The sequence below is a fragment of the Scyliorhinus canicula genome, chromosome 6 (assembly GCF_902713615.1).
Source record: "Scyliorhinus canicula chromosome 6, sScyCan1.1, whole genome shotgun sequence".
Classification (NCBI taxonomy): domain Eukaryota; kingdom Metazoa; phylum Chordata; class Chondrichthyes; order Carcharhiniformes; family Scyliorhinidae; genus Scyliorhinus; species Scyliorhinus canicula.
Window position 1 is genome coordinate 200,616,743 of NC_052151.1, and position 112,330 is coordinate 200,729,072.

At 51.5% G+C, this 112,330-nt stretch overlaps 1 protein-coding gene across 1 annotated transcript; it reads left to right on the forward strand.

Moving 5' to 3' along the window:
* Nucleotides 1-14,147: 14,147 nt before the first annotated feature.
* LOC119967790 (nectin-4-like) lies at nt 14,148-98,179 on the forward strand. The gene is made up of 9 exons (XM_038800789.1): nt 14,148-14,433; nt 63,119-63,463; nt 80,193-80,492; nt 87,638-87,755; nt 88,959-89,110; nt 89,704-89,851; nt 93,870-93,978; nt 94,827-95,171; nt 97,433-98,179. Exons 1-9 carry the CDS (start codon nt 14,376-14,378, stop codon nt 97,628-97,630), a joined length of 1,773 nt encoding a protein of 590 aa, XP_038656717.1. The 5' UTR covers nt 14,148-14,375; the 3' UTR covers nt 97,631-98,179.
* Nucleotides 98,180-112,330: the final 14,151 nt, after the last annotated feature.

Consider the following 112,330-nt stretch of genomic DNA (forward strand, 5'->3'; position numbering starts at 1 on the left):
GCAATTTCAAAGAGATCTCTTCCAGTGGGCATCCCTACGCATCTTCTACATAAATTCCACAACCAGTAATTCTCTTTCCATTGTTGATCATGGAGGAACCGTCTGCATAGATTTCCCTGTGGTTTGGGAATCCTGTGTCTTATTGCCTGCTCGTGGGTGTAGTGACTTTGGGATAAAGGGTCCTGTGTGGTGTTGGGCTGCTATGATCTGGCACTCATGTGGGGTCCCTGCATATTGGAGATTATCGGCCAGAAATGTGTGGGGGTGCGTTTCACTATAATGTCTCTGCCTTGTAATAGCTGCCCTGAATTGGCTGGCTGAACCGTCCTTTAATAGAACAGTACATCACAGAACAGGCCCTTCGGCCCTCAATGTTGTGCCGAGCCATGATCACCCCACTCAAACCCACGTATCCACCCTATACCCGTAACCCAACAACCCCCCCTTAACCTTACTTTTATTAGGACACTACGGGCAATTTAGCATGGCCAATCCACCTAACCCGCACATCTTTGGACTGTGGGAGGAAACCGGAGCACCCGGAGGAAACCCACGCAAACAGGGGGAGGACGTGCAGACTCCACACAGACAGTGACCCAGCCGGGAATCGAACCTGGGACCCTGGAGCTGTGAAGCATTTATGCTAACCACCATGCTACCCTGCTGCCCCAATAGCAATAGTTGTGTGGGGGTGTGCTTGTAGCCACCGAAGTTGGCCATTCCCTCAATACAAAATGGAGGAACACAAAGCTTGCAGGGTAAAATGGACAAAGTTTGCAGCACAAGCAGGCTGCACCAAGCCAACGTGCTAAGAGAGCAGACAGCACCGAAACGAACATTCCGCATACTAATGAGGCAATCTCCGGGATAGTTAACATAGTAATGGAACGACCCCAGGGACAAAGGACACAAATAGGGAAGTGATTGCAACATTGTATGGGAAACCAGACACCCCGGCACCAGCGGGGTTCGAAGACAAAGCACCCGAAGGCCCGCCCAGTAGCCGAGGGACAACCTCAGTATTGGGGGGATTCAAACAAATCGATAGGGAAGAGACCCAATCGATCCCCAGCAGATAGAGGGTCCGCCCAAAAGGGCGCGAAGCCCTAGGACCTATAAAAGACAGGTCCCAAACTCAGTTCGTTCTTCTTGACCAGCCCTCCTCTTGACCAGCCCTCTCGACCAGCCTTTACCGAAGAAGACCCTGATCGAGAGAGAGGAGAGGTTCGGACAGCAGCCGCCAGCAAGTAAGTGTCTCACAACGATTGCTACCAGAGATAGACACACCTGACCCCTTTTAACCCGTACCAACCTGAAGTCTGCAGACCAGAGCAGAGCAAGAGGCCATTGTCCCCTGATCCGGCAGTTCCTTATTCAGATAAGTATTGGTCTATTTAGTGGTAGGAATAGTTTAGTCATCTTAGCGTGTGCATGAGTAGTTTATAATTGTATTATAATAAACTCATTTGTTTGAACTTACTAATTGGTGTATGGTTTTATTGCTTTGAACTTGACCTTGAAACTTGTGGCGGTATCTTAACGACCTGGCGACTCCAAAGCTAAGTATCGAAACCGAGCCAAATCGACTGTTAAGCGCACTCACACAGAACGGGCAACATGCTCGGTCAAGATCGTTACTGGGTTAAGGCCTGTGATGTACGCAAAGTACTGTACTGCCCAAAAGACTGCAAGCAGGTGCCGATTACAGGCTGAGAATCCTTGCTCTACGGGGTCCAAAACTCTTGAGGCATAGGCTAAGCGATCGTGTCGTTCTTGCAGGAGTACTGCTGATAGGGTTCGGTCAGTGGTTGCCACTTTGATGGCATAGGGCGAGTCTGGGTCTGGAACTTGTAAAGTGGAGGCTTTGCCTTGGGCGCGTTTTAAATCTTCAATGGCGTCTGTGTGCTGCGGAGACCATTCCCATGGGGCGTTCTTTTTAATGAGTTCTGAGAGTCAGGCTGCTTTCGTGGCAAAACGATCTATATGACTGTGGCAATATCCTACTAAACGTAGGAATGACCGGAGTGCAGTGACGTTTTGGGGCAGGAGCGATTTAACTATGGACTCGATCCGTTTTTGTTCAATTTCTCTCTTCCCGTAGCTGATGATGGTGCCTAAATAGAGAACCTTTTCCTTTAAAATCTGGGCCTTTTGGGGGTTGACTTTGAATCCGATGGATTGCAGGAGGCCAAGTAATTCCGATAGGAGCTGTACCAGCTCCTCTTTTGTGTCCGTCTGTAGGAGCAAATTGTCCACATATTGTATAAGACATTCGCATCGGGAAAGTTTAGAAAGTCCGTTGGACAATTGTCGGTGGAAAATGGAGGGGAAGTTATGGAAGCCTTTCGGGAGGCCTGGAACATAGAACAGAACCAAGATCAATCTATCCCACTCCCTGTCATTCTGGTGTGCTCCATGTGCCTATCCAATAACCGCTTGAAAGTTCCTAAAGTGTCTGACTCCACTATCACAGCAGGCAGTCCATTCCACACCCTAACCACTCTCTGAGTAAAGAACCTACCTCGGATATCCTTCCTATATCTCCCACCCTGAACCTTATAGTTATGCCCCCTTGTAACAGCTACATCCACCCGAGGAAATAGTCTCTGAACGTCCACTCTATCTATCCCCCTCATCATCATATAAACCTCTATTAAGTTGCCTCTCATCCTCCTCCACTCCAATGAGAAAAGCCCTAGCTCCCTCAACCTTTCCTCATAAGACCTACCCTCCAAACTAGGCAGCATCCTGAAAAATCTCTTTTGCACCCTTTCCAATGCTTCCACATCCTTCCTATAATGAGCTGACCAGAACTGCACACAATACTCCAAATTTGGTCTCACCAGGGTCATGTATAGTTGTAACATAACCCCACGGCTCTTAAACTCAAGCCCCCTGTTAATAAACGCTAACACACTATAATCCTTCTTCACGGCTCTATCCACTTGAGTGGTAACCTTCAGAGATCTGTGGACATGAACCCCAAGATCTCTCTGTTCCTCCACATTCCTCAGAACCCTGCCGTTGACTCTGTAATCCACATTCAAATTTTTTCTACCAAAATGAATCACCTCGCACTTATCAGGGTTAAACTCCATCTGCCATTTTTAGGTCCAGCTCTGCATCCTATCAATGACTCTTTGCAGCCTACAACAGCCCTTTACCCCATCCACTACTCCACCAATCTTGGTGTCATCAGCAAATTTACTGACCCACCCTTCAGCCCCCTCCTCCAAATCATTGATAAAAATTACAATTAGCAGAGGACCCAGCACTGATCCCTGTGGTACACCGCTGGTAACTGGTCTCCAATCTGAAAATTTTCCATCCACCACCACCCTCTGTCTTCTATGTGGTAGCAAGTTACTTATCCAATTGGCCAAATTTCCATCTATCCCACACCTTCTTACTTTCTTCATGAGCCGACCAAGGAGAACCTTATCAAACGCCTTACTAAAATCCATGTATACGACATCAACTGCTCTACCTTCATCGACACACTTAGTTACCTCCTCAAAGAATTCAATCAAATTTGTGAGGCAAGACTCACCCTTCACGAATCCGTGTTCACTATCCCAGATTAAGCTGCATCTTTCCAAATGGTCATAAATCCTATCCTTCAGGACCTTTTCCATTAACTTACTGATCACCGAAGTAAGACTAACTGGCCTATAATTACCAGGGTCATTCCTATTCCCTTTCTTGAACAGAGGAACAACAATCACCACTCTCCAGTCCTCTGGCACTAGCCCCGTGGACAGTGAGGACCCAAAGATCAAAGCCAAAGGCTCTGCAATCTCATCCCTTGCCTCCCAAATAATCCTAGGATATATCCCATCTGGCCCAGTGGACTTGTCGACCCTCAGGTTTTTCAAAATTGCTAATACATCCTTCCTCAGAACATCTACCTCCTCCCGCCTGTATCACACACTCATCCTCAAAAAACATTGCCCCTCTCCTTGGTGAACACTGACGAAAAGTACTCATTCAACGCCTCTCCTATTTCTTCTGACTCCATGCACAATATTCGACTACTGCCCTTGACCGGCCCTACCCTCACCCTGGTCATTCTTTTATTTCTCACATAAGAGTAAAAAGCCTTGGGGTTTTCCTTGATCCGACCCGCCAAGGACTTCTCATGCCCCCTCCTATCTCTCCTAAGCCCTTTTGTTAGCTCATTCCTTGTTACCTCATACCTTGTAACCCTCAAACGACCCAACTGAACCTTGTTTTCCCATCCTTACATATGCTTCCTTTTTCCTCTTGACAAGACATTCAACCTCTTTTGTGAATCATGGTTCCCTCACACGGCCATTTTCTCCCTACCTACCTATCAAGGTATTTGTTCCTTGAACAATCTCCACTTTTCATTTGTGCCTTTCCCTGTCAGTTTATGTTCCCATCTTATGCTCCCTAATTCTTGCCTAATCGCATCATAATTACCCCCCCCCCCCCCAATTATAAACCTTGCCCTGCCGTATGGCCCTATCCCTCTCCATTGCAATAGTGAAAGACACCGAATTGTGGTCACTATCTCCAAAGTGCTCTCCCACAAACAAATCTAACACTTGGCCCAGTTCATTACCCAGTACCAAATCCAATGTGGCCCCCCCTCTTGTCGGCCTATCCACATATTCTGTCAGGAAACCCTCCTGCACACACAAAAACCTCCACATCCGAATTGTTCGACCTCTCGAGGTTCCAATCAATATTTGGAAAGTTAAAGTCACCCATGACAACTACCCTGAGACCTCCACACCTATCCATAATCTGTTTTTGAATTTCTTCCTCCACATCTCTATTACCATTTGGGGGCCTATAGAAAATTCCTAACAATGTGACCGCTCCTTTCCTATTTCTAACTTCGCTCCATATTACCTCAGTAGGCAGATCCCCTTCGAACTGCCTTTCTGCAGCCGTTAAACTATCCTTGATTAACAATGCTACTCCTCCACCTCTTTTACCACCTTGCCTACTTTTACTGAAACATCTATACCCCGGAACTCCCAACAACCATTCCTGTCCCTGTTCTAACCATGTCTCCGTAATGGCCACAACATCGTAGTATCAATCCACGCTCCAAGTTCACCCACCTTATTCCGGATGCTCCTTGCATAGAAGTAGACACACGTCAACCCACCTTTCTGTCTGCCGGTACACTCCTATGACCGTCATACCCACCTCAGTACCTCACTACTCTCAACACTGGCTTCTGGACTACAGCTCGTTTTCCCATCCCCCAAGAGTCGTAGCAAATTTCCCTCCCAGGATATTGGTGCCCCTCTGGTTCAGGTGCAAACCGTCCTGTCTGTACAGGTCTCACTTTCCCAAGAATGTGCTCCAATTATCCATGTACCTGAAACCCTCCCTCCTACACCATCCCTGCAGCCACGTGTTTATCTGCACTCTCTCCCTGTTCCTCACCTCACTAGCACGTGGTACCGGCAACAAACCAGAGATGACAACATGGTTTGTCCTGGCCCTCAGCTTCCACCCTAGCTCCCTAAATTCCTGTTTTAAATCCCCGCCCCTTCTCTTACCTATGTCATTGGTACCGATGTGTACCATGACTTGTGACTGTTCCCCTTCCCCCTTAAGGATTCTGAAAACACGGTCTGAGACATCATGGACCCTGGCACCCGGGAGGCAACATACCATCCGTGAGTCTCTTTAGCTGCCACAGAACTGTCTGTCCCTCTAACTATCGAGTCCCCAATAACCATTGCTCTCCTACTGTCACTTGATAACAGCTCCTCCACAAACCACCTTCAAGATACAGTGGCCGCAATGCAGTGATGCAAATTTTCCCCGCAACAGCCAATCAGCAGCTCCGCTCTACTGCCCTCTGCTGGATGCTTGCCTTCACTTGAACACGGAGGGTGTCTCGCTCAGGTACACGTTCTGGATGCAGTGACCGCAATGCACTGATGCAAATTTTCCCCACAACAGCCAATCAGCAGCTCCGCTCTACTGCCCTTGAAATGTAAACGCGAACTTATACTGGCAGGCCTTGTCTAACGGGATGGACCAAAGGCCATTGCTGATGTCCAGCACTGTGAAGTACTTTGCCTGTACTCCCTGCTTGAGCATGGTCTCGGGACCCGTGGCAATGGTGGGGGCTGCTAAAGAGTTACCTTATTAAGTTCTCGGTCGTCGATCGTTAATCGCTTTTTTATGGGCCAAACTGGGGCATTATTTGCGGACGCCAAAGGCCGATTAACTCCTTTGTCTAATAAACTATGAATAACTTTTAATATCTCACCCTTGGCTTGCTGTGGGAAACCGTATTGCTTCTGTGGCTTTGGATCAAGACCTGAAATTGTGACCGTGCCTGGGATTTTCCCACAATTGTGTTTGTGTTGTGCTAACGAAGCTTTGTGTTTTATGAGGACCTCCCTAATGGTCTGGTCTCCACTAATTGTTTGCGGATTAAACCAATAGTCCCCTACTGAGAAAATCCTGTTTTCATAATCCCCTACTGTGAGCGTAGCGGGGGCCCGAGCTGTTTTGGCTATTCGCCAGACACATTTGTTCACTGGGTCAAACGATAGGTTATGGGAGCTCAAAAATCGATGCCTAGAATGTGCTCAGCTGTTTGGGGTAAGTTGACTAAAACAACGGGGTGCCTGGTGCTAACGTTCCCTATCTGAATGGGTACGGGAGCTGTGATGTATCCTTGCTGTACGTGGCCGGTAAATCCGGTGTCTGTGGTGGGCCATTTGTCACGTTGAAACATGGTGGAGGAGTTTAAAGTGGTGCGGGATCCTCCTGTGTCCCTCCCAAAGAAATTCGACTGGTTGTCCCCGGACTGTGCCTGTGACTACTGGTCTGCCTGATTTGTCCCAGAGTCCGAACACCGTCAATCTGTGGAATTGACCGCTAAATCGCCTGAACGGCGCTAACAGCATGCATAGGCCTAACATTGTTCCTCGGTGGGGGGGTTTGGTTGTTGGTGTCGGGGCTGGTTCGGGAGCTTTTGTCGGCAGTTGCGGGTCGCATGTGCCCACAATTGTAACAACCTCGTGGTGCCTGTGCTCTGGGGTGCTGTCCCTCCTGTCTACCCTCGTTTATCCTTGTTGGTCCTTGGTTTGTTCTAACTGGGTGCACGTTTGCTTCTAACTCGTCCTGATCTGCCTGCGTAGGGATTGTTCCCATGTTCTAGAGGGTCGTTTCAATACCCACACTTCATTGTGTGTGTGGTCTGCGGGGTGGTAATTCACACAAGCCTTTTGACCTGCTTCTGTGGCATGCGAGACTAAGGTGCGGGACCATTTAGTGGTGTCGTCCTCACTTAAGTGTGCGCGGTTCAATTGTCCGTAAACTGCCATAAAATGAATCCAAAGGCGACCTGCAAATGCGGTCGGATGCTCTCCCTTCTATTGCCTACAATGATTTAAACCCTCGACTGGATCTCCTTTGTTATACCCGATTGCATCTAATATGGCTGTTTTCATTTCCTGGAGGGTTCCTCCTGCTACATTTTGGGGTTCTGGCAAAGCTGATCTTACGAAGTGGCTAAGGCTCAGAACAATCAACTTGACTTCCTCTCTCTCGTCTAGGCCGTACACAACTTTTTGTTGGCGCACCTCCTCAAAGAAGCTGTGCGGGTCTGCGGAGGGCTGAAATGGACTAATTTTCGTCCAAGCCTCTCTCAATTGGGTTATGGATAGTGGGGCGGTGTAAACGATATCAGGCTGCTCCTGATCCGATGACCTGCGTTGTGTGGTAACCGGATTCATGTCGGTCGAATTGTGAGTGGGGATGTGTGCTGCCTGTGCAGTCGGTGCTGCGTTTCTTTTTGGGGCGTGGGGAGCTTGATTTTGATTTCCCGTGTCCTCTACATATCTTTGGGCACTCTCGTTTAATTCTTGCCAATTGGGAGCATCTTCTTCATCTAAATTCTGGCCAAAAGTATACCTAAAGCCATTCTGCACTGAGAGCAGTGACTGTAACTTCTCTATCCGTTGTCTGCATTTCGCGTGGTCCACTGTACTCTGACTCTGTTCATTCGTGGAGCCATGGAGCGCTTGCAAAGCTGCTTTTAAATCCGTGCGTTGACTCGTTAACTGTGCTACCTGCTGTTCAGTCTCTTCTCTTACCAGGACTGTGCGCTGTGTATCTTGGTCGGCTTTGTCGTACTGGGTCTGAAAGCTGCTAAGGTGAACTAAACAAGATTGGTGTGCACGCTTCACATCAGCCATCTCCTTATCTTTAGCTGCCAACTGTTCCCGGAGTTGCTCGATTATCTTTTCGCTTTCACTGCTGTTTCCTTCGTTCTGCTCAACTACACGACCTCCTCTGTGCCTCACAACTGTGCCAAACGGGACACTATTGCCATGGGCTTTTGGACCTTTGCAAAAAAAATTTTATGGACCTCACTTAGGTTGTCCCACCAAGTTTGTCCTATGTTTCCTGGACCTGACTCGTCATTCGCACAACAATTGGACCAAAGGGGCCATCCTTTCCCCGTTAAATACTTCTTTAACTCTTCCTCCCATATGGGGCATTGGTCGCTGCGACCTCGGGTTCCTGTGGGTTATTAAACGTTCCATCGCTTTAGTGGCCATTGCTTCTAATATCTCTTGCTCTACCTCTAATATCTCTTGCTCTACTGTTCTCTTCCCCTACCTTCATTATCTCTTTTCCTACCTTTAATTTGGGGCAGGGGAATAAGGCGGCGATTCGAACAGCGAGTATGGCCGAAGCTATTTTCCGGTTCACAATCTTTCGACAGTTTTACACAATTCTGGCAAGTTTACCTTACTTTCCCTGTTCGGTATGCATGCAGGTTAGTACACACTTCCTCGGTTATTTGGTCGATACCAGCTACAATAACCTATATTTAACTTCAGGGCGACCGGCACTGTGCAGATGGGTAAGGCCTTTATCATGATTTCACTTGGCTGGTTCGAAGAAAGTGGCTCTGTCTCTGCTGGGCTCATCCATCAGGTAGCGATCGTTAGTCTTGAACTTGGCTGTCTGATCGTTATGCTACAATTGGTGTGGGTGTGGGCACAAGCCGATCCCAAAAGAGGCTGGCACAGGCCAGGTCCAAAAGAGACTGAACACATGGCTGTGTCGTCTTTTATCCCTCTGCTCTTTGGGGCGGTCCTTAACCTTGGACCCAATAATTCGACAGAGCTCTGATCACTGTCTTCGATTTTGGCCGATAAAGGGGCCTTGGTGGCTGGGCGGGTCCTTAGCGGTCATTGATCTTGGCAGTTGGGCTCTCTGAGTAAAGGGAGTGGCGCCGATCAGTCTGTGGCTGTACCGGTTTCTTGATTGGAGTCCTATTGTCCTGGGGAAACGGGCCATTAGAATGCAAACAGTTTCGATCAGGTCCAGGCTACCTGTGTTTCAAATTCACACAAACTCTGTATCTGTCTGAGTCCTGGGGTGGCCATAATTCCCATGGTCCTTTGCAGGTGGCCATCTCAAATGGCTACAACACACACTCTCACGCACACACACACTGTCACGCACACACACACACTCACTCACTCACTCTCATGCACACACACACACACACACACACACTCTCACGCACACACACACTGTCACGCACACACACACACACTCACTCTCATGCACACACACACACACACACTCGCTCATGTACACACACAAACACACGCATTCACACGCATACAAAGAACCAGGAGTAGGCCATCTGGTCCCTCGAGCTTGCTCCGCCATCCAATCAGATCATGGCTGATCTTTTGTGGGCTCAGCTCCACTTACCCGCTGCTCACCATAACCCTTAATTCCTTTACTGTTCAAAAATCTATCAATCTTTTGCTTAAAAACATTCAACGTGGTAGCCTCAACTACTTCACAGGGCAGGAAATACCACAGGTTCACAACCCTTTGGGTGAATAAGTTCCTCCTCAGCTCAGTCCTAAACCTGCTCACCCTAATTTTGAGGCTGTGCCCCCTAGTTCTAGTTTTACCCATCAGTGGAAACAATCTCCCTGCTTCTATCTTAACTATTCCTCGATCCCGGCTCTGGGTCACTGTCCGTGTGGGGTTTGCACATTCTCCCCGTGTTTGTGTGGGTTTTGCCCCAACAACACAAAGATGTGCAGGGTAGCTGGATTGGCCACACTAAAGTTGCCCCTTAATTGTAAAAAATTAATTGGGTTTAAAAAAAAAACTATTCCATCATAATTTTATATATTTCTCTTATATCCCTCCTCAGTATTCTAAATTCCAATGAGTATAGTCCCAGTCTACTCAGTCTCTCCTCATAAGCCAATCCTCTCAACTCCAGAATCCACCTAGTGAATCTCCTCTGCACCCCCTCCAGCGCCAGTACTTCCTTTCTCAAGTAAGGAGACCAAAACTGTACACAATACTCCAGGTGTGGCCTTACCAGCACCCTACACAGCTGCAACATAACCTCCCTGTTTTTAAACTCCATCCTTCCAGCAATGAAGGACAACATTCCATTTGCCACGCACACTCACAACCACTCTCACACAAACTACCACATAGGCACACACACAGATACTCACAGACACACATTCACACACACACACAGACACACACACAGGCACATTCACACAGACTCACACACACACTGCCTCACACACATACACTGTCACACAGTCACACACACTACACACATTCACACAGACACACACACAGTCACATACACTCACACAGACACACACACTGTCACACACACACTCACACACACTCTCACACAGACACACACTGTCACACACACATACACACACACTGTCACACACACAGACACACACACACACTGTCACACACGCACTCACACGGACACGGTCACACACACTGTCACACACACTCACTGTCACACACATACACAGTCACACACACACATTCTCACTCACACACACAGTCACACACACTCACACACATACATACACAGTCACACTCACTCATACTGTCACACACACACTCACACACACTCACACTGTCACACACACTCACTGTCACACACATACACAGTCACACACACACATTCTCACTCACACACACAGTCACACACACTCACACACATACACAGTCACACTCACTCATACTGTCACACATACACTCACACACACTCACACTGTCACACACACTCATACTGTCACATACACTCACACAGACACACACACTCACACAGACACACACACTCACACTGTCACACACACACACTGTCACACACTCACTGTCACACACATACACAGTCACACACACTCACACAGACACACACTGTCACACACACATACACACACACACACACTGTCACACACACAGACACACACACACACACTGTCACACACACAGACACACACACACACTGTCACACACACTCATACTGTCACACACACTCACACTGTCACACACACTGTCACACACACTCACACTGTCACACACACACACTGTCACACACTCACTGTCACACACACTCACACTGTCACACACACACACTGTCACACACTCACTGTCACACACATACACATTCACACACACTCACACAGACACACACTGTCACACACACATACACACACACACACACTGTCACACACACAGACACACACACACACTGTCACACACGCACTCACACGGACACGGACACACACACTGTCAAACACACTCACTGTCACACACATACACAGTCACACACACACATTCTCACTCACACACACAGTCACACACAGACACACACACACTGTCACACACATACACAGTCACACACGCACACTTTCACACTCACACACACAGTCACACGCACAGACACACACACACTGTCACACACATACACAGTCACACTCACTCACACACACACACAGACACACACTGTCACACACACACACAGTCACACACACTCTCACACAGACACACACCCACACACACACTGTCACACACATACACACAGACACGCACACTGTCACACACGCACTCACACGGACACACACTCACACACACACTGTCACACACACACAGACACACACACACTGTCACACACGCACTCACATGGCACACACTCACACACACTCTGTCACACACACACAGACACACACACACACTGTCACACACACACACACACACACACACTGTCACACACGCACTCACATGGCACACACTCACACACACTCTGTCACACACACACAGACACACACACACACTGTCACACACACTCACACAGACACACACACACACTGTCACACACATACACAGACACACTCACTCACACTGTCACACACACACACACACACACACTGTCAATCACATACACAGTCACACACACCCTCACACAGACACAAACCCAGAGGCTTCCTGTTCTGGGACAGTCAACCATCTACTTTGTACCCTTTCCTGCAGCCCCATCAAGTGCCTTCTACTGACCTCTGCCCCCACCGAGACCGCTGAAGCTGCCGACCAATGAACCACTGGCGTGTGGATGTGCCATGCTTAACCAATATAGCCCACCTCCCTCCCGCAGCGTGTTTAGTCTGCAGGATGGGCTTGTGTCAGCCCCCAGCTGGAGTTCATTCATTCGGGGGGGGGGGGGGGGGGGGGGGGGGGGGGGCAGGACAAGCAACCCACCCTTCTGTCCAGTGTAACACACACAATCTCACACACCGCGTCACAGACTCTTTACAGCACAGCAGGAGGCCATTCGGCCCATCCTGTCATCCTCTGACAATTCATTTAGATCAGTGCCCTCTGGTTCTCGATCAGTGCCCCAAGGTTTCCCCCTATTTACTCTGTCCAGGCCCCTCACGCTGGTGAACACCTCGATCTGATCTCCTCTCAGCCTTCACTTCTCTCAAAAAAAAACAGTCCCAACATCTCCAAACTATCCACATAACTAATGTTCCTCATCCCAGGAGCCATTCTCGAGAATCTTTCCCTCACTTTCTCCCCTATGTTCACGTCCTTCCTCATGTGTGATGCCCAGTTCAGGGTACGATATTCCAGCTGCGGCCGGTCTAATGTCGTATCCAAGTTCCACAGAACCTCACTGCTCCAGTGCTTGAGGTCCTGATTAATAAAGCCCAGGGGCGGCATGGTAACGCAGTGGTTAGCACTGTTGCTTCACAGCTCCAAGATCCCAGGTTCGATTCCCGGCTTGGGTCACTGCGCGGAGTCTTCACGCTCTCCCTGCCTCTCACCGAGGGGAGAGTCTGGGGACAGGAGCCTCTCCCACCGAGGGGAGAGTCTGGGGACAGGAGCCTCTCTCACCGAGGGGACAGTCTGGGGACAGGAGCCTCTCCGTCCCGTCTCCCACCGAGGGGAGGGTCTGGGGACAGGAGCCTCTCCGTCCCGTCTCCCACCGAGGGGAGGGTCTGGGGACAGGAGCCTCTCCCACCGAGGGGAGAGTCTGGGGACAGGAGCCTCTCTCACCGAGGGGACAGTCTGGGGACAGGAGCCTCTCCGTCCCGTCTCCCACCGAGGGGACAGTCTGGGGACAGGAGCCTCTCCCACCGAGGGGAGAATCTGGGGACAGGAGCCTCTCCCACCGAGGGGAGAATCTGGGGACAGGAGCCTCTCCCACCGAGGGGAGAATCTGGGGACAGGAGCCTCTCTTTCCCGTCTCCCACCGAGGGGAGAGTCTGGGGACAGGAGTCTCTCCGTCCCGTCTCCCACCGAGGGGAGAGTCTGGGGACAGGAGCCTCTCCCACCGAGGGGAGAGTCTGGGGACAGGAGTCTCTCCGTCCCGTCTCCCACCGAGGGGAGAGTCTGGGGACAGGAGCCTCTCCGTCCCGTCTCCCACCGAGGGGAGAGTCTGGGGACAGGAGCCTCTCCCACCGAGGGGAGAGTCTCGGGACAGGAGTCTCTCCGTCCCGTCTCCCACCGAGGGGAGAGTCTGGGGACAGGAGCCTCTCCGTCCCGTCTCCCACCGAGGGGAGAGTCTGGGGACAGGAGCCTCTCCGTCCCGTCTCCCACCGAGGGGACAGTCTGCAGAGGGGCCTTTCTTTCTTTCCTGCACTCAATGGCTCGCAATGGGTTAAAGAGCACCTGCTTTTAGCTGCCAAGCAGGTTTTAATTGTTAATCCCTCTCCGAGGCTCCGCCCTGGGCCTTGAGAGGGAAAACAGGTTGTATTTCTGAAATACCTTTGGTGATGAGCAAGAGAACACACACACGCACACACACACACTCACACACACTCACACGCTGAGGCAGCCAAGAAAGCAAGGTGTGTTCCTTGAGCAAAACCGCAAACCAAGCGAATCTGTAACAGGTTGGGTATCCTGCCCTGACAACACACAGCTCAGTATCGAACTGGCCTGACAAGCTTACAGTCACGCACTGCGGGAACTTCACTCGCACTGCCGCCTTTGGTATTCCTGTTCCTGTGGGTATTCCTGATCTTTCTCCCCCCCCCCCCTCCCACCCACCCCCTGCGATGGACTGTGGGAATACGAGGCCAGCTGACCTCCTCATCCTCTTGCTTCTGTTATCAGGTAAGGCTTGGGTTAGCAAGGATTTGAGCACCTGTTCCCTTGGGAGTGTCGGCTACTTCGACATCGCTGTCACTCAGCTTGCATGGGTCTGGGCGTGAGGAGGAAGGATTTAGAGGGATGGGGGTGGGGTGGTCCACGAGGATGCTGAGGGAAGAGCTTATTGTGGTGGGGGGGGGGGGGGGGGGGTGAGGATGGTACTGGGGAGAGGCTGACCCAGCGTGGGATTCTGGCGTTGGTATCTGGGAAGGAAGTGTGTGGGGGGAAAGGGGTGAGCGCGAGACATAGAAATCAAGGGAGAAAGAGTGGAAATGAAAAATGAAGTAGCAGAGGAAGAGACAGACAGGGAAATCAACTGGGAGGGAGAAATAATCAAGGAGAGATGGGGTGAAGGAGAGGCATAAGAGAGAGAGGCAGTGGCAGGGAGTGAGAGACGAAGGAGGAGATGGTCATTGAGTAGGGTGAGAGACGCAGTGAGAGGAAGAGAGAGACATCGAGCGATAGGGTGAAAGAGACAGACAGTGACAGAGAGAGACATGAAGAGGATGCGAAAGTAAGAGAGGCAGAAGGAGAGCCAGACAGTGATGGAGGGAGAGAGAATAATGAGATAGGTTGAGCAAGAGATGAAAGGAGCGATGGACAAGGAGAGACAAATATGAGGAAAGAGACAGTGACTGGGAGGGATAGATAAAGACAGACAAATCAAAACTGAATAATCTCCACACTGTGTTGAAGGTGGCACAGTGGTTAGCACAGTTACTTCACAGCGCCAGGGTCCCAGGTTCGATTCCAGGCTTGGGTCACTGTCTGTGTGGAGTCTGCACATCCTCCCCGTGTGTGCGTGGGTTTCCTCCGGGTGCTCCGGTTTCCTCCCACAGTCCAAAGATGTGCAGGTTAGGTGGATTGGTCATTATAAATTACCCCTTAGTGTCCAAAGGTAGGGTGGGGGAATGGGCGGAGGTAGGGTGCTCTTTGAGAGGGTCGGTGCAGACTCGATGGGCCAAATGGCCTCCTTCTGCACTCTGGAATCTATGATTCTAACGCTGAATTATGCACTGTATGGTGAATTGTAATCTCTGCATTCAAATTTCATCCTGTGGATTGGGAAATAAAAAAAAGGTTGAACAGAGCGAAACTGAATAAGAAACCGAAGAAACCCACAGGAGAAGGTGCCCAGTAGTCAGGAGGAGAGAAACAGGACCAAGAACTAAATTAGATACAGAGTAATCTCCCTCTGCACTGTCCCCATCAAACACTCCCAGGACAGGTACAGCACGGGGTTAGATACAGAGTAAAGCTCCCTCTGCACTGTCCCCATCAAACACTCCCAGGACAGGTACAGCACGGGGTTAGATACAGAGTAAAGCTCCCTCTACACTGTCCCCAACAAACACTCCCAGGACAGGTACAGCACGGGGTTAGATACAGAGTAAAGCTCTCTCTACACTGTCCCCATCAAACACTCCCAGGACAGGTACAGCACAGGGTTAGATACAGAGTAAAGCTCCCTCTGCACTGTCCCCATCAAACACTCCCAGGACAGGTACAGCACGGGGTTAGATACAGAGTAAAGCTCCCTCTACACTGTCCACATCAAACACTCCCAGGACAGGTACAGCACGGGGTTAGATACAGAGTAAAGCTCCCTCTAGAATGTCCCCATCAAACACTCCCAGGACAGGGACAGCACGGGGTTAGATACAGAGTAAAGCTCCCTCTACACTGTCCACATCAAACACTCCCAGGACAGGTACAGCACGGGGTTAGATACAGAGTAAAGCTCCCTCTACACTGTCCACATCAAACACTCCCAGGACAGGTACAGCACGGGGTTAGATACAGAGTAAAGCTCCCTCTAGAATGTCCCCATCAAACACTCCCAGGACAGGGACAGCACGGGGTTAGATACAGAGTAAAGCTCCCTCTACACTGTCCACATCAAACACTCCCAGGACAGGTACAGCATGGAGTTAGATACAGGGTAAAGCTCCCTCTCCACTGTCCCAATCAAACACTCCCAGGACAGGTACAGCATGGGGTTAGATACAGAGTAAAACTCCCTCCACACTGTCCCCATCAAACACTCCCAGGACAGGGACAGCACAGGGTTAGATACAGAGTAAAGCTCCCTCTACACTGTCCCCATCAAACACTCCCAGGACAGGTACAGCCCGGGGTTAGATACAGAGTAAAGCTCCCTCTTCACTGTCCCCATCAAACACTCCCAGGGCAGGTACAGCACGGGGTTAGATACAGAATTATGCTCCCTCTTCACAGCCTCACCAAATGTTCTCAATGGTGTTTTGTGAATGACTGTTGAGGGGTGGAACCCGCTCTCAGCTGGTACTAATCTTTCTGCTGTGTTTATTGTCCTGTTTTGTTTTTGCTGCTCTTTGTCTGTATATAGAAATGGATGTTTGTTTCAAAGCAGGCAATAATTAGCTCCTTATTATGAGTTTATGATATGGGTCCCTTAGGAACAGCAGGCAACACATTGTAAAGAGAGTGAATAGGCCAGTTTCCTTCAACCAAGCCCCACTAACCCTCAAAATCCCTTATTCATCCTTGTCCCCAATCTCTCAATCCCACTCTTTCTGCTTTTTTCCAAAACTTCAACCCCACCAACCTGCTTACTCCAAAATCACTGAATCCCACTGACCCACCTTCTCCCCAATCCCACTGACCCAATTTATCCTCAATCACACTGACCCAGCTTCTCCCCAATCCCACTGACCCACCTTCTCCCCAATCCCACTGACCCAATTTATCCTCAATCCCACTGATCCACCTTCTCCTCAATCCCACTGACCCAGCTTCTCCCCAATCCCACTGACCCACCTTCTCCCCAATCCCACCGAACCACCTTCTCCACAATCCCAATGACCCACCTTCTCCCCAATCCCACTAACCCACCTTCTCCCAAATCTCACCAGTCCACCTTCTCCCCAATCCCACAATCCCATTGACCCACCTTCTCCTCAATCCCACTGGCCCACCTTTTCCCCAATCCCACTGACCCAACTTCTCCCCAATCCCAGTGACCCAACTTCTCCCCAATCCCACTGACCTACATTCTCCTCAATCCCACTGACCCACCTTCTCCCCAATCCCACTGACCTACATTCTCCTCAATCCCACTGACCCACCTTCTCCCCAATCCAACTGACCCACCTTCTCCCCAATCCCACTGATCTACCTTCTCCCCAATCCCACCGACCCACCTTCTCCCCAATTCCACTGACCCACATTCTCCCCAATCCCACTGACCCACCTTCTCCCCAATCCCACTGACCCACATTCTCCCCAATCCCACTGACCCACCTTCTCCCCAATCCCACTGACCCACCTTCTCTCCAATCCCACTAACCCACCTTCTCCCCAATCCCACCAACCCACCTTCTCCCCAATCCCACTGACCCACCTTCTCCCCAATCCCACTGACCCGCCACCTCCCCAATCCCACGGACCCAAATTCTTCCCAATACCACTGACCCACCTCGCTAATCCCATTGACCCACCTTCTCCTCAATCCCACTGACCCAATTTATCCTCAATCCTACTGACCCAGTTTCTCCCCAATCCCACTGACCCTCCTTCTCCTCAATCCCACTGACCCACCTTCTCCTCAATCCCACTGACCCACCTTCTCCTCAATCCCACTGACCCACCATCTCCCCAATCCCACTGACCCACCTTCTCCCCAATCCCACTGACCCACCTTCTCCTCAATCCCACTGACCCACTTTCTCCTCAATCCCACTGACCCACTTTCTCCCCAATCCCACTGACCCACCTTCTCCCCAATCCCACCGACCCACCTTCTCCCCAATCCCACTGACCCACCTTCTCCCAAATCTCACCAGTCCACCTTCTCCCCAATCCCACAATCCCATTGACCCACCTTCTCCCCAATCCCACTGACCCACCTTTTCCCCAATCCCACTGACCCACCTTCTCCCCAATCCCAGTGACCCACCTTCTCCTCCATCCCACTGACCCACCTTCTCCCCAATCCCTCAACCACACTGACCCACCTTCTCCCCAATCCCACTGACCCACCTTCATCCCAATCCCACTGACCCACCTTCTCCCCAATCCCACTGACCCACCTTCTCCCCAATCCCACTGACCCACCTTCTCCCCAATCCCACTGACCCACCTTCTCCCCAATCCCACTAACCCACCTTCTCCCCAATCCCACTGACCCACCTTCTCCCCAATCCCACTGGCCCACCTTCTCCCCAGTCCCACTGACCACCTTCTCCCCAATCCCACTGACCCACCTTCATCTCAATCCCACTGACCCACCTTCTCCCCAATCCACAAACCCACCTTCTCCCCAATCCAACTGTACTACCTTCTCCTCAATCCCACTGACCCACCTTCTCCCCAATCCCAGTGACCCACCTTCACCCCAATCCCACTGACCCACCTTCTCCCCAATCCCACTGACCCACCTTCTCCCCAATCCCACTGACCCACCTTCTCCCCAATCCCACTGACCCACCTTCACCCCAATCCCACTGACCCACCCTTCTCCCCAATCCCACTGACCCACCTTCTCCCCAATCCCACTGGCCCACCTTTTCCCCAATCCCACTGACCCAACTTCTCCCCAATCCCAGTGACCCAACTTCTCCCCAATCCCACTGACCTACATTCTCCTCAATCCCACTGACCCACCTTCTCCCCAATCCCACTGACCTACATTCTCCTCAATCCCACTGACCCACCTTCTCCCCAATCCAACTGACCCACCTTCTCCCCAATCCCACTGATCTACCTTCTCCCCAATCCCACCGACCCACCTTCTCCCCAATTCCACTGACCCACATTCTCCCCAATCCCACTGACCCACCTTCTCCCCAATCCTACTGACCCACATTCTCCCCAATCCCACTGACCCACCTTCTCCCCAATCCCACTGACCCACCTTCTCTCCAATCCCACTAACCCACCTTCTCCCCAATCCCACCAACCCACCTTCTCCCCAATCCCACTGACCCACCTTCTCCCCAATCCCACTGACCCGCCACCTCCCCAATCCCACGGACCCAAATTCTTCCCAATACCACTGACCCACCTCGCTAATCCCATTGACCCACCTTCTCCTCAATCCCACTGACCCAATTTATCCTCAATCCTACTGACCCAGTTTCTCCCCAATCCCACTGACCCTCCTTCTCCTCAATCCCACTGACCCACCTTCTCCTCAATCCCACTGACCCACCTTCTCCTCAATCCCACTGACCCACCATCTCCCCAATCCCACTGACCCACCTTCTCCCCAATCCCACTGACCCACCTTCTCCTCAATCCCACTGACCCACTTTCTCCTCAATCCCACTGACCCACTTTCTCCCCAATCCCACTGACCCACCTTCTCCCCAATCCCACCGACCCACCTTCTCCCCAATCCCACTGACCACCTTCTCCCAAATCTCACCAGTCCACCTTCTCCCCAATCCCACAATCCCATTGACCCACCTTCTCCCCAATCCCACTGACCCACCTTTTCCCCAATCCCACTGACCCACCTTCTCCCCAATCCCAGTGACCCACCTTCTCCTCCATCCCACTGACCCACCTTCTCCCCAATCCCTCAACCACACTGACCCACCTTCTCCCCAATCCCACTGACCCACCTTCATCCCAATCCCACTGACCCACCTTCTCCCCAATCCCACTGACCCACCTTCTCCCCAATCCCACTGACCCACCTTCTCCCCAATCCCACTGACCCACCTTCTCCCCAATCCCACTAACCCACCTTCTCCCCAATCCCACTGACCCACCTTCGCCCCAATCCCACTGGCCCACCTTCTCCCCAGTCCCACTGACCACCTTCTCCCCAATCCCACTGACCCACCTTCATCTCAATCCCACTGACCCACCTTCTCCCCAATCCCACAAACCCACCTTCTCCCCAATCCAACTGTACTACCTTCTCCTCAATCCCACTGACCCACCTTCTCCCCAATCCCAGTGACCCACCTTCACCCCAATCCCACTGACCCACCTTCTCCCCAATCCCACTGACCCACCTTCTCCCCAATCCCACTGACCCACCTTCTCCCCAATCCCACTGACCCACCTTCACCCCAATCCCACTGACCCACCTTCTCCCCAATCCCACTGACCCACCTTCTCCCCAATCCCACTGACCCACCTTCTCCCCAATCCCACCGACCCACCTTCTCCCCAATCCCACTGACCCACCTTCTCCCCAATCCCACTAACCCACCTTCTCCCCAATCCCACTGACCTACCTTCTCCTCAATCCCACTGACCCACCTTCTCCCCAATTCCACTGACCAACATTCTCCCCAATCCCACTGACCCACCTTCTCCCCAATCCCACTGACCCACCTTCTCCCCAATCCCACCGACCCACCTTCTCCCCAATGCCACTGACCCACATTCTCCCCAATCCCACTGACCAACCTTCTCCCCAATCCCACTGACCCACCTCCCCAATCCCACTGACCCACCTTCTCCCCAATCCCACTGACCCGCCGCCTCCCCAATCCCACTGACCCAAATTCTTCCCAATACCACTGACCGACCTTCTCCCCAATCCCTAAATCCACTAACCCACCTCCCTAATCACATTGACCCACCTTCTCCTTATTCCCACTGACCCAAATTCTCCCCAATACCACTGACCGACCTTCTCCCAAATCCCACTGACTCACCTTCTCCCCAATCCCTCAATCCCACTGACCCACCTTCTCCCCAATCTCACTGACCCACCTTCTCCTTAATCCCACTGACCCACTTTCTCCCCAATCCCACTGACCCACCTTCTCTCCAATCCCTCTGACCCACCTTCTCCCCAATTCCACCGACCCACCTTCTCCCCAATCCCTCAATCCCACTGACCCACCTTCCCCCCAATCCCACTGACCCAATTTCTCCCCAATCCCACTGACCCAACTTCTCCCCAATCCCACTGACCCACCTTCTCCCCAATCCCATTCACCCAATTTCTCCTCAATCCCACTGACCCACCTTCTCCCCAATCCCACTGACCCACCTTCTCCTCAATCCCTCTGACCCACCTTCTCCCCAATCCCACTGACCCACCTTCTCCTCAATCCCACTGACCCACCTTCTCCCCAATCCCACTGATCCACATTCTCCGCAATCCCACTGACCCACCTTCTTCCTAATCCCTCTGACGCACTGACCCACCTTCTCCCCAATCCCACTGACCCACCTTCTCCCCAACCCCTCTGACCCACCTTCTCCCCAATCCCTCTGAACCACCTTCTCCCCAATCCCACTGACCCATTTTCTCCCCAATCCCATTGACCCACCTTCTCCCCAATCCCACCGACCCACCTTCTCCCCAGTCCCACTCACCCACCTTCTCCCCAATCCCACTGACCCACCTTCTCCCCAATCCCACTGACCCACCTTCTCCCCAATTCCACTGACCCACCTCTCCTCAATCCCAGTGACCCACCTTCTCCCCAATTCCACTGACCCACCTTCTCCCCAATCCCACTGACCCACCTGCTCCCGAAATCCACTGACCCGCCTTCTCCCCAATCCCAGTGATCCACCTTCTCCCCAATCCCACCGACCCACCTTCTCCCCAATCCCACTGACCCACCTTCTCCCCAATCCCACCACCCACCTTCTCCGCAATCCCACTGACCCACCTTCTCCCCAATCCCTCTGACCCACTGACCCAGCTTCTCCCCAATCCCTCTGACCCACTGACCCATCTTCTCCCCAATCCCTCTGACCCACTGACCCAGCTTCTCCCCAATCCCACTGACCCACCTTCTCCCAATCCCTCTGACCCACCTTCTCCCCAATCCCATTGACACACCTTCTCCCCAATCTCACTGACCCACCTTCTCCCCAATCCCACTGACCCACCTTCTCCCCAATCCCACTGACCCACCTTCTCCCCAATCCCACTGACCCACCTTCTCCCCAATCCCAGTGACCCACCTTCTCCCCAATCCCACTGACCCACCTTCTCCCCAATCCCACTGACCCACCTTCTCCCGAATCCCACTGACCCACCTTCTCCTCAATCCCAGTGATCCACCTGCTCCCCAATCCCACTGACCCACCTTCTCCCCAATCCCACTGACCCACCTTCTCCCCAATCCCACAGACCCACCTTCTCCCCAATCCCACCGACCCACCTTCTCCCAATCCCACTGACCCACCTTCTCCCCAATCCCACTGACCCACCTTCTCCCCAATCCCACGGACCCACCTTCTCCCCAATCCCACCGACCCACCTTCTCCCCAATCCCACTGACCCACCTTCTCTCCAATCCCACCGACCCACCTTCTCCCCAATCCCACCGACCCGCCTTCTCCCCAATCCCACTGACCCACCTTCTTCCCAATCCCACTGACCCACGTTCTCCCAATCCCACTGACCCACCTTCTCCCCAATCCCACTGACCCACGTTCTCCCCAATCCCACTGACCCACCATCTCCCCAATCCCACTGACCCACCTTCTCCCCAATCCCACCGACCCACCTTCTCCCCAATCCCACTGGCCCACCTTCTCCCCAGTCCCACTGACCACCTTCTCCCCAATCCCACTGACCCACTTTCATCTCAATCCCACTGACCCACCTTCTCCCCAATCCCACAAACCCACCTTCTCCCCAATCCAACTGAACTACCTTCTCCTCAATCCCACTGACCCACCTTCTCCCCAATCCCACTGACCCACCTTCTCCCCAATCCCACTAACCCACCTTCTCCCCAATCCCACTGACCTCCCTTCTCCTCAATCCCACTGACCCACCTTCTCCCCAATTCCACTGACCAACATTCTCCCCAATCCCACTGACCCACCTTCTCCCCAATCCAACTGACCCACCTTCTCCCCAATCCCACTGACCCACCTTCTCCCCAATCCCACCGACCCACCTTCTCCCCAATGCCACTGACCCACATTCTCCCCAATCCCACTGACCAACCTTCTCCCCAATCCCACTGACCCACCTCCCCAATCCCACTGACCCACCTTCTCCCCAATCCCACTGACCCGCCGCCTCTCCAATCCCACTGACCCACATTCTCCCCAATCCCACTGACCAACCTTCTCCCCAATCCCACTGACCCACCTCCCCAATCCCACTGACCCACCTTCTCCCCAATCCCACTGACCCGCCGCCTCCCCAATCCCACTGACCCAAATTCTTCCCAATACCACTGACCGACCTTCTCCCCAATCCCTAAATCCACTGACCCACCTCCCTAATCACATTGACCCACCTTCTCCTTATTCCCACTGACCCACATTCTCCCCAATACCACCGACCGACCTTCTCCCAAATCCCACTGACTCACCTTCTCCCCAATCCCTCAATCCCACTGACCCACCTTCTCCCCAATCTCACTGACCCACCTTCTCCTTAATCCCACTGACCCACTTTCTCCCCAATCCCACTGACCCACCTTCTCTCCAATCCCTCTGACCCACCTTCTCCCCAATTCCACCGACCCACCTTCTCCCCAATCCCTCAATCCCACTGACCCACCTTCCCCCCAATCCCACTGACCCAATTTCTCCCCAATCCCACTGACCCAACTTCTCCCCAATCCCACTGACCCACCTTCTCCCCAATCCCATTGACCCCAATTTCTCCTCAATCCCACTGACCCACCTTCTCCCCAATCCCACTGACCCACCTTCTCCTCAATCCCTCTGACCCACCTTCTCCCCAATCCCACTGACCCACCTTCTCCTCAATCCCACTGACCCACCTTCTCCCCAATCCCACTGATCCACCTTCTCCGCAATCCCACTGACCCACCTTCTTCCCAATCCCTCTGACGCACTGACCCACCTTCTCCCCAATCCCACTGACCCACCTTCTCCCCAACCCCTCTGACCCACCTTCTCCCCAATCCCTCTGAACCACCTTCTCCCCAATCCCTCAATCCCACTGACCCACCTTCTCCCCAATCTCACTGACCCACCTTCTCCTTAATCCCACTGACCCACTTTCTCCCCAATCCCACTGACCCACCTTCTCTCCAATCCCTCTGACCCACCTTCTCCCCAATCCCTCAATCCCACTGACCCACCTTCCCCCCAATCCCACTGACCCAATTTCTCCCCAATCCCACTGACCCAACTTCTCCTCAATCCCACTGACCCACCTTCTCCCCAATCCCACTGACCCACCTTCTCCTCAATCCCTCTGACCCACCTTCTCCCCAATCCCACTGACCCACCTTCTCCTCAATCCCACTGACCCACCTTCTCCCCAATCCCACTGATCCACCTTCTCCGCAATCCCACTGACCCACCTTCTTCCCAATCCCTCTGACGCACTGACCCACCTTCTCCCCAATCCCACTGACCCACCTTCTCCCCAACCCCTCTGACCCACCTTCTCCCCAATCCCTCTGAACCACCTTCTCCCCAATCCCACTGACCCATTTTCTCCCCAATCCCATTGACCCACCTTCTCCCCAATCCCACCGACCCACCTTCTCCCCAGTCCCACTCACCCACCTTCTCCCCAATCCCACTGACCCACCTTCTCCCCAATCCCACTGACCCACCTTCTCCCCAATTCCACTGACCCACCTCTCCCCAATCCCAGTGACCCACCTTCTCCCCAATTCCACTGACCCACCTTCTCCCCAATCCCACTGACCCACCTGCTCCCGAAATCCACTGACCCGCCTTCTCCCCAATCCCAGTGATCCACCTTCTCCCCAATCCCACCGACCCACCTTCTCCCCAATCCCACTGACCCCCCTTCTCCCCAATCCCACCACCCACCTTCTCCGCAATCCCACTGACCCACCTTCTCCCCAATCCCTCTGACCCACTGACCCATCTTCTCCCCAATCCCTCTGACCCACTGACCCATCTTCTCCCCAATCCCTCTGACCCACTGACCCAGCTTCTCCCCAATCCCACTGACCCACCTTCTCCCAATCCCTCTGACCCACCTTCTCCCCAATCCCATTGACCCACCTTCTCCCCAATCTCACTGACCCACCTTCTCCCCAATCCCACTGACCCACCTTCTCCCCAATCCCACTGACCCACCTTCTCCCCAATCCCACTGACTCACCTTCTCCCCAATCCCAGTGACCCACCTTCTCCCCAATCCCACTGACCCACCTTCTCCCCAATCCCACTGACCCACCTTCTCCCGAATCCCACTGACCCACCTTCTCCTCAATCCCAGTGATCCACCTGCTCCCCAATCCCACTGACCCACCTTCTCCCCAATCCCACTGACCCACCTTCTCCCCAATCCCACCGACCCACCTTCTCCCCAATCCCACCGACCCACCTTCTCCCCAATCCCACTGACCCACCTTCTCCCCAATCCACTGACCCACCTTCTCCCCAATCCCACGGACCCACCTTGTCCCCAATCCCACCGACCCACCTTCTCCCCAATCCCACTGACCCACCTTCTCTCCAATCCCACCGACCCACCTTCTCCCCAATCCCACCGACCCGCCTTCTCCCCAATCCCACTGACCCACCTTCTTCCCAATCCCACTGACCCACGTTCTCCCAATCCCACTGACCCACCTTCTCCCCAATCCCACTGACCCACCTTCTCCCCAATCCAAGTGACCCACCTTCTCCCCAATCCCACTGACCCACCTTCTGCCCAATCCCACTGACCCACCTTCCCCCCAATCCCACTGACCCACCATCTCCCAATCCCACTGACCGACCTTCTCCCCAATCCCACTGACCCACCTTCTCCCCAATCCAAGTGACCCACCTTCTCCCCAATCCCACTGACCCACCTTCTCCCCAATCCCACCGACCCACCTTCTCCCCAATCCCACTGATCCACCTTCTCCCCAAACCCTCAATATTTTTCTGACCCACGTCCTTCCACACCCTTAACCCCTTCCTATTTTTTTAAATTTCGGCAGCTTGTGCAGTGACACATCCCACAGTTTGGGGTTGAGGAATCCCACAGTGTGTGAGGGCAAGGCCTGTGATGAGGATACCCAAAGCATGGAGGTGTTAGGAGTGGAGGGTGCAGGTTAGGAGTTGCACCCTTTGGGAGAGAATCGAAGGAGGTGAGGGCGTGCTGAGGGGGGGAAATCTGGCCACCCGACCGTTATTGAGTTCTGCCAGCTCCCCAGGGATGAAAGGTGAGAGGTCAGAGTGCTTGCTGCTACCCGCACACCATACCCAAAACAAACCGATCGACTCTACGCACGCAAGGTAATTTTCCATATTTCACGGTTGCCAAGGTAACCTGGAGTGCTTGCAGGCCCAGAAACCAGGAGGGTGCGAATGCCACGCCTTGTGCCTCACAGAAACTATTGTTCGAGCCTGAGCGACAAGGCCCCGGGCTGATTTGTTTTCACCCAGTTCCCTCTCCGAAGCAGGCCAAGTCTGCAACGCGGCTCACTCAACACAGGCACAGGGGATTGGAGCCCGAGGGCCTCTCCTGCTCCGTGTGTGGGTCTCCATGCCACACTGAGTGCTTCACTCAGCACAGGGAATGGGAGCCTCGGATCTTCCTGGCTTTGGCAATGGGCGGATCAAGATGAGTTGAGAAGATTTAGGGAGGGTGTCACTGACTGAGAAGTGCGATTACTGGGAGGCAAGTTCCGACTTGCCGGCTGAGCTGAGCTGCAGCCGCGAAGCCCTTGATCTGTTAAAGAGTTCAGTCAGACTCCCCAGTGTCGGTTCCCACGGTTTTTCACCACCAGTCTCGAGCCCCAGGCAGGGCACACATCTCAATATCAAATCAGCGCATCTCCCTTTGTTATTTGGCACTTTGCTTCATTTTGCCCCCCCACTCCCACCCCCATCCGATTGGTGATGGGATGGGGATGGGGAGGGGGAGGGAGGTGACGCAAGTTCACCCCCTTCCAATATTTATTGCGAAGGGAATTGGATGGTTGAGTAGGGAGGTTATGCTTCAGCTCCACAGGGCATTGGTGAGACCACATCTGGAATACTGTACACAATATTTTGGGAGGACTAACAATGCCAGGGAATACACAGTGATCAGTAGGATGCTAGGAAGTATAGAGAACCAGAGGGGCCTTGGGATGCTTGTCCGGAGATCCCTGAAGGCAGCAGGACAGGTACATAAGGTGATGATTAAGGAGGCAATTGGAATACTTGCCTTTATTCGCTAAGGTATGGAACATAAGTGCAGGGAGGTTATGATGGGGCTGCATAAAACACTCATTAACGCCACAGCTAGAGTAGTGGGTGCAGTTGTGGTCACCACACTATCGGAAGGAAGTGATTGTGTGAGAAAGGGTGCAGAGGAGATTCACCAGGACGTTGTCCGGGCTGGAGAATTTCACCGGCGAAGAGAGACTGGTTAGGCTGGGGTTGTTTACCTTCGAGCAGAAAAGGCTGAGGGAGGACCTGATTGAGGCGTATAAAATTATGAAAGACATAGATAGGGTGGATAGGAAGGAACCTTTCCCTAAGAGGGTCAATGACCAGGGGACATAGATTTAAGGTAAGGGGCAGGAGATTTAGAGGGGATGTGAGGAAAAGGTTTTCCAGTCAGAGCCGGAAATCCTCACAACATTGAAGAAACATTTTGCTGACCACATGAAATGCCACAGCATACAGGTAAAGGTAAAGTCGTCATAGTCCCAGATGACCATAAGCTGCTTTCCCCTTTGAGGGGGAGAGCTGACTGGTGGCGATTGAACCTGAGGATCACCACACCTCAGGCGAGGGGCAATAGCAGACAAGGCCACGGACCCAGTGCTGGAAAATGGGATTAGAATAGAGCGGTGCTCGATGGTCACCGCACACACGAAGGGCCAAAGGTATGAAGTTCTGTGACTATGAAGGAAAGATGGAAGTGTGTCAGAAGCAGTTTGCAGAAGGTTCACCGTGGGTCAGCACGGTAGCACAAGTGGATAGCACTGTGGCTTCAGAGTGCCAGGGTCCCAGGTTCGATTCCCCGCTGGGTCACTGTCTGTGCGGAGTCTGCACGTTCTCCCCGTGTCTGCGTGGGTTTCCTCCCACAGTTCAAAGACGTGCAGGTTAGGTGGATTGGCCATGCTAAAATTGCCCTTAGTGTCTAAAAAGGTTGGGAGAGGTTATTTGGTTCCGGGGCGAGGGTGAAAGTGAGGGCTTAAGTGGGTGGGTGCAGACTCAATGGGCCGAATGGCCTCCTGTACTGTATGTTCGATGTTAATACCAGGAATGGGTGGGTTGTCTTATGGGGAAAGATTGGAGAGGTTAGGTTTGTATCCACTGGGGCAGCACGGTGGCACAGTGGTTAGCATTGCTGCCTACGGCGCTGAGGACCTGGGTTTGAATCCTGGCCCTGGGGCACCGTCTGTGAGGAGTTTGCACATTCTCCCCGTGCCTGCGTGGGTTTCGCCCCCACAACCCAAAAAAATGTGCAGAGTAGGTGGATTGGCCACGTTAAATTGCCCCTTCATTGGAAAAAATAATTGGGCACTCTAAATTTAAAAATAAAAAAAAATTAAAAAAAGATTTGTATCCACTGGAGTTCAGAAGAGTGAGAGGCGACTTGATCGAAACAGGAGATCCTGAGGGAGGGGTATTGACAGGGGGAGAGGATGTTTCCTCTGGTGGGAGAATCTGGAACTCCGGGGTCACTGTTTAAAAATAAGGGGTCGGCCATTTCAGACACAGATGGGGAGAAACGTTCTGCGGGATTCTCCGTTGGCGGGATCCTCCGCTTTGGCAGCGCCCCCACTCCTGCGGGTTTCCTGATGGTGTGGAGGTGGCCACAATGGCCGGTTACGGGAACAGAGGATCCCGGTGCCGGAAAACGGGGCTGGTGAATCCCACCTATTTTCTCCCCGAGGGCCGGGAGTCTCTGGAACTCTCTTCCCCAAAAAAGGCAGTGGCGGCAGAATCCTCAAATATTTTTGAGGCTGAACGCGATAGAATTTTAATTAACAAGTGGGGGGGGGGTGGGTGAAAGGTGATCGGGGGCCAGCGGGAATGTGCGGCCGAGGTTACAGTCAGATCAGACATGATTAATTGAATGGTGAATCGAGAGCCGAGTGGCCCACTCCTGATCCTCAGTCATATGTATGGAGCTTTCCCTCCACATTCCGTCCTGTTTTACCCTCCCTCTCTTTCGCTCCCCTCCAACCCCCGCTCTGGACCGCTTAAGATTATTATCTGTTTCAATGAAATCATGGAAAATTCTTCTAAATTCCGGACACACGTATATAGTCCTCATCAGCCAATCGCTCATTCGGGAGACCAATTGAGTGAAGCTTTGCATCCATCCCTCTGATGCAAGTATATCCTTTCTCAGAAAAGGAGACCAAAACTGGACATTGTTCTTCAAGCCTCACCACAACCCAGAGCCCAGACCAACTTTCAATATGCTTGTCTGTCCCTAACCGAGCTATCTGCAGCATATTGACCAGTTCTGTATCTATCTGTATCTTAATTGCCCCTTATGGATGTGGGTGAGGGGGTTAATCCCCCTCCGATAGGGGAACAGGCTGCCCAGTGTGTGTAAATGGGGAGAGGTGGGTGAGGGGGTTAATCCCCCTCCGATAGGGGAACAGGCTGCCCAGTGTGTGTAAATGGGGAGAGGTGGGTGAGGGGGTTAATCCCCCTCCGATAGGGGAACAGGCTGCCCAGTGTGTGTAAATGGGGAGAGGTGGGTGAGGGGGTTAATCCCCCTCCAATAGGGGAACAGGCTGCCCAGTGTGTGTAAATGGGGAGAGGTGGGTGAGGGGGTTAATCCCCACTCCGATAGGGGAACAGGCTGCCCAGTGTGTGTAAATGGGGAGAGGTGGGTGAGGGGGTTAATCCCCCTCCGATAGGGGAACAGGCTGCCCAGTGTGTGTAAATGGGGAGAGGTGGGTGAGGGGGTTAATCCCCACTCCGATAGGGGAACAGGCTGCCCAGTGTGTGTAAATGGGGAGAGGTGGGTGAGGGGGTTAATCCCCCTCCGATAGGGGAACAGGCTGCCCAGTGTGTGTAAATGGGGAGAGGTGGGTGAGGGGGTTAATCCCCCCTCCGATAGGGGAACAGGCTGCCCAGTGTGTGTAAATGGGGAGAGGTGGGTGAGGGGGTTAATCCCCCCTCCGATAGGGGAACAGGCTGCCCAGTGTGTGTAAATGGGGAGAGGTGGGTGAGGGGGGTTAATCCCCCCTCCGATAGGGGAACAGGCTGCCCAGTGTGTGTAAATGGGGAGAGGTGGATGAGGGGGTTAATCCCCCCTCCGATAGGGGAACAGGCTGCCCAGTGTGTGTAAATGGGGAGAGGTGGGTGAGGGGGTTAATTCCCCTCCGATAGGGGAACAGGCTGCCCAGTGTGTGTAAATGGGGAGAGGTGACGAGAGGGTTAATCCCAGTCGGTAGGGGAACAGGGTATAGTTTTACATATGAAGTATTAAATTATTTCTTTCCACCTACATTCCAACCCTCACTGACCTTGAAGATGTTGTTAAAATTTTTGGTTCAGGTTTCTGGCCAGACTAGTTGAACAACCTTGTCAAAGATTTGAGGCTCAACGAACCAGGAGAGAAAGAGGGTGAAACACAAGGGAAGAATAGAAAAACAGCACGAGAGAGAGAGAGAGCGAGAGGGAGAGAGGCAGTGAGGGAGCGAGAGACTGAGAGGGAGACGAAGAGTACAAAACAGTGACGGAGAGAGACAGAGAGGGGCAGAAAGAGAGACTGGGAAAAGCACAGTGAGATGTAAAGAGCCATGCACTCCTCCACAATTGGAAGCGGCTGATTCAGCAGTCTGCTGGGAAGATTGCAGGCGATTTCCTGAAACAAACATTATTTTTTTTCAACTCACTTCTTCCCCTCCTATTATCAGTCAGAATAAGGTGAGGTCTTGTCTTAACCACAATGAATTAATTCATCAGCCTTCAACACCACAAAACAGTCATAATTCCATTTTAAATGCACACAGACAGGTGAGATAATCCAGACAGAATTCATCTCGCAAAACATGGAACAAAATCAATCGAATCAGTGTGGGAACGTTGGCGAGAAGATTGCCCCAGGACAGGTACACAGAATCATAGAATTTACAGTGCAGAAGGAGGCCATTCGGCCCATCGAGTCTGCACCAGCTCTTGGAAAGAGCACCCTACTTAAGCCCACGTCTCCACCCTTTCCCCGTAATCCAGTAACCCCAATTAACCTTTTCTGGACACCCAAGAGCAATTTATCACGGTCAATCCACCGAACCTGCACATCTTTGGACAGTGGGAGGAAACCGGAGCACCCGGAGGAAACCCACGCAGGCACGGGGAGAATGTGCAGACAGAGACCCAAGCCAGGAATCGAACCTGGGACCCTGGAGCTGTGAAGCAACTCTGCTAACCACAGTGCTACCCACACTGCGTACAGCACGGGGTTAGGTACAGAGTAAAGCTCCCTCTACACTGTCCCCATCAAACACTCCCAGGACAGGTACAGCACAGGGTTAGGTACAGAGTAAAGCTCCCTCTACCCTGGGGCAGCAGGGTAGCATGGTGGTTAGCATAAATGCTTCACAGCTCCAGGGTCCCAGGTTCGATTCCCGGCTGGGTCACTGTCTGTGTGGAGTCTGCACGTCCTCCCCCTGTGTGCGTGGGTTTCCTCCGGGTGCTCCGGTTTCCTCCCACAGTCCAAAAGATGTGCGGGTTAGGTGGATTGGCCATACTAAATTGCCCGTAGTGTCCTAATAAAAAGTAAGGTTAAGGGGGGGGTTGTTGGGTTACGGGTATAGGGTGGATACGTGGGTTTGAGTAGGGTGTTCATGGCTCGGCACAACATTGAGGGCCGAAGGGCCTGTTCTGTGCTGTACTGTTCTATGTTCTATGTTCTATGTTCTACACTGTCCCCATCAAACACTCCCAGGACAGGTACAGCACGGGGTTAGATACAGAGTAAAGCTCCCTCTACACTCTCCCCATCAAACACTCCCAGGACAGGTACAGCACGGGGTTAGATACAGAGTAAAGCTCCCTCTACACTGTCCCCATCAAACACTCCCAGGACAGGTACAGCACGGGGTTAGATACAGAGTAAAGCTCCCTCTACACTGTCCCCATCAAACACTCCCAGGACAGGTACCGCACGGGGTTAGATACAGAGTAAAGCTCCCTCTACACTCTCCCCATCAAACACTCCCAGGACAGGTACAGCACGGGGTTAGATACAGAGTAAAGCTCCCTCTACACTGTCCCCATCAAACACTTCCAGGACAGGTACAGCACGGGGTTAGATACAGAGTAAACTTCCTCTACACTGTCTCCATTAAACACTCCCAGGACGGGTACAGCACGGGGTTAGATACAGAGTAAAGCTCCCTCTACACTGTCCCCATCAAACACTCCCAGGACAGGTACAGCACGGGGTTAGATACAGAGTAAAGCTCCCTCTACACTGTCCCCATCAAACACTCCCAGGACAGGTACAGCACGGGGTTAGATACAGAGTAAAGCTCCCTCTACACTCTCCCCATCAAACACTCCCAGGACATGTACAGCACGGGGTTAGATACAGAGTAAAGCTTCCTCTACACTGTCCCCATCAAACACTCCCAGGGCAGGTACAGCGTGGGGTTAGATACAGAAAAGTTCCCTCTACACTGTCCCCATCAAACACTCCCAGGGCAGGTACAGCGTGGGGTTAGATACAGAAAAGTTCCCTCTACACTGTCCAAATCAAACGCTCCCAGGATGGTTACCGAAGTACAGTGAAATGTATTTTTGGTCTTGGGCCGAGCAGCTGCCATACCAGGCTGTGATGCAGCCCAATAGGATGCTTTCTATGGTGCATCTGTAAAGGTTGGTAAGAGTTAATGTGGACAGCAGCTCAAACAGATCATTAAGTACATGAAAAGGAAATAAAATAAAGAAAATACATAATAGGGCAACAGAAGGTACACAATGTAAATACATAGACACTGGCATCGGGTGAAGCATACAGGGTGTAGTGTTAATGAGGTCAGTCCATAAGAGGGTCATTTATGAGTCTGGTAGCAGTGGGGAAGAAGTTGTTTTTGAATCTGTGCGTGTTCTCAGACTTCTGTATCTCCTGCCCGATGGAAGAAGTTGGAAGAGTGAGTAAGCCGGGTGGGAGGGATCCTTGATTATGCTGCCCGCTTTCCCCCGGCAGCGGGAGGTGGAGATGGAATCCATGGATGGGAGGCAGGTTTGTGTGATGGACTGGGCGGTATTCACGACTCTCTGAAGTTCCTTGCGGTCCTGGACCGAGCAGTTGCCATACCAGGCTGTGATGCAGCCCGATAGGATGCTTTCTATGGTGCATCTGTAAAAGTTGGTAAGAGTTAATGTGGACATGCCGAATTTCCTTAGTTACCTGAGGAAGTATAGGCGCTGTTGTGCTTTCTTGGTGGTAGCGTCGACGTGGGTGGAGCAGGACAGATATTTGGAGATGTGTATCCCTAGGAATTTGAAAATGCTCACCATCTCTACCTCGGCTCCGTTGATGCTGACAGGGGTGTGTACAGTACTTTGCTTCCTGAAGTCGATGACCAGCTCTTTAGTTTTGCTGCCATTAAGGGAGAGATTGTTGTCGCTGCACCGCTCCACTAGGTTCTCTATCTCCCTCCTGTATTCTGACTCATCGTTATTTGAGATCCAGCCCACTAGGTATCATCAGCAAACTTGTAGATGGAGTTGGAAGCAAGTTTTGCCACGCAGTCGTGTGTGTACAGGGAATAGAGTAGCCTTGTACGCAGCCTTGCGGGGCCCCGGTATTGAGGACTATTGTGGAGGAGGTGTTGGTGTTCATTCTGACTGATTGTGGCCTGTGGGTCAGAAAGTCGAGGATCCAGTTGCAGAGTGAGGAGCCAAGTCCTAGAGCTTGGCAGGGATTATGGTGTTGAAGGCGGAGCTGTAGTCAATAAATAGGAGTCTGATGTCGGAGTCCTTGTTGTCGAGATGCTCTACGGATGAGTGCCGGGTCAGGAAGATGGTGTCTGCTGTGGACCGGTTGCGATGGTATGCGAATTGCAGTGGATCAAGGCGTTCTGGGAGTATGGAGGTGATGCGCTTCATGACCAACCTTTCGAAGCACTTCATTATGACTGATGTCAGGGCCACCAGACGGTAGCCATTGAAGCTCCCTCTACACTGAGTAAAGCTCCCTCTACACTGCACCTATCAAACACTTCCAGAAAAATTATTAAACGTGGCTAGATACACAGTAAAGTTCTCTCCACACTGTCCCGATCAAACACTCCCAGGACAGGGACAACACGGGGTTAGATACAGAGTGAAGCTCCCTCTACACTGTCCTCATCAAACACTCCTAGGACAGGTACAGCACGGGGTTTGAAACAGAGTCAAGCTCTCTCCACACTGTCCCCATCAAACACTCCCAGGATTGGAACAGCACGGGGTTAGATACAGAGTAAAGCTCCCTCTACACTGTCCCCATCAAACACTCCCAGTTCAGGTAGAGCACAGGGTTAGATGCAGAGTAGTTGTATAAGTTTACCTAAGGTTTAAGACATGACAGGAGATCCTAGACCCATGTCATGCTCCTCGTGTGCGATGTGGGAGCTCAGGGACATGTCCACTGTCCCTGGCTCCTTCACGTGCAAGAAGTGTGTCCAGTTGCAGCTCTTGTTAGACCGCTTGACGGCTCTGGAGCTGCGGATGGACTCACTTTGGAGCATCGGCGATGCTGAGGAGGTCGTGGATAGCACGTTTAGCGAGTTGGTCACACCGCAGGTGAAGGTTACTGAGGGAGATAGAAAATGGGTGACCAAAAGACCGAGCAAGAGTAGGAAGGCAGTGCAGGTGTCCCCTGCGGTCATCTCCCTGCAAAACAGATATACCGCTTTGGATACTGTTGAGGGAGATGGCTCACCAGGGGAAGGCAGCAGCAGCCAGGTTCATGGCACCGTGGCTGGCTCTGCTGCACAGCAGGGCAGGAATAAAAATGGCAGGGCTATAGTGATAGGGGACTCGATCGTAAGGGGAATAGACAGGCGGTTCTGTGGACGCAATCGAGACTCCAGGATGGTATGTTGCCTCCCTGGTGCAAGGGTCAAGGATGTCTCGGAGCGGCTGCAGGACATTCTGGGGGGGGGGGGGGGGGGGGGGGGAGGGTGAACAGCCAGCCGTCGTGGTGCACATAGGCACCAACGATATAGGTAAAAAACGGGATGAGGTCCGACAAGCTGAATTCAGGGAGTTAGGAGTTAAACTAAAAAGTAGGACCTCAAAGGTAGTAATCTCAGGATTGCAACAAGTGTTACAAGCTAGTCAGAGTAGGAATGTCAGGATAGATAGGATGAATGCGTGGCTCGAGAGATGGTGCAAGAGGGAGGGATTCAACTTCCTGGGGCATTGGGACCGGTTCTGGGGGAGGTGGGACCAGTACAAACCGGGCGGTCTGCACCTGGGCAGGACTGGAACCGATGTCCTAGGGGAGGTGTTTGCTAGAACTGTTGGGGAGGATTTAAACTAATGTGGCAGGGGGATGGGAACCGATGCAGGAAGTTGGAAGGTAGTAAAACAGGGACAGAAGCAAAAGGAAGTAAGGGGGAAAGTGCAAGGCAGAGAAGCCATAGTCAAAAATCAAAAAGGGCAACAGTACAAGGTACAGTGACTGAGGGGAGCTCAGTGAATAGGCCCAGTAATAACAAAAGGAATAAAACTGGAGATGTTAAGATTCAAAACAGAGATAAAAAAGACCAACATAAGTATACTTTACTTGAATGCTCGTAGTATTCGGAATAAAGTAAATGAGTTGATGGCACAAATCATCGTAAATGACTATGATTTAGTGGCCATTACTGAAACATGGTTAAAGGATGGTCACGACTGGGAGTTAAATATCCGAGGGTATCAAACTATTCGGAAGGACAGAGTGGATGGTAAGGGAAGTGGTGTAGCTCTGTTATTTAAGGATGACATCCGGGCAATTGTAAGGGATGACATCGGTGCTATGGAGGATAAGGTTGAATCCATTTGTGTGGAAATCAGGAATAGTAAGGTGAAAAAGTCACTGATAGGAGTAGTCTATCGGCCACCAAGTAGTAACGTTATGGTGGGGCAGGCAATAAACAAAGAAATAACTGATGCATGTAGAAATGGTACAGCAGTTATCATGGGGGATTTTAATCTACATGTCGATTGGTTTAACCAGGTCAGTCAAGGCAACCGTGAGGAGGAGTTTATAGAATGTATCCGCGATAGTTTCCTAGAACAGTATGTAATGGAACCTACGAGGGAACAAGCGGTCCTAGATCTTGTCCTGTGTAATGAGACAGGATTGATTCATGATCTCATAGTTAGGGATCCACAATATGGTGGAATTTAAAATACAGATGGAGGGCGAGAAGGTAAAATCAAATACCAGTGTTTTATGTTTAAACAAAGGAGATTACAAGGGGTTGAGAGAAGAACTAGCTAAAGGTAGACTGGGAGCAAATACTTTATGGTGGAACAGTTGAAGAACAGTGGAGAACCTTCCAAGCGATTTTTCACAGTGCTCAGCAAAATACTAACAAAAAGGAAGGACGGTAGAAAGAGGGAAAATCGACCGTGGATATCTAAGGAAATAAGGGAGAGTATCAAATTGAAGGAAAAAGCATACAAAGTGGCAGATTGGTGGGAGACTAGGTGATTGGGAAATCTTTAGGGGACAACAGAAAGCTACTAAAAAAGCTATAAAGAAGAGTAAGATAGAGTATGAGAGTAAATTTGCTCAGAATATAAAAACAGACAGTAAAAGTTTTTACAAATATATAAAACAAAAAAGAGTGGCTAAGGTAAATATTGGTCCTTTAGAGGATGAGAAGGGAGTTTTAATAATGGGAGATGAGGAAATGGCTGAGGAACTGAACAGGTTTTTGGGTCGGTCTTCACAGTGGAAGACACAAATAACATGCCAGCGACTGATAGAAATGAGGCTATGACAGGTGAGGACCTTGAGAGGATTGTTATCACTAAGGAGGGAGTGATGGGCAAGCTAATGGGGCTAAAGGTAGACAAGTCTCCTGGCCCTGATGGAATGCATCCCAGAGTGCTAAAAGTGATGGCTAGGGAAATTGCAGATGCACTAGTGATGATTTACCAAAATTCACTAGACTCTGGGGTGGTCCCGGTGGATTGGAAATTAGCAAACATGACACCACTGTTTAAAAAAGGAGGTAGGCAGAGAGCAGGAAATTATAGGCCAGTGAGTTTAACTTCGGTAATAGGGAAGATGCTGGAATCAATCATCAAGGAAGAAATAGCGAGGCAGCTGGATAGAAATTGTCCCATTGGGCAGACGCAGCATGGGTTCATAAAGGGCAGGTCGTGCCTAACTAATTTAGTGGAATCTTTTGAGGACATTACCAGTGCAGTAGATAACAGGGAGCCAATGGATGAGGTATATCTGGATTTCCAGAAAGCCTTTGACAAGGTGCCACACAAAAGGTTGCTGCATAAGATAAAGATGCATGGCATGAAGGGTAAAATAGTAGCATGGATAGAGGATTGATTCATTAATAGAAAGCAAAGAGAGGGGATTAATGGGTGTTTCTCTGGTTGGCAACCAGTAGCTAGTGGTGTCCCTCAGGGATCCGTGTTGGGCCCACAATTGTTCACAATTTACATAGATGATTTGGAGTTGGGGACCAAGGGCAATGTGTCCAAGTTTGCAGATGACACTAAGATGAGTGGTAAAGCGAAAAGTGCAGAGGATACTGGAAGTCTGCAGAGGGATTTGGATAGGTTAAGTGAATGAGCTAGGGTCTGGCAGATGGAATACAATGTTGACAAATGTGAGGTTATCCATTTTGGTAGGAATAACAGCAAACGGGATTTTTATTTAAACGATAAAATATTAAAGCATGCCGCTGTTCAGAGAGACTTGGGTGTGCTAGTGCATGAGTCACAGAAGATTGGTTTACAGGTGCAAAAGGTGATTAAGAAGGCAAATGGAATTTTGTCCTTCATTGGTAGAGGGATGGAGTTTAAGACTAGGGAGGTTATGCTGCAATTGTATAAGGTGTTAGTGAGGCCACACCTGGAGTATTGTGTTCAGTTTTGGTCTCCTTACCTGAGAAAGGACGTCCTGGCGCTGGAGGGTGTGCAGAGGAGATTCACTAGGTTAATCCCAGAGCTGAAGGGGTTGGATTACGAGGAGAGGTGGAGTAGACTGGGACTGTACTCATTGGAATTTAGAAGGATGAGGGGGGATCTTATAGAAACATATAAAATTATGAAGGGAATAGATAGGATAGATGCGGGCAGGTTGTTTCCACTGGCGGGTGAAAGCAGAACTAGGGGGCATAGCCTCAAAATAAGGGGAAGTAGATTTAGGGCTGAGTTTAGGAGGAACTTCTTCACCCAAAGGGTTGTGAATCTATGGAATTCCTTGCCCAGTGAAGCAGTTGAGGCTCCTTCATTAAATGTTTTTCTGGTAAAGATGGATAGCTTTTTGAAGAATAAAGGGATTAAGGGTTATGGTGTTCGGGCCGGAAAGTGGAGCTGAGTCCACAAAAGATCAGCTGTGATCTCGTTGAATGGTGGAGCAGGCTCGAGGGGCCAGATGGCCTACTCCTGCTCTTAGTTCTTATGTTCTTTTATGTTCTTAAACCTCCCTCCACCCTGTCCCCTTCAAACACTCCCAGGACAGGTACAGCTCGGGATGATTGATGTTTGATCATTGATGCAGGTAGGGCAGTGGATGTTGTCTAAATGGACTTCAGTAAGGCCTTTGACAAGGTCCCTCATGATAGACTGGTACAAAAGGTGAAGTCACACAGGATCAGGGGTGAGCTGGCAAGATGGATACAGAACTGGCTAGGTCATAGAAGGCAGAGAGTAGCAATGGAAGGGTGCTTTTCTGATTGGAGGGCTGTGACTAGTGGTGTTCTGCAGGGATCAGTGCTGGGACCTTTGCTGTTCGTAGTATATATAAATGATTTGGAGGAAAATGTATCTGGTCTCATTAGTACGTTTGCAGACGACACAAATGTTGGTGGAATTGCGGATAGCGATGAGGACTGTCAGAGGATACAGCAGGATTTAGATTGTTTGGAGACTTGGGCAGAGAGATGGCAGATGGAGTTTAATCCGGACAAATGTGAGGTAATGCATTTTGGAAGGTCGAATGCAGGTAGGGAATATACAGTGAATGGTAGAACCCTCAAGAGTATTGACCCTCAGAGAGATCTAGGTGTACAGGTCCACAGGTCACTGAAAGGGGCAACACAGGTGGAGAAGGTAGTCAAGAAGGCATACGGCATGCTTGCCTTCATTGGCCGGGGCATTGAGTATAAGAATTGGCAAGTCATGTTGCATGCTGTATAGAACCTTAGTTAGGCCACACTTGGAGTATAGTGTTCAATTCTGGTCGCCACACTACCAGAAGGATGTGGAGGCTTTAGAGAGGGTGCAGAAGAGATTTACCAGGATGTTGCCTGGTATGGAAGGCATTAGCTATGAGGAGCGGTTGAATGAACTCGGTTTGTTCTCACTGGAACGAAGTAGGTTGAAGGGCGACCTGATAGAGGGATACAAAATTATGAGGGGCATAGACAGAGTGGATACACAGAGGCTTTTCCCCAGGGTAGAGGGGTCCATTACTAGGGGGCATAGGTTAAAGGTGCGAGGGGCAAGGTTTAGAGTAGATGTACGAGGCAAGTTTTTTTACACAGAGGGTACTGGGTGCCTGGAACTCGCTGCTGGAGGAGGTGGTGGAAGCCGGGACCATAGTGACATTTAAGGGGCATCTTGACAAATACATGAATAGGATGGGAATAGAGGGATACCGACCCAGGAGGTGTAGAAGACTTTTGTTTAGACGGGCAGCATGGTCGGCACGGGCTTGGAGGGCCGAAGGGCCTGTTCCTGTGCTGTACTATTCTTTGTTCTTATTCTACACTGCCCCATCAAACACTCCCAGGACAGTTACAGCACGGGGTTAGATACAGAGTAAAACTCCCTGTACCCTGTCCCCATCAAACACTCCCAGGACAGGTACAGCATAGGGTTAGACACAGAGTAAAGCTCCCTCTGCACTGTACCCATCAAACACTCCCAGGACAGGTACAGCACGGGGTTATATACAGAGTAAAGCTCCCTCTACACTGACCCATCAAACACTCCCAGGACAGGTACAGCACAGGGTTAGATACAGAGTAAAGCTCCCTCTACACTGTCCCCATCAAACACTCCCAGGGCAGGTACAACACGGGGTTAGATACAGAGTAAAGCTCCCTCTAAACTGTCCCCATCAAACACTCCCAGGACAGGTACAGCACGGGGTTAGATACAGAGTAAAGCGCCCTCTACACTGTCCCCATCAAACACTCCCCGAACAGGTACAGCACGGGGTTAGATACAGAGTAAAGCTCCCTCTCCACTGTCCCCATCAAATACTCCCAGGGCAGGTACAGCATTGGGTTAGATACAGAGTAAAGCTTCCTCTACACACTGCCCATCAAACACTCCCAGGACAGGTACAGCACGGGGTTAGATACAGAGTAAAGCTTCCTCTACACCGTCCCCATCAAACACTCCCAGGACAGGTACAGCGTGGGGTTAGATACAGAGTAAAGCTCCCTCTACACTGTCCCCATCAAACACTCCCAGGACAGGTACAGCACGGGGTTAGATACAGAGTAAAGCTCCCTCTACACTGTACCCATCAAACACTCCCAGGACAGGTACAGCATGGGGTTAGATACTGAGTAAATCTCCCTGTACATTGTCCCATCAAACACTCCCAGGACAGGAACAGCACGGGGTTAGATAAAAAGTCAAGTCCCCTCGTCCAGCATGTGGTTAGATACAGAGTAAAGCTCCCTCTCCACTGTCCCCATCAAATACTCGCAGGGCAGGTACAGCATTGGGTTAGATACAGAGTAAAGCTCCCTCTACACTGTCCCCATCAAACACTCCCAGGACAGGAACAGCACTGGGTTAGGTACAGAGTAAAGCTTCCTCTACACTGTCTCCATCAAACACTCCCAGGACAGGTACAGCACGGGGTTAGATACAGAGTAAAGCTTCCTCTACTGAGGGAGCTTTACTCTTTATCTAACCCCGTGCTGTACCTGTCCTGGGAGTGTTTGATGGGGACAGAGTAGAGCAGGGGTGGGCAAACTTTTCCGTGCAAGGGCCACATTCAGAAATTCACAATTCACAAAGGGCCGCATAGTATATTAAGTAAAATAATTACTTCACCCGGTTATGATTCTGGGCGCCTCAGATAGAACATAGAACAGTACAGCACAGAACAGGCCCTTCGGCCCTCGACGTTGTGCCGAGCAATGATCACCCTACTCAAGTCAACGTATCCACCCTATACCAGTAAGTAACCCAACCCCCATTAACCTTAAAAAAAAATTATTTTTTTTTTAAATTTAAAAAAAAAATTTTTTTTTTAATGACTTGGTGGGCCGCAGAAGTACCTTTGGCGGGCCGTAGTTTGCCCACCCCTGCTCTACAGTGTCTTTTTCTAACACAGTATGTAGATTGTCCGACCAGAGGGGAGGCCATATTGGATTTAGTACTTACATAGAACAGTACAGCACAGAACAGGCCCTTCGGCCCTCGATGTTGCGCCGAGCAATGATCACCCTACTTAGACCCACGTAACCCGTATACCCGTCACCCAACAATCCCCCCATTAACCTTACACTACGGGCAATTTAGCATGGCCAATCCACCTAACCCGCACATCTTTGGACTGTGGGAGGAAACCGGAGCACCCGGAGGAAACCCACGCACACACGGGGAGGACGTGCAGACTCCACACAGACAGTGACCCAGCCGGGAATCGAACCTGGGACCCTGGAGCTGTGAAGCATTGATGCTAACCACCATGCTACCGTTGGTAATGAACCAGGACAGGTGATAGATTTGTTAGTGGGAGAGCATTTTGGAGGTAGTGACCACAATTCTGTGACTTTCACTTTAGTTATGGAGAGGGATAGGTGCGTGCAACAGGGCAAGGTTTATAATTGGGCGAAGGGTAAATAGAATGCTGTCAGACAAGAATTGAAGTGCAGAAGTTGGGAACACAGGCTGTCAGGGAAGGACACAAGTGAAATGTGGAACTTGTTCAAAGAACAGGTACTGCGTGTCTTTGATATGTATGTCCCTGTCAGGCAGGGAAGAGATGGTCGACTGAGGGAACCATGGCTGACAAGAGAGGTTGAATGTCTTGTTAAGAGGAAGAAGGAGACTTATATACAGGTAAAGAAACAAGGTTCAGACAGGGAGCTGGAGGGATATAAGATAGCCAGGAGGGAATTGAAGAAAGGGATTAGGAGAGCTAAGAGAGGGCATGAAAAATCTTTGGCGGGTAGGATCAAGGAAAACCCCAAGGCCTTTTACACATATGTGAGAAATATGAGAATGACTAGAGCGAGGGTAGGTCCGATCAAGGACAGTAGCGGGAGATTGTGTATTGAGTCTGAAGAGATAGGAGAGGTCTTGAACAAGTATTTGTCTTCAGTATTTACAAACGAGAGGGGCCATATTGTTGGAGAGGACAGCGTGAAGCAGACTGATAAGCTTGAGGAGATACTTGTCAGGAAGGAAGATGTGTTGCGCGTTTTGTCCCCCGGGCCTGACGGGATATATCCAAGGATTCTATGGGAAGCAAGAAATGAAATTGCAGAGCCGTTGGCAATGATCTTTTCGTCCTCGCTGTCAACAGGGGTGGTACCAGAGGATTGGAGAGTGGCGAATGTCGTGCCCCTGTTCAAAAAAGGGAATAGGGATAACCCTGGGAATTACAGGCCAGTTGGTCTTACTTCGGTGGTAGGCAAAGTAATGGAAAGGGTACTGAGGGATAGGATTTCTGAGCATCTGGAAAGGCACTGCTTGATTAGGGATAGTCAGCACAGATTTGTTAGGGGTAGGTCTTGCCTTGCAAGTCTTATTGACTTCTTTGAGGAGGTGACCAAGCATGTGGATGAAGGTAAAGCAGTGGATGTAGTGTACATGGATTTTAGTAAGGCATTTGATAAGGTTCCCCATTGTAGGCTTGTGCAGAAAGTAAGGAGGCATGGGATAGTGGGAAATTTGACCAGTTGGATAACAAACTGGCTAACCGATAGAAGACAGAGAGTGATAGTGGATGGCAAATATTCAGCCTGGAGCCCAGTTATCAGTGGCGTACCGCAGGGATCAGTTCTGGGTCCTCTGCTGTTTGTGATTTTCATTAACGACTTGGATGAGGGAGTTGAAGGGTGGGTCAGTAAATTTGCAGATGATACGAAGATTGGTGGAGTTGTGGATAGTGAGGAGGGCTGTTGTCAGCTTCAAAGAGACATAGATAGAATGCAGAGCTGGGCTGAGAAGTGGCAGATGGAGTTTAACCCTGACAAGTGTGAGGTTGCCCATTTTGGAAGGACAAATATGAATGCGGAATACAGGGTTAACGGTAGGGTTCTTGGCAATGTGGAGGAGCAGAGAGATCTTGGGGTCTATGTTCATAACATAAGAACATAAGAACTAGGAGCAGGAGTAGGCCATCTGGCCCCTCGAGCCTGCTCCGCCATTCAATTAGATCATGGCTGATCTTTTTTGGACTCAGCTCCACTTTCCGGCCCGAACACTATAACCCTTAATCCCTTTATTCTTCAAAAAACTATCTATCTTTACCTTAAAAACATGTAATGAAGGAGCCTCAACTGCTTCACTGGGCAAGGAATTCCATAGATTCACAACCCTTTGGGTGAAGAAGTTCCTCCTAAACTCAGTCCTAAATCTACTTCCCCTTATTTTGAGGCTATGTCCCCTAGTTCTGCTGTCACCCGCCAGTGGAAACAACCTGCCCGCATCTATCCTATCTATTCCCTTCATAATTTTAAATGTTTCTATAAGATCCCCCCTCATCCTTCTAAATTCCAACGAGTACAGTCCCAGTCTACTCAACCTCTCCTCATAATCCAACCCCTTCAGCTCTGGGATTAACCTCTGGGATTAACCTAGTGAATCTCCTCTGCACACCCTCCAGCGCCAGTACGTCCTTTCCCAAGTACGGAGACCAAAACTGAACACAATACTCCAGGTGTGGCCGCACTAACACCTTATACAATTGCAACATAACCTCCCTAGTCTTAAACTCCATCCCTCTAGCAATGAAGGACAAAATTCCATTTGCCTTCTTAATCACCTGTTGCACTTGTAAACCAACTTTCTGTCACTCATGCACTAGCACACCCAGGTCTCTCTGCACAGCGGCATGCTTTAATATTTTATTGTTTAAATAATAATCCCGTTTGCTGTTATTCCTACCAAAATGGATAACCTCACATTTGTCAACATTGTATTCCATCTGCCAGACCCGAGCCCATTCACTTAACCTATCCAAATCCCTCTGCAGACTTCCAGTATCCTCTGCAATTTTCGCTTTACCACTCATCTTAGTGTCATCTGCAAACTTGGACACATTGACCTTGGTCCCCAACTCCAAATCATCTGTGTAAATTGTGAACAATTGTGGGCCCAACACGGATCCCTGAGGGACACCACTAGCTACTGATTGCCAACCGAGAAACACCCATTAATCCCCACTCTTTGCTTTCTATTAATTAACTAATCCTCTATCCATGCTACTACTTTACCCTTAATGCCATGCATCTTTATCTTATGCAGCAACCTTTTGTGTGGCACCTTGTCAAAGGCTTTCTGGAAATCCAGATATACCACATCCATCGGCTCCCCGTTATCTACTGCACTGGTAATGTCCTCAAAAAATTCCACTAAATTAGTTAGGCATGACCTGCCTTTTACGAACCCATGCTGCGTCTGCCCAATGGGACAATTTCTATCCAGATGCCTCGCAATTTCTTCCTTGATGATAGATTCCAGCATCTTCCCTATTACCGAAGTTAAGCTCACTGGCCTATAATTTCCTGCTTTCTGCCTACCTCCTTTTTTAAACAGTGGCGTCACGTTTGCTAATTTCCAATCCAATCTTTGATCATAGATCATAGATCATAGATCTTTGAAAGTTGCCACTCAAGTGGATAGAGCTGTGAAGAAGGCCTATGGTGTGCTAGCGTTCATTAGCAGAGGGATTGAATTTAAGAGCCGTGAGGTGATGATGCAGCTGTACAAAACCTTGGTCAGGCCACATTTGGAGTACTGTGTGCAGTTCTGGTCACCTCATTTTAGGAAGGATGTGGAAGCTTTGGAAAAGGTGCAAAGGAGATTTACCAGGATGTTGCCTGGAATGGAGAGTAGGTCATACGAGGAAAGGTTGAGGGTGCTCGGCCTTTTCTCATTAGAACGGGGAAGGATGAGGGGTGACTTGATAGAGGTTTATAAGATGATCAGGGGAATAGATAGAGGAGACAGTCAGAGACTTTTTCCCTGGGTGGAACACACCATTACAAGGGGACATAAATTTAAGATAAATGGTGGAAGATATAGAGGGGATGTCAGAGGTAGGTTCTTTACCCAGAGAGTGGTGGGGGCATGGAATGCACTGCCTGTGGTAGTAGTTGAATCGGAAACGTTAGAACATAGAACAGTACAGCACAGAACAGGCCCTTCGGCCCTTAATGTTGTGCCGAGCCATGATCACCCTACTCAAACCCACGTATCCACCCTATACCCGTAACCCAACACCCCCCCCCCTTAACCTTACTTTTTAGGACACTACGGGCAATATAGCGTGGCCAATCCACCTAATCCGCACATCTTTGGACTGTGGGAGGAAACCGGAGCACCCGGAGGAAACCCACGCACACACGGGGAGGACGTGCAGACTCCGCACAGACAGTGACCCAGCGGGGAATCGAACCTGGGACCCTGGAGCTGTGAAGCATTTATGCTAGCCACCATGCTACCGTGCTGCCCTAACCACGGGGTTAGGGACCTTCAAGCGGCTATTGGATAGGTACATGGATTAGGGTAGAATAATGGAGTGTAGGTTAACTTCTTAAGGGCAGCACGGTAGCATTGTGGATAGCACAATTGCTTCACAGCTCCAGGGTCCCAAGGTCGATTTTGACTTGAGTCACTGTCTGTGTGGAGTCTGCACATCCTCCCCATGACTGCGTGGGTTTCCTCCGGGTACTACGGTTTCCTCCCACAGTCCAAAGATGTGCAGGGTGGGAGGATTGGCCATGAAAAATTGTCCAAAATTCTATGATTAACATAGGACAAACGTTCGGAGCAACATCGTGGGCCGAAGGGCCTGTTCTGTGCTGTATTTCTCTAACTCTATCTCTACATTGCCCCATCAAACACTCCCAGGACAGGAACAGCACGGGGTTAGATACAGAGTAAATCTCCCTCTACACTGTCTCCATCAAACACTCCCAGGACAGGAACAGCACAGGGTTAGATACAGAGTAAATCTCCCTCCACACTGTCTCCATCAAACACTCCCAGGACAGGAACAGCACGGGGTTAGATACAGAGTAAATCTCCCTCTGCACTGTCCCCATCAAACACTCCCAGGACAGGTACAGCACGGGGTTAGATACAGAATAAAGCTCCCTCTACACTGTCCCCATCAAACACTCCCAGGACAGGTACAGCATGGGTTAGATACAGAGTAAAGCTCCCTCTACACTGTACCCATCTAACACTCCCAGGACAGGTACAGCACGGGGTTAGATACAGAATAAAGCTCCCTCTACAGTCTCTCCATCAAACACTCCCAGGACAGGTACAGCACGGGGTTAGATACAGAGTAAAGCTCTCTCTCCACTGTCCCCATCAAATACTCCCAGGACAGGTACAGCACGGGGTTAGATGCAGACTAAAGCTCCCTCTACATTGTCTCCATCAAACACTCCCAGGACAGGTACAGCACAGGGTTCGATACAGAGTAAAGCTCCCTCGACACTGTCCCCATCAAACACTCCCAGGGCAGGTACAGCATGGGGTTACATACAGAGTAAAGCTTCCTCTACACTGTCCCCATCAAACACTGCCACGACAGGTACAGGATGGGGTTAGATACAGAGTAAAGCTGCCTCTACACTGTCCCCATCAAACACTCCCTGGACAGCTACAGCACGGGGTTAGATACAGAGTAAAGCTCCCTCTACACTGTCCCCATCAAACACTCCCAGGACAAGTACAGCACGGGGTTAGATACAGAGTAAATCTCCCTATACATTGTCCCATCAAACACTCCCAGGACTGGAACAGCACGGGTTTAGATACAGAGTAAAGCTCCCTCTACACTGTCGCCATCAAACACTCCCAGGACAGGTCGAGCACGGGGTTATATACAGAATAAAGCTCCCGCTACACTGTCCACATCAAACACTCCCAGGACAGGTAAAGCACGGGGTTAGATACAGACTAAATCTTCCTCTACACTGTCCCCATCAAACACTCCCTGTACAGGTACAGCACAGGGTTAGATGCAGAGTAAAGCCCCCTCTACACTGTCCCCATCAAACACTCCCAGGACAGGTACAGCACGGGGTTAGATACAGAGTAAAGCTTCCTCTACACTGCCCCCATCAAACACTCCCAGGACAGGTACAGCATGGGGTTAGATACAGAGTAAAGCTCCCACTATTCTGTCACCATCATACACTCCCAGAACAGGTACAGCATGGGGTTAGATACAGAATAAAGCTCCCTCTACACTCTCTCCATCAAACTCTCCCAGGACAGGTAAAGTACGGGGTTAGATACAGAGTAAATCTTCCTCTACACTGTCCCCATCAAACACTCCCAGTACAGGTACAGCACAGGGGTTAGATACAGAGTAAAGCCCCCTCTACACTGTCCCCATCAAACGCTCCCAGGACAGGTACAGCACGGGATTAGATACAGAGTAAAGCTTCCTCTACACTGCCCCCATCAAACACTCCCAGGACAGTTACAGCACAGGGTTAGATACAGAGTAAAGCTCCCTCTACACCGTCCCCATTAAACACTCCCAGGACAGGTACAGCACGGGGTTAGATACAGAGTAAAGCTCCCTCTACACTGTCCCCATCAAACACTGCCAGGACAGGTACAGCACGGGGTTAGATACAGAGTAAAGCTCCCTCTACACTGTCTCCCATCAAACACTCCCAGGACAGGTACAGCACGGGGTTAGATACAGAGTAAAGCTCTCTCTCCACTGTCCTCATCAAATACTCCCAGGACAGGTACAGCACGGGGTTAGATACAGAGTAAATCTCCCTCTACATTGTCTCCATCAAACACTCCCAGGACAGGAACAGCACAGGGTTCGATACAGAGTAAAGCTCCCTCGACACTGTCCCCATCAAACACTCACAGGGCAGGTACAGCATGGGGTTACATACAGAGTAAAGCTTCCTCTACACTGTCCCCATCAAACACTGCCACGACAGGTACAGCACGGGGTTAGATACAGAATAAAGCTCCCTCTACACTGTCCCCATCAAACACTCCCAGGACAAGTACAGCACGGGGTTAGATACAGAGTAAATCTCCCTATACATTGTCCCATCAAACACTCCCAGGACTGGAACAGCACGGGTTTAGATACAGAGTAAGGCTCCCTCTACACTGTCGCCATCAAACACTCCCAGGACAGGTACAGCACGGGGTTAGATACAGAATAAAGCTCCCTCTACACTGTACCCATCAAACACTCCCAGGACAGGTACAGCACGGGGTTAGATACAGAATAAAGCTCCCTCTACACTGTCCCCATCAAACACTCCCAGGACAGGTACAGCACGGGGTTAGATACAGAGTAAAGCTCCCTCTACACTCTCTCCATCAAACTCACCCAGAACAGGTACAGCACGGGGTTAGATACAGAGTAAAGCTTCCTCTACACTGCCCCCATCAAACACTCCCAGGACAGGTACAGCACGGGGTTAGATACAGAGTAAAGTTCCCTCTCCACTGTCCCCATCGATTACTCCTAGGACAGGTACAGCACGGGGTTAGATACAGAGTAAAGCTCCCTCTACACTGTCCCCATCAAACACTCCCAGGACAGGTACAGCACGGGGTTAGATACAGAGTAAAGCTCCCTCTACACTGTCCCCATCAAACACTCCCAGGACAGGTACAGCACGGGGTTAGATACAGAGTAAAGCTCCCTCTACACTGTCCCCATCAAACACTCCCAGGACAGGTACAGCACGGGGTTAGATACAGAGTAAAGCTCCCTCTACACTGTCCCCATCAAACACTCCCAGGACAGGTACAGCACGGGGTTAGATACAGAGTAAAGCTCCCTCTACACTGTCCCCATCAAACACTCCCAGGACAGGTACAGCACGGGGTTAGATACAGAGTAAAGCTCCCTCTACACTGTCCCCATCAAACACTCCCAGGACAGGTACAGCACGGGGTTAGATACAGAGTAAAGCTCCCTCTACACTGTCCCCATCAAACACTCCCAGGACAGGTACAGCACGGGGTTAGATACAGAGTAAAGCTCCCTCTACACTGTCCCCATCAAACACTCCCAGGACAGGTACAGCACAGGGGTTAGATACAGAGTAAAGCTCCCTCTACACTGTCCCCATCAAACACTCCCAGGACAGGTACAGCACGGGGTTAGATACAGAGTAAAGCTCCCTCTACACTGTCCCCATCAAACACTCCCAGGACAGGCAGAGCACGGGTTAGATACAGAGTAAAGCTCCCTCTACACTGTCCCCATCAAACACTCCCAGGACAGGTACAGCACGGGGTTAGATACAGAGTAAAGCTCCCTCTACACTGTCCCCATCAAACACTCCCAGGACAGGTACAGCACGGGGTTAGATACAGAGTAAAGCTCCCTCTACACTGTCCCCATCAAACACTCCCAGGACAGGTACAGCACGGGGTTAGATACAGAGTAAAGCTCCCTCTACACTGTCCCCATCAAACACTCCCAGGACAGGTACAGCACGGGGTTAGATACAGAGTAAAGCTTCCTCTACACTGCCCCCATCAAACACTCCCAGGACAGTTACAGCAGAGGGTTAGATCCAGAGTAAAGCTCCCTCTACACCGTCCCCATTAAACTCTCCCAGGACAGGTACAGCACGGGGTTAGATACAGAGTCAAGCTCCCTCTCCACTCTCTCCATCAAACACTCCCAGGACAGGTACAGCACGGGATTAGATACAGAGTAATGCTTCCTCTACACTTTCCCCATCAAACACTCCCAGGACAGGTACAGTACGGGGTCAGATACAGAGTAAAAATTCCTCTACACTGTCCCCATCAAACACTCCCAGGACAGGTACAGCATGGGGTTAGATACAGAGTAAAGCTTCCTCTCCACTGTCCCCATCGATTACTCCCAGGACAGGTACAGCACGGGTTTAGATGTAGAATAAAGCTCCCTCTACAGTGTCCCCATCAAACACTCCCAGGACTGGTACAGCACTGCGTTATAGAACATAGAACATAGAACGATACAGCGCAGTACAGGCCCTTTGGCCCTCGATGTTGCACCGACATGGAAAAAAGCTAAAGGCCATCTAACCTACTCTATGCCCTTATCATCCATATGTTTATCCAATAAATTTTTAAATGCCCTCAATGTTGGCGAGTTCACTACTGTTGCAGGTAGGGCATTCCACGGCCTCACCACTCTTTGCGTAAATATCCCACCTCTGACCTCTGTCCTATATCTATTACCCCTCAATTTAAGGCTATGTCCCCTCGTGCTGCGTTAGATACAGAATAAAGTTCCCTCTTCACTGTCTCCATCAAAGACTCCCAGGACAGGTACAGCATGGGGTTAGATACAGAGTAAAGCTCCCACTATTCTGTCACCATCAAACTCTCCCAGGACAGGTAAAGCACGCGGTTAGATACAGAGTAAATCTTCCTCTACACTGTCCCCATCAAACACTCCCAGTACAGGTACAGCACAGGGTTAGATACAGAGTAAAGCCCCCTCTACACTGTCCCCATCAAACACTCCCAGGACAGGTACAGCACGGGGATTAGATACAGAGTAAAGCTCCCTCTACACTGTCCCCATCAAACACTCCCAGGACAGGTACAGCACGGGATTAGATACAGAGTAAAGCTCCCTCTACACTGTCCCCATCAAACACTCCCAGGACAGGTACAGCACGGGGTTAGATACAGAGTAAAGCTCCCTCTACACTGTCCCCATCAAACACTCCCAGGACAGGTACAGCACGGGGTTAGATACAGAGTAAAGCTCCTCTACACTGTCCCCATCAAACACTCCAGGACAGGTACAGCACGGGCTTAGATACAGAGTAAATCTCCCTCTACACTGTCCCCATCAAACACTCCCAGGACAGGTACAGCACTGGGTTAGATACAGAGTAAAGCTCCCTCTACACTGTCCCCATCAAACACTCCCAGGACAGGTACAGCACGGGGTTAGATACAGAATAAAGCTCCCTCTACACTGTCCCCATCAAACACTCCCAGGACAGGTACAGCATGGGGTTAGATACAGAGTAAAGCTTCCTCTACACTGTCCCCATCAAACACTCCCTGGACAGGTACTGCACGGGGTTAGATACAGAGTAAAGCTCCCTCTACACTGTCCCCATCAAACACTCCCAGTACAGGTACAGCACGGGGTTAGATACAGAGTAAAGCTTCCTCTACACTGCCCCCATCAAACACTCCCACGACAGGCACAGCACGGGGTTAGATACAGAGTAAAGCTCCCTCTACACTGTCCCCATCAAACTCACCCAGAACAGGTACAGCACGGGGTTAGATACAGAGTAAAGCTTCCTCTACACTGCCCCCATCAAACACTCCCAGGACAGTTACAGCACGGGGTTAGATACAGAGTAAAGTTCCCTCTCCACTGTCCCCATCGATTACTCCCAGGACAGGTACAGCACGGGGTTAGATACAGAGTAAAGCTCCCACTATTCTGTCACCATGAAACACTCCCAGAACGGGTCCAGCATGGGGTTAGATACAGAGTAAAGCTCCCTCTACACTGTCCCCATCAACACTCTCCCAACCAGGTACAGCACGGGGTTAGATACAGAGTAAAGCTCCCTCTACACTGTCTCCATCAAACACTCTCAGGACAGGGTACAGCACGGGGTTAGATACAGAGTAAAGCTCGCTCTGCACTGACCCATCAAACACTCGCAGGACAGGTAGAGCACGGGGTTAGATACAGAGTAAAGCTCCCTCTACACTGTCCCCATCAAACACTCCCAGGACAGGTACAGCACGGGGTTAGATACAGAGTAAAGCTCCTCTACACTGTCCCCATCAAACACTCCCAGGACAGGTACAGCACGGGGTTAGATACAGAGTAAGCTCCCTCTACACTGTCCCCATCAAACACTCCCAGGACAGGTACAGCACGGGGTTAGATACAGAGTAAAGCTCCCTCTACACTGTCCCCATCAAACACTCCCAGGACAGGTACAGCACGGGTTAGATACAGAGTAAAGACACTGTCCCCATCAAACACTCCCAGGACAGGTACAGCACGGGGTTAGATACAGAGTAAAGCTCCCTCTACACTGTCCCCATCAAACACTCCCAGGACAGGTACAGCACGGGGTTAGATACAGAGTAAAGCTCCCTCTACACTGTCCCATCAAACACTCCAGGACAGGTACAGCACGGGGTTAGATACAGAGTAAAGCTCCCTCTACACTGTCCCCATCAAACACTCCCAGGACAGGTACAGCACGGGGTTAGATACAGAGTAAAGCTCCCTCTACACTGTCCCCATCAAACACTCCCAGGACAGGTACAGCACGGGGTTAGATACAGAGTAAAGCTCCCTCTACACTGTCCCCATCAAACACTCCCAGGACAGGTACAGCACGGGGTTAGATACAGAGTAAAGCTCCCTCTACACTGTCCCCATCAAACACTCCCAGGACAGGTACAGCACGGGGTTAGATACAGAGTAAAGCCCCCTCTACACTGTCCCCATCAAACGCTCCCAGGACAGGTACAGCACGGGATTAGATACAGAGTAAAGCTCCCTCTACACTGTCCCCATCAAACACTCCCAGGACAGGTACAGCACGGGATTAGATACAGAGTAAAGCTCCCTCTACACTGTCCCCATCAAACACTCCCAGGACAGGTACAGCACGGGGTTAGATACAGAGTAAGCTCCTCTACACTGTCCCCATCAAACACTCCCAGGACAGGTACAGCTACGGGGTTAGATACAGAGTAAAGCTTCCTCTACACTGTCCCCATCAAACACTCCCAGGACAGGTACAGCACTGGGGTTAGATACAGAGTAAAGCTCCCTCTACACTGTCCCCATCAAACACTCCCGAGGACAGGTACAGCACGGGGTTAGATACAGAGTAAATCTCCCTCTACACTGTCCCCATCAAACACTCCCAGGACAGGTACAGCACTGGGTTAGATACAGAGTAAAGCTCCCTCTACACTGTCCCCATCAAACACTCCCAGGACAGGTACAGCACGGGGTTAGATACAGAGTAAAGCTCCCTCTACACTGTCCCCATCAAACACTCCCAGGACAGGTACAGCACGGGGTTAGATACAGAGTAAAGCTCCTCTACACTGTCCCCATCAAACACTCCCAGGACAGGTACAGCACGGGGTTAGATACAGAGTAAAGCTCCCTCTACACTGTCCCCATCAAACACTCCCAGGACAGGTACAGCACGGGGTTAGATACAGAGTAAAGCTCCCTCTACACTGTCCCCATCAAACACTCCCAGGACTGGTACAGCACGGGGTTAGATACAGAGTAAAGCTCCCTCTACACTGTCCCCATCAAACACTCCCAGGACAGGTACAGCACGGGGTTAGATACAGAGTAAAGCTCCCTCTACACTGTCCCCATCAAACACTCCCAGGACAGGTACAGCACGGGGTTAGATACAGAGTAAAGCTCCCTCTACACTGTCCCCATCAAACACTCCCAGGACAGGTACAGCACGGGGTTAGATACAGAGTAAAGCTCCCTCTACACTGTCCCCATCAAACACTCCCAGGACAGGTACAGCACGGGGTTAGATACAGAGTAAAGCTCCCTCTACACTGTCCCCATCAAACACTCCCAGGACAGGTACAGCACGGGGTTAGATACAGAGTAAAGCTCCCTCTACACTGTCCCCATCAAACACTCCCAGGACAGGTACAGCACGGGGTTAGATACAGAGTAAAGCTCCCTCTACACTGTCCCCATCAAACACTCCCAGGACAGGTACAGCACGGGGTTAGATACAGAGTAAAGCTCCCTCTACACTGTCCCCATCAAACACTCCCAGGACAGGTACAGCACGGGGTTAGATACAGAGTAAAGCTCCCTCTACACTGTCCCCATCAAACACTCCCAGGACAGGTACAGCACGGGGTTAGATACAGAGTAAAGCTCCCTCTACACTGTCCCCATCAAACACTCCCAGGACAGGTACAGCACGGGGTTAGATACAGAGTAAAGCTCCCTCTACACTGTCCCCATCAAACACTCCCAGGACAGGTACAGCACGGGGTTAGATACAGAGTAAAGCTCCCTCTACACTGTCCCCATCAAACACTCCCAGGACAGGTACAGCACGGGGTTAGATACAGAGTAAAGCTCCCTCTACACTGTCCCCATCAAACACTCCCAGGACAGGTACAGCACGGGGTTAGATACAGAGTAAAGCTCCCTCTACACTGTCCCCATCAAACACTCCCAGGACAGGTACAGCACGGGGTTAGATACAGAGTAAAGCTCCCTCTACACTGTCCCCATCAAACACTCCCAGGACAGGTACAGCACGGGGTTAGATACAGAGTAAAGCTCCCTCTACACTGTCCCCATCAAACACTCCCAGGACAGGTACAGCACGGGGTTAGATACAGAGTAAAGCTCCCTCTACACTGTCCCCATCAAACACTCCCAGGACAGTTACAGCACGGGGTTAGATACAGAGTAAAGCTCCCTCTACACTGTCCCCATCAAACACTCCCAGGACAGGTACAGCACGGGTTAGATACAGAGTAAAGCTCCCTCTACACTGTCCCCATCAAACACTCCCAGGACAGGTACAGCACGGGGTTAGATACAGAGTAAAGCTCCCTCTACACTGTCCCCATCAAACACTCCCAGGACAGGTACAGCACGGGGTTAGATACAGAGTAAAGCTCCCTCTACACTGTCCCATCAAACACTCCCAGGACAGGTACAGCACGGGGTTAGATACAGAGTAAAGCTCCCTCTACACTGTCCCCATCAAACACTCCCAGGACAGGTACAGCACGGGGTTAGATACAGAGTAAAGCTCCCTCTACACTGTCCCCATCAAACACTCCCAGGACAGGTACAGCACGGGGTTAGATACAGAGTAAAGCTCCCTCTACACTGTCCCCATCAAACACTCCCAGGACAGGTACAGCACGGGGTTAGATACAGAGTAAAGCTCCCTCTACACTGTCCCCATCAAACACTCCCAGGACAGGTACAGCACGGGGTTAGATACAGAGTAAAGCTCCCTCTACACTGTCCCCATCAAACACTCCCAGGACAGGTACAGCACGGGGTTAGATACAGAGTAAAGCTCCCTCTACACTGTCCCCATCAAACACTCCCAGGACAGGTACAGCACGGGGTTAGATACAGAGTAAAGCTCCCTCTACACTGTCCCCATCAAACACTCCCAGGACAGGTACAGCACGGGGTTAGATACAGAGTAAAGCTCCCTCTACACTGTCCCCATCAAACACTCCCAGGACAGGTACAGCACGGGGTTAGATACAGAGTAAAGCTCCCTCTACACTGTCCCCATCAAACACTCCCAGGACAGGTACAGCACGGGGTTAGATACAGAGTAAAGCTCCCTCTACACTGTCCCCATCAAACACTCCCAGGACAGGTACAGCACGGGGTTAGATACAGAGTAAAGCTCCCTCTACACTGTCCCCATCAAACACTCCCAGGACAGGTACAGCACGGGGTTAGATACAGAGTAAAGCTCCCTCTACACTGTCCCCATCAAACACTCCCAGGACAGGTACAGCACGGGTTAGATACAGAGTAAAGCTCCCTCTACACTGTCCCCATCAAACACTCCCAGGACAGGTACAGCACGGGGTTAGATACAGAGTAAAGCTCCCTCTACACTGTCCCCATCAAACACTCCCAGGACAGGTACAGCACGGGGTTAGATACAGAGTAAAGCTCCCTCTACACTGTCCCCATCAAACACTCCCAGGACAGGTACAGCACGGGGTTAGATACAGAGTAAAGCTCCCTCTACACTGTCCCCATCAAACACTCCCAGGACAGGTACAGCACGGGGTTAGATACAGAGTAAAGCTCCCTCTACACTGTCCCCATCAAACACTCCCAGGACAGGTACAGCACGGGGTTAGATACAGAGTAAAGCTCCCTCTACACTGTCCCCATCAAACACTCCCAGGACAGGTACAGCACGGGGTTAGATACAGAGTAAAGCTCCCTCTACACTGTCCCCATCAAACACTCCCAGGATAGGTACAGCACGGGGTTAGATACAGAGTAAAGCTCCCTCTACACTCTCCCCATCAAACACTCCCAGGACAGGTACAGCACGGGGTTAGATACAGAGTAAAGCTCCCTCTACACTGTCCCCATCAACACTCCCAGGACAGGTACAGCACGGGGTTAGATACAGAGTAAAGCTCCCTCTACACTGTCCCCATCAAACACTCCCAGGACAGGTACAGCACGGGGTTAGATACAGAGTAAAGCTCCCTCTACACTGTCCCCATCAAACACTCCCAGGACAGGTACAGCACGGGGTTAGATACAGAGTAAAGCTCCCTCTACACTGTCCCCATCAAACACTCCCAGGACAGGTACAGCACGGGGTTAGATACAGAGTAAAGCTCCCTCTACACTGTCCCCATCAAACACTCCCAGGACAGGTACAGCACGGGGTTAGATACAGAGTAAAGCTCCCTCTACACTGTCCCCATCAAACACTCCCAGGACAGGTACAGCACGGGGTTAGATACAGAGTAAAGCTCCCTCTACACTGTCCCCATCAAACACTCCCAGGACAGGTACAGCACGGGGTTAGATACAGAGTAAAGCTCCCTCTACACTGTCCCCATCAAACACTCCCAGGACAGGTACAGCACGGGGTTAGATACAGAGTAAAGCTCCCTCTACACTGTCCCCATCAAACACTCCCAGGACAGGTACAGCACGGGGTTAGATACAGAGTAAAGCTCCCTCTACACTGTCCCCATCAAACACTCCCAGGACAGGTACAGCACGGGGTTAGATACAGAGTAAAGCTCCCTCTACACTGTCCCCATCAAACACTCCCAGGACAGGTACAGCACGGGGTTAGATACAGAGTAAAGCTCCCTCTACACTGTCCCCATCAAACACTCCCAGGACAGGTACAGCACGGGGTTAGATACAGAGTAAAGCTCCCTCTACACTGTCCCCATCAAACACTCCCAGGACAGGTACAGCACGGGGTTAGATACAGAGTAAAGCTCCCTCTACACTGTCCCCATCAAACACTCCCAGGACAGGTACAGCACGGGGTTAGATACAGAGTAAAGCTCCCTCTACACTGTCCCCATCAAACACTCCCAGGACAGGTACAGCACGGGGTTAGATACAGAGTAAAGCTCCCTCTACACTGTCCCCATCAAACACTCCCAGGACAGGTACAGCACGGGGTTAGATACAGAGTAAAGCTCCCTCTACACTGTCCCCATCAAACACTCCCAGGACAGGTACAGCACGGGGTTAGATACAGAGTAAAGCTCCCTCTACACTGTCCCCATCAAACACTCCCAGGACAGGTACAGCACGGGGTTAGATACAGAGTAAAGCTCCCTCTACACTGTCCCCATCAAACACTCCCAGGACAGGTACAGCACGGGGTTAGATACAGAGTAAAGCTCCCTCTACACTGTCCCCATCAAACACTCCCAGGACAGGTACAGCACGGGGTTAGATACAGAGTAAAGCTCCCTCTACACTGTCCCCATCAAACACTCCCAGGACAGGTACAGCACGGGGTTAGATACAGAGTAAAGCTCCCTCTACACTGTCCCCATCAAACACTCCCAGGACAGGTACAGCACAGGGTTAGATACAGAGTAAAGCTCCCTCTACACTGTCCCCATCAAACACTCCCAGGACAGGTACAGCACGGGGTTAGATACAGAGTAAAGCTCCCTCTACACTGTCCCCATCAAACACTCCCAGGACAGGTACAGCACGGGGTTAGATACAGAGTAAAGCTCCCTCTACACTGTCCCCATCAAACACTCCCAGGACAGGTACAGCACGGGGTTAGATACAGAGTAAAGCTCCCTCTACACTGTCCCCATCAAACACTCCCAGGACAGGTACAGCACGGGGTTAGATACAGAGTAAAGCTCCCTCTACACTGTCCCCATCAAACACTCCCAGGACAGGTACAGCACGGGGTTAGATACAGAGTAAAGCTCCCTCTACACTGTCCCCATCAAACACTCCCAGGACAGGTACAGCACGGGGTTAGATACAGAGTAAAGCTCCCTCTACACTGTCCCCATCAAACACTCCCAGGACAGGTACAGCACGGGGTTAGATACAGAGTAAAGCTCCCTCTACACTGTCCCCATCAAACACTCCCAGGACAGGTACAGCACGGGGTTAGATACAGAGTAAAGCTCCCTCTACACTGTCCCCATCAAACACTCCCAGGACAGGTACAGCACGGGGTTAGATACAGAGTAAAGCTCCCTCTACACTGTCCCCATCAAACACTCCCAGGACAGGTACAGCACGGGGTTAGATACAGAGTAAAGCTCCCTCTACACTGTCCCCATCAAACACTCCCAGGACAGGTACAGCACGGGGTTAGATACAGAGTAAAGCTCCCTCTACACTGTCCCCATCAAACACTCCCAGGACAGGTACAGCACGGGGTTAGATACAGAGTAAAGCTCCCTCTACACTGTCCCCATCAAACACTCCCAGGACAGGTACAGCACGGGGTTAGATACAGAGTAAAGCTCCCTCTACACTGTCCCCATCAAACACTCCCAGGACAGGTACAGCACGGGGTTAGATACAGAGTAAAGCTCCCTCTACACTGTCCCCATCAAACACTCCCAGGACAGGTACAGCACGGGGTTAGATACAGAGTAAAGCTCCCTCTACACTGTCCCCATCAAACACTCCCAGGACAGGTACAGCACGGGGTTAGATACAGAGTAAAGCTCCCTCTACACTGTCCCCATCAAACACTCCCAGGACAGGTACAGCACGGGGTTAGATACAGAGTAAAGCTCCCTCTACACTGTCCCCATCAAACACTCCCAGGACAGGTACAGCACGGGGTTAGATACAGAGTAAAGCTCCCTCTACACTGTCCCCATCAAACACTCCCAGGACAGGTACAGCACGGGGTTAGATACAGAGTAAAGCTCCCTCTACACTGTCCCCATCAAACACTCCCAGGACAGGTACAGCACGGGGATTAGATACAGAGTAAAGCTCCCTCTACACTGTCCCCATCAACACTCCCAGGACAGGTACAGCACGGGGTTAGATACAGAGTAAAGCTCCCTCTACACTGTCCCCATCAAACACTCCCAGGACAGGTACAGCACGGGGTTAGATACAGAGTAAAGCTCCCTCTACACTGTCCCCATCAAACACTCCCAGGACAGGTACAGCCCGGGGTTAGATACAGAGTAAAGCTCCCTCTACACTGTCCCCATCAAACACTCCCAGGACAGGTACAGCACGGGGTTAGATACAGAGTAAAGCTCCCTCTACACTGTCCCCATCAAACATTCCCAGGACAGGTACAGCACGGGGTTAGATACAGAGTAAAGCTCCCTCTACACTGTCCCCATCAAACACTCCCAGGACAGGTACAGCACGGGGTTAGATACAGAGTAAAGCTCCCTCTACACTGTCCCCATCAACACTCCCAGGACAGGTACAGCACGGGGTTAGATACAGAGTAAAGCTCCCTCTACACTGTCCCCATCAAACACTCCCAGGACAGGTACAGCACGGGGTTAGATACAGAGTAAAGCTCCCTCTACACTGTCCCCATCAAACACTCCCAGGACAGGTACAGCACGGGGTTAGATACAGAGTAAAGCTCCCTCTACACTGTCCCCATCAAACACTCCCAGGACAGGTACAGCACGGGGTTAGATACAGAGTAAAGCTCCCTCTACACTGTCCCCATCAAACACTCCCAGGACAGGTACAGCACGGGGTTAGATACAGAGTAAAGCTCCCTCTACACTGTCCCCATCAAACACTCCCAGGACAGGTACAGCACGGGGTTAGATACAGAGTAAAGCTCCCTCTACACTGTCCCCATCAAACACTCCCAGGACAGGTACAGCACGGGGTTAGATACAGAGTAAAGCTCCCTCTACACTGTCCCCATCAAACACTCCCAGGACAGGTACAGCACGGGGTTAGATACAGAGTAAAGCTCCCTCTACACTGTCCCCATCAAACACTCCCAGGACAGGTACAGCAAGCAATAGGTACAAGAGTCAACCTGCCTTCACTCTGTCCCATTAACAATTCTGCATGTCAATGCAACAGGGAAGGAAAATAATCAGACAACAAATTGGTCCATCCAGTCAGATGGCGTTGGTGACTCAGTCCCGAGTCACAATTTCCTGCCAGGTTATTACTGAGTAAATACAGTTGTTGTGTTACAGGTGCCGCTGCCACCCGCCCAACACTTGGCAGCCAGCTGGATTAAAACCAAACCACTTCCTCAAATAATTTCACAGCAGCCTAATCTGTTGATAAAGGGAAACCTAACCTACAACTAACCCCGTGCTGTACCTGTCCTGGGAGTGTTTGATGGGGACGGTGTAAGGGGAGCTTACTCTGTATCTAACCCCGTGCTGTACCTGTCCTGGGAGTGTTTGATGGGGACAGTGTAGAGGGAGCTTTACTCTGTATCTAACCCCGTGCTGTACCTGTCCTGGGAGTGTTTGATGGGGACAGTGTAGAGGGAGCTTTACTCTGTATCTAACCCCGTGCTGTACCTGTACTGCGAGTGTTTAATGGGGACAGTGTAGAGGGAGCTTTATTCTGTTTCTAACCCCATTCGGTACCTGTCCTGGAAGTGTTTGATGGGGACAGTATAGAGTGAGCTTTACTCTGTATCTAACCCCGTACTATCCCTGTCCTGGGAGTGTTTGATGGGGACAGTGCAGAGGGAGCTTTACCCTGTATCTCAACCCGTGCTGTACCTGTCCTGGGAGTGTTTGATGGGGACAGTGTAAAGGGAGCTTTACTCTGTATCTAACCCCGTGCTGTACCTGTCCTGGGAGTGTTTGATGGGGACAGTGTAGAGGGAGCTTTACTCCGTATCTAACCCCTTGCTGTACCTGTCCAGGGAGTGTTTGATTTGGACAGTGTAGAGGGAACTTTACTCCGTATCTAACCCCGTGCTGTACCTGTCCTGGGTGTGTTTGATGGGGACAGTGTAGAGTGAGCCTTATTCTGTATCTAACCCCGTCCTGTACCTGTCCTGGGAGTGTTTGATGGGGACAGTGTAAAGGGAGCTTTAATCTGTATCTAACCCCATGCTGTACCTGTCCTGGGAGTGTTTGATGGGGACAGTGTATTGGGAGCTTTATTCTGTATCTAACCCCGTGCTGTACCTGTCCTGGGACTATTTGATGTGGCCAGTGTAGAGGTAGCTTTACTCTGTATGTAACCCCATGCTGTACCTGTCCCGGGAGTGTTTGATGGGGACAGTGTAGAGGGAGCTTTACTCAGTATCTAACTCCGTGCTGTACCTGTCCTGGGAGTGTTTGATGGGGACAGTGTAGAGGGAGTTTTAATCTGTATCTAACCCCGTGCTGTACCTGTCCTGGGAGTGTTTGATGGGGACAGTGCAGAGGGAGCTTTACCCTGTATCTCAACCCGTCCTGTACCTGTCCTGGGAGTGTTTGATGGGGACAGTGTAGAGGGAGCTTTACTCTGTATCTAACCCCGTGCTGTACCTGTCCTGGGAGTGTTTGATGGGGACAGTGTAGAGGGAGCTTTACTCTGTATCTAACCCCGTGCTGTACCTGTCCTGGGAGTGTTTGATGGGGAGAGTGGAGAGGGAGCTTTATCTTTGTGTAGAGAGTGAGATTTGTGTCTGAGCAGAGTATCCCTCGAGTGCTGAATTTCCAGTTGAAGTTAATTAAGATTTCCGATCTGCAGTGTCTTACAGTCTGCACGTAATCTTTTTCCTCCGACACGTGATATATTATTTGTGGCGGCCTGCGAGAGTTGAAACTCGAAAGGGCTGGATTCCACTCCTTGAAATAACAATGCAGTTTCCCTGTTAGTTAACTGACAGGTATATTCACGTCTCCAGTATCACTTTGCGTTGAGCTGTAGACACACCCTCAGATTGTTGTTCCCAGATCGGAATGCCAGAGGGTAGAGAGTGAAAGGCCACAGTGTGAAAGGAGTAAACACCCTTCTTTCTGTCTCCACCCCCATCTCTCTCCATCTCCTGCTCTCTCTTTATCTCTGTCACACTCTCCCTTCACCCCCCCTCCTCCCTATCTCAACTTCTTTGTCTCCCTGTCATTGTCTGCCTCTCTGTTCCTCTTTTTCTCACTCACCCTTCCTCCTATTTTGATGTGACTCTCTGTCTCTCTCTGCCGTACCCGTCTCTCTCTGTCTCCCTTTCTTTCTCTTCCTGCCTCTCTCTCCCTCTCCTTATTGCTCCCTCTCTCCGTTCTCTCAACCTCTCACTCTCATCCTCTTCCTCCTCTCTATTCCACTCTGCGTATCTCCTTGTCTCCCGTCTGCTTCTATCTATTCTCCTTCCTCTCTATTTCTTTCTCCTCTCTTTCTCTCCCCCCCCACCCCGCCCTCTGTCTCTCTCTTTCCCAGGTGCCTCCTGTTCTGAAGTTTTATTGGAGCCAATGATTGAGGCAGTTTTGGGCCGGGACATCACACTGCCGTGCCGTTTTCTGGGCAATGGAAAGGTGACGCAGGTGACCTGGGACAAGATGACTGATATGGGACCTCAGATGGTAGCCGTCCGAAGCAAGGACCATGGCATCCGCACTCACGACTTCTACGGGCATCGAGCATGCTTCCAGGTCACGGCCTCCGACCCCAATGCCTCGCTGGTCATCCGGGATGTGATATCCGCCGATGGCGGGCGTTACCGCTGCTCGATCGTCACGTTCCCGTCGGGCAACTTCGAGAAGGAGACCTTGCTGACCGTCATGGGTAGGCATCACAGCCCTGTTCTTCTTTTAGATTGGGTCACAATTCAAATACAACCATCGCTCCACTCCATTCAAATGCAATATCATCGAATCATAGAATTTACAGTGCAGAAGGAGGCCATTCGGCCCATCAAGGTTGCACCGGCCCTTGAAAAGAGCACCCTACCTAAGCCCACACCTCCACCCCATCCCCGGAACCCCACTTAACCATTTTTTTAATACACTAAGGGCAATTTATCATGGCCAATCCACCTAACCTGAACATCGTTAGGCGGCACGGTAGCATGGTGGTTAGCATAAATGCTTCACAGCTCCAGGGTCCCAGGTTCGATTCCCGGCTGGGTCACTGTCTGTGCGGAGTCTGCACGTCCTCCCCGTGTGTGCGTGGGTTTCCTCCGGGTGCTCCGGTTTCCTCCCACAGTCCAAAGATGTCCAGGTTAGGTGGATTGGCCATGCTAAATTGCCCGTAGTGTCCTAATAGTAAGGTTAAGGGGGGGGAGTTGTTGGGTTACGGGTATAGGGTGGATACGTGGGTTTGAGTAGGGTGATCATTGCTCGGCACAACATCGAGGGCCGAAGGGCCTGTTCTGTGCTGTACTGTTCTATGTTCTATGTCTATCTCTGGACTGTGGGAGGAAACCGGAGCACCCGGAGGAAACCCACGCACACACGGGGAGAACGTGCAGACTCCACACAGACAGTGACCCAGCCGGGAATCGAACCTGGGACCCTGGAGCTGTGAGGCAACTGTGCTACCCTTCCACTCGATTCTAATACAAACGTCCCACTAGACGCCATGCTTCCGATTAGTCCCACCTCCCTGTCCCTTCAGTCCCTTAATCCTGCAAAATGTATTCATCCACCTGCCCTTTTGAAAGTCACTGTTGCATCCGCTTTCAGCAACTTTCCAGCGAATGCATTCCCCATCACAGGAACTCCGTGTGCCAGTGTGTTGATTTTCACATTGGCACCCACACAAGAGCACAACACGTACAGCGTTGAGGTGAAAATGTTGAACTTTGTGACGCGGTGAGCAAATGAACAGGACTACACAATAGGACAAGCTGTCCGCACCCTCGAGGGAACCCCCAGGCTCCCTGTCACCAGAGGCCGATCACCGATAGCGGCGAGGCCTCTTTCTCTCCCTCCCTCTCTCTCTCTCGCCGGGAGGCCACATACCCATTGTGTGTTAACTAATCCCATCCACCCCTCCAAAAAACAACCAAGATGGCGGTATACAAACAACATGGTCACCCGGTGCAGAGAGGGGCGGGGAAGAGGAGGACCTCCTTGTGAACCTGCTCCTTCGCCTGGTCAAACCTGTCCTCGCACAGCTCCAGACACGGCGTCCGATCGGGGAGTGGGGAGGGGGTCATCCAGCCCGACTCTGCCCATCTTCCACGGCAATATTCACGGCCGGGTGCCCCTGTGGAGGGCGAATGCGCTGTCTGCCGGCAGGGTGGTCGCTTTCCACGCTGGGTCCACAGCGTGGGGACTGCCGTCTTTTATTGGACCCCCTCTTGTCGCGTTTTGATTTGACATTTCTTTAAGCTTCCTTTCTTTTGTTTCCGGTCCTTGCCGTTTCCTTTGAAATGAAATGAAAATCGCTTATTGGCACGAGTGGGCTTCAGATGAAGTTACTGTGAAAAGCCCCTAGTCGCCACATTCCGGCGCCTGTTCGGGGAGGCTGGTACGGGAATCGAACCCGTGCTGCTGGCCTGCCTCGATCTGCTTTCAAAGCCAGCGATTTAGCCCAGTGTGCTAAACCAGCCCCTTCGGGGGGGTGGGTTACTAACTTTTCGTTTGTCCTGCAATTTGTTTAATTTGGTTTGATCGATTTGTTCTGGAACACTATAAACTGCCTCCTCCATAGGACCCTAAAAGTGTGACAGCGCGGGCAGCACGGTGGCGCAGTGGTTAGCACTGCTGCCTCACGGCGCCGAGGCCCCGGGTTCGATCCCGGCCCCGGGTCATTGTCCGTGTGGAGTTTGCACATTCTCCCCGTATCTGCGTGGGTTTCGCCCCCACAACCCAAAGGTGTGCCGGGTAAGTGGATTGGCCGCGCTAAATTGTCCCTTAACGGGGAAAAGAAATGAATTGGGTACTCTAGATTGATAGAAAATAAGAAATGCAACAGCGGAATGAGGCCAGAATAGAGACAGCTCATTGTAATCCCATTTCCAGCACAGATCCAGGTACCTTTTCCATGAGTTGACTTTTTCAGCCATCAATTTATGCAGTGTATTCCTCATGTCCCCTCCAATCCTTCTACCTGCTAATTGATGCCTCCGCGAGGGGAAACATGTCTTACCCGTTTACCCCATCTATTTCATTCCTTCATGGGATGTGAGTGACACTGGCTGGGCCGTTATTTATTGCCCATCCCTAATTGCCCTTGAACTGAGTGGGTTGCTAACCCACTTGCAGGGGGCAGCTGAGAGTCAACCACATTGCTGTGGGTCTGGAGTCACATGTAGGTCAGACCAGGTAAGGACGGCAGATTCCCTTCCCTAAAGGACACGAGCGAACCAGATGGGTTTTTAACCACAATCGACAATGGTTTCATGGTCCCCGTTAGACTTTTAAATCCAGTGGGCGGAATTCTCCTACCCCCCCCCCCCCCCCCCCCCCCCCGCAGGGTCGGTGAATCGCCCGAGGCCAGCATCAATCCCGCCCCCGCCTTGGCCGGAATTCTCCGCCACCCGGGAATCGGCGGGGCGGGAATCGGGCCGCGCCGGTCGGCGGGCTCCCCGCGGCGATTCTCCAGCCCGCGATGGGCCGAAGTCCCGCCGCTGACAGGCCGATCCCGCCGACGTGGCTTAAACCACCTCTGGCGCCGGCGGGATTGGCGGCGCGAGCGGGCCCCCGGGGTCCTGGGGGTGGGGCGCGGGGCGGTCTGACCCCGGGGAGGGGGGGTGGCCTGGCCCGCGATCGGGGCACACCGATCGGCGGGCGGGCCTGTGCTGTGGGGGCACTCTTTTTCTTCCGCCGCCGCCACGGCCTCCACCATGGCGGAGGCGGAAGAGACCCCCTCCAACACGCATGCGCCGGTGGTGACATCAGCGGCCGCTGACGCACCGGCGCATGCGCGGACTCACGCCGACCGGCCAGCCCCGACGCCGGTCAGCGGGGTGCCAAAGGCCGTTCCTGTCGGTCGGCGGGGCGCCAACCACTCGGGCGCGGTCCTAACCCCTCAAGGTGCAGAGAATTCCGCAACTTTGGGGAGGCCCGACTCCGGAGTGGTTCCCGCCACACCGGTAAGCCGGGACCTCCCGCCCCGCCGGGTAGGGGAGAATCCCGGCCCAGATATTTATTGGACTCAGATTTCACTGTCTGCTGTGGTGGAATCCGAACCCGGATCCCCAGAGTATTGCTCTGGCTCTCTGGATTACTACTCCAACGACATTAGCACGATATCGCTGCCCTCCCCTGTCTGGGCCACTCACAATTTTGTTCACCTCAATTCGGTCGCCCCCTGAGCTTCCTCTTTTCTAAGGAAATCAACCCTAGCCATGCCCAATCTCTCCATGTGGCTGTGAAAAGCGATATTATTAACGTAAGAAACAAAAAAAAACTGTCTTTGTGGGGGCAGCCCGGTGGCGCAGTGGTTAGCACCGCTGCCTCACGGCGCCGAGGTCCCAGGTTCGATCCCGGCTCTGGGTCACTGTCCGTGTGGAGTTTGCACATTCTCCCCGTGTCTGCGTGGGTTTCGCCCCCACAACCCAAAGATGTGCAGGTTAGGTGGATTGGCCACGCTGAATGGAACAATATTAATTGGGTACTCTAAATTTATTTTTAAAAACTTTTTTGTGAATGGCAGCACATGCCTAGGAATCGCAAACAAGTGACGGGTAAGCTTGGCACACGCATGCATGTCACAGGGTAGAACTACCTGGTCACCACTGGGGTTTATTCAGCAGCCGAATGCCAGGGTAAGTCCGGAAGTATGAATTCTGGTGATCGAAGTGTCTTAACACAAGCTGCTGAGGAAACAGGGGACTGCCCAGGCAGCTGGCTGGTGGGGGAACAGAAGGCTGGTGCTGTGGGATCAGGAGCCTGGACGGGGGGCTGCAGGACTGGAGTGTGACCTGAAGGAGGTGGTCCTGGATCACGTCTCGGTGTCTCCACATCGGGGTTGGGGGGGGGTTCCATCCTGATGGTAGTGACGGAGACAGGGTCACGGGTTTCATCTCAGGGGTTTGCATGGTTGACCCCCTAGTTCAGGGTTTTTCAAACTTTTTTTCCCAGGACCTGCTTTTGACAACTGGCCGACCTTCGGAATGCATGGTGACTGACCTTTGCGACCCACGCTGACCGACCTTTGCGACCCATGCTGACCGACCTTTGCGACCCACGCTGACCGACCTTTGCGACCCACGCTGACCGACCTTTGCGACCCACGCAGAGTCCTTTGCGACCTACGCTGACTGTCCTTTGCGACCCACGCTGACCGACCTTTGCGACCCACGCTGACCGACCTTTGCGACCCACGCTGACTGACCTTTGTGACCCACGCTGACTGTCCTTTGCGACCCACGCTGACCGACCTTTGCGACCCACGCTGACCCACCTTTGCAACCCACGCTGACCGACCTTTGCAACCCACGCTGACCGACCTTTGCAACCCACGCTGACCGACCTTTGCGACCCACGCTGACTGACCTTTGCGACCCACGCTGACTGTCCTTTGCGACCTACGCTGACTGTCCTTTGCGACCCACGCTGACTGACCTTTGCGACCCACGCTGACTGTCCTTTGCGACCTACGCTGACTGTCCTTTGCGACCCACGCTGACTGACCTTTGCGACCCACGCTGACTGTCCTTTGTGACCCACGCTGACCGACCTTTGCGACCCACGCTGACCCACCTTTGCGACCCACGCTGACCGACCTTTGCGACCCACGCTGACCGACCTTTGCGACCCACGCTGACTGTCCTTTGCAACCCACGCTGACCGACCTTTGCGACCCACCTTTGCGACCCACGCTGACTGACCTTTGTGACCCACGCTGACCGACCTTTGCGACCCACGCCGACCGACATTTGCGACCCACCCTGACTGACCTTTGTAACCCAAGCTGATTGACCCCTTTGCGACCCACGCTGACCGACCATTGCGATCCATGGTGACCGACATTCGCGACACACGCCATGTTCGCTTATCTTTTAATGCGAAAGGGGAGTCTGCTTTGACCTCAAACTCACTCCAATCAGGTTCACAGAAGGAGAGGGCAATGCGCAGATCGGATGCAGACTTCAGCCGGTTAGTTTGTGCCGTCTTCATCTTTATGAAAACAGAAAATCCAACCTCACACATTTCGGTCGTCATGAAGACCAATAGCAACAAAATGCTTGTTTTACTCAGCACTGGATACTCCTGGGAGATGCTATACAAGAATGCTGTCAGCTTCGAGGATGTTTGGTGTGTTTTTAATGTGAGATCACAGGTCAGCTACAGCAGCATAGCCTTTTCATTTAGAGTCAGCTGGAAGTAAATAACTGACTCTGGGGTCTCAAGCTGAAAAGGAAATTTTCACCCACCGCTTTTTCAAAATTGGAAACATCCCCTCTCATTTGCCAGTACTTCCGTGCATATAACACACACGGGGCTGGATTCTCTGTCAACGGGATCCTCCACTTCGCCAGCAGGGCACTCTCAACCGCGGATTTCCCAATGGCGGGGGTGCCCACAATGGAAAACGAGTGCAGCGGGATGGAAAATCCCGCCATGGGCTTTGCCTCTTTATTGGCATTGTCCCAATTGACAAAACCATACCTCACGAAATCATCTCTATATTTCTTTGTTGCGAGTTACGTTTCTTTTTTAAGGGCTGTTAGCCAGAGGGCCTGGAGCTCTGTACAGAGCTAACACCAGCATTGCTCTGACCTACCCTGAACTCTCCTGAGCAGCTCTCACCAGCAGATTCTGTTCTGAGATCCTGTCCAATAGGTAAACAGTTGGTTTGCGTCTCTGGCCGTCTCGTAGTTTAAAAGAAAACATTGATCTTCGTAGTTCAGTTGCCATGCTCGCCAGCAGCTGCAAAATCAAAGCAGCTCTGCTCCCGTCTTTGACGCCCACAGCACGTCCCTGGACAATGCTTCACGTCAATTCACATGAACTACTCTCTGCTGCCGCCTCTGGCCGGAAGACTCCAGCAGCCTAATCTGTAGCTGCATTTAAAAATTGGCAGCAGATGCTGCAATTCTCCATGTGAAAGCCGGTAGAAGCTGTTCGGCGCGGGTCGCGACCCTGAGTTTAAAGACCTTAAAGACCAAGAGCTTAAAGACCATAGCTGACCTTCCTGATGCCTGACGCCGCTGGAGCCGTGGGTGGCGTAGATAGCTCAGCTTTATAGTCTGGCTTCGTAGGAATGGGCCAGAGTTCACGGCGGACGTTGGGACCATTGCCGCACGAGGAGCAGATCACAGAGCAGAAGGAAAGGACCGTGTGCCGTTCTGACCTCTTGACTCGATGGGTTATTTGAATTTGAAAATATTTCACCCGCTGTTGTCCACGGGGGGTCTCCGGGTAGCATCGGTGGGCCTGCGGCTTGCTGCAATTGATTCCAGGTCATTCTACATGGAGAGAGATTAACTTGGCCACACACCTAGGGAGGCCTTGGACTTCTGCCTGTGCGAGCGATTGACCTGACAAAGCCCCTGTCGACCTTCTGGAGCTGTGTTGTCGAACCGGAGGGACCTGAATAGCGGTGAACTGGTCTCTCCGTGTCTTCGGCCCTCAGAATGAAGTCGCAAGTTGAATCCTGCAGTGGCCACGGGAATGGCCAAAGATGTGACCGAGCCTTCATGTGTTGGTGATGTAGGGGGAACTCGTCCATCTCATCTCTTACACTCCCTTCTCTGGGGTTCTTCACTCTCCCAAATCAAATGGCAACGCCGTTGCTGAAGCAGCCCTGCCACCTGACAGAGCAGAATGCCCCCGGGGGGGGGGGGGGGGGGGGGGGGGGGGGGGGGGGGTGCAGGGTCAATCTGTATGAAAGCCGGGACAAGGCCCATTGCATACCTGGAGGACAGCGCCCCTCGGGATGTCACCTTGGAGACTGGGGCAGTCTTGGTGCCAGCTGCTGTAACCCATTCAATGGAAGTGTCCAAGTCGAGTGCGTAGAATTGTGAGTGAGTGACCAACTTGAGCTGAAGGGTGACCGAGACATGGGTTGAGAACGGGTGATAAGGTCTTCCAGAACATCACGTGGAGTGATGATGCACTCCCTGAAGGGGGAAAGAGGCACTTCACGTTAAACAAATGCAAACCATCAACATGTAGTAGAAATTACTGTTCCCCCCCCACTTATACTCGTATCCTTGCGAAGTGTCCTGATAAGTGCAAGATGAAAAACTTCGACAAGCCTCATGTTTCAGCAACACATAAACTGCCTCACCTCATGGCAGCAACACAGAGATAGCCTTTGGGTGGCACAGCGGCGAGTAGGGCCGCCTCACAGCGCCAGAGACTAGGGTGTCTGTGCGGAGTCTGCACCTTCTCCCCGTGTCTGGGTGGGTTTCCTCCGGGTGTTCCGGTTTCCTCCCACAGTCCAAAGTCGGGCAGGTCAGGTGGATCGGCCGTGCTAAATTGTGGGTTTAAAGGGATAGGGTGGGGGATTGGGCCTAGGTAGGGTTCTCTTTCGGAGGGCTGGTGCAGACTCGATGGGCCGAATGGCCTGCTTCTGCAACGTAGGGATTTTGTGAAATATTGATAAGCTTCTTTGAAGGATGGGAGTATGTGCAACAAAGTTTGGGGGGGGGGGGGGGGGTGGTGGCACGGCGGTGAGGGAAGTAATCAGACTGCCGATGATGCCACGCTGGCTGGCTTCTGGAAGCGTGTATTATGGAGCTCGACACAATGTCATCAGCGGACGTTCAGTTTTTTTTAAAATTTAGAGTACCCAATTAATTTTTTCCAATTAAGGGGCAATTTAGCGTGTTCAATCCACCTACCTTGCACATCTTTGGGTTGTGGGGGCGAAACCCACGCAAACACAGGGAGAATGTGCAAACTCCTCACGGACAGTGACCCAGAGCCGGGATTGAACCTGGGACCCTGGAGCTGTGAAGTGACCGTGCTAACCACTGTGCTACCGTGCCACCCACTGACTGACTGCGGAGAGGAAGGCGGTGACACGGGGACTGGTGGAGAATTCTCAGCAGTATCTTTGAGGGATGGACCTCAGAGACGACCTCCCATGGCCGAGCGAACGTTTCTTGCCCATCGCTAATTGCCCGTGAGGTCTTGCTCGGCCATTTCAGGGAGCAGTCAGGAGCCAATCACCCGGCTGTGGGTCTGGAGTCACACGTAGGACTGATGACCAGGTAAGGGTGCCAGATTTATCTTCCCTGAAGGAATGATTTCATGGTCATCATTAGACTTTTAATTCCAGATATTTATTAATATTTCGCAATCTGCCGTGGTGGGATTCGAACCCCAGCCTCATTGATTACTGGATTACTAACCCAGTGAAATTACCACTAGGCCACTGCCTCCCCAGTGCTCGGACTGCACAAAATGTGGGCTGAAGCCCTTGGTCGAAGCTGCGGCCGGCAAGTTAGCCAGGCCACCGGCTGATTGGTTGACCTCTGAAGTTAGGCTCTCGCACGTTCGAGTGCGTTGCCACGGGGCGGAATTTTACCGCCCCTCCCACCCGGTAGGACCCTCCAGTTCCGCCCAAGCCGGCGGAATTTTGAACGGCGTCCTTCTGGCCCCGGAACATTCCGCTGGTCCCCCGAGGACAGGTGGGGCAGCCCGAGGGACGGGTAAGCAACAGGCCGCGGGGGGCCCACGGTGGGCCGAGGGCTGGTCTCCAGTTGGGAAGACGTTCTGCGGGACTGCTGTTTAGATTGGCTGCACCCTCCACTCGAAGGTCTGCCGATCCTTCAAGGGTAGTTTCAGGTTCATGCATCGCCATCGGGCAGATCAAATGCCTCTGTGGGGCGTTACTATTCCGTGGCACTTTGGGCTTAAATTATTCGTGCGTGCGATGCGGTCGTCACCGGCTAAACCAACAGTTATTGCCTTGTCCCTAATTAACTCTGAGGGGGAAGATTGTGCCAATGGAATGTGTTGGTCAGGTCTGTGGTGATAGCGTGTTTCCAGTACACAATCTTTTGTCAGGTTGACTCAACGTTTGGCGTGAGCATAATTGTGGCTGACTGTCATGACAACACTGTGGCAAATCAAACCCCCCCCCCCCTCCCTGCACCCTGACTCTGTCGCGAGAAATGACGGGGCTGAGGTACTCCACACGGTGTCATGTCATCCTCAGAAGACTGAGGATCTTGGTTGTCTGATGGGGGAGGGGGGGTGATGATAAGTCATATCTGAACAAGTTTGGGCAGCACGGTAGCATTGTGGATAGCACAATCGCTTCACAGCTCCAGGGTCCCAGGTTCGGTTCCCGGCTTGGGTCACTGTCTGTGCGGAGTCTGCACGTCCTCCCCGTGTGCGCGTGGGTTTCCTCCGGGTGCTCCGGTTTCCTCCCACAGTCCAAAGATGTGCAGGTTAGGTGGATTGGCCGTGATAAATTGTCCTTAGTGTCCACAATTGCCCTTAGTGTTGGGTGGGGTTATGGGGGTCGGGTGGAGGTGTTGACCTTGGGTGGGGTGCTCTTTCCAGGAGCCGGTGCAGACTCGATGGGCCCAATGGCCGCCTTCTGCACTGTAAATTCTATGTAAAAATTCTATCTAAAATGTTCATTGCGAAAACAGGACTTGAGGTTCGACGAAGAGGCTCGCGATGCAAATCCTGTCAGCGACTCTCAGCAAAATATTGCCAAAAAACGGAGACATGCGGCTGAAGCTTTCTGCCTTGCACTCATCAGAACACATCCACAAAGAATCCCAAATGTGCGGGTCACAGCAATTGACACTGCACGTGAAGAGAATGCTGATTGATTGGCAAGTGGACTCTGACTGAGGCGTTACCATAGAGAACGCATCAGAGTCCGCTTGCCAATTGATCAGCATTCTCTTCACGTGCAGTTTTATTTAGCATCTGGTGTTCTTGCAGTTGTGGGCTGATGAGTGCAAGTTGAAAATCTTTGACAGCATTTCTCTTTTATTTCAGCGGCACTCTAGTTCCGTGCCGCCAATTGACCTGAGCCAACTTATGCAGTGGAGTGCCAAGTGTTGGGTGGTTTCAATCTGGAAGGAATCAGGGATGTCTCAGCTACAGATGTCAGAGTAGGACCACCTCGATGAACTCCCCCAGGGAGATTGTCATTGGGCCCCAGAGCGCGTGAAGTTCATGGGTTCATCTCGCTCTCTCTACATGGGCTAGAGGAGGGATATAGAGAGCTAGAAAAATGGGTGTTGGAATCAGCAACGAGCTCTTGGAGTTTGGCCAGTCGAATTGACCACCAGCGTTAGTGTCTGCACGGACCTCAACATGAAGACTCTCAATGACCAGGCCCCCAAAAAGTTGTGATGGTCTCTGGACAGAGAGGAGTGTCATCAACCTCGCGTAACCACGGTGAAGCAGCAGAACATAGAACAGTACAGCACCGAACAGGCCCTTCGGCCCTCGATGTTGTGCCGAGCATTGTCTGAAACCAAGATCAAGCTATCCCACTCCCTGTCATTCTGGTGTGCTCCATGTGCCCGTCCAATAACCGCTAGAAAGTTCCTAAAGTGTCCGACTCCACTATCACAGCAGGCAGTCCATTCCACACCCTAACCATTCTCCGAGTAAAGAACCTACCTCGGACATCCCTCCTATATCTCCCACCCTGAATCTTACAGTTACATCCACCCGAGGAAATAGTCTCTGAACTTCCACTCTAATTCGGCAATCACTATCTCGATCAGTATTAAACCAATGTCCTTCACACCCGGGCTCACACACACTGAAATCACTATTAAAGGAATGTTCCTTCACACCCAGGCTCACACACACTGAAATCACTATTAAAGGAGTGTTCCTTCACACCCGGGCTCACACACACTGAAATCACTATTAAAGGAATGTTCCTTCACACCCGGGCTCACACACACTGAAATCACGATTAAAGAAGTGTTCCTTTAATAGTGATTTCAGTGTGTGTGTGTGCCTGGGTGTGAAGGAACACTCCTTTAATAGTGATTTCAGTGTGTGTGTGCCCGGGTGTGAAGGAACACTGAAATCACTATTAAAGGAGTGTTCCTTCACACCCGGGCTCACACACACTGAAATCACTATTAAAGGAATGTTCCTTCACACCCGGGCACACACACACTGAAATCACTATTAAAGGAGTGTTCCTTCACACCCAGGCTCACACACACTGAAATCACTATTAAAGGAATGTTCTTTCACACCCAGGCTCACACACACGGAAATCACTATTAAAGGAATGTTCCTTCACACCCAGGCTCACACACACTGAAATCACTATTAAAGGAGTGTTCCTTCACACCCGGGCTCACACACACTGAAATCACTATTTAGAATTTAGAACAGTACAGCACAGAACAGGCCCTTCGGCCCTCGATGTTGTGCCGAGCAATGATCACCCTACTCAAACTCACATATCCACCCTATACCCGTAACCCAACAACTCCCCCTTAACCTTACTTTTTAGGACACTACGGGCAATTTAGCATGGCCAATCCACCTAACCCGCACATCTTTGGACTGTGGGAGGAAACCGGAGCACCCGGAGGAAACCCACGCACACACGGGGAGGACGTGCAGACTCCACACAGACAGTGACCCAGCCGGGAATCGAACCTGGGACCCTGAAGCTGTGAAGCATTGATGCTAACCACCATGCTACCGTGCTGCGGTAAAGGAATATTAAAGGAGTGTTCCTTCACACCCGGGCTCACACACACTGAAATCACTATTAAAGGAGTGTTCCTTCACACCCAGGCTCACACACACTGAAATCACTATTAAAGGAGTGTTCCTTCACACCCGGGCTCTCACACACTGAAATCACTATTAAAAATGTGTTCCTTCACACCCAGGCTCACACACACTGAAATCACTATTAAAGGAGTGTTCCTTAACGCCCAGGCTCACACACACTGAAATCACTATTAAAGGAGTGTTCCTTCACACCCAGGCACTCACACACTGAAATCACTATTAAAGGAGTGTTCCTTCACACCCGGGCTCACACACACTGAAATCACTATTAAAGGAGTGTTCCTTCACACCCAGGCACTCACACACTGAAATCACTATTAAAGGAGTGTTCCTTCACACCCGGGCTCACACACACTGAAATCAGTATTAAAGGTGTGTTCCTTCACACCCGGGCTCACACACTGAAATCACTATTAAAGGAATGTTCCTTCACACCCGGGCTCACACACACTGAAATCACTATTAAAGGAGTGTTCCTTCACACCCAGCCTCACACACACTGAAATCACTATTAAAGGAATGTTCCTCCACACCCGGGCACACACACTGAAATCACTATTAAAGGAGTGTTCCTTCACACCCGGGCTCACACACTGAAATCACTATTAAAGGAGTGTTCCTTCACACCCGGGCTCACACACACGGAAATCACTATTAAAGGAGTGTTCCTTCACACCCGGGCTCACACACACTGAAATCACTATTAAAGGAATGTTCCTTCACACCCGGGCTCACACACACTGAAATCACTATTAAAGGAGTGTTCCTTCACACCCGGGCTCACACACACTGAAATCACTATTAAAGGAGTGTTCCTTCACACCCAGGCTCACACACACGGAAATCACTATTAAAGGAGTGTTCCTTCACACCCAGCATCACACACACACTGAAATCACTATTAAAGGAGTGTTCCTTCACACCCGGGCTCACACACACTGAAATCACTATTAAAGGAGTGTTCCTTCACACCCAGGCTCACACACACTGAAATCACTATTAAAGGAGTGTTCCTTCACACCCGGGCTCACACACACTGAAATCACTATTAAAGGAGTGTTCCTTCACACCCGATCTCACACACACTGAAATCACTATTAAAGGAGTGTTCCTTCACACCCGGGCTCACACACACACTGAAATCACTATTAAAGGAGTGTTCCTTCACACCCGGGCTCATACACACTGAAATCACTATTAAAGGAGTGTTCCTTCACACCCGGGCACTCACACTGAAATCACTATTAAAGGAGTGTTCCTTCACACCCAGGCTCACACACACTGAAATCACTATTAAAGGAATGTTCCTTCACACCCGGGCTCACACACACTGAAATCACTATTAAAGGAGTGTTCCTTCGCACCCGGGCTCACACACACTGAAATCACTATTAAAGGAATGTTCCTTCACACCCGGGCTCACACACACTGAAATCACTATTAAAGGAGTGTTCCTTCACACCCGGGCTCACACACTGAAATCACTATTAAAGGAGTGTTCCTTCACACCCAGGCTCACACACTGAAATCACTATTAAAGGAATGTTCCTTCACACCCAGGCTCACACACACTGAAATCACTATTAAAATAATGTTCCTTCACACCCAGGCTCACACACACTGAAATCACTATTAAAGGAATGTTCCTTCACACCCAGGCTCACACACTGAAATCACTATTAAAGGAATGTTCCTTCACACCCAGGCTCACACACACTGAAATCACTATTAAAATAATGTTCCTTCACACCCGGGCTCACACACTGAACGTAGAACAGTACAGCACAGAACAGGCCCTTCGGCCCTCGATGTTGTGCCGATCATTGTCCGAAACCAAGATCAGGCTATCCCACTCCCTGTCATTCTGGTGTGCTCCATGTGCCTGTCCAATAACCGCTTGAAAGTTCCTAAAGTGTCCGACTCCACCAGCGAGCAGATGGCGATAAGCTCTGGGTGAGATTCCTCGTTGGCGTGAAATCGGCGCCAGCCCCGATTTCGGCATCAGAGCCCATTCTCCGCCCGATCGGCGAACATGATTTTGGCGCCGGTTTGACGCCTGTTAGCTATGCTCACCCCCACCCTGCCCCCCTCCCCCCCCCCCGCCAAATCGTGACGCGCACTGCACACTGTTGCAACGGTGTTCGGGCATCAACGGCCGCTCCCGCTTGGCTGAGTCGATGTGTGGTCACACAAATTGTGAACCCGACGTGGTGGCTGCGGATTGTGTCCAGCGCTGCCAAACTCAGCCGGGATCCGTGCCGACGGCCAGGGGTGCTTCTGCGAGAGCTGGGCGGACCTGTGGGGGGTGGCCAAGGGGCGTGGGCTGTGGGGTCGCGGATGACGGGTCGGGTCCGTGCACGGCTGCCACCATGTTGCACGGCACGACCGCAGAAGGTCGTCCTCTGTGCGCATGCGCGGCTCGGGACCCGGCCATTCTCCGGCAGGTTTTAGTGGAGGAGGCCGGAGTTTCACTCGATGTCAGTGCTCGCCCGTCACCAGTCCTGGTATCGTTGAGGGTTTCAGGCCGATTTCTTTGGTCATAAAAGACCACACAATCTCCGCTGGCACTGGCGCTGAAGCGGAGAATTCCCTATTCCTGGACGCCAAGTCTCCTCGTGCTGGAAGTGGCGATCGTGTTGCCAGTCTCCCGTTGCCAATGCTCAATGGAACAGCAGCGCGTTTGAAGAATGAGCCTAAAGAGGATGACTGGATGAATCGGTACCCTCGGAGTGCAGCTGTCACTAGAGGAGACAGCTTCCTCGAGCCATGCCATCATCGTCCAAGGTGGCAGCTCCCTCGCGAGCCTTAGCCACGTCCTGAACTAGCAAAAATTACATTTGCTGAGATAATGCGTTTCCGGAATGGTCAAGGCCCCGGCCGTGAGTGCGGCGGGGGTGGGGGGTGTGGGGGAGTGGGGGGGGGTGTGGGTGGGGGAATGGGGGAGTAGGGGGGTGGGGGTGCGGGAGTGGGGGCGTGGTGGTGGGGGGGTGTGGGTGGGGGAATGGGGGGGTGGGGGGGTGTGGGTGGGGGAATGGGGGGGTGCGGGAGTGGGGAGTGGGGACGTGGGGGGTGGGGGAGTGGGGTGGGTGGGGGCATGGGGGAGTGGGGGGGTGGGGGAGTGGGGTGGGTGGGGAGTGGGGGGGTGAGGGGTGGGGGTGAGGGGTGGGGGTGGGTGAGTGGGAGCTGGGGGAGAGGGGGGTGGAGTAGTGGGGGGTGGGGGCTGGGGGGGGGGAGTGGGGGGTGGGGGTGAGGGGTGGGGGTGGGTGAGTGGGAGCTGGGGGAGAGGTGGGGTGGGGGGCTGGGGGGGAGAGTGGGGGGGGTGGGGGGTGGGGGAGTGGGGGGTGAGGGGTGGGGGTGGGTGAGTGGGAGCTGGGGGAGAGGGTGGGTGGAGTAGTGGGGGGTGGGGGCTGGGGGGGGGGGGTGGAAAGTGGGGAGGTGGGAGAGTGTGGGGGTGGGGGGGTGGGGGGTGGGGGTGGGGGAGTGATGGAGTCTGTTCTCCGCTTCGATGAAGGTGAATGTATTCCTGGAGGCAGGAAGGGGTAGTACAGAGAGCCTTGGCATTGGGCAGGTGGGCAGGCCTCGATCTTTAATGGAACCACCAAAACTACAGGGCAATGCAATGAGACAAGAGATCTGTGCCCACGAGGGAACCCAAACACTCAGCAATTGGTTAATCTCTAGGCCGCTGTATGAAAGTCGATCACGTGCCAATTTCCTTCAATCCTTGCCCACTGGTTACTGACCCTCCCTGCCACCAGTCTCCACAAAGCACTCAGTGATTTTGAACACCTTTATTAAACCCACCCTTAATCTTTTCTGCTCATAAGGAGAATGATCCCAGGCTCCACGCAAGTCCATTGCTCTCTCGGCATGAAATTGTTTTACCATTGACTTAATATTGTCGCTCATTCTCATGCTCAATCTGTTTCCTTGTGTCTCTCTCTCTCCTTCCCTCACCCCACTTTCCCTTTCTCCCTCCCTCTCTCAACCCACCCTTTCACACCCTCGGTCCATTTTTCTCTTTCCCCCATCTCCCTTCCCTCCCTTCCTCTCTCTTTACCTCTCTCACCTTGTTTTTCCCCCTTCCCTCTCCCCTGCATTTTCTCTCACCACCTCTCTCGTTCTATCCAAATCTCTCTTCCCCCTTCTCCTTTCTTTTGCCCACTCTTCTTCCCCCTCTCCAAATCTCCCACTTGTTCTCACCCTCCACCCCTCCCTCCCCATTCTATCCACCTTGATTGCTCAATTCCTCCCTCGCTCGCTCTTGACTGAGTTCTCTCCTCTCTTTCTCCTCCTTCCTTCCCTCCCCATTCCCTTTTTCTCCCTTCGCTGCTCTCCCACCTCTCTCCCTTTCTCCCCACTCTCACTATCTCTCTCCCTCTCTCTTTTTCGTTCCTCTCTCTCTCTCGCTCACAAACTCTCTGTCCATCTTTCCCACTAACCTCTCTCTCTCTCCCTTTCTTACCTCTCCCCTTCTATCCATCCCTCTTTCCCTCCCTCTCTCCTGCATTCCTTTTTTCTTCCTCCTCATCCAACTTCCACCTGCCACCGATCTTCCGTCATCCACTACTCTTTCCCCTTCACTCGTTCTTCGCTCTCTCTTCTATCTCCCGCGCTCTCTCCTGGTGTGCCTCCCTCTCCCACACTCTCTCACCACCGCCTCTCAAATCCTCACTCTTCCTCTCTCCATCTCTCCTCTCTTTCCCTCCCTCTGTCACCCTCTGCTTTTCCGCATCCCCCTCTCTGCTCACTCCTCTGTCATCTGTCCACTCCTCCCCCTCTCTCCCTTATTCCATTCTGCCCCCCACCCTCACTCTCACTGCTGTCTAACCCTCCTCTCCCTCACTCCCTATCCGTCTCTCATACAGTGCCCCCAAAAACCTCCATCGTGCCTGGCGAACGGGACTTGCTGGAGGGTGACAGACGGGCATTAGCTGCCACCTGCATTGCCAAGCGCAGTTCACCACCGGCAACCATCAGCTGGGACTCGGAGGTGAGTGGCGAACACGAGGAGACATCGACCAAGAATGTAGATGACACATTGACCATCGTCAGCCATTACTACCTGGACCCAGTCAGAGCGATGGAGGGTCACAAAATCTCATGTCTGGTCAGCCACTATACCTTCGCGAAGCCAGCCCGCCTTGAACATAAACTCAGCGTGTACTGTGAGTATCATAGAGCCCGGTGCAGAGGGAGCTTTACTCTGTATCTAACCCCGTGCTGTACCTGTCCTGGGAGTGTTTGATGGGGACAGTGTAGAGGGAGCTTTACCCTGTATCTAACCCCGTGCTGTACCTGTACTGGGAGTGTTTGATGAGGACAGTGTAGAGGGAGCTTTACTCTGTATCAAACTCCGTGCTGTACCTGTCCTGGGAGTGTTTGATGTGGACAGTGTAGAGGAAGCTTTACTCTGTGTCTAACCCTGTGCTGTACCTGTCCTGGGAGTGTTTGATGTGGACAGTGTAGAGGAAGCTTTACTCTGTGTCTAACCCTGTGCTGTACCTGTCCTGGGGGTGTTTGATGTGGACAGTGTAGAGGGAGCTTTACTCTGTATCTAACCCTGTGCTGTACCTGGAGACACTCTAGAATTAAATATAACAAATCAGAGTTTGTGTCAGCGCCTCTCCCACCTGGGTGAAGAAAGGAAAGCCCAAGGCGAGAGGAACACCAAACGTCAGACAAGATACAACAAAGGAAACTTTCGCAAAAATGATACTAGGGATAGAACTGCAAAATCTCATTAAAAAGAGGACACTGCCCCCTACAGTCCTCAGTAAGGAGGACAGCTTGGAAGTCCCTATATAGACCACATGGAGGAGGGCGCCCTCCTCCTCCATCCAGCCCAACATCAAATTGAGGAAAGACTCGAACAATGCTGAGCCCAAACCCCCACTCAGGCCCCGGATCCAACAGGGTACGACCTCTCCAGGGGGACCGAATCTCAATTTGGAGAGCAGTCCAGGAAGCCCCAGAAGGAGACACCTCATACATAGAAACAAACATAGGAAATAGAAGCAGGGGGAGGCCATTCGGCCCTTCAAGGCTGCTCTGTCACTCATTATGACCGTGGCTGATCATCAAGTTCAATACCCTGATCCTGCATTCCCCCTCAAATCCCTTGATCCCTTTAGCCACAAGAGCTGTATCTAATAAATATATCACGGGAGAGGGCACCACACTCCACCGTCCAACATACCCGCCCCCGACCCAGGTAAAGCAGTTACTCCTGCCCTCACCTACTCAAACAAGAGGCCACTGTCACCACCCGCGCAGCCTAGTAAATATAGACCAGCCCAAAAAAAGGCTAGATATCCAACGACAAGCCAACCACGCTCGGGCGAGCACCTGTATATATTTCCCCCCATCCCAGCAACACCAGAGGCGCCAATCACAGACAAGAAAAGGAAGCCAATCTTCTCCAGGATACCTGGGGCTGGATTCTCTGATTCTGGGGCGGGATGGGTGGGAACGGTGGTGTTTTATCCCAGAAGAATGGGCAACACAGTAGCATGGTGGTTAGCATAAATGCTTCACAGCTCCAGGGTCCCAGGTTTGGTTCCCGGCTGGGTCACTGTCTGTGCGGAGTCTGCACGTCCTCCCCGTGTGTGCGTGGGTTTCCTCCGGGTGCTCCGGTTTCCTCCCACAGTCCAAAGATGTGCGGGTTAGGTGGATTGGCCATGCTAAATTGCCCGTAGTGTCCTAAAAAGTAAGGTTAAGGAGTGGGGGGTTGTTAGGTTACGGGTTAGGGTGGATACGTGGGTTTAAGTAGGGTGATCATTGCTCGGTACAACATCGAGGGCCGAAGGGCCTGTTCTGTGCTGTACTGTTCTATGTTCTCTAAGAAATGGCGGAAAGCGGCCACCAATTCCCCGTTTTGATGGGGCCTAGCAGGGACGCAGCGTAGAGTACCTGGCTATAGCTGCCGATAATAGAAACATAGAACATTACAGCGCAGTACAGGCCCTTCGGCCCACGATGTTGCACCGACCTGTGAACCCAATCTAAAGCCCATCTACACTATTCCCTTATCGTCCATATGCCTATCCAATGACCATTTGAATGCGTTTAGTGTTGGCGAGTCCACTACTGTTGCAGGCAGGGCATTCCACGCCCTTACTACTCTCTGAGTAAAGAACCTACCTCTGACATCTGTCCTATATCTATCTCCCCTCAATTTAAAGCTATGTCCCCTCGTGCTGGACATCACCATCTGAGGAAAAAGGCTCTCATTGTCCACCCTATCTAATTCTCTGATCATCTTGTATGCCTCTTAACCTTCTTCTCTCTAACGAAAACAGCCTCAGGCCCCTCAGCCTTCCCTCATAAGATCTTCCCTCCATAGAACATAGAACAGTACAGCACAGAACAGGCCCTTCGGCCCTCGATGTTGTGCCGAACAATGATCACCCTACTTAAACCCACGTAACCCGTATACCCATAACCCAACAATCCCCCCATTAACCTTACACTACGGGCAATTTAGCATGGCCAATCCACCTAACCCGCACATCTTTGGACTGTGGGAGGAAACCGGAGCACCCGGAGGAAACCCACGCACACACGGGGAGGACGTGCAGACTCCACACAGACAGTGACCCAGCCGGGAATCGAACCTGGGACCCTGGAGCTGTGAAGCATTGATGCTAACCACCATGCTTCCGTGAGGCCCATACCAGGCAACATCCTGGTAAATCTCCTCTGCACCCTTTCCAATGCTTCCACATCCTTCCCATAATGGGGCGACCAGAATTGCACGCAATACTTCAAATGCAGCCGCACCAGAGTTTTGTACAACTGCAACATGACCTCATGGCTCCGAAACTCAATTCCTCTACCAATAAAAGCTAACACACTGTACGTCTTCTTAACAACCCTCTCAACCTGGGTGGCAACTTTCAGAGATCTATGGACATGGACACCGAGATCTCTCTGCTCGTCCACACTACCAAGAATCTTACCATTAGCCCAGTACTCTGCCTTCCTGTTTTTCTTTCCAAAATTAATCACCTCACACTTTTCTGCATTAAACTCCATTTGCCACCTCTCAGCCCAGCTCTGCAGCTTATCTATGTCCCTCTGTAACCTGCACACATCCTTCCGCACTGTCTACAACTCCACCGACTTTAGTGTCATCTGCAAATTTACTCACCCACCCCGGAGAATTGCCTTGGGTGCGTGTGCGCACAGCGACGGCCGACAACCGCGCCTTGCAACATGGCGTCGGCCGCTCGCGGACCCGGCACGCGAAATAGTGCCCCCGTTTGGCCGGTTAGCATGCCCCGGACCATCCCCCCCACAGTGCCCCCAGCCCCTAATAATGTCCCCCCCCCCCCCCCCCCCCCCCGCCCGCGGTTCGGCCCTCCCCCGACTGTACCGGCGATTGATTGAGTTCCGCGGCCGCCACGGCGAGTTCCCGTCCGATGGGACCACACACGGCCGACGCCGTCGGGAACGTGGCCGGTCGGGGGTGGAGCATCAGGTTGCGGGCCTCGGGCAATGTCCCGAGGCCGTCGATACAGCGCGTGGCGTACTCTCCGAGCATGCGGCTTTGGAGGGGGGGGGGGGGGGAGCATCGCGAAAACACCACCGCCCGATCGCCGAACGCGATTTCGGCGAGCAGAGAATCCCGCCCCGATCTATCCATTCCATCACGGGAGACGAGCAAAGATTCCGCAATCCCAAAATAATAAATGTACAAAAGAAAGACACAACACAAATAATTTGAGTGGGAGCGTTTCCTCACCCACAATGGGGTGAGGTCAAACCAATTGTACACCAAATAATCTACGCTGCTGCGGCGTCAGTCTTGTGTCCAAAGGTAGTGACGGGAATCTAAGAACTCTAATGTACTCCCTCAGTGTGAAAGGTTACAGCAGATGGTAAATACTGTGCAACCTCCATTTACAACCAGCTCAGCATGATGGGCACAAGATAACAAGATGGCAAACATCTCTGTGCTCAAACACTCTCCTCAGCATAAAAGGCAGGAAGATAAATTCTGGAGTATAATCCCAAGGGAACAATGTTCAGGATTAACGATGAACCGCAGGATAATTTAACCATCCACGGAGCAGGAAAAATCCATGATCAAGGAACAACCAGGGTCCGTACAGAGTGAAGTGCAGGCTGGTTTAGGCTTGAGAGATGAACAGACACTTCCAACACTGATGAAGGTTCAACTCAATTTTATTAACTACTTCTAACTAACTAACACACGATGACAGTGGGTCTAAATGATGCTAATTTAAACTAGAGACCTAAGCCTTGTCCGAACCACGTGGTCTCAGCACGTGGTGTGAGTCTGTGCTGTGCTGGATGAGTTCTTGTTCCACTGAGAGGCAGCACCCAGAATGAGCTGGAACCGTGGTGCCCTCTGCCTTTATAGTGTGTGGATTCTAACTGGTGATTGGCTGCGGTGTTTGTGCATGTTGATTGGTCCCTGTGTGTGTCCATCAGTGTGTGTGTCTGCTGGTGTATATTATGACACACTTTCCCATAAGCCCCTGTACCTCCATCATGTCGTTGCCCCAGAGTGAAACCTGGGCCCTGGCGGCTGGAGAAGTCCCATCGTGCTCGGCCGCCTCCAGCCCTTCCTTGTCGATGAACATCGAGGACAAGACAACGGAAGTCCAGTGGTTGGAGCCTTCGACCAACCCCAGGACTCGGAAACCGGATGCAATGTGCTTCATTGAACTCAACTCGCCCAGCCTTCAAATCGAGATTGTGAAAGCATGGCAACTAGTTCTCAAATTCGGCCGGGTATTCATCCCCAGTTCCTCATGGCAGATCGGGCACACGGATACTCCTTCCCACCTCCCCAAATCAACCAGGATGTTCGCTATACCACGCACAGGATGTCCAAGGACTGAAGGTGAGCCGCCACCGAAGAAACTGCCCCATCGACTGACAAGATTCTCTTCTCCATCCATTCTCTTTCTGATATCTCACACCTCATCAGTATGGGCAGCGATAATCTGTGCCAGGGAGCCAACACCACCGTCCGCAACTTCACTCACAATGACAGCATGGTAGCACAGTGGTTAGCACTGTGGCTTCACAGCGCCAGGGTCCCAGGTTCGATTCCCCGGCTTGGGTCACTGTCTGTGCGGAGTCCGCACGTTCTCCCCGTGTGTGCGTGGGTTTCCTCCGGGTGCTCCGGTTTCCTCCCACAGTCCAAAGATGTGCAGGTTAGGTGGATTGGCCGTGATAAATTGCCCGTAGTGTCCTAAAAAGGTTAGGAGGGGTTATTGGGTTATGGTGATAGGGTGGAAGTGAGGGCTTAAGTGGGTCGGTGCAGACTCGATGGGCCGAATGGCCTCCTTCTGCATTGCATGTTCCATGTTCTATGACAGCCACCAGCTCGACGCCAATGGCATTGGTGAAGCGTGGGTCCGCACACCAGCGAAACCCGACCGCACGCTCGACCTCACCACAGCCACCATCAATCACCTAAATCAAACAAGGATCTTGACCTCACACAGTTTCCCATCGCCAGAATTCAGCCAGGATTTTCCAGGAACACAGCACAGACCATCAACAGCAGGATCAAATAATTGTGGGTCATGCATCAGGGTTAAAAAAAAAGTTAAAAGATGAGTAGAGACAGAGCTCCTGAAAATGCAGCTGTTCCTCTACTTACATCACGTGAGCCCCTGTCCTGGGAGTGTTTGATGGGGACAGTGTAGAGGGAGCTTTACGCTGTATCTAACCCCGTGCTGTACCTGTCCTGGGAGAGTTTGATGGGCACAGTGTAGAGGGAGCTTTACTCTGTATCTAACCCCGTGCTGTACCTGTCCTGGGAGTGTTTGATGGGGACAGTGTAGAGGGAGCTTTACTCTGTATCTAACCCTGTGCTGTACCTGTCCTGGGAGAGTTTGATGGGCACAGTGTAGAGGGAGCTTTACTCTGTATCTAACCCCGTGCTGTACCTGTCCTGGGAGTGTTTGATGGGGACAGTGTGGAGGGAGCTTTACTCTGTATCTAACCCCGTGCTACACCTGTCCTGGGAGTGTTTGATGGGGACAGTGTAGAGGGAGCTTTACTCTGTATCTAAACCCGTGCTGTACCTGTGCTGGGAGTGTTTGATGGGGACAGAGTAGAGGGAGCTTCACTCTGTATCTAACCCCGTGCTGTACCTGTCCTGGGAGTGTTTGATGGGGACAGTTTAGATGGAGCTTTACTCTGTATCTAACCCCGTGCTATACCTGTCCTGGGAGTGCTTGATGGGGACAATGTAGAGGGAGCTTTACTCTGTATCTAACCCCGTGCTGTACCTGTCCTGGGAGTGTTAGATGGGGACAATGTAGAGGGAGCTTAACTCTGTATCTAACCCCATGCTGTACCTGTCCTGGGAGTGTTTGATGGGGACAGTGCAGAGGGAGCTTTACTCTGTATCTAACCCCGTGCTGTACCTGTCCTGGGAGTGTTTGATGGGGACAGTGTAGTGGGAGCTTTACTCTGTACCTAACCCTGTGCTGTGTCTGTCCTGGGAGTGTTTGATGGGGACAGTGTGGAGGAAGCTTTACTCTGTATCTAATCCCGTGCTGTACCTGTCCTGGGAGTGTTTGATGGGGACGGTGTAGAAGGAGCTTTACTCTGTATCTAACCCCATGCTGTACCTGTCCTGGGAGTGTTTGATTGGGACAGTGTAGAGGGAGCTTTACTCTGTATCTAACCCCGTGCTGTACCTGTCCTGGGAGTGTTTGATGGGGACAATGTAGAGGGAGCTTTACTCTGTATCTAACACCGTGCTGTACCTGTCCTGGGAGTGTTTGATGGGGACAGTGTAGAGGGAGCTTTACTCTGTATCTAACCCTGTGCTGTACCTGTCCTGGGAGTGTTTGATGGGGACAGTGTAGAGAGAGCTTTACTCTGTATCTAACCCCGTGCTGTACCTGTCCTGGGAGTGTTTGATGGGGACAGTGTAGAGGGAGCTTTACTCTGTATCTAACCCTGTGCTGTACCTGTCCTGGAGTGTTTGATGGGGGCAGTGTAGAGGGAGCTTTACTCTGTATCTAACCCCGTGCTGTACCTGTCCTGGGAGTGTTTGATGGGGCAGTGTAGAGGGAGCTTTACTCTGTATCTAACCCCGTGTTGTACCTGTCCTGGGAGTGTTTGATGGGGACAGTGTAGAGGGAGCTTTACTCTGTATCTAACCCCGTGCTGTACCTGTCCTGGGTGTGTTTGATGGGGGCAGGGTATAGGGAGCTTTTGGCTGTGTTTAAAATGAGTAGATGGTGTATCTGGGTCGAGGTATGTGTGTACACCATTATTTCAGGTTTTGACACATTTTTTAACTTTTCCCTCCTAGTTGTTCCAGAAGTCACCATTGGCAAATCCTCGGAAGATTGGCATGAGGGCATGGGAAAGGCAGAACTTACATGTCACGAAAATGGGAATCCTGCAGCCAACGACTTCTCTTGGCGAAGGTGATGGTCCATTGGTATTGTGTACAGTGGGAGTTAATGGGAAGGCATTTGGATCCATTGGGAATGTGTACAGTGGGAGTGAATGGGAAGGGGTTTGGGTCCATTGGGATTGTGTACAGTGGGAGTGAATGGGAAGGGGTTTGGGTCCATTGGGATTGTGTACAGTGGGAGTGAATGGGAAGGGGTTTGGGTCCATTGGGATTGTGTACAGTGGGAGTGAATGGGAAGGGGTTTGGGTCCATTGGGATTGTGTACAGTGGGAGTGAATGGGAAGGGGTTTGGGTCCATTGGGATTGTGTACAGTGGGAGTTAATGGGAAGGCATTTGGATCCATTGGGAATGTGTACAGTGGGAGTGAATGGGCAGGGGTTTGGGTCCATTGGGATTGTGTACAGTGGGAGTGAATGGGAAGGGGTTTGGGTCCATTGGGATTGTGTACAGTGGGAGTGAATGGGAAGGGGTTTGGGTCCATTGGGATTGTGTACAGTGGGAGTGAATGGGAAGGCATTTGGATCCATTGGGAATGTGTACAGTGGGAGTGAGTGGGAAGGTGTTTGGGTCCATTGGGATTGTGTACAGTGGGAGTGAATGGGAAGGCATTTGGATCCATTGGGAATGTGTACAGTGGGAGTGAGTGGGAAGGTGTTTGGGTCCATTGGGATTGTGTACAGTGGGAGTGAATGGGAAGGGTTTGGGTCCATTGGGATTGTGTACAGTGGGAGTGAATGGGAAGGGGTTTGGGTCCATTGGGATTGTGTACAGTGGGAGTGAATGGGAAGGGGTTTGGATCCATTGGGATTATGTACAGTGGGAGTGAATGGGAAGGGGTTTGGGTCCATTGGGATTGTGTACAGTGCGAGTGAATGGGTAGGGGTTTGGATCCATTGGGATTGTGTACAGTGGGAGTGAATGGGAAGGGGTTTGGGTCCATTGGGATTGTGTACAGTGGGAGTGAATGGGAAGGGGTTTGGGTCCATTGGGATTGTGTACAGTGGGAGTGAATGGGAAGGGGTTTGGGTCCATTGGGATTGTGTTCAGTGGGAGTGAATGGGAAGGGGTTTGAGTCCAGGGATTGTGTACAGTGGGAGTGAATGGGAAAGGGGTTTGGGTCCATTGGGATTGTGTACAATGGGAGTGAATGCGAAGGGGTTTATGCTTGGAAAGTTGGACTCACATCACTGCTCTCTTGGTAATTACCTTTAGAATGGAAGGCTCCTTGCCTAACAACAGCGTACCACAGGGAAACAAATTGATGTTTCATAGCCCACTTTCCATCAACGATGCTGGAACCTATGTCTGTGAAGCAACCAATAAAATTGGAAGCAGAACTGCGCAAGTCAGTATTAAAATAACCGGTGAGTTTCTTACTTTGAGCCCTCCAATTCCTTCAGACACCGATAATCAATCCCTCGGAAAATTGTTGCTGTTCCTGTCCTGGGAGTGTTTGATGGGGACAATGTAGAGGGAGCTTTACTCTGTATCTAACCCCGTCCTGTACCTGTCCTGGGAGTGTTTGATGGGTACAGTGTAGAGGGAGCTTTACTCTGTATCTAACCCCGTGCTGTACCTGTTCTGGGAGTGTTTGATGGGGACGGTGTAGAAGGAGCTTTACTCTGGCTCTAACCCCGTGCTGTACCTGTCCTGGGAGTGTTTGATGTGGACAGTGTAGAGGGAGCTTTACTCTGTATCTAACTCCGTGCTGTACCTGTTCTGGGAGTGTTTGATGGGGACGGTGTAGAAGGAGCTTTACTCTGTATCTAACCCCGTGCTGTACCTGTCCTGGGAGTGTTTGATGGGGACAGTGTAGAGGGAGCTTTACACTGTATCTAACCCTGTGCTGTACCTGTCCTGGGAGTGTTTGATGGGGATTGTACAGGGGGGCTTAACTCCGTGTCTAACCTTGTGGTCCATCTGTATGTTAATCTCTCTCTTTCTCTTTCTTCTCCAGATTCCAAAGAGAGCAGTGTGAACATGCTGTCCATGGCATTTATAGCCATTGCTGCAGTGGGTGTCTTGCTGCTCGTCACTCTGGTGGTAGCTGTCGTTGCTGTGAACCATTACCATAAGAAGAAAACTCAGGAGATGGTGTTCAAATTGTAAGCACCCACCTATTGTCCTGCTTTCAGAGAGACAACGCGGGTCTATTGGGATTGTGCACAATACAAGTAAATTAGATGGGGTTTGCTCACTTTCGGAAACATTGGGTTCCATCCTTGCCCCGCCACCTCTTCCCCACCCCAGCCCCACCCCAACGCACACACACCATCTTCTGACCCCGACAGTTTCATGAGGCAGGGAGCATTCCTAATTGAACGAGAGAAGTCCGGATTGAATGTGGGCAGAGGGCCAGTGTGGTGGAAGTTATAGAACATAGAACATAGAACATAGAACAGTACAGCACAGAACAGGCCCTTCGGCCCTCAATGTTGTGCCGAGCCATGATCACCCTACTCAAACCCACATATCCACCCTATACCCGTAACCCAACAACCCCCCCCTTAACCTTACTTTCATTAGGACACTACGGGCAATTTAGCATGGCCAATCCACCTAACCCGCACATCTTTGCACTGTGGGAGGAAACCGGAGCACCTGGAGGAAACCCACCCACACAGGGGGAGGACGTGCAGACTCCACACAGACAGTGACCCAGCCGGGAATCGAACCTGGGACCCTGGAGCTGTGAAGCATTTATGCTATCCACCATGCTACCCTGCTGCCCCCATTGAACACAATGAAATGTTGCCAGGGACGGAACGGTGACGCAGTGGTTAGCACCGCTGCCTGACGGCGACGAGGACCCGGGTTTTGATGCCGACTCCGGTTCACTCTCCGCGTGGAGTTTGCACACTCTCCTCGTGTCTGCGTGGGTCTCACCCCCACAACTTGGAGAATGTGGGTGGATTGGTCACACTAAATTGCCCCTTCATTGGGAAAAGAAAATTGGGTACTCAGAATTTATGAAAAGCCAGAACATCAGGAATGGTTGTGATTGGGATCGGCTGTCGGAAAGGATAGAGGAGTCACTTGTGTCTTTCAAATGGGCGATAGGCCAATAATTGAAGACTGAAACTTTGCTGAAAGAGCGGGCTGAGCACAATTAATTGGGTAAACCTTGCATAGAGTCCGCAGCAGCATTAAGGGATGAATGGAGTTCTTCTGTAACATTGTACAAAGAGTTTTCTTTTGAGTAGAATGGGAGAATGTTTCCAGAAGAATTGAGTGTTTTCTGTTGGAGAACTGAGTGGACTGATGTGTACATTGGAATTGAATGAGGAAACGTTTGTACTTGAATGGAGTGTGGGAATGTTTGAATGGAGTGTGGGAATGTTTGAATGGAGTGGGGAATGTTTGAATGGAGTGGGGAATGTTTGAATGGAGTGGGGAATATTTGAATGGGGCGGGGAATGTTTCAATTGAGTGTGGGAATGTTTCAATGGAGCGGGAAATGTTTGAATGGAGTGGGGAATGTTTGTCTTTGAATGGAGTGGGGGAATGTTTGTCTTTAAATGGAGTGGGGAAAGTTTCAATGGAGTGGGGGAATGTTTGAATGGAGTGAGGGAATGTTTGAATGGAGTGGGGAATGTTTGAATGGAGTGGGGAATGTTTGAATGGAGAGGGGGAATGTTTGTGTTTGAATGGAGTGGGGAATGTTTGAATGGAGTGGGGAATGTTTGTATCTGAATGGAGTTGGGAATGTTTGAATGGAGTGGGGAATGTTTGTATTTGAATGGAGTGGGGAATGTTTGAATGGAGTGGGGAATGTTTGAATGGAATGGGGATTGTTTGAATGGAGCGGGGAATGTTTGAATGGAGCGGGGGAATGTTTGAATGGAGTGGGGAATGTTTGAATGGAGTGGGGAATGTTTGATTGAAGTGGGGAATGTTTGAATGGAGTGGGGAATGTTTGAATGGAGTGGGGGAATGTTTGATTGGAGTGGGGAATGTTTGAATGGAGAGGGGGAATGTTTGAATGGAGTAGGGAACGTTTGAATGGAGTGGGGGAATGTTTGATTGGAGTGGGGAATGTTTGAATGGAGTGGGGAATGTTTGAATGGAGTGGGGGAATGTTGGAATGGAGTGGGGCATGTTTGAATGGAGTGGGGGAATGTTTGTATTTGAACGGAGTGGGGAATGTTAGAATGGAGGGGGGAATGTTTGAATGGAGTGGGGCAATGTTAGAATGGAGGGGGGAATGTTTGAATGGAGTGGGGGAAAGTTTAAATGGAGTGGGGAATGTTTGAATGGAGTGGGGGAATGTTTGAATGGAGTGGGGAATGTTTGAATGGAGTGGGGAATGTTGGAGTGGGGAATGTTTGAATGCAGTATGGAATGTTTGAATGGAGTGGGGAATGTTTGAATGGAGTAGGGAATGTTTGAATTGAGTGGGGAATGTTTGAATTGAGTGGGGAATGTTTGAATGGAGTGGGGGAATGTTTGAATGGAGTGGGGATTGTTGGAGTGGGAATGTTTGAATGGAGTGGGGGAATGTTGGAGTGGGGAATGTTTGAATGGAGTATGGAATGTTTGAATGGAGTGGGGAATGTTTGAATGGAGTGGGGAAATGTTTGAATGGAGTGGGGAATGTTTGAATGGAGTGGGGAATGTTGGAGTGGGGAATGTTTGAATGGAGTGGGGGAATGTTTGAATGGAGTGGGGAATGTTTGAATGGAGCTGGGGAATGTTTGAATGGAGTTGGGAATGTTTGAATGGAGTGGGGAATGTTTGAATGGAGCTGGGGAATGTTTGAATGGAGTTGGGAATGTTTGAATGGAGTGAGGGGAATGTTTGAATGAAGTGGGGAATGTTTGAATGGAGTGGGGAATGTTTGAATGGAGTAGGGATGTTTGAATGGAGTGGGGGAATATTTGAATGTGATGGGGGAATGTTTGAATGGAGTGGGGAATGTTTGAATGGAGTGGGGGAATGTTTGAATGGAGTGGGGAATGTTGGAGTGGGGAATGTTTGAATGGAGTGGGGAATGTTTGAATGGAGCTGGGGAATGTTTGAATGGAGTGGGGAATGTTTGAATGGAGCTGGGGAATGTTTGAATGGAGTGGGGAATGTTGGAGCTGGGGAATGTTTGAATGGAGTGGGGGATGTTTGAATGGAGTGGGGGAATGTTTGAATGGAGTGGGAATTGTTTGAATGGAGTGGGGAATGTTTGAATGGAGTGGGGAATGTTTGAATGGAGTATGGAATGTTTGAATGGAGCGGGGAATGTTTGAATGGAGCTGGGGAATGTTTGAATGGAGTGGGGGAATGTTTGAATGGAGTGGGAATTGTTTGAATGGAGTGGGGAATGTTTGAATGGAGCGGGGAATGTTTGAATGGAGTGGGGAATGTTTGAATGGAGCGGGCAATGTTGGAGTGGGGAATGTTTGAATGGAGTGGGGAATGTTTGAATGGAGCTGGGGAATGTTTGAATGGAGTGGGGAATGTTGGAGTGGGGAATGTTTGAATGGAGCTGGGGAATGTTTGAATGGAGCTGGGGAATGTTTGAATGGAGCGGGGAATGTTTGAATGGAGTGGGGAATGTTTGAATGGAGCTGGGGAATGTTTGAATGGAGCGGGGAATGTTTGAATGGAGCGGGGAATGTTTGAATGGAGTGGGGAATGTTTGAATGGAGCGGGGAATGTTTGAATGGAGTGGGGAATGTTTGAATGGAGCTGGGGAATGTTTGAATGGAGCGGGGAATGTTTGAATGGAGTGGGGAATGTTTGAATGGAGCGGGGAATGTTTGAATGGAGCGGGGAATGTTTGAATGGAGTGGGGAATGTTTGAATGGAGCTGGGGAATGTTTGAATGGAGCGGGGAATGTTTGAATGGAGTGGGGAATGTTTGAATGGAGCGGGGAATGTTTGAATGGAGTGGGGAATGTTTGAATGGAGCTGGGGAATGTTTGAATGGAGCGGGGAATGTTTGAATGGAGCGGGGAATGTTTGAATGGAGCGGGGAATGTTTGAATGGAGTGGGGACTGTTTGTATTTGAGTTGACATATTTGAATGGCGTTAGGGTTAGGGACAGGCAGGGGTGAAATTGGCTGTGGGAGGGGAGGTGATCAGTCGGCACTCAGCCATGCAGTGATCCAGCCGCTGGGTTCTCTCTTCAGGGAGGAGATTTCCACCATGTCACGCCAGCCCTCAATCCGACGCTGCAACTCCATGTCGGCCTCAGTGGATGCCAGGCTTCAAGATGGAGGTGGAAGTCGGGAGAATGTCGTAAGTTAAAGAGCGGCCTGTCGGCCTTCAGACCCAAAGGAATGAAAAGGAGGGATGGGGCGGGGAATGGGGAGGGGGAGGGCGGGGAATGGGGATGGGGAGGGCGGGGAATTGGGGGGGAGGGGAAAGGGGGGGTTGGGGAATGGGCGGGGAGAGGAGGTTGGTGGTGGAGGGGTAGGGGTGTGGGGAGGAGGAGGGGAAGGTGGGAGAGGGGTAGGTGAGAGGGGGAGGAGGGGACATAGGGGGTGAGGAGGTAGCGGAGAAGGGTGTAGGGGGGTGGAGGAGGGGTGAGAGGGTTGGGGAGTGGTGGAGGAGGGGTAGGAGTGTGGGGAAAGGGGGGTGCAGGAGGGGTGAGGGGGCGGAGGAGGGGTTGGGGGGTATGGGGAGGGGGTAGGGGGTTGGGAATGGGGTTATTGGGAGAGGGGTGAGGGAGGAGGGGAGGTAGGGGGTGAGGGGGTAGGGGAGGGGTGAGAGGGGGAGGGGAGTGGTGAGGATGGGATAGAGGTGTGGAGGAAGGGGAGTGGGGGAGGGGTAAGGGTTGGAGGAGGGGTTAGGGGGTGTGGGGAGGGGTTAGGGGGTTGGGAATGGGGTATTGGGAGAGTGGTAGCAGGGTGGGGGAGGGGTGAGGGGGTGGAAGAGGGGTTTGGGGGTATGGAGAGGGGGTTGGGGGTTGGGAATGGGGGTAGGGGTGGGAGACGTTGAGGGGTGGGGGAGGGGGGCAATGGGGTTGCATGGGGAGGGGGGTATAATGGCATTGTGGCTGAAGGGAAGGTTTTGATTCAGCTCACTGAGAATAGGCCCAAAGCCTGGGCCTTGGTGTTGACGTTGTTCCATCTTTGGATCGGCAGCTGGAGCAGGAGCCGATATTACAGGAGGCAGCAGCGATGAGAATGCAGCAGCATCAACAGCAGCAGTTGAGGAACAGTTCCCGAGACCTGCAGAACGCCAGCGAAGAGTTAATGCTCCCGCCAGCAGCCTTTGGCAGCCATCGATACAGCCTGAGGTCAACTACAAGTGACAACCCCCTGACGGCAACATACCAGCTGGGGCAATTCCGCTACAGCCTGAATAACAACCTGCGATACAGCTGGCGAGAGAGGATGGTGGGCTCTGCCCAAAGGACTTATCCACCACCCATCCCACTCGGCAACCACAGGAACAGCACGAGGGACATGACGGGGACCCCAGATCAAGTAAGAACATACACCGTGAAAAAATACTGCAACATGGGTTACATACAGAGTAAATCTCCCTCTACACTGTCGCCATCAAACACTCCCAGGACAGGTACAGCACGGAGATAGATACAGAGTAAAGCTCCCTCTACACTGTCCCCATCAAACACTCCCAGGACAGGTACAGCACGGGGTTAGATACAGAGTAAAGCTCCCTCTACACTGTCCCCATCAAACACTCACAGGACAGGTATAGCACGGGGTTAGATACAGAGTAAAGCTCCCTCTACACTGTCCCCATCAAACACTCCCAGGACAGGTACAGCACGGGGTTAGATACAGAGTAAAGCTCCCTCTACACTGTCCCCATCAAACACTCCCAGGACAGGTACAGCACGGGGTTAGATACCGAGTAAAGCTCCCTCTACACTGTCCCCATCAAACACTCCCAGGACAGGTACAGCACGGGGTTAGATACAGAGTAAAGCTCCCTCTACACTGTCCCCATCAAACACTCACAGGACAGGTATAGCACGGGGTTAGATACAGAGTAAAGCTCCCTCTACACTGTCCCCATCAAACACTCCCAGGACAGGTACAGCACGGGGTTAGATACAGAGTAAAGCTCCCTCTACACAGTTTCCATCAAACAGTCCCAGGACAGGTACAGCACGGGGTTAGATACAGAGTAAAGCTCCCTCTACACAGTCCCCATCAAACACTCCCAGGACAGGTACAGCACGGGGTTAGATACAGAGTAAAGCTCCCTCTACACTGTCGCCATCAAACACTCCCAGGACAGGTACAGCACGGGGTTAGATACAGAGTAAAGCTCCCTCTACACTGTCCCCATCAAACACTCCCAGGACAGGTACAGCACGGGGTTAGATACAGTGTAAATCTCCCTCTACACTGTCCCCATCAAACACTCCCAGGACAGGTACAGCACGGGGTTAGATACAGAGTAAAGCTCCCTCTCGTTAGGTACTAATTTTCTCAAAATATATCTCAGGATTCTAACCCGTGTTTTGTTCTTTCTCTCCGTGTCTTTCCCCTGCTCTTTCCCTCTATCTGTATGCCTCTCTATTCTCTCTTTCACTCCGTCTCTCACTCTCTTTTTCTCTGTCTTTCCTTCTCCTCTCTGTCCCTCTGTGTCTCTCGCTCTCCCTCTGTGTGTGTGTGTCTCTCCCTATCTTGTACATTCTGTAACTCGCTTTATCTCTCCGGCTCTGTCTCCCTTTCTCTCTCTCGCTCTCTTTTTTTACTCTCACTGCCTTTCTGTAATGTTGCTTTATTTGTGTCTCTGTTCCTCTGTCTCTGACTCTCTCTCTCTCCATCTCTCTCTCTGACCCCGTGTCCCTCTTTCTCTCTGCCTCACTGTCTCTGTCTGTTGTGCCTCTTTCTCTGAATCTCTCTCTCTCTCTCTTTGTCTATCCTTATCTCTCTCTCTCTCTCCCGCTATCTTCCTGTGTTTCTCCCTCTCTATCTCCCCATCCCTCCGTCTCTCTCTCTCTCTCTCTTGCTACCTCCCTGTGTCTCTCCCTCTCTATCTCCTCCTCCCTCCGTCTCTCTCTCTCTGGCTCTCTCTTGCTACCTCCCTGTGTCTCTCCCTCTCTATCTCCCCCTCCCTCCGTCTCTCTCTCTCTTTCTCTCTCTTGCTACCTCCCTGTGTCTCTCCCTCTCTATCTCCCCCTCTCTCCGTCTCTCTCTCTCTGTCTCTCTCTCACTACCTCTCCCTCTCTATCTCCCCCTCCCTCCGTCTCTCTCTCTCTGTCTCTCTCTTGCTACCTCTCTGTGTGTCTCCCTCTCTATCTCCCCTTCCCTCCGTCTCTCCCCCTCTCTGTCTCTCTCTTGCTACCTCCCTGTGTCTCTCCCTCTCTATCTCCCCCTCCCTCCGTCTCTCTCTCTCTCTCTCTTGCTACCTCCCTGTGTCTCTCCCTCTCTATCTCCCCCTCCCTCCGTCTCTCTCTCTCTGTCTCTCTCTCGCTACCTCTCCCTCTCTATCTCCCCCTCCCTCCGTCTCTCTCTCTCTGTCTCTCTCTTGCTACCTCTCCCTCTCTATCTCCCCCTCCCTCCGTCTCTCTCTCTCTCTCTTGCTACCTCTCTGTGTGTCTCCCTCTCTATCCCCTCCTCCCTCCGTCTCTCTCTCTCTCTCTCTCACTACCTCTCTGTGTGTCTCCCTCTCTATCTCCCCTTCCCTCCGTCTCTCTCTCTCACTACCTCTCTGTGTGTCTCCCTCTCTATCTCCCCTTCCCTCCGTCTCTCCCCCTCTCTGACAGGTCGAGGTTCTGCCAAGCCAGAACCTGACTCCCTCACCCTCGGTGCCAGAGTCACAGACGGACGATGAGGAGGAGGTTATCGAGAGGGTGCAGTCCATCCACGCTGCCATGGGCCACTTCTATCCGCATAACGGAACACTGCGTGCCAAACCGACGGGCAACGGAATCTACATTGCCAGGAGAGAGCACTGCGTCTGAATTGTCTGTTGTCCCAGACAGGAGGGAAACATGTTTTTTTTTATATCCACTGTGTGTTGTGTGGGCGGACAGGAGGTGACACTTAGACACGCCCAAACCGCACAGTATCTGCAGGGAGTCAATCACTTTTCTCCACCTTCCTCCTCTTTCTCATCCGCGAGCTGCCCCCCGGCGGCAACATCCGAAGGCCCTGCCTTCCTTTCTGCCTGTGCGGCAGCGACACCCACCTCTCCCTCACCACCCCCCCCCTTCAGACACCTCCCGCAGTTACTAACCCATCAGACTGCTTATTTGACTTCCAGTCCGGGATGAGCGGAAATTCCCTCCAAGTCAATATTGGGAAGACTGAAGTCGCCGGTTTCGATCCCCGCTCCAATCTCCCCACCCTCAACCCACTGACTCCCTCAGTGCTAAACGCCTGCTCCCTGCCGACCTTTCTCAAAGTTAGTCTTTCAAGGGGGCGTCGCTGGCTCGGCCAGCTATTGTTGCCCAACCCTGACTGCCCCTTGAGAAGGTGGTGCTGAGCCTCCATCTTGAGCTGCTGTAGTCCCTGAGGTGTAGGTACACCCACTGTGCTGTTAGTGTGGGAGTTCCAGGACGTTGACCCAGCGACAGTGAAGGAACGGCCGATACATTTCCAAGTCGGGATGGTGAGTGAGTTGGAGGGGAAGCTCCAGGTGGTGGGGTTCCCAGGTATCTGCTGCTCTTGTCCTAGATGGTAGTGGTCGTGGGTTTCGAAGGTGTTGCCTGAGGAACCTCAGTGAGTTCCTGCAGTGCATCTTGTAGACGGTACACACGGCTGCCACTGTGCGTCGATGGTGGAGGGTTTGAATGATTGTGGAAAGGGGGAACAATCAAGCGGGGCTGCTTTGTCCTGGATGGTGTCGAGTTTCTTGAGTGTTGTTGGAGCTGCACTCATCCAGGCAAGTGGAGAGTATTCCATCACACTCCTGACTTGGGCCTTGCAGATGGTGGACAGTTTTAGGAGGTCAGGAGGTGAGTTACTCGCCACAGGATTCTCAGCATCTGACCTGCCCTGGTAGCCACAGTATTTATATGTTTAGTCCAGTTCATGTAGCCCCCAGGATATTCATTATAGGAGATAGAGCGGATGTCAAGGGGCGATGGTTAGATTATCTCTTGTAGGAGATCACCACAATGGCCCCCTTCCCTCCCTATCCTCCAGCCCCTACAAGCCTCCCTATCTCTGTAACCTCCTCCTGTCCCTACAACCCTCCCTATCTCTGTAACCTCCTCAAACCCCTACAACCCTCCCTATCTCTGTAACCTCCTCCAGCCACTACAAGCCTCCCTATCTCTGTAACCTCCTCCTGTCCCTACAACCATCCCTATCTCTGTAACCTCCTCCAGCCCCTACAACCTTCCCTATCCCTGTAGCCTCCTCCAGCCCCTACAACCCTCCCTATCTCTGTAACCTCCTCCAGCCCCTACAACCCTCCCTATCTCTGTAACCTCCTCCAGCCCCTCCAACCCTCCCTATCTCTGTAACCTCCTCCAGCCCCTGTGACCCTCCCTATCTCTGTAACCTCCTCCAGCCCCTACAACCCTCCCTATCTCTGTAACCGCCTCCAGTCCCTACAACCCTCCCTATCTCTGTAACTTCCTCCAGTCCCCTACAACCCTCCCTATCTCTGTAACCTCCTCCAGCCCCTACAACCCTCCCTATCTCTGTAACCTCCTCCAGCCCCTACAACCCTCCCTATCTCTGTAACCTCCTCCAGTCCCCTACAACCCTCCCTATCTCTGTAACCTCCTCCAGCCCCTACAATCGCTCCCTATCTCTGTAACCTCCTCCAGCCCCTACAACCCTCCCTATCTCTGTAACCTCCTCCAGTCCCCTACAACCCTCCATTCCCACAATCCTCCAATTCCGGCCTCTTGAACATCCCCATTCCCATCGCTCCACCCTTGGCGACCGTGCCTCCAGCTGCCTGGGGTCTCTCGGCTCTGCAATCCCCATCCAGACTTCTGCCCCCGCTTGCTTTCTCTCTCTCTCTCTCCCCCTCTCGCTGCTTAAATCCCCCCTCCTTGATCGACCTTTGGTTGACCTGTCCCTGCCATCTCCTCATGTGGCTCAGTGTCGAACCGTGTTTGATAGTGAGCCTGTGAAGCAGTTTGGGATGTTTGTATTCACTGACAGCGCTATTTAAATAGAGAGTGTTCATTATCCTCTGGCTTATGTTTGACATTTTGGTCTGAGCTGGCTCGAAAGATTTTGGCTCTGTAAAGATTCCGTGTCTGAGTTCAGCTGTTAGGATCTGTAAAAAGTTGTAAATTTGTACATAACTGTATAAATATTCTGTAAAATTACAACTCATTTTTTGGTTTAAAACTCTTGGCCTTCGTTTCTGTGTCCAAAACCTTTCCGGCTGGTGGGTATGGGATTGAGTCTCATACAGTCTCGAGAATGACTGTTTTCCTCTCTCTCTCTAAACTCCTCTCTGTGGTGATGAGCATCACTGTAGATACACAAGGGGTTAATGTAAATACACGTAGACTAGCTAGACACGAGAGGGAGCACCAGAGACATGACACACAGACACTCAACCAATAGGCCAGTAAGATAGGACACGACCAATGGGCATTCACGATACACACAGAGGTGACACTACCACAGGAGGGCATTACACCAAACCCATATAAAAGGACACAGCACACATGATCTTCCTCTTTCCAGTGGAGACACTCAGTGAGTACAGGCACAGGGTTGATTCAACACATCACACCGACCACGTGGATTGTAGCAGACTGGTTCGTCAGTCTGAGTAGCTATAGCAGGATTAACAGGAGAGTCGAATCCAAGTAGGAGAATCGATAACAGTTTAATAAATCATAGATCATAGAATTTACAGTGCTGAAGGAGGCCATTCAGCCCATTGAGTCTGCACCAGCTCTTGGAAAGAGCACCTTATCCAAGGTCAACACCTCCATCCTATCCCCACAACCCAGTAACCCCACCCAACACTAAGGGCAATTTTGGACACTAAGGGCAATTTATCATGGCCAATCCACCTAACCTGCACATCTTTGGACTGTGGGAGGAAACGGGAGCACCCGGAGGAAACCCACGCACACACGGGGAGGATGTGCAGACTCCGCACAGACAGTGACCCAATCCGGAATCGAACCTGGGACCCTGGAGCTGTGAAGCCATTGTGCTATCTACAATGCTACCGTGCTGCCAGTGTTAAAGCTATCTCCACGTCTGAACCTTCCTTTGTCAGAGTGCACATCAAGGAAGCAGCTTATGCTACGTCAAGAGCATAACAAAACACTCTCGATCTCCCCCTTTTGCTGTCTCCCTGTATGTGTGTGTGTGTGTGTGTCTAGCTCTCTGTCTCCATGGCCATGTTTCTCTCTCACTGGACGGAATCTTCCAATTCCGGTGATGACGAACCCTTCATGGATACCCTGGCAAGGTGGGTGGATCCAATGGCAAATCCCATTGACAGCTGTGGGACCAGATAATCCTACCACTGACCAATGGCAGGTCACCTCGCACCGCCAAGAAACACACGATGGAGAGGCCAAGGAATCTCATAGAACGAGGCCATTTGGTCCATCGAGTCTGCACCGGCCCACTTAAGCCCTCACTGCCACCCTATTCCCGTAACCCAATAACCCCTCCGAACCTTTTTGGTTACGAAGGGCAATTTATCACGGCCAATCCACCAAACCCAATCTCTCTCTCTCTTCCTCTCTCTCTCCTTGTCTCTCCCCTAGTCCATGTCTTTGTCTGTCTCCCTCTCTCTCTTTGCCTCCATGTCTGTCTCTCTTGCTCTCCATCTGCATTTCACTCCGTCTCTCTCTATCCCTCTCTTCGAGTCTCTTTTGTCTCTGCCTCTCAGTCTCACTCTCTCGCCGTGTCTCTGCCTTTCTCGTTCTCTCTCTCTCTCTTTCCCTCTCACTGTCTCGATCCCTCGCTGTCTCCCTTTCTGTCGTTCACTCTCGCTGTCTTTCTGTCTCATTCTCCATCTCTCTCTCTGTCCTGTTGACTCTGTCTCCACTGCACCCTCTCTTTCTCTCTCTCTGACGCTTTACCTCTCTCTCTCTCTCTCCCCATCTCTGTCACTCTTTCGCTCTCGCTGTCTGTATTTCTCACTCTTTCGCTCTCGCTCTCTTTCTTTCTCCCTGTCGCTCTGCCGAAGGTCTTGAAACAGGAAGTGGTTTTCTCGAGTTCTCGGGCCGCTTCCTGCCGGTGGGGCGGGGTGGAGAGGCTTCGTGAGCGGAGGGGGTTTTGCAAACGGATGACACTGAAGCATTTCACTGCCCCGCTGCACTGCAGGCCCATCAAGAGACCGTTCATTGGCGTCTCTCTCTCTCTCACTCTTCTGTCATTCTCTTTCCCCTCCCTCCCTCTCTGTCTCACTTCCTGTCAGGGCGGAAATTGAAATTCTGAAAAGGTAGCCGGTACCTGAATCCTCGGCCTAGTCCTCCCTCATCTCAGCCAGCGCGTCACCTATCTCGGGCCCCCTCCCCCCCGACCACCCCCACCGGTTCTCCTTGCAAAAATACTACAAAAAGCGGAGGGCGATTAACACTGGAAGAGGACGAGCCAGGAAGACGCTGTGACAGCGAAGAGGAAATGAGGGTGTGAAAGGGACGAGGAAAAGCGAGTGGGGAGAGAGAGAGAGAGAGAGACAGTGAAGGTAACGCAAGCCAGCATTTCTGGGAGAGGCTCGTTGGGCGGGATAACAGTGGCCTAACGCAAACTCCTTGCCAAATGTGGCCCAATGGGCACTAACCAATGTAGGCCACAGGCCCCACAGCCACCGGCTGGATGACAGGACGACACAGAGCGGGACTGCAAGTCAAGAACTGATTGGATGACCTCCTGGACCACGTCAACATCATGAAACGACAGAAAGGAAAAAAGAAGGGGAACACCAAGGAACGGGTGTTTGGCTGTGACTTAGTCGGTCATCTGGACATGTCGGGCCAGGAGGGTAGGTTCAGGGGGCCACACCCCCTCAATCTGTGTACTGATTTCTCCATGAGAGTGAGGGACTGAGAGACACCAGTCAGTGTACAGATATCTCCCTGAGAGAGAGTGAATGAGACACCAGTCAGTGTACAGATATCTCCCTGAGAGAGAGGGACTGAGAGACACCAGTCAGTGTACAGATATCTCCCTGAGAGAGAGGGACTGAGAGACACCAGTCTGTGTACAGATATCTCCCTGAGAGAGAGGGACTGAGAGACACAAGTCAGTGTACAGATATCTCCCTGACAGAGAGAGGGACTGAGAGACACCAGTCAGTGTACAGATATCTCCCTGAGAGAAAGGGACTGAGAGACACCAGTCAGCGTACAGATATCTCCCTGAGAGAGAGACTGAGAGACACCAGTCAGTGTACAGATATCTCCCTGAGAGAGAGGGACAGGGAGACACCAGTCAGTGTACAGATACCTCCCAGAGAGAGAGGGACTGAGAGACACCAGTCAGCGTACAGATATCTCCCTGAGAGAGAGACTGAGAGACACCAGTCAGTGTACAGATATCTCCCTGAGCGAGAGGGACTGAGAGACACCAGTCAGTGTACAGATATCTCCCTGAGAGAGAGGGACTGAGGGACACCAGTCAGTGTACAGATATCTCCCTGAGAGAGAGGGACTGAGAGACACCAGTCAGTGTACAGATATCTCCCTGAGAGAGAGACTGAGAGACACCAGTCAGTGTACAGATATCTCCCTGAGAGAGGAACTGAGAGACACCAGTCAGTGTACAGATATCTCCCTGAGAGAGAGACTGAGAGACACCAGTCAGTGTACAGATATCTCCCTGAGAGAGAAGGATTGAGGGACACCAGTCAGTGTACAGATATCTCCCTGAGAGAGAGACTGAGAGACACCAGTCAGTGTACAGATATCTCCCTGAGGGAGAGGGACTGAGAGACACCAGTCAGTGTACAGATATCTCCCTGAGAGAGAGACTGAGAGACACCAGTCAGTGTACAGAAATCTCCCTGAGAGAGAGGGACTGAGAGACACCAGTCAGTGTACAGATATCTCCCTGAGAGAGACTGAGAGACACCAGTCAGTGTACAGATATATCACAGAGAGAGAGGGACTGAGAGACACCAGTCAGTGTACAGATATCTCCCTGAGAGAGAGGGGCTGAGAGACACCAGTCAGTGTACAGATATCTCCCTGAGAGAGGGACTGAGAGACACCAGTCAGTGTACAGATATGTCCCTGAGAGAGACTGAGAGACACCAGTCAGTGTACAGATATATCACAGAGAGAGAGGGACTGAGAGACACCAGTCAGTGTACAGATATCTCCCTGAGAGAGAGGGACTGAGAGACACCAGTCAGTGTACAGATATCTCCCTGAGAGAGAGGGACTGAGAGACACCAGTCAGTGTACAGATATCTCCCTCAGAGAGAGGGACTGAGATACACCAGTCAGTGTACAGATATCTCCCTGAGCGAGAGGGACTGAGATACACCAGTCAGTGAACAGATATCTCCCTGAGAGAGAGGGACTGAGAGACACCAGTCAGTGTACAGATATCTCCCTGAGAGAGAGGGACTGAGAGACACCAGTCAGTGTACAGATATCTCCATGAGAGAGAGGGACTGAGAGACACCAGTCAGTGTACAGATATCTCCCTGAGAGAGAGGGATTGAGAGACACCAGTCAGTTTACAGATATCAACCTGAGAGAGAGGGACTGAGAGACACCAGTCAGTGTACAGATATCTCCCTGAGAGAGAGTGAATGAGAGACACCAGTCAGTGTACAGATATCTCCCTGAGAGAGAGTGACTGAGCGACACCAGTCAGTGTACAGATATCTCCATGAGAAGGACTGAGAGACACCAGTCAGTATATAGATATCTCCCTGAGAGAGAGGGACTGAGAGACACCAGTCAGTGTACAGATATCTCCCTGAGAGAGAGTGACTGAGAGACACCAGTCAGTGTACAGATATCTCCCTGAGAGAGAGAGAGACTGAGAGACACCAGTCAATGGACAGATATCTCCCTGAGAGAGAGGGACTGAGAGACACCGGTCAGTGCACATTTATCTCCCTGAGAGAGAGGGACTGAGAGACACTAGTCAGTGTACAGATATCTCCCTGAGAGAGAGAGACTGAGAGACACCAGTCAGTGTACAGATATCTACATGAGAGAGAGGGAATGAGCAACACCAGTCAGTGTACAGATATATCACAGAGAGAGAGGGACTGAGAGACACCAGTCAGTGTACAGATATCTCCCTGAGAGAGAGGGACTGAGAGACACCAGTCAGTGTACAGATATCCCCCTGAGAGAGAGGGACTGAGAGAAACCAGTCAGTGTACAGATATCTCCCTGAGAGAGAGACTGAGGGACACCAGTCAGTGTACAGATATCTCCCTGAGAGAGAGGGACTGAGAGACACCAGTCAGTGTACAGATATCTCCCTGAGCGAGAGGGACTGAGAGACACCAGTCAGTTTACAGATATCTCCCTGAGAGAGAGTGAATGAGAGACACCAGTCAGTGTACAGATATCTCCCTGAGAGAGAGTGACTGAGCGACACCAGTCAGTGTACAGATATCTCCATGAGAAGGACTGAGAGACACCAGTCAGTATATAGATATCTCCCTGAGAGAGAGGGACTGAGAGACACCAGTCAGTGTACAGATATCTCCCTGAGAGAGAGGGACTGAGAGACACCAGTCAGTGTACAGATATCTCCCTGAGAGAGAGAGAGACTGAGAGACACCAGTCAATGGACAGATATCTCCCTGAGAGAGAGAGACTGAGAGACACTAGTCAGTGTACAGATATCTCCCTGAGAGAGAGAGACTGAGAGACACCAGTCAGTGTACAGATATCTCCCAGTGAGAGAGGGACTGAGAGACATCAGTCAGTGTACAGATATCTCCCTGAAAGAGAGGGACTGAGAGACACCAGTCAGTGTACAGATAACTCCCTGAGAGAGAGGGACTGAGAGACACCAGTCAGTGTACAGATATGTACATGAGAGAGAGGGAATGAGCAACACCAGTCAGTGTACAGATATCTCCCTGAGATAGAGGGACTGAGAGGCACCAGTCACTGTACAGATATCGGCCTGAGAGAGACGGACTTAGAGACACCAGTTAATGTACAGATATCTCCCTGAGAGAGAGGGACTGAGAGACACCAGTCAGTGTACAGATATCTCCCTGAGAGAGAGGGACTGAGAGACACCAATCAGTGTACAGATATCTCCCTGAGTGAGGGACTGAAAGACACAAGTCAGTTTGCAGATATCTCCCTGAGAGAGGGACTGAGAGACACAAGTCTGTGGACAGATATCTCCCTGAGAGATGTACTTAGAGACACCAGCTAATGTACAGATATCTCCCTGAGAGAGAGTCAATGAGAGACACCAGTCAGGGTACAGATATCTCCCTGAGTGAGGGACTGAAAGACACAAGTCAGTTTACAGATATCTCCCTGAGAGAGGGACTGAGAGACACCAGTCTGTGGACAGATATCTCCCTGAGAGACGTACTTAGAGACACCAGTCAGTGTACAGATATCTCCCTGAGTGAGAGGGACTGAGAGACACCAGTCAGTGTACAGATATCTCCCTGAGAGGACTGTGAGACACCAGTCAGTGTACAGATATCTCCCTGAGAGACGGACTTAGAGACACCAGTCAGTGTACAGATATCTCCCTGAGAGAGAGGGACTGAGAGACACCAGTCAGTGTACAGATATCTCCCTGAAAGAGGGGGACTGAGAGACACCAGTCAGTGTACAGATATCTCCCCGAGAGAGAGGGACTGAGAGACACCAGTCAGTGTACAGATATCTCCCTGAGAGAGGGACTGAGAGACACCAGTCAGTGTACAGATATCTGTCTGAGAGAGAGACTGAGGGTCTCCAGACAGTGTACAAATATCACCCTGAGCGAGAGGGACTGAGAGACACCAGTCAGTGTACAGATATCCGCCTGAGAGAGACGGACTTAGAGACACCAGTCAGTGTACAGATATCTCCCTGAGAATGGGACTGAGAGACACCAGTCAGTGTACAGATATCTCCCTGAGAGAGGGACTGAGAGACACCAGTCAGTGTACAGATATCTCCCAGTGAGAGGGGGACTGAGAGACATCAGTCAGTGTACAGATATCGCCGTGAAAGAGAGTGACTGGGAGACACCAGTCAGTGTACAGATATCACCCTGAGAGAGAGGGACTGAGGGACACCAGTCAGTGTACAGATATCTCACTGAGAGAGAGGGACGGAGAGTCACCAGTCAGTGTACAGATATATACATGAGAGAGAGGGACTGAGAGACACAAGTCAGAATACAGATATCTCCTGAGAGAGAGGGACTGAGAGACACCAGTCAGTGTTCAGATATCTACCAGAGTGAGAGGGGCTGAAGGACACCAGTCAGTGTACAGATATCTCCATGAGAAGGACTGAGAGACACCAGTCAGTATATAGATATCTCCCTGAGAGAGGGACTGAGAGACACCAGTCAGTGTACAGATATCTCCCTGAGAGAGAGTGACTGAGAGACACCAGTCAGTGTTCAGATATCTCCCTGAGAGAGAGAGAGACTGAGAGACACCAGTCAGTGTACAGATATCTCCCTGAGAGAGAGACTGAGAGACACCAGTCAATGGACAGATATCTCCCTGAGAGAGAGGGACTGAGAGACACCAGTCAGTGTACAGATATCTCCCTGAGAGAGAGGGACTGAGAGACACCAGTCAGTGTACAGATATCTCTCTGAGAGAGAGGGACTGAGATACACCAGTCAGCGTACAGATATCACCCTGAGAGAGAGGGACTGAGAGACACCAGTCAGTGTACAGATATCTCCCTGAGAGAGAGTGACTGAGAGACACCAGTCAGTGTTCAGATATCTCCCTGAGAGAGAGGGACTGAGAGACACCAGTCAGTGTACAGATATCTCCCTGAGAGAGACTGAGAGACGCCAGTCAGTGTGCAGATATCTCCCTGAGAGAGTGGGACTGAGAGACACCAGTCAGTCTACAGATATCTGCCTGAGAGAGGGACTGAGAGACACCAGTCAGTGTACAGATATCTCCCAGTGAGAGAGGGACTGAGAGACACCAGTCAGTGTACAGATATCGCCGTGAAAGAGAGGGACTGAGAGACACCAGTCAGTGTACAGATATTGGCCTGAGAGAGACGGACTTAGAGACACCAGTTGATGTACAGATATCTCCCTGAGAGAGAGGGACTGAGAGACACCAGTCAGTTTACAGATATCAACCTGAGAGAGAGGGACTGAGAGTCACCAGTCAGGTTACAGATATCTCCCTGAGAGAGAGGGACTGAGAGACACAAGTCAGTTTACAGATATCTCCCTGAGAGAGGGACTGAGAGACACCAGTCTGTGGACAGATATCTCCCTGAGAGACGTACTTAGAGACACCAGTCAGTGTACAGATATCTCCCAGAGTGAGAGGGGCTGAGAGACACCAGTCAGTGGACAGATATCTCCCTGAGAGAGGGACTGAGGGACACCAGTCAGTGTACAGATATCTCCCTGAGAGAGAGGGACTGAGAGACACCAGTCAGTGTACAGATATCTCCCTGAGCGAGAGGGACTGAGAGACACCAGTCAGTGTACAGATATCTCCCTGAGAGAGAGGGACTGAGAGACACCAGTCAGTGTACAGATATCTCCCTGAGAGAGAGACTGAGAGACACCAGTCAGTGTACAGATATCTCCCTGAGAGAGAGGGACTGAGAGACACCAGTCAGTGTACAGATATCTCCCTGAGAGAGACTGAGAGACACCAGTCAGTGTACAGATATATCACAGAGAGAGAGGGACTGAGAGACACCAGTCAGTGTACAGATATCTCCCTGAGAGAGAGGGGCTGAGAGACACCAGTCAGTGTACAGATATCTCCCTGAGAGAGGGACTGAGAGACACCAGTCAGTGTACAGATATGTCCCTGAGAGAGACTGAGAGACACCAGTCAGTGTACAGATATATCACAGAGAGAGAGGGACTGAGAGACACCAGTCAGTGTACAGATATCTCCCTGAGAGAGAGGGACTGAGAGACACCAGTCAGTGTACAGATATCTCCCTGAGAGAGAGGGACTGAGAGACACCAGTCAGTGTACAGATATCTCCCTCAGCGAGAGGGACTGAGATACACCAGTCAGTGTACAGATATCTCCCTGAGCGAGAGGGACTGAGATACACCAGTCAGTGAACAGATATCTCCCTGAGAGAGAGGGACTGAGAGACACCAGTCAGTGTACAGATATCTCCCTGAGAGAGAGGGACTGAGAGACACCAGTCAGTGTACAGATATCTCCATGAGAGAGAGAGACTGAGAGACACCAGTCAGTGTACAGATATCTCCCTGAGAGAGAGGGATTGAGAGACACCAGTCAGTTTACAGATATCAACCTGAGAGAGAGGGACTGAGAGACACCAGTCAGTGTACAGATATCTCCCTGAGAGAGAGTGAATGAGAGACACCAGTCAGTGTACAGATATCTCCCTGAGAGAGAGTGACTGAGCGACACCAGTCAGTGTACAGATATCTCCATGAGAAGGACTGAGAGACACCAGTCAGTATATAGATATCTCCCTGAGAGAGAGGGACTGAGAGACACCAGTCAGTGTACAGATATCTCCCTGAGAGAGAGTGACTGAGAGACACCAGTCAGTGTACAGATATCTCCCTGAGAGAGAGAGAGACTGAGAGACACCAGTCAATGGACAGATATCTCCCTGAGAGAGAGGGACTGAGAGACACCGGTCAGTGCACATTTATCTCCCTGAGAGAGAGGGACTGAGAGACACTAGTCAGTGTACAGATATCTCCCTGAGAGAGAGAGACTGAGAGACACCAGTCAGTGTACAGATATCTCCCAGTGAGAGAGGGACTGAGAGACATCAGTCAGTGTACAGATATCGCCGTGAAAGAGAGGGACTGAGAGACACCAGTCAGTGTACAGATATCTCCCTGAAAGAGAGGGACTGAGAGACACCAGTCAGTGTACAGATAACTCCCTGAGAGAGAGGGACTGAGAGACACCAGTCAGTGTACAGATATCTACATGAGAGAGAGGGAATGAGCAACACCAGTCAGTGTACAGATATATCACAGAGAGAGAGGGACTGAGAGACACCAGTCAGTGTACAGATATCTCCCTGAGAGAGAGGGACTGAGAGACACCAGTCAGTGTACAGATATCCCCCTGAGAGAGAGGGACTGAGAGAAACCAGTCAGTGTACAGATATCTCCCTGAGAGAGAGACTGAGGGACACCAGTCAGTGTACAGATATCTCCCTGAGAGAGAGGGACTGAGAGACACCAGTCAGTGTACAGATATCTCCCTGAGCGAGAGGGACTGAGAGACACCAGTCAGTTTACAGATATCTCCCTGAGAGAGAGTGAATGAGAGACACCAGTCAGTGTACAGATATCTCCCTGAGAGAGAGTGACTGAGCGACACCAGTCAGTGTACAGATATCTCCATGAGAAGGACTGAGAGACACCAGTCAGTGTATAGATATCTCCCTGAGAGAGAGGGACTGAGAGACACCAGTCAGTGTACAGATATCTCCCTGAGAGAGAGGGACTGAGAGACACCAGTCAGTGTACAGATATCTCCCTGAGAGAGAGAGAGACTGAGAGACACCAGTCAATGGACAGATATCTCCCTGAGAGAGAGAGACTGAGAGACACTAGTCAGTGTACAGATATCTCCCTGAGAGAGAGAGACTGAGAGACACCAGTCAGTGTACAGATATCTCCCAGTGAGAGAGGGACTGAGAGACATCAGTCAGTGTACAGATATCTCCCTGAAAGAGAGGGACTGAGAGACACCAGTCAGTGTACAGATAACTCCCTGAGAGAGAGGGACTGAGAGACACCAGTCAGTGTACAGATATGTACATGAGAGAGAGGGAATGAGCAACACCAGTCAGTGTACAGATATCTCCCTGAGATAGAGGGACTGAGAGGCACCAGTCACTGTACAGATATCGCCTGAGAGAGACGGACTTAAAGACACCAGTTAATGTACAGATATCTCCCTGAGAGAGAGGGACTGAGAGACACCAGTCAGTGTACAGATATCTCCCTGAGAGAGAGGGACTGAGAGACACCAGTCAGTGTACAGATATCTCCCTGAGAGAGGGACTGAAAGACACAAGTCAGTTTGCAGATATCTCCCTGAGAGAGGGACTGAGAGACACAAGTCTGTGGACAGATATCTCCCTGAGAGATGTACTTAGAGACACCAGCTAATGTACAGATATCTCCCTGAGAGAGAGTCAATGAGAGACACCAGTCAGGGTACAGATATCTCCCTGAGTGAGGGACTGAAAGACACAAGTCAGTTTACAGATATCTCCCTGAGAGAGGGACTGAGAGACACCAGTCTGTGGACAGATATCTCCCTGAGAGACGTACTTAGAGACACCAGTCAGTGTACAGATATCTCCCTGAGTGAGAGGGACTGAGAGACACCAGTCAGTGTACAGATATCTCCCTGAGAGGACTGACAGACACCAGTCAGTGTACAGATATCTCCCTGAGAGACGGACTTAGAGACACCAGTCAGTGTACAGATATCTCCTTGAGAGAGAGGGACAGAGAGACACCAGTCAGTGTACAGATATCTCCCTGAAAGAGGGGGACTGAGAGACACCAGTCAGTGTACAGATATCTCCCCGAGAGAGAGGACTGAGAGACACCAGTCAGTGTACAGATATCTCCCTGAGAGAGGGACTGAGAGACACCAGTCAGTGTACAGATATCTGTCTGAGAGAGAGATTGAGTGACACCAGACATTGTACAAATATCACCCTGAGCGAGAGGGACTGAGAGACACCAGTCAGTGTACAGATATCCGCCTGAGAGAGACGGACTTAGAGACACCAGTCAGTGTACAGATATTTCCCTGAGAATGGGACTGAGAGACACCAGTCAGTGTACAGATATCTCCCTGAGAGAGGGACTGAGAGACACCAGTCAGTGTACAGATATCTCCCAGTGAGAGGGGGACTGAGAGACATCAGTCAGTGTACAGATATCGCCGTGAAAGAGAGTGACTGGGAGACACCAGTCAGTGTACAGATATCACCCTGAGAGAGAGGGACTGAGGGACACCAGTCAGTGTACAGATATCTCACTGAGAGAGAGGGACGGAGAGTCACCAGTCAGTGTACAGATATATACATGAGAGAGAGGGACTGAGAGACACAAGTCAGAATACAGATATCTCCTGAGAGAGAGGGACTGAGAGACACCAGTCAGTGTTCAGATATCTACCAGAGTGAGAGGGGCTGAAGGACACCAGTCAGTGTACAGATATCTCCATGAGAAGGACTGAGAGACACCAGTCAGTATATAGATATCTCCCTGAGAGAGGGACTGAGAGACACCAGTCAGTGTACAGATATCTCCCTGAGAGAGAGTGACTGAGAGACACCAGTCAGTGTACAGATATCTCCCTGAGGGAGCGACTGAGAGACACCAGTCAGTGTACAGATATCTCCCTGAGAGTGGGACTGAGAGACACCAGTCATTGGACAGATATCTCCCTGAGAGAGAGGGACTGAGGGACACCAGTCAGTATACAGATATCTCCCTGAGAGACAGGTACCGAGAGACACCAGTCAGTGTACAGATGACTCCCTGAGAGAGAGGGACTGAGAAACACCAGTCAGCGTACAGATATC

Excerpts from the sequence above, each read along its gene's own strand:
- LOC119967790 (XM_038800789.1), top strand. The coding sequence starts at position 14,376 with ATGGACTGTGGGAATACGAGGCCAGCTGACCTCCTCATCCTCTTGCTT. Across the intron at positions 14,434-63,118 it reads CCTCTTGCTTCTGTTATCAG|GTGCCTCCTGTTCTGAAGTT; the intron begins GTAAGGCTTGGG and ends TCTCTTTCCCAG. Across the intron at positions 89,852-93,869 it reads CAGGAGATGGTGTTCAAATT|GGAGGAGATTTCCACCATGT; the intron begins GTAAGCACCCAC and ends TTCTCTCTTCAG.